The 124,601-nt window shown below is 41.3% G+C and overlaps 1 protein-coding gene across 1 annotated transcript; it reads left to right on the forward strand.

The window, feature by feature from the left end:
• The first annotated feature begins 49,823 nt into the window (after nt 1-49,823).
• Nucleotides 49,824-113,168, forward strand: MEOX2 (mesenchyme homeobox 2). The gene is made up of 3 exons (XM_035129342.2): nt 49,824-50,497; nt 98,682-98,854; nt 111,805-113,168. Exons 1-3 carry the CDS (start codon nt 49,948-49,950, stop codon nt 112,027-112,029), a joined length of 948 nt encoding a protein of 315 aa, XP_034985233.1. The 5' UTR covers nt 49,824-49,947; the 3' UTR covers nt 112,030-113,168.
• Nucleotides 113,169-124,601: the final 11,433 nt, after the last annotated feature.

Here is a 124,601-nt window from a genome sequence, read left to right on the forward strand (position 1 = left end):
ATGATAAACAAATCAATAAGGCATTTAGAATCTATAAAACAATTATTAACAACATGGAGAAAAGAGCAGCTTAAAAAAATATTCTGAGCACTCTCCATGCCTCCCTGACTCATAATCTTTCAATTTATTCGGTTCATTAAAATAATCATAGAATACACATGATGCCCATTTTTAAACTAGCTCATGGCAATTGTCTGGGGTCTGGAGAGCACCACCAACAAAAACGGAAAAGGAACCAGAAATTGCAGCAGTTTGCTGGTTCATCTGTGGTGAGGAATGGAAATCAGTGAAGTACGTACAATCGATATTCATTTACATCGTTGTTGGTTTTTTAAGCTTGCCAACAATATGCAATAAATTACTTTTTTACATTGTTTTTGGCATTTCCTTTGCATTTAAATTAAGGTAAGTTATGTAAATAATTATATAACTTATGTTACATTGTGGACAGTGAGGCATGCAACATAGCAGTTGGCAGAAACCTAATTGCAGCAGACTGGAAACAGCACTGATTGTGATGAACACAGGTCAGAATGGAAATTACTGACTTTTAACATCCCTATCCCTAATCTAGTTCATTACTGACTGGCTGCAGCTCTCCAGGGTCTCAGATAAGAGTTTTCCCCAGCTCTTCCTGAAGATCCCAGGGGCTGAATCCAGGATCTTTTGCATGCACTCCATGTACTTTGCTACTTAAGTACCATTTCCCCACTATAGCATTTTTTGCCACGCAGTTTATCTGGTATAATTATGCTGGTACACAATCACTCTAAAGGGAGGTATGGGATGGGGTATATTTGGGAAGGAGCAGCACTTAATCAGACTCCAACGCTTGCTCAGGAATTGGCCCCACTCCCAATGCTGGCAGAATTAAAACTCTCCGATTGGAGTCAGTGGATATGGTGACATGACTTTCCTCCCTCGCCTTTTCCCCCTTCGTGACTGTAGCCCTTCCACATGCAGGGTGGGCATCAGGACTGCATTGCTGCCCCTGACATTGTGCAGCACCTCAGCCCTAATTCCCACATGTTGCATGTTGAAGTCTGACCAGAGGAAACCTGTCTGCGCATTTGTCAGGGGTTGGACTCGAGAGGGTGAGATGGAGGAAGAGGAATGGTGGAGATCACACACACACACACACCTTTCTCCTGACGCTGCAAGAGAAAAGGGAAAAAACATTGAGTTATAGCAGGGCTTTGAGGAAAGTCACAACTCATAGGTAGATTAACAGAAGAGTTGGGAAGTGTTAGAAGAAGGAGGGGGAAACTGCGGCAGGGCAGCTAGATGACATGTTGCCACTGGAGAGTATTTCTGATCCCCCTTCTCCCAGAACTCGGTGTTCATTAAGAGTGGAGGAACAAAGGACTCAGAGACATTTGGCCATGAGTGGCCACCATAAGGAACAGCAAGATGCTGTTGCTAGGATGGAGGGAGGAGGAGCCCAGTTTGGAGCAACACCATTCTTAAGGCTTGCTGTGTCCTCTCACTATTATGATTGAATGAACTCATTGAAAAGGACTCTACCTTGTTTTCTCTACTCTTGCTGCAACCGGGGGAGGAATAGCTTTCCTGCAGCCTTGGTAGCATTGCTGTTTGCTCCTAGGTTTCTATGTCATCTCAAAATCTCCGTGGGATTGGGTTTCCAATACTGTGTGGAAACACTCTGTGCACCAGAGAGCCATGCAATGTGGGGGACATCTTTGCATACCTTTTGGAAAAGTTAACTCCACCAGCACACCACCAGCATCGGCAAGAAAATATTAAACATAAAGGCCCTCAAATTTGCAGTAACAAGACTTCAGAATGTGTTGTTCACCTATTTTCCATATGTTCTGTCTTCCACACACACTGTATAGGCATATTTGCACTTAAAAATAACTTTGTTGCATAGACAAATGTGGTTTCCACATGGATGAAGAAGCGATCTCCAACTTCCAAACAACATTAATGCCACATGTAATGTAGTGCAGAACACACCAATGGGGAGAAAGTCCTTGTGGACTGAGACCTGCTGAACATCTTGTACCCCTTTACTAAACGAGGTCAATATCCTTCCCTTTTTATAGAAAGGAAATTCATGCCAAGTGATACGGAGTAATTTGTCCAAGACCACACAGGGATTCAAGAGCACACAGGGGCCAGGATGCAAACCCTTCATCTATTTTCAGTACCACTGAGAAAAGAAAGCCTATCGATTCAGACTGTCAAGTGACAAGGAGGATAGGTTATCAAGTCAGGGGACAAATGCGTTGCTTGAATCCTCAAAATTAAATGCACTATGTAGTGAAAATACAAAGTATATATTCTTTTAGTGCAGTAACCTAAGAACTCTTTAGTAAATGGATTTCAGCTGGAGTAATGAGCATGGCTCAGCAAAAACAAGCTTCCCTCTGGCATTTTCAGCAGTGCAAAAAAACACAAAAACCACCACAAGCATGACTCCTTTGGGTCATTTTTTGTGCACTCCTCCTTAAAATGTTGACTTGATCCTTTACACGGCATTTAGTTGACCTCAGTTCTGCACCACATTGCCAAGCCACTGTGTCTATATACTAGATAGCTGTGGTGGGGAACCTCCAGTTTAATGGCTGAATCAGGCCCACCAGGCCTCCCCATTGGGCCTACAAGGCCATTTCAACCAAGCCACACATACCTGCCCTGCAGGGCAGGCAAAGACCTGTCTCAGCTGAAAGGGCACTTGCAGACGCTGTCAATCAGCTGATTGATGGTCTCTGCAACTCCAATTGTTCAGCTCTGATTGTTGGAGCTCACAAAGCCAGGTGCAAGATTCTCCACAGGTCCCAGGGATCAGCTGATTTTGATGCTTTGTGGACCGTGGCTTTGTCTGCACATTTTGGCTTCAAACTGTGGGCAAAAACCTGTGAGGTGAGGAGATTGATAGGTGGGTGGTCCCACCCACCTACCAAACCTGGTCCATAGGGTGTGGAGGAGATAATGATCTATCTGTTGCTGTTGTTGCTATTTACTGAATTTACTGAATTTGTTAGTTCCTTTATCATGCCCAGGGCAACCCAAAGCTACTTACAAGCAAGCAAGCAAGCAAGCAAGCAAGCAAGCAAGCAAGCAAGCAAACAAACAAACAAACAAACAAACAAACAAACAGGATCCAGTTGGCCAGATCCAGTTCTCAACCCCTGCTATATAACATTGTGATATAATCCTATTCACTCTGTGATCCCTGATTAGCTAGGCTGGATTTATCTGGTACCATGACTGCAATCCTGTGTGCACTAATTTAGGAGTAAAACTTGTTTAGTTATTTGAGACAAACTTCCAAGTAAACGTGCATAGGCACACTCTGTAACATAAGAGATTGTGGTTGTGCTAAAGTAATGAATCATTATGGTGTTTTTCGATAAGGTTCCCCCCACCTTCTGCAAACTGACAGATGCCAAGAGGGTGCCGAAATAATTAACACTATCACCTTTTGCTTTCTTTCTTTTTTCACCAGCTCGGGTGTGAGGGTGCTTCCAGATTGTCGACATTTTCGGGTGGGATTCAGTCACAACAGCAAAATCAGGCTGCATAATTGAAACTAAAATGGAGCTTTTGTGAAACAAATGCATTTCCTAAAGGTTTGTTTTTTTGAGGTAAGTTAAGTGGTGGGGAAATGAACAAAATGCTGTGGTTTAACACTTGCTTGATGGAACGTTGTCTATTCCTCCTGACAAACAAATCAGGGACGAGTGCTTATTAAATAGCTGACATCTTATCTTTCTGCAACCAGCTACAGCTGGGTCCTTATTGAACAGTTCATCTGGAAAGCCCACATCTCTCTCTCTCTCTCTCTCTCTCTCTCTCTCTCTCTCTCTCTCTCTCTCTCTCTCTCTCTCTCTCTCTCTCTCTCTCTCTCTCTGTGTGTGTGTGTGTGTGTGTGTGTGTGTTCTGGACAAGGCTGTCCCTGAATTTTTGGGGAGGCTGCAATTAACCCCCTGTCAAGGATTACTGGATTAGATTCCTCACTGGTCTGATAGAGTACAGAAGTTCCTCAGGTGTTTTACCCATAAAGGTCTTTTGCCAAATGAAACCCTCACTTCGGTATATATAGGCTGTTCGAATTGCTCTGTTCTGGATTCTTTCCAAGTGTTGCATTGTGTCTGGAATTGCAGCCTATAGGCAGTCCACCGTCTTATGATCTTTCTTTCTTTTTTATTAAAATTTTTTCCCCATTTTGCTATGACATGGTGCTAACACGACGTGCCGCGGATAGACAAAAATATCAAAGAGTGCCCGGAATCTTTCCTTGTTTAAAAACTTTTGAAGCCCAGTCTAAACTCAGCTGATAGCTGAAAGCTTCCCTGCCTTTCCCCCTGTGTGTGATTTTTGGAGCAGATAGTTAAAAAAAAAAAACCCAACCAAACTATTTATCCTAATCAGCAGTTGGAGAAGAAGAATGTTAAATAAACTATTTGATTCAGATTCCCTTTTTTTCTGGATGTTTACCCGCTGTTGACAAAAGCCAGAGAATGTTTAATGACTTGGTGGGGGGGTTGGACTTTCTGATGTTCTGCATTTGCTTTTCTTAAAGGGAAAGCAGCAACGATGACAGGCCTCCTCTTGATACGCAGTTTGATTAACAAAATTTATCGTGTTCCTTGTCCAGTGTCCAAGTCTCCCATGTTCAAATGCATAAACATCTCTAACAAAGCGAGATAAGACTCAGATGTCTCTCAGAGAATTTGGCCCCCATCTGCACAATGCATTTAAAGCAGTACCATACAATTTTGAACAACCATGACTCCCCCCATATATATATATATATATGGAACTGTAGTTTGTTAAGGGCCCTGAGAGTGGTTAGGAAAGTGTTGCCCTCACAGAACTCCATTTCCCAAAGTTCCCTGGGAAGAGGGAACCCTAGGAATGAAAGTGCCCTAGGAATTGTACCTCTGTGAGGGGACTGGAGTAGCCTAACACCTCAATTCATTAGGGAAAATGACATAAAGAATCCATTATACTGGAGAAAACTGCTTGCAAAAATTTGTAGTTAAACTGCAGGCAAAAATATGCAGATTAGGAGAAATTGTCAGTAACATGCTGGTGATGCTGAGTTGAAATGCTGCTGATGCTGACTTGAAATGCAGCAGCTAGAAACAACCTTGCTACATTTTAAGCCACACTCATGCAGGGGGGGTTTTCAGGGAGAACTCGCTGGAACTTAGTTTCGATACCTCTCAAGTGGGTTCCAGAACCTTTCTGGTGAGTTCCAGCACCTCTTTTTCTAGAAGTCCATTTCCCCCTTCTTGGGTGGGCAGTTTTGCAGGCGGGCCCTGGGCCAGGGATGTAGGAAGGAGGGTGCAGGGGGTGCGGGCCGCCCTGGGTGTCATCCCTGAGGGGGTGACAAAATGGCACACCGAGGGGGGCGGCACTTACTACGGGGCCTGGCCTGCAGCACGGCCGAGCCACGTATCTCTCCTGGGAGTGACGCGGTGGCTTGGGGCCCCGCGTTGCTCGAAACGGCAGTGTGGGGCTTGCGTCCACCAGGCGGACTCCGTGGGCAGATCGCCACTGCGCCCCCTGGGCGGATCGGCACAACACCCCTCACCCTAAGTGGAACGCGGATCGGCACAAAAAAACCCATGCACAGATCGCCCCGTCCCCCTGGGTGGCTCGCCCTGTCCCCCTGGAGCTCGCTCTGCCTCCACCGCTCCGGGTGCTGGAGCAGCTAGCTACGCCTCTGCCCTGGGCCTCCCTGTGAGCCAGTAAATGGCAGGCCGGATCGCCTCCCTGCCACCAAATTGGCCAATGGTGGCAGGACTTGGTGGGCATTCACCTGGGCACAGAACCAACTGCCCAATAGCGGTGCTTGACCCCGCGCCAAGAGCCCAGATAAATGGCCTTTGGCCTCTTTTTTCGCAGTGCCGATTCTACACTCATGTTAGTCTCAGCTTCAGAGCTGCCAGTATAACAAGACCAGCCTGCCCATGAGATGAATTAGGAGCCATCAGTAAATAAGAAACAAGTTAAAAGGATAAACAGATGAAGGGAAACAATATGTAAGACTGAATTGCAGGCTTTGGTTTCAGATATGATCATGAAATTTCAGATTATTTTTAAATACAGGAGAATGAAGGACTAATTAAGATGGCACAGCAAAGCTTTCCAAGTGTAATGCATTAGAATATTCCTTGCATTCTAGTCATAATAAACAATGCACACACAAAGGTGATAAACCTGGAGGTGTTTCTAAAATGAGGCTTTGCCACTTGTTTGATCAATCATTAAGTTGGGTGTTACCCCAAAGTTTTCCTAATTTGCCCCTCCAAGTATGATTCAGGATTATTCTTTTGTGGATTATTTATTGCTTTACTGGAGAATGAAATATGCTTTAATTGAAGCCGTGTGTGTGTGGTCTGGACTTGGGTTTGGTAGAACAAAGACTTTTAGAATTGTGCCAAACTTCGTAGCATTTTTGGTGGTCTGATAATATGGGTTGCTTCTATTTTCTAGTCTCATAACAACTGCTTTCCTTTAGCATTTCAAACCTGGCAGTTATTACTGTTTACAATTGAACTGCCGAAGAAACAAGATTGATCAACACATTTGGCACGCATGATGCGCCAGAGTGAATTAATAATGTTAATAACGCGAGTGGAATGTATTTGTCCGGAGGAGAAAACCCTTTCTGTCTCACTAGTCAGGGGTCCTCAAAATTGCATGTACTTCTCAATCATCACCACAAGCCTCAAAGTCGATTCTGCGGACAGCCAGTTTCCCTTAAATGCTATGTTAGGCTTGATTTCATGTGTCTTTCATAGCTCGTGCCATTTGTGCAGTGAAGCCAACTGCCTGACAGCAGCTCTTCTGAAGAAATTAATACGATAATATGCCTGGGGGTAATGATGCAAGAGGCATGGCTTTCCTGGTTCCATATAATGGTTCATTTTCTAGATGTTTACCTACCCTGAAGTCAAAGGAAGCACAACGCTCGTGTGCCTAATGATCTCTTCAATTCTTGACATTATTCTCATAACTACTTCAACTAGTGCTTTGAAAAGGTGTTCTGGGAAGATTTTGGTTCATAACAAGGGGCGCATCATACATTACCGACCCCGCCAGGAGTGTTTCTATGTGCCTAGTGTTCCATGGGTGACCAGACTGTGATTCTGGCAATGGCAGGGAACATCTTTATGCCAGCACTAGTTACTGCCACCAGGGATATGCAGGTCTGTTACAGGAAAGCCATGTAACTTGGGCTGCCTCATATACTAAGCCCAGCACAGATGTTATGCCCTGCCATGTGAAGTGCTGTCATTCAGGAAAAAACTACTTGGCTGATTCCATATGAGTGCCGCCATAACGTACAAATTGTCACCAAGGGCGTTCCCCCAACATCTGCTCTGTTGACTAGATTCCAAATTCCATGTTTTCAGAATACCAGCTAGAAGTTGTTGAAAACAGATACACACTAGATTGACACTTACACTGGTATGATTTAGTTGTCTTCAGTGCAATTCCTGGGTATCCATAAGAGGTAAATATGCACTCTATAGCATTTTGTTACACACAAACGCATTGTATATATTTCAGAATCAGGTATCGTATTTTGCTTTCCTTGGGTGCTACAGTCAAGGTTGTGTTGCTAGTATGAAGCCACATACACACAAATTTATGGACAAAGTCCATGCAAGATGGCAACTTCTGACACATTAGAAACAACTCGTTTTTGTTTATCTTTTTGCCTGGGAGTGATCAAAATGAACTCCATATTATTTCGTTGCCAATAAACATGAAAGAATGAAATAATATAAAGGAAGGACATCTTATGAAGCAGGACCTTTTCCAGAATAGAGATCTTTTCATTGGTGGTGGCATTCCAGACCATCAGGGCAGTGTTCCAGGTAGGAGGTTAAGGTGGCAGTTGAGGACACGGGTTTGCATTTAAATATGCATATGCAAATTTATTTGCATAGCTGCAACTTTATAAGTAATTAATATAATTTAAACAGAAGTGTAGCACTTCTCACCCTAGTGGGAAAGACTGTAACAAGTTGATATGTTGGCTCAGTCTTTTGTCAATTTTTGATGGGCAACATCAAGGTTTGTTTTTCCTTCTTAAGGTTCTGCATCTTTAAACTGGACAGCCCTGCATTCAGAGGACTCCTTCAGATAGAGAACTGGCTTCTGTAAAGTTGGACTCATGACCACCAAAATGACGTATTTCTAAGTAATTCCCGACTAGCCAAGAAAGTGGTACAAGGATACCCTACATTGTCTTGGAATTCCTTAAAGAGGAATTGGGGTGGTTTTCTGAGACTAGGAAGAAGCATAACAACTAATTTTCTGGGGGGTGAAATACTAGCAATCACATTTTGTTATGGCTGGAAAGGGTAGACGGATAGCGTCCATGTCTTGTTAGGTGTCTCTGCAGTCTTAGGAAAGGCCATGTTCCCAGCATCCCTGTTTCTCAATGGCTGACAAATGCTTTCTCTATTTAAAAATACAGTCCTTCATCTACTCAGTTGTTTATTTCTGCTTCCTTGCAACCAATAATTAATAGATTATTCGGCAAGAAGTAGTTTCCACTCTCAGTCTCTTTAGTTCAGTTTGAAATATTCTGGCATGCAAAGTGAATCCTAGTGATCTGGCAATGGGTCTGGGTTCTCCTTACTTCCTCTAATAAGATTGGTGAGCCAGGAAAATATGATGCATTTTCTTTCCTCCTGCTGGTCTTCAGAGATTTCTCTCTCTTCCACTACAGTCATTCAAATATTGCATTTGTGTGCATTTTTAAGAATGATCTGTACTTCTTAACTTCCTGCCTGACTAAAGGGTCCATCACCTCCTCCCCACTTTATATGACCAGAAGGTCATGAAGAGGTTGTTGACTAACACACTTTCTTCCATAAATCCTCTTTATTTCCATTTGAAACCATCTAAGTCCATACTGGATTTCTTTTATTTTCAGTTGACTAGCCTTATTTTGGACATATCTGTTTCCATTTCCTTCTCTGCTTTTTTTTTAATATGCAAAAACAGATGCCCCAATATTTTTATTGAAACTAGATCAGTAGCATGAAAACATTATACAAAAGGCAACTTTTTACAAAATAGTAGGTTTTCTCATTCAGGGTGTGTATGTTTAATTAAAGGGGGAAAGGCAAATTCCCAAAGTTACATAGTACAGTATACCTAAAAAAAACAAGGCCAATATGGTGTAGTGGTAAGAATGTTGGCAAAACCATCTCTACCATTAAGCAGCTGATTTTGGGTGTCACCAAAGTTAAGCAAACAATCAGTTATTTAATTCATTACCATTGCATTTTTACTGCCAAGGATAGGCGGAGGAGCTGGAGAGACTTGCTATTGTGCCTCAAGCAGCAAAATATCTTGGGTCAGCCCTGAATGTTGGGTTTGCCTCAGAGAAACCTGGGTTGAAATTTCCAATGTTATTTTTTTCTGTATGCCACAGCAGCAGCTAGGATTGTATTAGCAAGAAACTGGAAATCTGAAGATCTACCTACTGTGGACGACTGGCAGATGAAGCTGATAGAATTCATGGAACTGTCTGAACTGACTGGGAGAATCCGAGATCGGGGAGCGGAAACGGTGGAAGAAGATTGGAAGAAATTCAAGATTCATTTGTAGAAGAAATATAAGATTAAAAATGGACAATAAGGGAAGTGGAAGTACAAAGAGGCTGTAGAAGCAATTAGATATAGTAAGGAGGAGTTAAGATTAAATGTAAATTAATTATTATGATTTCTGGATCCAATGATATGTGGAAATATTGGAAATTTGTGGTTAAAAAGGATCAAGAATAATATTTATAATGAGAATTTTAGAAGAAGAAATGATTTAAGAAGTAGAGAGTGCTATATTAGTTATAAATGGAAATGTGGAAGGGGGGGGGAGGAAGTCGACAGATTAAGAAATATATTGGATATTGTTAAAGAAATGTTTTTCTTTTTTCTTTTTGCTTTTGGCTTTTTGTTCTTTGTTTTTTCATACTTTGAATTTTTCTTCTTTTTGTATTTGCTATAAATTCAATAAAAATATATTTTTTTAAAAAAAGAAAGAAATTTCCACTCAACCATGAATCTTACACAGTGTTCCAAGCCCAGTTACTACCTTTCAGCAAATACCACATCCCAGGGTGAGAGTGGGAAAGAATAAAATGGGATAACCAAGTGAATGCTATGGTGAGCTCCTTGGATGGAGGGCAGGATAATAATATGATTATCCTTGAAAATACACTGCAATATTTTGCAGTGTGTGTCCCCCATTAAACAAATGCTTCTGCCCAATGCTCCAACCAACCTGAAACAGGAGACCTGTATTCAAACCTCTCAGGGTGGAAGAGATAAGAAGATGAGAAAGAAGATTTCCTCCCTCCCTCCCCCAGTACCTTCCTCTGCTGCAGTAGAGGCCTTGGGCACAAGATTGACTGCCAGGCTGCCAAAATCTTAGCAATTTATTCCTATGGAAGGTTGGTGGTAGTGGTTCTACAGAAATGGAAAGGGAAAGGGGCTTTTTCCTTTCTTTCCTCCTGAATAGTGCAGGGAAATGAGTTTGTTAACTGCACAAGATGAATTTATCCTCCCACCCCTAATGAGCCCCCTCCAGGATGCTCATTATGAGCTGCTAGTCGCTTTAGTCCCCACCTGGGGACCCAGGTGGCGCTGTGGGCTAAACCACTGAGCCTAGGGCTTGCTGATCAGGAGGTCGGTGGTTCGAATCCCTGTGACGGGGTGAGCTCCCGTTGCTTGGTCCCAGCTCCTGCCAACCTAGCAGTTCGAAAGCACGTCAAAATGCAAGTAGATAAATAGAAACCGCTACAGCGGGAAGGTAAACGGCGTTTCCATGTGCTGCTCTGGTTTGCCAGAAGCGGCTTTGTCATGCTGGCCACATGACCTGGAAGCTATACGCCGGCTCCCTCGGCCAATAATGCGAGGTGAGCGCCGCAACCCCAGAGTCGGTCACAAGCCAATTTGCTCTCTTGGCCTGCCTTTCATTCTTCCCCCTTTCTCTTTCTCAACTGATACCCTAACACATACCCGCTAGTATTCCTGGGACCAAAGTCAGGATGCTCCTATTTGGGTCCTGAGCTCTTGCACCGAGCAGCTTTCATTCTGGTGTGACCCAGAGGACTCATGCCAGAGTGAGCATCTTTTAGGCCGGCGTCTTGTGCCAGAGCACAGAAACAAAGAACGGAACATTCTGGGATCCAATCAGAAGCCAGGATTGGCATCTGTGATTCCAGGATGCCCTGCTTAAAATGGAACAGTTGAGGAGTATTCTAACATTCTCTGTTTCAACCGCTGTCAACCATAGACTTATATGCCAGTCTCACAGAATCAGCCCAACTTCTGGTTCCCTTAGATTGCTTTTTTTTTCTCCTTTCCAGGACAGGAATTAAAACCATCCATGTGAAATAATATCAGAATCTGGGGTTTTTAAAACAGCTGTGATTGGGCGGCAGCAGTCCCCACCAACAAAGGAAGAAGCAAAAACAGGAGTTGTTTGTTTTTTTCCAGTGGTCGGGGTGAAGCAGGACATTCTATCTCCAGACAATGGTGTGAGTTACTCTAACATTTCCTGAACATGTTATAGACTCAACAGCCATGAACGTTCTGTAAATCCTTGAAATCAAACAAAAACAAAGATATGCCATCATCCCTGATCATTGGTGTGGACTGATGGGAGTTGTAGTCCTACAATATCTGGAAAGTGCCTCATTGACTACCCCTGGCCAAGGATGTAGGGCAGGCATCCCCAAACTGCGGCCCTCCAGATGTTTTGGCCTACAACTCCCATGATCCCTAGCAGTGGTCAGGGATGATGGGAATTGTAGTCCAAAACATCTGGAGGGCCGAAGTTTGGGGGTGCCTGGTGTAGGGGTATAGCTGAAAGGGTGGGTAGGTAGTGGGAATCTCTCAAATCAGCATTTCAAGAAAGCATGAATCGATCAACAACACCTTATTTCTCCCAGGCTTTTCAACTTATAAAGCTGATTATAAAAATTTGATCTTCAATAAAGATTTACTCTAGAGCTGGGCTGAAGGAGGCTTCCTTTCCCATGTACACATACATGTGTGTGACTATCTGTGCCGTATGAAAGTGAGGGGATTGTTGGTGGCATGTGGAGGAGTAAATTCTAATATTTTTGGTGGAGGGGGCTTACCATTGAGGATGAAGTGGCTGAAGGCTCCCCACCCCTTCTCCAAAACAAAGCTCTTCCAATAAATAAATAAATAAATAAATGAAAACTTGGTCAATGCGGGCAGCCACTTTTCTCTCCACGATTGCTCCTGGGAACAATACTCCATCAATGAAGTATGGTATTTCTGGCATCAATAGGTAACAGTAGTGATTCAATCTGCCTGCAAAGAGTTGTGGTATAGCTGGACTTTTCTTTGCCATTCCCAATATATGTAAATGTCACTCTTTATTTATAGTGAGTTTTTTTTTAAAAAAAACGACCCAACACAGTTACAGAAATGTAGTTATTCAGATGCAAGCTTTTATTTTATTTTATTTTTAAAAAAAGTTTTTAAGGTTTTGGACTGAAAACTTGAAACCAAGACAATGAAAAATGTTCTTGGCCATGAAGTTTATGAGGATATTGACATTGGACGAGGGAGACACCTGGACAGAGATGTATTGTACCACATGGTTTACTCACTGAAGTTATGAGGTGTTAGGGACTGTGTGGAGCACATCGATGACACTGTACTCTGGGCTTCCTCTTTGGACCTTGTGATCTAATTTCTTTGCTTTTCACTACCTCCCAACACAGTTGTCTCTGGCAGGCTACAAGTATATAGCTACTGCAGGGGCCCTGAGCTGGGATTTGGGACAGTCTTGTGTGATGGAAATTAGGAAGGGGAGAGCACTGTTCTGAGTATGTCCAAGTCGCACAAGAGGTGGGAGAGGAATTTGGTTTGTTTGGGGATTTAAAGTGAGCCTACCTAATTCACAGTTGCTGAAACAAGATGTGAAGCAAAGCACTGCATCACTGAGTTTTGTAATGCAGAAAAGCTCAAATACCATATTAGTGAAAGTAACATAAAAATGTGTTGTGTTAAGGGGAATTGTTTGCAGAAATGTGACTACCAGGCAAACTGCAAACAAATTCTATTTCAGAAGAAATTTGCACTAAATTCATGATGAATTTTCATTCAGACTATATATATGCAAGAAACAAGAAATTGAGGAAAAACTGGAATTGACAGATTTGTCCCAACCTAATTGAAGTCTCAACTGAGAGTCAAAGCCTGCAGGGATTCATCATGTTGGGAGGGAACAAATTCTTCCAAGGAATCCCAATGGTGTGATGCCAGATAGCAGCAATGAGAACCAGTTTCTGCCATTTCACCATGCTCTCATTATTAGGGATTTTCTTAAAATTACCATTGCGGAAATCATGAGAATCTCACCTTTATTTGGCTCTCTCTTCTGTAAACAAACAAACAAACAAACCCTTGCTTCTTACCCTTGCAGGAATGTTGTGTATGTGTGAAGGGGGAGCTCCTTTTTAAATGCATCCACAACACTCTGCAAATTCTTAGGTATAAAAAGGCATATCACACATTGGCATATTATTATTTTTTCCAGTTCATAAATCAAGGCTATGCTTTTATGTGGCTGGACTTAAAACCTTCTTCATATTTTTGCCTCTAACCAGGCCAGTTTATTTTAATTTTGTGATATACTTGAATTTAGACCCAGTTGTCATTAGGGAAAGGTTTATGAACAATTTTGCAAACCAAGAAAATCTTTAATAATTTTTTAAAAAGAAAAAAGAGCTGAACTTAAAATGGCCTTCTTGACTCCATATAAGACAACATCTCTCCCCACTTCTGCCTCTGTGATATGAAGTTTATGTTCCAGGGAATGTGATTTTGGATAGTTTTCAACAGCTAACCATCTTGACCTTTTATGTTTTTGTATGGCACTTGAAGCCACGAAGCCATTTCACTTGTTGGCTGCCATCTTGTTCTAAATAAACATTGATATTCATTTAGATTGGCATTTAATGGTTTTGCTAATTTCCCCCAAAGAAAGACAATATTGGTGTACACAGAGCAATCAAGCCCATCACATATTTGTGGCATATAAGTGAAGGTTCTCAAAGTAATTATTCTGTGTACATACAAGTAAGATACAGGATCACATGTACGTCTGTGTGGACACATGAACAGATTTGGCAGCATCTGACTCTTATCATCTTGTAGCTTGTTTATTGGTTCACATCCCAAATGAGTCAAACCTTGCTGCTCCCATGAGGGCCTGGGAACTTTATGAAGTTCCACTTCCTTTTTCTCTCCCCCCCTGGGGCCTTCTATTAAGGTCCATGACTTTGTTGGACATACTCAAAGTGGGGAGTGTCATTTTAAACTGGGTTGGGTGAAGACGGTTGGGTAACTTGGGGCTGTAGCTCAATTCTTTCAATAGTCCCAAATAAATTTCCCTACATATGCAGGTTCGAGCTACGCTTAGGAGTTGACTTGGCTATGTTTAATCTGACATATTTGTAGGCACCAGTTATTGCGCTTAAGACAGGAGTTTGAAGTTGACGTAACATGCATGATATGAAACAGAAACACAACCAGGCATGTCAGATAGAATCCCAAGTACAACAAATGGTCTTCTGCACATGAAGCAGGGCTTTTCCATTTCTTCCCTCCTCCTGCAACCCATCTGCACTCTCAAAAAAGGGCTGAGAAACCTTCCAGAATGGCATAGACTGTAGAGGACTGCAACATGAAAGGGGAATTTGGCTAAAACTGAGGGCCCTTGCCGCCCTCTGTGCATGTCAACACCTTTGACTTTCTGTATGGCGTCTATTTTTCTTTAATCCTAAAGTGGAATTGCAATGTCAATATTGCACCACCCACGGAAACGACATATTCCACCATGTCGTGTCAGCTCTCCAAAGCAGTAATACTTGTGGTCATCAGATGTGTTATCCTAACAGGCTTTAATTCCCAAACTCAGCTTCTGGAAGCTGCTGCCTGAGATTTATGATGCCCTCTCCCCTGATTTCAACAAAGATAATTGGAAAGGCACATGTACCAACTTCCAGTGTGTTTTTGAAATCCCCTGAGCGCCTCCAATTAGAAAACAACTTTTTGACTTAATATCCTTCAATTGTTAAAAACTTGCGTCACTGAGAGATTGCACTGAAATGTGGAGGTCCCAGCACATTGGCGTTTGATTGTGAGGGGATGTGATTGTTCCACATTTAGACTGGAAAGGGTTAGGAACTCCACTTCCCAATGTGCTTAATGAATAAAAAGAAAATTGGACCCTGGAGTCAGAGTCAATGATCTAACTGAGTGAAAAATGTTTGCAGGTTAACAAGGGCAACAGTTCCTTGCTGTAATTCCCACTGGGGATGAATGACAAAAAAGGCCAATAAACCTCAGAGAATATTATTTATTAACCTGTTTTCTTCCTAGAAAATAGATGTTACATTAGATCTAGGAAGACTTTCTTTTTTCTTATTCTTTTTTCAAAATAAGATCTCTGGCAAAGGGAAGAGCCATTAACACATAAACTCGCCCTGTTCGTGAAGCTGCCCAAATTAACCCTTTGCTGGGACTTCTTCAGCATCAGACAGCAGTTGCTACCTGTCTGTGTCACAGAGATGGCTGGAGCCCATTGGGACTGGTAGGGTGGAAAACCAGAAGACCAGCAGTAAATAAAGCCAGGCCCGATTACAGGCTGGGCAAATAACTCCCATTTTATCTGTACCCTCCACCCTGTGGAGCTCTTTACGGACCACAGTGAGACTTAGGAAGAAAAAGCAGACAGCCAGTGACACACCTGGATTGGTAGTAAGTAAGAAAATTGGCTGGTTGAGAGCTAGCTGAGTGGAGGCTGAGCTTGGTGAGGAAGTGCCCCATTTGCCCTAATGGAGCAGCCTCCATTGGGATTTCATTCACATCTGGAAAATTTGTTTTATTGTATTATATTTAGACCTTTGTGTGCCCCTTTTCCATGACCTGGTTCACAAGTCGCAAGTCAAACCATGGTTTCGTATGAATGCAGGCTCCTTGAAAGGAGATCACAGCCATTTTGCTTTTCCCAGTTGCACTGCTGCCGTGTTCTGCTGTTGTTGGGCTAGTGTATGGTTTGGCTCTTCCCAACAAACCATGAGTTGTAAACCATAGGACAAACCTTAGATACAACTCATAGAAATTGAGTCTTTTTATTTCTTATTGGAATGATAAAGTCTAAGCTGCAATAAATCCAAACACCTTGCACAGTGAAAAGAAAGTTTCAACATCTACTTTCAATTCTACATGTACAATATAAAGTGCAACTATCATGTTTAAGGTAATATTTGAACATTTTGAACAGTATCAAGCTATCCCGCTGAACATTTTTAACAGTATCAAGCTATCCCTTTCTCTGTATGCTACTATGTTAACTACCTGAAAAATTATTTCAGAGGATTTACTTTGTGTTTTCTTAATTTATTACTGTGCTTAAAAATATTTTTAAAAAACAAATGCAATTTTATATCCATGTTTATAAGCAAAGTATGTGATCTCCCACTTCAGTTAGAGTCTTCCCCAGAACTGCCCTCCCCCCCCCATATGATTAAACGGCATTCCATAAATAGAGCTCAAAGGAGATATAAATCACTAGTAACTAAGTATAAGAGTTGATTTACTGGAAAACAGCAAACTCACCACATTTCATATTTGAATCAGCTCTTAATCGGAAAACTGAATTCAAAAACAACAATATCCTCCCCCCTGCCCCCAGCCATAGAAGACATGAATCTCACACAAGAGGTTCTTTGTGCTGAATGTCTCTTTGATCTCTATATTTCACATTGTGCAAGTTTGAATATTGAACTGTAACATAAAACATATTTGTTAACTAGTCCTAGCTTTCTTTACAAATCTGTGCCAGAATTCCTATCACCATGGGTTGTGATCTTGTATCATAAATTAAAGGCAGGGCTGGACCTTGTCAAGTTTTGGGTAGAACTCCAAGGAAAATACAGATGCTGTATAAATTAAGCACAAAGACCACCTACTGAGATTTCTGCTTTTGACTTAAGATGCATGCTGTTAAGACAAGTGCCAGTCTAATTTGGGTTTTAAAGTCAGCACCCTGATCACAACTGGCTGTTAATAAACGTAGGTACCTTTTGGCAAACCAACAAAAGTAAGCCAAAATTATTTCACAGAATGTGCCTTTAAGGCAGTTACATCCCCCACACCCTAAACCTATCTTACTTCATGGGAGAAAGTGAGCAAATATTGTGCTTTTATCATGTCCACTTGTAGCACACAAATCTGTGATCAGATGCTGACTGGATTGAAGTGCTTTGAAATGGATCTGAAATTTTGTTTTTTAAATTGATGTTTGTGTTGTTAATCGTCTCAGGATGTTTCATGGGAAGCCACTAGACAAACAAGCAAATAAATAATACTATTTATTCAAGAGGTTCGTCTATCCCGCTTTTTGATAAGGGTTACCAAAGAGACTCAAAACACTTCCATAAAAAAAGAAAAATACACCTTACGCGTAGGCAAACTCAGCCCTCCAGTTGTTTTGGAACTACGGTTCCCATCATCCCTGACCCCTGGTCCTGTTAGCTAGGGATGATGGGAGTTGTAGTCCCAAAACATCTGGCAATTCAGGTGGTGAGTAGAAATGAGATGCAAACATGTTTTCCTTTTTAAGTAATTTAAAATTCTGAAGTCATGAGGATGTTAAGTTCAGGGATGGGGAACCTTTTTTCAGGCTGAGGGACCTGTTATTTCATGGGCAAAAATAGGTGTAGTCTTTTATTCTAAAGCTTCATTTCCTATTAGGATTACATGAGGTTTCATGGGCTATATATATATATATGTTCACTCTGCTTAATGTTTCTTCTGCTAAGCTGTTTGTGTTTGCATCTATAAGAGAGAGCATAACATTATGGAATAATCACGCAAATGGAAATTAGACCACATGTATGTGGCAAATTCAGTGCACACTATATAGTGGTTCTGCAGAATGATTACTTTGCTGCTTAGCTGGCTAAGTATTATTTTCAGTGTGAGGAGCATCAACATGCATTGACAAACAAATAAATCTATATGTACAGAAGAATAGAACAATCAGACTAGTTGGTGCAAAACCATCTGTAGGTTTTTTAGGAACCCCCCCCCCCAAAAATAATAATAATAATTGTGGAGCTTTTTGTTACAAAAACGCCCAAATAACCATGATTTTTCAATTGACTTGCCTAAGATACAAAGCGCCGCTTTACGCTATAAGGTAAAGGGACCCCTGGACAGTTAAGTCCAGTCAAAGGTGACTGTGGGGTTACTGCCCTCATCTGTCTTTTCAGGCCGAGGGAGCCGGCGTTTATCCACAGACAGCTTCCGGGTCGTGTGCCTAGCATGACTAAACTACTTCTGGCACAACGGAACACGTGATGGAAACCGAAGCGCACAGAAATGCTGTTTACCTTCCCACCACAGTGGTACCTTTTTATCTACTTGCATGCTTTTGAACTGTTAGGTTGGCAGAAGCTGGAACAGAGCAACGGGAGCTCACTCTGTTGCGGGGATTCGAAACACTGACCTTCTGATTGCGAAGCCCAAGAGGCTCAGTGGTTTAGACCACAGCACCACCCACCCTGCATGTTCACTGCATGGAACATGATCGGGTCTGATTTTCATCCTCATGGTTTGGGCCTTTCTATGACAGTGTTTTGGATATTGCAAGAAAATAAGGGTCAGATTACAAGCGAAGCTAAACACATTTTCGAGCCCTGTGGATTTAAAACTCCTGTACTTTTTTTTTAAAAAAAGTTGCAGCATCAGTAAGCAGGTAGCGCAACACAGATCAGGTCTGTAGGGAAGTAAAGTTTAACCCTTCCCCACTCTGCCATCCTCCAACTAAATGTGTCCCAAAGTTGGTATTCACCCTCAAAGCTACTTAACCTGAGGTACTATTTCTGGGTTAGCGGAGTTTGTAACCTGAAGCGCTTGTAACCCGAGGTACCACTGTATACCTATTGTTGTCATCCAGCCAATCCAGGCTGTGTAGCCATTTGCAACTTTTTGCAGGAAAAAAATCTGAATATTAAACAGTATATACATATACATATCTGATATAAATAAAGAGTTTCCTGTTGCTGAGGAGGCAGCAATAAGAATGTATTTGAATTATCTTTTGTGAAAAGCCTTTTTAAAACCCAGTCTATAAAATTTCACAGATAGTGGTATGTTTTATCAATATATTTGCATGTATTTATGTATTTACTATGTTTCGTGTAGTTGGTATTGTACAACTTTCATTAGGTGCAAGGAGCCTATGGGACAGGAAAGGTTAGAAGCAAAATAAAATATTAACAGCGCAGTAGTCCAGGAAATGTAATGTGACAACAAGCTATTGCTGCTTTTTTCCAAGTCCCTACAAAGGATAAATGTACGCATTTGGTTATAAAACAAAGGTGGGAGGATAAGGTCTCAAGACCCTGCCATTATAATGGCAAATAAAGTACTACTTTTTGTTGCACATCAGGGTAGAGATTAAAAAGAACTTTATAAAGTATTTATGAGGTTTTGATTTACCACAATTCTTTTCTCTGGCTCTTTGAATCTCTGCATAGCATCGTAATGCTAGATCATATATTTTAACAAAAGAACACCAGATAGACTGTAATGATTTGGCATTCTGCCTTTTGGAATAAAAGCTAAAGCTAGTCAAATAAATCATTCCCCAACAGCAAGGAGCTATGATTGCACTGTAAACTTTGGATAAATCCATTATATTACAGAAAGCAAATTGCAAGAAAGAAAGGAAGGAAGGAAGGAGGGGGGAAGGGAGGAAGGAAGGAGAGAAGGAAGGAAGGTTGAAATTACCAGCACAGCATTATGACGTAAGAGAGCCATCATAATGACTAGTATACTTTGATCATTAATCCCCCCCCTCATTCTTATTCTAAGGGCCAAACTATATGAGACATCATCCAGGCATTTAGCTATTGCATTTTAAAAAGTAAATGGTGGGTATGAGGGCATCAACCTGGTTTGGGATCTTGTGCTTTTAACTGTTCGCCCCCGTCCCTGCACCAACAGAAGCTATTCAAATGCAAGGAACAGGGGCCTAATCTACATCAGGACGACAGGAGGCAGAAGGTTGAACACACACACACACACCAGCCACACGATTAGTCATTGCGCAAATATTTGATCCTAAGCTGTCATACTTAGAGATGTAAAATTTCCGGAAATTTTGAAGCTCGGAAAAACCCCGACTTTCCCCCCGTTTTTTTTTGGGGGGGGAATGGAAATTTCCGGGGGGAAATGCTACATTAGCACTTCTTTTTTCTTTTCCAGATTGAAAGTCATTCTGTTACTTTAGAAACATAAAATATAACTATGGATAATTTTAATGGGCATAAAATTATCACAACTAGCATATTAAATATATAGTGTATCCAAACAGGAACTGAAATTTAACTTGTCATTCATCACTGTTTGCTATGCAACATGCTTACTCCACCTCCCATGTTTTGCCCATGAGACATTACATATTTCCTCACACTGGTGTGTGTGGCCTGTTAACCACTTTAGCTACTACTATATGCTTAAAATAGTTTATTTCACTTTTTAAAGACTGTTTTACAGCATTTCATGTTTAAAATATTTTCTTTTTTCCCTCTTTCATAACACTTCTCTGATTGCCACAACAACACATATACTTTAAGGCCCTTTTTGTTGCTCTATCTTTTCTTCCAGTGCTTTGAGGCCTAGTGAAGAGGAACAGAACCAATGCATATCACACGTATGCAAAAACAAAACTGAAACCTTTTTCTTTTCTGGTGACAACAGCACCTCCTAAAGGAAGAAATGTATCTTGTTCTTGCATTGGAGAGTTCAGTTTGTAACCTAGGACTTGCTTGTCCTCACAGAAATTAGAATAATCAGATACCATACATATTTTTTAAATGATTTATAAAATATTTGAACCCCTCATCTTAAAATATTTTATTCAATCAATCAATATACTTTATTCGACCGATAGTCAGAAACAAAAAACATTTCACAATACAAAGATAAACATATAAAACTGAAGGCATCAGAGGGATACATAAATGGGGTATGACCGCGCTACTAAACCTCCTACAGATAACCCACATCAAGACATTCGATTATACGTTTCCGACACTTGAGCGCCAGGAAGAGGAATTTATGAATATTTTATTCATCATGTTAAAATAAAACATTCCATAATCTATTTTTTATTTTTCCAATTTTTTTGGGGGAAAAAAGGCTTCAAGAAAAAACTGGGGGGGGGCGTTCCCCCCCTCGAATTTTTCCGTTTTTTTCGGGCCTTCACATCTCTAGTCATACTGTTAACTAGTTCTTGTGCCAGGAAGGTTTCAGGCAACTGCTATTCCTTGCACTGACCTCTGATGAATGAAGCATAGGGAAAAAACTGAGAGTGTATTGATCAGAATGGGAGGGGAGCAGGCGGCTGGCATATGACCCATTAAGAACTTCAATGAAAACATATGCATCTCGGAAACATAGACCTGTGTGTCAGAATCCCCACTGGTACCGTAGAGCAGACAGCAAGGATGCCAATGATAGGTGGAGCCAGACCCAACAGCAGACAGAGTCAACCAATTCTCCTACCTCCTGAGTTCTACAAGAAGAAAACAGAGGCTTAAGGAGGAGGCAGGAGGCAGCCAGGACCACCCTGCTGAGTGGTTATGATTAAGTGGCAGATTGCTTTGGAGGAATCAAGACTGTGGTTACTGGGGCAGTGCCTCATTTGCCATAATGGACTAACCACGTCCTACACAATAGGAGGAGGTCATTTGCAAGATGGTGTTAATCCTCAGGCTTTCTTCTCTCCAAGGTTTCTTCTCCAAGATTGTTCTCATTTTTAACATAATATTCCTTAATGGCCCCAACTTATAATTGGGTTTTTGGTTTTTTTATATAAGCAACAATAACAACCCATCAACAAATGGGTGAAAGAGCACTAACACAAACTGAAATAAAATAAAATCTAACACCAGGAATAAATAGAATAAATCTAACACCAGGAATAGACTAAAAGAAGAAGAAAGGCAAACAGATAACGAAGTAGTTAACAGTGTTGTTAACTACTAACGTCACTATATTTATGCTTCGTAAATGACAAGGACTCTATGATGAATGGGGGTATTACTTTATCTTGAAGCTATTGTTTTAGTTGATAGGATGCCAACTCCGCAAGATCAATGGACTTTGTTTACATTATGAAGGCTATCTTCACCAGCCAGAAAGCTAGAGGTTTCCTTTATTTGTGATGGGAGAAGTGTACAGTATAGATGGAGAAACAGAAGTAAAGTCCTGGACCAATGTGAATATAGGACGTAAGAAGATATCTACTGGATCAAACTGATACTCCTTTTTTAAAAAAATATTTATATTTTTCATTTTACAACAAACAAAAAGCAAAAAAAAACCTTTTAAAAATCAAGTTATTACATATACCATATTTTGACTTTTTTAAATTTCGTATTTCGAAACTGACATTCCTTCATGTCCTTTGAATATATTTATTTAAGCATTGTGTTTCCAGCATTGGCCAACTTAATGGGAAATCTATAACAGGCCCGGCCCTACGTGCAGGCTGGGTGGCGCAGGGCACCATGGCGCCGGCCCGCCAGGAGGGCGCCGCGAGCTGCGCCCACCCGCTGGCCGACCGGTCCGCCGCGCAGCTGCGCCTGCCTGCCCGCCTGCCACGCAGCAGCGCCTGTTGGACCCGCACGGCGCACGGCGCCCACCCGCCCACCGCGCTGGGAAACGGGGCGGGAGGGCGCCGGAACGGGGCGGGAGGGCGCTGAAGGGATCCGGTGGGCGCCGGAGGATCCGGCACACCACGGCGCCAGGAGCGCTTAAGACGGCGCTGATCTATAACATCCTTCACCCAATTCATATTGATGGGTATACTGCCACTGAAGATGGGGGTTCCTCTTTAGCTCTCATGGCTGGTAATCATTGATAGATCTCGCCACCAAGAATTTGTCAACCATTTTTAAAGCTATCTAAGCCCCTGGCATTCCATAAGTTAACAACGTAGTGTACAGAATGGTACTTTCTTTGGTTTTGAACTAGCTGCCAATCAACTTCATCGGTTGCCTGGTGGGTGGAGGGGAAATGTTAATAATCATATTATATAATAAATATCAACATCTGAATACTCCACAGAGCTTTGTAAAAGTGTGAAGGCTAAAATCACCACAATCTTAACAAACACCAAATGATACATAATAACCTCCATCGCTTGGACTATAGTCCACAACTAAAAAGTTATATTGTATCAGCAGCAATGCTTGTCTGCAGGGTTTATTATAGGGAGGGAAGGAGAAAATAGTAATAACTGAAATATCTAAAATATGTGCTGATTGGATGTATTTGTTTTATCTTTGTTTTAAATAAAATTTTGAAGAAGAACGAAAAAGCATCTCATTGATTTGCACAGATTATCAAGCAGATAACCTCTATCAGTATTGAGCCTAGTATAGAATGATTGTCATCTGCTTCAACAAAAATTGATAAAAACAAACAAATATCAACCTCCACTGCCCTTAATCATATTTTTAAAAATTAAAAAGCCTCAAATGCTTTGACCCATAGGAAGTTTTTGGACTCCAACAACCATCAGCCCCAGCCAGCATTGTCAGCAATCACAAATGATGGGATTTGCAGTCCAGAAACCTTTTCAAGGCCACAGGTTCCCACCCACCCCTGCTTTTGCCTTTTCTGCTAGGAAAGCTTCTGTAAAACCCACGCTCATTTTAAAGAGGGCATGTTTACTCTGGAAGTAAGTCTTTCTGAGTTTGGTGGCGCTTATTTGCAGGTATGTGTGCTGCCACACTAGACATTATGATGGCTCTGGGAAGGGCATTTCCTCACCTGCAGAACCCCTTTTTGTATTATAGTTCCCCCAAAAAGGCCGTTACAATAGGCTGTCACCACACCATGAACCTCCTGACATGCTCATCTTCTTGGGGAATTGCTAAGGCCTTTTTCTTCAGCCAGCTCTAAGGTGGGGGGAGGGATAAAACAAAGAGGGACAAATTGAATTTATTTCCCCAAACCCCAAGGGACACAAACTTGACAAAACATGATGGAATATCCTTAGAATACAAGAGATAGCTTAACATTCATGAAGTGTAGCACACAGGAAAAATTGTAGTGAAAAATTCAAGAGGAATTCATTTTAAAGCCAAATGCCAAAGTATAAAGGATTTTATTTGGAAGGGATGGCAGGAAGGAACATACAGACTAGAAAATAAAATAAAGTCAATCTAACTTAGCTAGTTATATCTTAACTACTTGAGTGTTGGGTTTCAGAGGAGAGTCTTGGGTTTCAGGGCATATTCCTGGAAAAAGGAGGTTCTGTCCATCTTTGGTCACCTGGCTAGATGGTTCCAAGATACAAGGGAAGAAGCTCCAAATTTTGAAGGGAATGTGAGACTAGTAAAAGCTGGCCTCTTTATGGAAGATGTTGTTTTGTATAGTGATCTGCTCTGTCTCTGATGTCGGCACTCTGTGCGACCAGTCAAAAATGTATTTAGAAGTTGTTTTCACCTCCCTTATCATCTCTTCACTTACGTTATACAAGTGAGCTAGCACCTGAAATGGCCACCTATTTGTGGCAAGCAGGTCTGAAAGAGAACAGGCATGTCCAATGTGGGCCAGAACAAGAAAACAGCCTTATAGGTTCCACCACCATCCTCTTTGGTGGTCTATGATCTGAACTTTTTGCCTGGGTTACAACACAACCCCTCAAACAATTGTGTACTGTCGTCACCAGGGCCCCTGCGCCCCTATGAGGCCTGAAGTAGGCATCACAGAATAAACTCACATCTTTAAGTTGGTGATGATGTCCAAGTTCATAACGACTCAAATTTGTATATGAACGTCTAGCTCGCAATGCTTGGCTGTATCATGAATCGAGTGCTATTTTCTCCCAATGTTATCTTGCAGCGCTGAAAGTGAAGTGTGATTCTCTATATGTGTGTGATCAGCATTCAGCAGACCAACTAACCAAAGCTAGGTTGAGTGGCTCAAAATTTGTCACGGTGATAATTTATTGCTTCTTTTTGACAACCTCTTCTTGAAGACTTGATAACCTTGCCATAGTCTAAAACTCTCACAAAAATGGCAAGCACATTCAGAGCCACTGTTGGGGGGGGGGGGGTTCAATTTGTGGGGACTTCATCCTGGAACTACTGTGTAAAAATGTCTGTGCAAATTGAAATCTACTGCTGAGGTTATTATTCATTTTAAGGGAATTCATTATATTTTGATGAATAGTGTACAGTTTCAATAAATAAGAACTAATAAACAGTCACTTCAAAATTCCACATTGCATTACTTAGCATTATGCCGAAGAGAGGAAAAAGTCTTATTGTGGCCCATTCTGCAAATCCCACAAGGTGTTTGCCTATAAATGATTTACAATTTACAGAATAAGGTGGCGGGGAAGAGAAAAAACGTTGGACTTTTAAAATGATATTAACACTCACTACTTGCAAAAAGTACTTGTACAGTTATCCAAGTCTCTTGTGGGCATTTCAGCTAAAGTCTGATGTAGAAATACACCGGAAAAGAACAGCTAGTTGATTGGGCTACATGCCAGCCTTTGCTGCAACTGCATGGTCTCATAAAACACCTTGGCCTCTTCCGCTAGTCACAGTGATACTCTATTACATATAAATGCACTTTTTCCAGATAATTCATATTTTTAAGCATTAATTTTCTTTAGTCTTACGTGTTATATCAATGTTAAGGCAAACTCCTTGTGAACTAATTTTAAACAGCAATTACTGTATCAAATGAAAAAGCAGCGACACTTTCCTTTCAGTAGGGAGAGTAGAACTCTCATAGCCTCAATTTGTAGTCATCTCAGTATTTATGGGATTTCTTGGCAAGCATTCAGAAGAAGCTCATCTGTTTTCTGATAGTTCTTTTCCAGTTTAAAATATTGCTTCATGTGCGCTGATGGTATCACATATATGCACATTATTCTATGCTCTCCACCCCATGGACTCTCAGAGCGATATCCAAAGAAGCCATACAGGGTCTACTCAGGGTATGAATAAAGTTGGAGACCACTCGGTTTGGTTTCACCAGCAGTAGCTGACATGCTTCTTAGAAATTTATTTGGTCCCTCCCTCAATCATATTTATCCAGGAATAAGAGAAAGGTTGAGATGTGGATGGGGGAGAACAGCCATAAAATATTGGCATGAAATAATCAAGAGATTGACTGAAATACAGAAATCAAGAGATTGACTCAAATTCAGTGTATCTGAAGAAGCGTGCATGCACACGAAAGCTTATACCAAAATAAAAACTTAGTTGGTCTTTAAGGTGCTGCTGGAAGGAATTTTTTTATTTTGTTTTGAAATAAGGGAAGAGACAGCTACTAAGCAAAAAAAGCTGCTCCATGTGGCGGTCTTGTGACAGGACATATATTTCATTAATGACATTTAATGGATTCAGAGGAAATTTAACCCTTTCCTCTCTTTCTATAGTCCTGCTGGAGGGACTCTTCTGAAGCTGGTAACTGCTTTGGTTTGGGTAGAAATGCACATTGGTGTTGATGGGGGAATTCCTCCTAATGAAGGAGTCCGTTCCAACTCTACAACTCTATGATTCTACGAAAACAGCACCTTCAGAGACTTTCATCAGGACTGCAGCAAGGGAGAAGAGAGTTAGATTCTCTCTGAAATCAAATTGCAAACTCTTCCCCCCTTCCCCTGGAGTGAAGGTATATATTGTTTCCTAGTTTTGAAAAAAAGCGAACAAAACTTGGAGCCTTACCATTTAGCTAGATATCTACAACTCTCTTGTCAACCATCCCACCCCCAGAAGGAGACCAACCCCACACCAGAGCCATCTGTTTTCAGCAGCTTTCAGTAACCATAGCCAGCCCCACTTTTTTTCCAACATTCAAAGTTCTGCTCTGCCCTTCCTCTCCGATGGTGGAAATTCAAAAACAGCCAAGCAGTACTGATATCCCTGCACACTTTTCTCATTTGATTCAGTCTTTTATTTTTATTTTTTATTTGTTTGCTTATTAGTCTGCCATTCTTGCAAGGAAAAGTGTTAAGGACATTAAAAAGCACACCAAAGCCCTACATTCCTTATGGACTCTTTTGGTATCCGCCCTCATCCAATCTACTCTCCTGCCCCCATGACCTTATACTTGTTGGATGCACGGTGGAAAAGCCATTACCTGCATGTGGAGGGGAAAACATTTAATGAAGCACAACACCCACACAGTTTTAGTTAGGCTGTGTGTCCATATGTTAATTTCCCCCCACTGGCCATTTAGTATTAAAGCAAAAAATGAGAAGCAAAAGTGTCAGTTGAAAGAATGTGGACTGTACTGCCTGTGTTGATTTTTCCTAGTCTCTTCCATCGGCCAGCAGGATTCAGCGCAGGAATTGTCACATTCTCCAGGCAGATTGCCCATGGGGAAAAAATCCTCTGAAAGGTATTCTGCTTCTTTCCCTTATCCTATTAATTGTGGATGTGAGCAGCAGAACCCTTGGAGCACAACAGAGCCTTCAGAGAAGTTTAGGGAGACAATAGCGAAGTTTGAAGTAGTTGAGAGCTACTGAAATTCGTTCATTTATTTGCCTGTAGGGTTTGTGCTGTCAAGCAGGGTCAATTAAAATGATCGATAAATATGGTTCTCACCATGGTTTTGCAAATTAAAAAGCTTAGAGTTGCATCTGACCGAGTTAAACTTAAATGCACTGAAGTTAATGGACCTAAGTTAGGCATGTGCACAGATTTCAGTGGGTCTAATTGGATACAAAATTTAGTCTACAGTGCAGGGGAAGCATGAGAGCAATAGCTGAATATGTTTAATGGAACGGGGATGAATTAAATCAGGAAAGGCTCTCCCTATCATTTTGGAAATAACTTCCCCTTTTTTGGTGTCTTAAACTCATGGTCATTTCAAAAGTTTGTTCCCCATAGGCAGAGCCAGAGTGGGGCGCAGTAAATCCCACCCAAACAACTAGTTCCTCTCTTCCACATCTCCTATGCTGAATATCTGACAGCTTAAAATAAAGTCATTTTTCATATGCCCCTTTCCCAAATTAACTTTGCCTCTTCTGTGTACCCATAATATTTTTCTGGTTCTGTTTTTTCCTGACTTTAGAAGGATAGTGCCCCAAATCAGGGTGCTGCATACGTTGATTAAAGGAAAGGAAGAGTGGCAAGTCGTCCTGTTCTAGGTTCTTTTTTTATATACTACAAATAAGGCTCTTCCAGCCTTCTCCAGGGATGCTATTGGAGTTCACCCTGAGTACGGATATGGAATTTAAGGTCAAGCATATCCATTTTTCACACCGCTAGCTCCCCTGAGATTGGTTTTAGACACAGTTGGCCTAAGGAAGTTGTCATGATAGCCACATTCACATCTGATGCACATTTCTTGAAGCATTTATAAGACAGGTTGGTAAAACCCAAGACTATTCTCACTTACTGTGCGGCTCCAGCATTTGGAGCCAATTACAATTTACCAGAATTGGACTGTTTAAAGTGGGGTGATAACTGCTTTAAATGTCTCGTGCAGATGGGGCCTGTGACACCTAGAACTATTGAGGGTGATCTCAAATGTATATCCTCAATTATCCTTCAGAGTGGAAGCAGGAATGTTACCCATGGTGCTTGGAATGTTTCCTCATCTTTTCAATTATTGGATTAAAATTAAATCAGAGGAGATTACCCAAACGTTGTTTGCAGGGGATGAGTTCCATAGGCCCTTTAGAAGGGATAGATGGCTTCAGAAAACTGAATGATTGATTTGATCTTACAGCTTTTCTCAAGCTTATCTCTCTCAGAACAGTGGCAGCTAAAGTGGCCTTTAAAAATAGACTAAAAGGCATTTTGGCACAGGATGACTTATCCTTGATCTCCGAGGTTAAAGCAACCTCTTGATATTGTATGATCCAATTCAATCTCAATTACGGAAGCCATTTAAAAAAAACACTCATGAAGTTCCCTATTAGAAGGGTTGTCTCTCCTGAAAAAATCTGCAGTTTTGGAAGACCATTTCAAGTATATTTCATTCAGTTTAAGGCTTTATATATGTGGGGAGGGTGTAGCTGATGATTTACCTCAATATTTGGCATTTTGCCTAATGTTTGAGGTAAAAAGATACCTGCAGCAGACTTTCTTCAACTATCTTCTTTAGTCCTTTTTGTTTCATTTTTATGACCCACTTTTTTCATCTTATTTCCCCTTCTTTTTTATAATATTTTTATTAATTTTACAAAAAACACAAAAAATACATAATACAAAAAAGTAATAAAAACAAAAAATACAGAGGAAAAAAGAAGAAAAGAAATATTTCTTTAACCATTATCAAACATATAAATTTATTACTCTGTCGACTTCCTCCTTCCCCCCTTCCACGTTTCTAATTAAATCTTTAATGGCACTCTTTACTTCTTAACCCAATTCTTCTTCTAATATACTTGTCTATAGATATTTTTTCTTGATCCTTTTTTAACCACACATTCCCAGTATTTCAAAGTATCATTTAGATCTAGAAATCTTAATTACTATATTCCATTTAAACTTATTCCCTTATAACAATATCTAAATGCTTCATCAGCCTCTTTGTACATCCATTTCCTTTATTCTCTATTTTTAATCTTATAATTCTTTTCCAAATAAGTTTTAAATTTCTTCCAATCTTCTTCCACCGTCTCGCTTCCCTGTTCTCGGATTCTTCCAGTCAGTTCGGACAGTTCCATGTATTCTATCAGCTTCATCTGCCAATCGTCCACAGTCGGTAATTCTTCAGATTTCCAGGTCTTTGCTAGTAAAATCCTTGCTGCTGTTGTGGCATACAGAAAAAAAGTAACATCTTTCTTTCGCAATTCTTTCCTTGTAATTCCGAGTAAAATGGCTTCCGGGTTCTTAGCAAATGTGTTTTTAAACACTTTCTTCAATTCGTTATAAACTTATTTCCCCTTCTTATCATTAACAGTCCTTCATTTAGTTTTGATTTTATTTGCTGCTATAACTGTGCTTGGTCTATTTAGTGGTATGCAGTGTTATTCCAGTTCTAGGCCTAACGGCATTGCTTCTGTTTGACTCTGTTTTAATCACTCTGAGTTATTTTATTTTATTATCACAGAGCCTTTCCTTATTCTTTATTTTTATTGCTTTGTGTGTGCGCCAAGTATTTTTTTACATTCATCAGTTATCATCATCATCATTATTAATTATTGCTTTCTGTCTCTGCGTGCTTGCCACAATTAGTGTCGCTGTCTGTGTCCCCAAATGAATATGTATTTATCTTCATCATCATTATTGGTGTCTTTAGGGTGCCTGTTTTCCACATGCACACAAATTGCCTGTCACTAGACTGCAGTGTTCAAGCAGCAAAGCGGAACATAACAAGAACACACATTTAGCTCAGTTGGTTAGAGTGTGGTGCTGATATCGCCAAGGTTGCAGGTTCGATCCCCGTATGGGACAGTTCACAGTCCTGCATTGCAGGTGGTTGGACTTGATGATCCTCAGGGTCCCTTCCAACTCTATGATTCTATGATTTAACACAATTGCACCCCGGTTCATCTCACACTGTTTCTGACAATGGGGAACATTTTCAATTCTGGCAGCAAACTGGAAGCAGCTGCTTGGGAGGGCTGGCCCACCACACACCTGACACCCCCCCCCAGTAGTGGTGTCATTGCCGGTGTCATACTGGGAAGGATGGAGTGGCAGGAAATGGATGATGTGAGGTTGCACTGGTGGACCCTATATAGTGTTGTCACTGCTGCAGTTGCAAGGTGCTGGCCTCCCTTCTTCCTCACCCCTCACTCCCTCCAACATACAGCATTGATGGCTCTGTTGGGAGGCTAGGGGATGGTGCCTCCCCACACCAATGGACAAGCCATAAGCTGGGGCCATGAAATAGGTGGCAGCAGGTTTTTATAATTTGGCAGGTTTCTTACTGAGAGGCAACTCTCTCTGCTCTTTTTTTAGGAGCAATTGCCCGCAAAGCCCTGGGGAACACCGATTTTTACCACCAACCCAAACTTTAAAGGTTTACCTTGTGGGAAGCTACTTGTCAGGGACAGGACTGAATAAGAGGAATGGGAATCGAGTCCTCGGTCTGATCGGCTTCTCTCAGAAGAGGAGGAGGAGTCAGTGGCAGAGCATATGTCTGCACAGCCCAGGGCTGGCGCACTCCCGAGGGGTGTGTGGTGTGGAGGGTGCCCTCCCAGGTGTGGGATAGCCGCTCAGGTGCCCAGAGCAGCACGTGCACCCTGCAGCCGTGGGCGGAGCGGGCCACTTACAGGGGTGGAGCGAGCCGCCCATGGCGGATATTTGGCCATAGCTGCCAAGTACCCCACGGAGAAATCCGGGATCGGCAGCTGCGCGACACTGAAAGTTGCGTAGACGCAACTTCCGGTGTCTCTTTGCCCATCTATGGGCACCGAAAATGGCCGGTGCTGGCGCCGGAAGTTGCGTCTACGTACTTCCGGACATGCGTAGACGCGACTTCTGGCGCCGGCACCAGTGCCGACCATTTTCTGGTGCCCATAGATGGGCAAAGCGGCACCAGAAAAATGGCCACCGACAGGAACAAAAGTAAGGGAAATTAACGGGAGAGGAGCTGGAACGGGAGACCTCCGGGAAACGGTAAGGAAAAACGGGGGTTTCCCGGGAAATACGGGGTACTTGGCAGCTATGCATTTGGCACACTGCTATGCATTTGGCACACTGCCCACCCACAACTCCCAAGTCTCCCCCAGGCTGTCAAAATGAAGGGGGAATGGGGGAATGCTGCCAGCAAAGCGGTGCAGCTCCCCCCCTTACCCCGACGGCTTGGGGTAGGCTTGGGAGTCATGGGCATGTGGCGTGCTGAATGTCACCCCCCTCAGTGAGGGCACCCAGGGCTATCTGCCCCCCACCACCCACCCTTCCTTCCTACGCCCCTGGGAGGAATGGGACGTTTCACCCTCCCATCTCCAGCAGTTTCAGGAGGAGAGGACAGGGATGATGTACAGCTGAATGAGGAAATCCCTAGTTACGAGATAGTGCAGGATGAGGAGGGATAAGTTAGAGAGCAGACAGCAAAGACCTCCCTGGAGAGTATGGGAGAGCCTCCTAGTCCAAGGGCTAGAAGGTCCCTCCGCATTCAGGAACAGAGAATGCAGAGGGATGTGACTCCTGTGTCTTCCCGTAGGTTTCCAGGATCTTGTGGGAGACAGAAGAGGAGGGACTCAGAGTAGCCAATGTCTCCTATGCGTGGAGACATGGCTCTTTTGTCTTGTAACCAGATGCCTGAATAAAAAGCCATAAAATACAAACTGTTTGTTCTTCTTGACTCTGAGGCTACCGGGGGAGGAGAGGATACTCCACGCCTGACACTACTATAGCTATATATCTGAAATTTGGCAGGATTCATCCCCTCAGAAAGGGAAAGCATTCCTGCAAATTTCACGCACTTCTGCCAATGAAATACTTTAAAAATGCAGAACTGCCCAGCACGAACAACCTGGACCTATTTCTCTGTAATTTGGCAGCCTTTATCCACTACGGAGGGACTGCTATGTGTACAAATTTTACCTACTGTCAAAAGGGGGGGGAATTATAGCTGGCTTTATTTTCCCAATAGTGAATGGGGTGGAAATGAAGCCTCATTTTTTCCAAAGCATACTTAGCTCACGAGCTGAGTTGGGCAGCCTCCAATGCATTTTGGACTGGGGTGGGCTGTTTTTTGAAGTGCTGAAACCAGGTCCAAACCTAATCTTGTGGTTTGTGCACATTCTGTACAAAAAGCATAAATCTGTAATTACTAGGATAGAGTGAAGCCCAATTACTTGGGGTTTTTTGATCCAGCAACCAACCTGTATTAATAAGATAAAACAGGGAACAGGAGTAAAAGTTAGCACAATATAGAGCAGGACAGATTTGAAAAGTAGCCAGCGAAAAGTGCGCTTTTAAGTATCAGAGTAAAAACAAAATCCTTATGTTTGTAAGTCTCACCTCTGTCATATAAATCAAGAAAAAGGATCTGGCAGTCCTGCAAACATTATTTTGATAAATTACATTAAGTCTGCAATATTCTCCCTAACAAAAGCTAAATGGTCCTTATACTGCAAGATTACACTGGAGTGGGGGCACAGGAGATAAGAAAGTTAAAATTAAAGATCCTTGAAGAAAGAAAGGATAACAGTTAATATGTTCTCCTAAGAAATTGATTTAGAAACCTGGGAACACTCCAATATTTTAGTTGTTTTCCAAAAGGCATAATTTGATAACTCTGGTTGTTAATGATAAAATAGACAATAAGTGCACGTAAAATGTTTGTTTGCTTGTTTGCTTATTCATTCATTCATTCATTCATTCATTTTCATTTTGCTACACCGTCATCTCATCCTTCCTCCAAGGAAATTAGAACAGCCTTTTAAATATCAGAGCAATCCAGGCAGGTAGATTAAACTGAGAGATAATGGCATGCATGACACATGGCCAAAGACACTCAGTAGGCTGAAAAGAAGATTTGAACCTGAATTTCCACAAATCCATAGCACATCTACAGCCCCATGCCATACCACAAATTGTTCTGTTTCTTAATTATCAATTGCTTTTTCTGCGTTCTATTAACAGGATATTATCACAATCTCTTCTACAAAACCTCAGCTATTTATAAACTGAAATAATCCCATACAACAATTGCATCTGGTTGTGACAAGGGAGGGCCTACACAATAGCTGCACAAAGGCTCTGGAACTCCATCTCCAGGAATGCCTGCCTTACCTGTCATTAATGGGTTGGGGGTTTTTTTGCCACATGTTAAAAAACTGTTGGTATTGTAATTTTAAAGAGAGGTTTTTGAACATTAGTATCTCAGCTGTGCAGGAAGCTGTTTTAACTGGGCACTCTAGGCTCTGTTAATTTACGCTGCTGTTTTTAATTTTTGCAATCTGATTTAACATGGTACTTAAAGATGGGGCACAATTCAATTCAAACTCCCATTTAAAGGTGAATCTATGAAGTTCACACTTTCTGGAACAATATGAGAACCGAAACACAGCCCTCTGTCAGTTTTAATTGCAACGCCTTGGGGCAGGGACCTGTTTTTGACAAGTTCAGGCCTCTCTCTCACACACTCTCATGAGAGTATCCTACACATGGACACTCAGATGAACCCTGGTGAGAACAGGATTGTTTATGCATCCTTGGGTTGCAATAAGAAGCTTGAATGTTTTTTTTTATAAAAATAAAAAATAAACTTCCACCCATAGTCTCTAGTATTCATGTTGCCATGGAATCCTGGCAGCAGAGACTTGCATGCAGGTTAAAAGCTCCCTCTCACTGGGTAGTTGCAGGGCTGAAAGATTGCACACCTACTTTCAGCCTAAAGGACTGAGCAAATCTAAGTCTTCAGGTAAGGGCCGCCCGGGCTGTCCATGAGGCAGACTGAGACAGCTGCCTCAGGCAGTGGAATCCAAGGGGCACCTCCATAGGCATGCCTCCCTGCCACCACTAGAGAAGCAAGAAGAGGCGGCTGTGGAGGCTTCCGAGTTCAGGTGAGATTTTGCAAGATTCTACAGGGCTCTTGTGAGATCGAACCAGAACTCGGAAGCCACAGCCTTGTGACCCCAGTAAACAACTCGGGTGGAGGCAGCAGGGGAGTGAGGTGGGCGTGCAGGGCAGCACCTCTCCATTTAGCTTCAGGTGGCAAAACAGGCTGAACCGTCCCCACCTCAAGCACTTGTTTCCCCAAGTTGAACTGTATCCTCCATAGATCTCCTAAACTGCAATGAGGACTCCCCCTAGTGGCCTAAGGGATTGCAGGAAGAGGTGGAAGTGATAGATTCACCCCAAGCCAATCCCCAGCATACTAACCCTAAAAAGATGTCAGTAATTTTTCATGGATATAATACCCAATGGTTTATTTCAACAGCCGTGGAGGAGAACAGAAGATAAGCTCAAGGTGAGATTAAAGCATATAGGCTGCCTGTGTATGTGGCTCACAACAAAGAACACCAAATACTTATTTTAAACTATTTTTTTTACAAAAACAAGCTAATAGCATCAACACAACAGCATGATGTCTAATACAGCAGGTCAAAGGGGTCCAAATTGTCAGAAATCTAGCAGAAATCTAGAATGCCCCTCAGCTGGAAGGGTGATCCAGGTGTCTGAAGAAGGTGTCTGCAGCAGATATTAATATATTGGAAGGTTTATATGGCCTGGTCCAAAACCCTGTAGGATATTAAAGGTCAAACTCTAAGTTGTGCCTGGAAACTAAAGCAAAGGTGTGGCTCTGGAAATGGTTCTTATCCTGGCTGAATTATGTTGTAATATATTTTATGTTATACATGGAAGGATTTTGAGACCGTAATAGTCAGGGTACCTGTGATTCAGATGCGGGTACTGAAAGAACAGTTAAAAGTCTTAAGGATGGTGTGGAAAACCTGCCCCAGGGAAGTGGCAAAACTTCAAGAGCAACGGCAACAGTCCTGAAACAATACCACTATCCAGAAAGCTAGAAGAGTCCGATCAAGGCAAAGCAGATGCTGCATTTACAAACAGCTTGCACTGCAGAAAGACAAGAGTACTGGAAATTCAGTGAACTGGGCCATTTCAGGCAAGACCGTACACTTGCTTAAATCAATTTTACAAGCATGACAAAAACGACATAGAGAAGTCATATAGTCTGTAAAACCTGCCAGGATAGCATCTTCTGCATTACAACCAGGGTGGAATTAAACTGCCTAAATGTGAACTCCCTAATATTATCCAGCAGCCTGTTTGGCAAATACGAAAGAGTGGTTGAAAAAAATCTGCTTTATGTAAAATTCAGTAAGGTGACATTACTTTGTCTTTTAAAAACACACTATAAGATATGATTAGAATAGGGATGTAAAGCTGTTCATGTAAAATATAAGTGTGCCATTTTCTTGGTCTGAGAATACAAACATATAATTAAGACCAAACTTTTCAACCTTGATGGGAAAACAGAAAACTGGTAAAACTGAGGGCTTAGTTGAGGAATGGAATAATGTTATCACATGATCAGTTTCAACAGCAAACTGGATGGGCTAAGATCCATGACATTTCAGTATTTTCAGATTAGACAGTAAGAGCATTATTAAGAGCTGATTCCCATTAATGGAGTCATTCCCTTTTGATAAGATTTTGATTCATGGGACACCAAATGTCCTTTGAGGGATAATGTATTATCTATTGACTGTATTGTATCCTATGTGCAGCTGGCTTTTATCCTTCAGTGGCAAACCAAACTGAAGACTTGTTCACTCTTGTCCACTACATAAGCTTCGCCCTCCACTAGGGCCCTGATTGGCTACAAATTTCTGGTGGGCAATCCCAGCGTCCCCTGCAACCATTCAGATTCTTCTGAAGGAAGAATCTGCCCAGCTAAGCTGCTGAAGAAGCCCACAAGGTTACACAATTATATTTATCCCAACCACTTCTGAAGTCTCAGGTTCAGATAATGGTATCGTTAAAATGTTCACTGTTGATTTGAAGCCTCCACATTTTTACTGACACTTAGCACAAGGAAGGAAGAATGTTTTCACCTGTGGAATTCATCAATACCCGGGTAGTAAACGTGGAAAATATTCAAAATATTTTAAATGCAATTAAATTGAGGCTTCAACGCAGTCTTCATAGACTGAAGATGTTTTGGAGCAGGCCGAATAAGAATCATTAGCTGGCTAAGTAACCATCCAGGGAATCAGGAAGCTATGAGCGCTTTACCCTTCCCTTCCTTCCCTTCCCACCCATGACCTCAGAGCAAGATTTTCCCTACAAATTTGCTTGGCATAATAGGTCTCGACTCTGGCATTCCAGCCTCCCTCTGTATGTGCACTTAGCTTGTGCTAATGCTACTGGGATACAAGCTGCATTGTGCTATGTTAACAGATACTTAGAAATCTGCTAGACTGAATTCTTGAGGGCAGCAGAATTCTGTGCAATGCACAAAGCGGATCTTAGAAGGCGCAGTTTGTCCTGAGAAAGGATAAGTTTTCAAGGCATGTGGTGCAGAAAAGAAGGTGGTGAAGAATTTTCAATTCCAGTCCACACATTCCGGATAAGAGAGTCTGAGCTAATACCCTTGTGTATTATGGTGTACGCATGTAGCTGCGGAAGTAGTGTTAGGATGGAATTTATGGACACTAAATTGTTTGCCAGGAAATGTTTACTAGCTATACCCAATAAATGCCTGGAAGCATGTCCCTGGATTTTAATGTGATACAGTTTTATTTTCTTATATTTGGAATGAAGTGTTGCAAGAATCGATAGAGGAAACTTTTACTTTAATGTAAAACAAACAACCTATGCCTGCTTGTGTTTATGAGACCTAGCTGGAAATGCTTGGTTAACTATAAATGTTTTGCCCACATCTCTGGACCCATGCCATTTCTGACATATCAGCGGTGAAATGTATGTCCTATTTTTAGAGCCAAATATTCTCATCATCAAGTCAAGGTATATTTTAAACAAAGAATCTGGTTACCACAGCTGCAGTGCGATGTTTAATGGAAGAACTGGGCATGCATTTGAAAATGCTAAATATAAAAAGCATCTGAAATGGTCAAGACTTATGCGAAGTAAAATATATATATGCTTATTATGATAAGTTGGGATATTGGACCCATATAGCTACAATTTTTCATTTCACATAGATCTGTTACTATGATAGCATAGGATTCAATGTTGCATTTGATTGCTGTTGTACCATCACAGATAGACAAATTGTATCCTTCCAATACAATTTTTTGGAGTCAGTGAATTACTTGATTCGCCTGGATAACAATTCTATTCTTTTACCATACACTAACTTTTACATATGCTATACACTGTTCATCTTTTCCCCTTCATACAACAAAACTGCACAAAGCTATAAGAACAGGATTCAGCAGAGTTTACTTAAATGTTTCGGGACTGTACATGAGATGAAATTATATGTGTGTGAGAAATCATACCAATAATATATGTCTTCCATTACTAAAAACATGATCACAACACAATCTGGTTATATGCAAATATTTGTTTTTACCTGCAGTATATTTTTCCTATGAGATGTTCCATAGTTTGATACACAACCCATTTAACATGTTAGGATTTAATAGCAAGATAAATATGTCTCACATCTTATAGTCCTAATCTTGTTTTTCTAGCATTTTTTGAAGTGAGATATTAACAGTGATCCTTCAAATATAGTGTAATTAAACATAATTAGTATGCTTTAAATTTACCTATTCATTGTTGAATATTATTTCCAAACAGTTCTTGCAGTTAGTAGAGCACTAAATATGTTTTGCTGATTTAAAAAACATACATGTCTAGTATTTCTACATAGGTTATTCAGGAAAACTAAATTACTATTACATTAAAATATAATTTCTTAACAAGTGTCTCCAGAAAAATATTAAATATAATTTTCCTTTAAATTATAGTTTAATTTTTAAAGCTGTGTATGGTGACATACCGTATTAGGTAAACAATGTTACAGCAAATAGCATGATACAATGGAATTCTCTATGACTGAACTATAATTCAGTTTTCAATAACAGATTATAAATTTAATAAAGCAGTTTCTATTGGAAATACTTGGGGGGTGTTCCTAGACATATTCTATTGCTTGTGAAGAGTAAGAATATTCAAATGTCTTCTGTCTTAAAAAATAAATAAATCCATCAACAGCTTATTCCATTATATGTTTGGCAGAAATATTGGTGTTTGGTGACTGGAGCAATGTTAAAGACCTAAGGCCACACACACTATGGCATCATCACAATTGTTCCCTTTTGGTTTGATGTGTGCCATTTGCCACCAGTTTGCTTAAAGGACCTGCAAAATCTATATTGCTAGCTCAAGAATGGCACATGTTGCAACTTATTTCCATTTGGTCTGTGCTTTCCCAAAAATGCCATTTTGAAGCAGTTATAGAGGAATGGAAAGATTTTTTTGCCTGCTTTGTTTTCATTTCTCATATGGAAGTATTTCGCTATCTATGACATGAAATATAAAAATCTACAGATGTATAGACACAACAGCAAGTAAACACCCAAGAACACTCAGAACAGTAACACTCAACAGCTCTCCAACAACCCAAGCAATGCTTCGAAGCACTGCATATCATGTTTGTAAAGTTTTTCTCTTTTGCAACATGCCTAGAAGCCCGGTCAAGACCAGAACCCAAGGTACACAAAAGGAAGGGGTTTCTGTTGCCCTGTACTGTATATGGGTATCAAAGCCATCCACTTGAATAACAGTTATGAGTAATAGTTGTATTCTACTTGTATGAGGCGGGAAAGTTAAAAAATGCCCTTACTTTCACTTAACCTGCTTGGAAACTAAGAAAAGGGTTCTATGTCCTAAAGGTCTCATACAAGGAGGGCCAGCTGTGGAAGATATAATGGACACAAATTGGCTAGATGTCCACTCCTTCCCCTAAATCAGAGCATGTGGGAGGTGAGGCCATTGTTGTACTTGCATTCAAACTTGGCAAGGGTGGAGCATGAAGATATTGGCATGTAGGCATAAGCATGCACATGCTACCCTATGTGACATGAGTCCAGGAAAGGTGTGCCAATACATTTGCAATTGTCTCAGTGCCTGCCCACCCACCCTGGCACAAGCATCTGGTTGCTTAGGAGACATGTGCATAGCTGTCAAGTTTTCCCTTTTCTCGTGAGGAAGCCTATTCAGCATAAGGGAATTTCCCTTTTAAAAAAAAGGGAGAACTTGACAGCTATGCATGTGTGCATATCAAAGGAAAACAAGTTGTTGTTGTTGTTAAAAAGTCTACTCTGCACTGTTTTCTTTTGGAAACTGAGTGCTAATTTAGGGCGTGTTGCCATAAACAGTATCAAAAGGCCGATCACAACCTTTTGTGAGCTGGAAAGGAATAGTTAAAAGCAGAGTCACTAGACTAGAGTGCATACACAGCCACCAAGATGGCAAAAGAGCATTCTAACTTGGGGCTTTGGGAGCCAGAAGCAAGGAAGAATTTTCTTTAGGGATTGCCTAGATCACAGAACTAAAAACTTGGATCTTGGAAAGGTAGTGACTTAGGAACGTCTAGCTGGAAAGGTGTGGCTATCAGGAGCTTGTTGCAGCTCAAGAAAAGATTGTGTTCTCCCTTATCTAGGCAGCAAGAAATTGTCATCAGGTGCCCCTTGCCTTACTGTCCTCACTCAGGTTACAACTGCAGATCTCCTCTGTTTCGGGCAGACATCTTGGTGACAATATGCCAAGGGGCATCTGCCGGTAGGACTGGGAGGGGAGGACTCTGCCTGAAATGCTGCCCAGCTGCCCAACAGTGTAGATAATACTAAACTAGATGGATCCATGCTCTGGTCCAGTATAAGGCAGCTTCCCATGTCCCTAACATGGTCCTAGTTAATCTGTTCACAAGTAGCTTGCCTCTTTATTCCCAGCTTGGGCACAATCTATCTTCCTGCCAGCACTCTGAAGGCCAGACTATATATGAACCTCCGATTTCTTGTGTTGTTTCCTTGCAAGGTGTGCACCCCTGGAACAAATACTGACACAGCCATGGCAGACATTTCTGGGAGCCCCAACTAAAAACCCAACTGCTCATTCCATGGCCAAAACTGATTATTCCTCATGCCAGATACCGTGCCCAGGACTTCCTTGGCAACCTTCACACTTCCTTCCTCCCTGCTGCCTTCCAGACCTTGACTGTGACCTGCGAAATACAACCCTCAGTAAGGGGTTAGGAATGTCATACCCAGATGGTATCACCCTCCCTTAAACATACAAACACACCAATTGTGGAAGGCAAGAGACCAGAAGCTTTATGATAACTCGTGTGCTGGGGCTTTTAAATCATCTACTAGTAGCTCCCTCTGTGCCACACACTTCAGAATTGTCCCCCAGTATAGTTCAACGAGCAGCGGTAATATGCAATGTTGTGAATGAAATGAAATACTGAAAGCTCATATCAAATATGGAACAAATTCAACTTCAGAATGATTAAAAAATAATCAAGCCAATTAACACAATAAAGAAAGTACAACTGAATTATTCTTACCAAAGCTGTAATATAAATTGGCTAAAATATCAGTTTTAGGATTGAACAGTGATTTGAGATGGGATGAGATCCTAGAATCAATGTATAGTTTTCTAAAAATGAAGAGGATCTTAAATATTCTGCTTTAGAGCCTGATGCAGCAGATCGCAATATGTATTTTGAAGGAAGACTCATTTTGGCATGGCTGGAGTTGCTAGGAATTTTTCTTTTGATTTTAAATGAAAGCTGGAAGGGGATAAAAGTATTCATACAAAAAAAAAATTCCAAACCTAATACCCAGAAATATACGCTTTTATTTATAATACCCACTTACTTAGTACTGTTTTACTGATTCACTTTATGCAAAGAAATGTATTACTGTAAAGAGAAGTATCCAAAACCTTTACAGTCCAAACCTAGGTAGGTATCAGATAATATCAAGTTGGAAAATAAAACACATCTGCTTTAGGCTGTGTTCTCAAGCATGCTTATGTGAAAGTATTCAACTAAATGGGTATTTGTAAATGTGCTTAGAATATACTCAAGTTGGATATGCAACAAAATGTTGCAGTGTATTCCCCACTTCTAAATGGAGTGTTCTTATTCAGAATACTAGTCCATCATCCCCCCCCAAAAGGAGGGCATTCTAATCCACCCCTACCCCTGTTATGTTTTCCCCCTCAGCCATAACTTTACTTTCTGTGGCCACTAAGCATACTCAGTCTTTATTGGGGCATCTGTCTCATTAGGGTGTGTGTGTGTGTGTGTGTGTGTGTGTGCGCGCGCTACTGGAAATTTCAGATTTCCCCCAAGCATACTGATACTTCCCTCTTGTTCCTCCATTCATGCTACAAGCCTGAAAACTTGTAGGTCTTGTATCAATTTATACCTGTGGGGATCACACGGTGCCTGTTGAAATCATGGTTGTAACCCACAATGCACCGCCGCCTCATTATATCCACTAATTTCACAAAAGTTGCAAGTGTATGGTACATTGTTGCTTCCTGTGAAAATTAAAACAAAACCACACAATGGGCAGTGTGACAGATTTTTCATTTCAGCCAGTGTTTCAAGATATTTGTCAGGGTTTTTTTCCATTTCTTCCAGAGGAATATTTCTAAATAATAAGCCATCTTCAAACTGGAATGTGTGAAATTAGATGACTAGCCTATTTCAGAAATAAAGAGTGTGAACAAGACGTTCAAAAGAATAATAAATGAGAATTGTATGTATCATTCTGGCCCATAATATTTCAATTGTATGTGACGATTCCTGGGTTTTGGTGGGAACTGGGAATAAGAAACTTGAAGCCACATCCTATGAATGCTTGTAAAAGGTTATGGATGCACAAACATTTGCACTAGCTAGTAGCATCCTATGCAAAGAATATGCCAAATAAGGCAAGTCTGTGTTCTTTGGGGTTTGGCTATGGGCCTTCGTATGTAAGACTCATGCATATGGATCAATATGCATATATAGTGTGGGTTTTTTCAGTATAAGGGAGTCTATTGCCCTGTCAGTGTGGACAAGATAGTGCTGTTTCAGCTTATCCAACTTCTCCCTATAAATACCGTAACTCTTTCTTGTCCACACCTCACTCATGTAAGAACTTTAACTGTTCCACTGCAGTGCCCTCTGTTTTTTTCAATAGCACAATATATTGTGTATTGGTGCATACATACCACAATAGCACAATATATTGTGTGTTGGTGCATACATCACCACATTGACACTGTTGTCCTGGTACATTATGGCAGCTAACCTCACACCTGATATTATCCTCCTTTTGCCTTGCACAGTAGATCATAGGATCAGGGTGAAAGTCAGTGAAACTAAGAATGCTTATCTAAATTGAGCTCTAATGAATCAACAGGACTTACTTCTGTGTACATGTGTTTAGCATCAGGAGGTTATATGGAAACAAATAAGTCCAGGTAATTTTTTGGAGTCAGTGAATGCAGACAGAAAAAAGTACATGTTTCACAATTCAACATAATAAAAGTTTAATTAATGAATGAAGGCAAATAGCTTTGTGGTACTGAGTACATTTCATGAAACATACTAGCAGCATTATTTTTAAAATGTCACAGTTTCGGATACAATGTTTTAAACAGCAGCCACTAACTAGCTATTGCAAATTAAACACATTCATAGTTAAACATGGACACCACAATAAATTAATGCTATTTTGGATGATAATCCTTTTTTACAAGAAAGCAAACAGCTATATTAATCAGAACCAAGTCCTGCAAATTAATATAAGAAGCTATGAATATAAGAAGCAATGTATGGATTCCCATATATTTTGGGGACTATTGCTTTTTGAAATCAGTTTACTTATTAGATAAATTTTCATTAATCTCAGCTTTAGAAAATTTAGCAGACTGTTTTTTCTTATAGTTTGCATGATCCATGATTATGTATTTGGAGTAATAATAATAAAAAAGCTGACACTAGCTTTGTTTATTTTCTTGCTGAGCCAGATCAAATAAGCATTCCAGAAAGGCTGTATTATTGTAATCAGTAATATTGGAAGTCTAGATTATTATTATTTTTAAATCAATATTTTAAAAATCTAACATTTAATTAACCTAATTTGAAAAACTATACAAGTAACCATATTATTCAGATAACAATCCCTGGATATGTATGGATACATCCACTTTTGTTTAATGAAACATTTACACTGTAAATTACTGTTTGTGTCTGCATGGCTTGCTTGATGCACTAGCAAATATGTTCCATTTAAACAATAATGTTTTGTTTGTAAGAAGCAATGAAGAGATGGCAGAAGAGGGGCAGGGCAGTTGATGTGATGTCTAGGAAAACAAAGTAAGAAAGCAGCTTCTGATTAGGTGCATTATGTTTAAATTTGTGCAGTATTCAACTGTTGGTCTTTTTATTATTTCCTTCCCTGATATCTACTGACTTTTACACACACAAACCACACACATACCGGCAGAAAAATGTGGTTCAGTCTATTGCTTTTTCTCTTGACATACAATTTGCGAAACCCTTTTTAGGTTTGCCTTAAGAACGAATTAGGAAAAAAGCATGACAGGCACCCTTCCTAGCGACAGAATTAAGGAGCCATATTTCATATTGCCTTTGATGTGGAACATTAACTATTCCAGCCGCTTGGAGCATTTTATGGCTCAAACTGAGCAGTCACCCTTTCGAAGATTCTTGTCCAACATCCACAGTGACTGATTGACAGCGACAGGTTGGGAAGAAATTTCAGGGCACTTTAAGATCTGACATTTGAGGGGAGAGAACTTAGTCCCATCAGTGGCCACATTAAGGGAAGTCGCACCTATTAGAGATGAAAGCTAGGACCATGTTTATAGCTCACCTGAAATACCAAGGGGCTTTGGACCCCCCTGTTATTTGTTTTCCCGAAAACCATTTTAATGGAAGCTTAACATGACACTGGTCATACTGAATTTTAGCAAGTGACTTCAGTATTTCAGGTTAATTTAGTTTCGTGGTACTACATAATTTGATTCTTCTGATACCTATAGATTATACCTATAGATTCATCTATTTTAGATGAAATAGATGGTCGGTAAATGTTCCATGATGGGGCCAGGGCTTCTTCCCCAGAAACAGCAGCTCCAGGTACCGAAAAAGGGCCTGGGGGCTGGCAGAGAGTCCAGCCATTGTGTTTCCTTTGCCTTGGTCTATATTAGAGCACATATTGAAATGATAAACACAAGGCACAACATATTTCATCAAGATTGTTGAGTACATAGATTTTCCTCTTTTTTTTCCCCTTCCTGAAGGAAGGGGTGGGGAAGGGCAGCTCTGGCCTTGCCCAGCCGCTTATGGCCACCGCTGGCCCTTCCAGGAGGACTTCTGAGAAATGCCACTTGACAAAAAAAAAAAAACACTTCAAGATAGTTACAAATATGAGAAGAAAATAAATCTTTAAAAAAGTGGGAAAGACTCTTACCGGCCACAGAGCGCTGCAGGTTTCCAGCTCAGTCTAAAACTGTGAGGCAGCAAACTGCAGCAGCTGCTGAACAAAACTTCTAGTTGTTGGTGTGTGTTTTTTTAAAAAAAGAGAAAGTCTGCAAAACTAATTTCCCACAAATAGGACTCAATTTCCGTTTAAGCAACTACCTCTTGCAAATCTCATACAGTACAACCCATTCCCCCCCCCCACTGGCAGATGAAAATGACTTGTGTGAGAGAGAAATGGGGGGAAAGGGAGAGCGAGCGAGCGCGCGTTTTCACACGCCCGGTAATTTACAATGCCGTGAAAGGGGGACTAAATGTTTGGGATTTCACAAACGCAAACAAAAAGGGGGAAAGGCGGGAAACACCTTTTAAAAAAAACACGTTTGCTTATCAGCGGTCAGCTCAACTGTCTCTGCCGTTTGCTGTTTCGAAGCGCCCTCGGAGGCTCTCCTGACACCTGGGACAATACAAACACCCTCGCCAAAGGGAACAGAACAAACTGTCTCGTGTGTCTGTGTGTAAAATGAGGAAGGGCGGCATGCCTTGTTTTGAAAGCACAAGAACCTGCGACCTCTTTGCGCGCCCGGCCCTGTGAATATCTTTGTTTACTACTCGGATGAGAAATCAACTCTGTGGGGCGGGAGGAGGGGAGAGAGAGACTCGGCGCTTTGTCACAAGGGGTCGTGAAGGGTCTGCCTCTTCCCAAAGCCATGATTTGTTTCCCAGTCGCACTCGAGCGCCGAAATGACCACCCGTTCCTCACGTCGATCCTGTCAGGTTAATTCAACCTCCATGGCACCTTTTTAGCTATGAGGTAAAAAGAGGTTTCCCCGCCCCACCATAGCTGCCAAGTTATCCCTTTTTTTAAGGGAAATTCCCTTATGCTGAATAGGCTTCCTCGCGAGAAAAGGGAAAACTTGGCAGCTATGCGCCTCTAGGTGAGATTCTGGCTATTGTTAGCCTATTGCTGTTGTTATTAACAAGCAATGTCGGGCACGACTGCTCGAATTCTGTCAGGTAGGGGGGAAAGCAAGGGAAGTGGGCCAATCACATCGCGGCTAAGGGACGCCGGAGAGGCGCGCGACAACTGCACGCCCCCCCCCCCAGCTGTGCAGGCGAGGGAATCCCGTCAGGCGCTTGAGGCGCGAAGGCGCTCGAGCGCCTTTTGAGCCTCGTCGCTTCCGCGCTTTGCCTCACGCGACGCAGCGCCTCGGACTGCAAACGCGCCTCCGCCTCGAAGGGGCCCCCCGAAGCGTCCTTTTTCATTTACACTACGAGCAAAACTCGCGCCAAACACTCTTTTCTGTTTACTTCATCCGCGTTTATTTATTCTTCTTCCACATATTTATTTCTAGCCCTTTCAAGCTGAAGTACTTAAGTGCTCAGATCCTGAAACTTCCGTTCTGCTTAAGGCTCACCTGCCAAAAGTTTCTTCCTTCTTCCTTCTTTACTTTGTGAAGAACTGCAGGGAAAGGCAGTTCCACCTTTGTGAGGTGATCACCATACTGTTTGGTCACCTATCTGATGTCTACCGATCTTACCTGGATCCCGTGGGTGGGTTGGCTAAATTTTAGAGACTAACCTAAATTTAAAAGGCGAAAGCGGGGTGTTGTCGGGTACCTGAAGGATTCATATCTTGTCATTGGTCCCTAGCCGCAGTTTGACAGCTAGGGAAACTGATTCAGGTGGTCACAGTTATCTTTTAGTATCAGGCAAATCTAAGAATACTTTTGCGGGCAGAGAATTTGCCTCAGAGAAACCTGCTCATGGGTTTGTGCCACTAAATTTGTAATCTCTAGTCGCAGAGCTGACGCCCGTCAAGATGGTGATCAAGTAATGGGCAGGTGTGGGTAACACCATACCGTAAAATGAATTCTCCACACCTGCAATTGCTCAATAAAGCAAGTGATCACCAGCTGTTTGCCATATTGAAATGTATTCACTTTGCTGATATAGGCCAGAGGCTTGGCCCCACATTGGCCCGAACAGAGAGAGTCTTTTTGCTTTGTTGAAAATGCCCCAATTGAAAAAGTGAAAGAGGGAGATAACACAAAAACTGGGGGGGGGGAGCTACATTGGGCTCTCCTGTAAACTTTGTTTCTAGTTCATTTGATGAGTTTTTCTCCTCATTCAGTCAAAGCATTTCTTGAAAGACAATGCAAGGGTAAAAGGCATGCTGATTTGGAGTAAAGTCTTGTTCTCAAGAATCTACTTTTCATATAAACAGAATAAGCCAGGGGTCAGCAACCTTTTCCAGCTGTGGGCCGGTCCACCGTCCCTCAGATCATGTGGTGGGCTGGACTATATTTTTTTGGGGGGGGGGATGAACGAATTCTTATGCCGCACAAATAACCCAGAGTTGCATTTTAAATAAAAGCACACATTCTACTCATGTAAAAACACCAGGCAGGCCCCACAAATAACCCAGAGATGCATTTTAAATAAAAGAGCACATTCTACTCATGTAAAAGCACACTGATTCCCGGACCATCTGCGGGCCGAATTGAGAAGGCGATTGGACCACATCCAGCCCCCGGGCCTTAGGTTGCCTACCCCTGGAATGAGCCCAAGTTATCCACGTCTTGGAGAAACAATTAAAAGCTCCATAATGATACTGGGATGATGCCTCTTGTCAGCGGTGGTTAGATACAACCCATTTTATTGATATGTATATACACATTCAGGCTCACAAGGGCTGACAAAAGAATTATGAAACTTCAATCACTCCAAATAGAGTGCCCCTGTTTAACATTAGCATAACTTCAGATCAGGCTTACATTTCTTGCATCCTTTGTGACAAGCACTGTTTGGGCAAAAGAGTGGGGCAAACAGAGCACAAACTTACTACATATAAATCCATCCTTGGTACATGTTCTACAGCCATTAGGGAGAAGTCTAATATTTAGCCAGGAGGGGAGAACCTCAACATTTGTTCAGCACAGATTACATACCTTAACCCCCGGATTACATTGCTTTCCCCATACAGTATTGCAAATTAACTAGTGTGGGGATGGGGAAGCAGCCAACATACTGCACCATAGAGATTAATTTTGAAATCCTGTTGGGAGGATGACAGAGACATAATTTTATTAGCCAACAAAGCATACAATGGTAGATGTTAACATTGTATATTCATGTGGCATCCCCACTCCTTCCTGGGTTTTTTTTAGACACAGGATATATATGTGAGGTTGTGTAGCACAAAACTTCCATCCAAGCCCACCATTATAAGAATTTTGTAACATTAAGAATTTGGTGCCTGAGTTTGCTTGTTTGCCTCTTCCCTCCTCACCCCCTTTTCCTTTCACCATGTTTTCTTAGATTCTAATCCCAAGGGCAGATATTGTGTTATTTTTATGGATTTGTATGCCATTCTTTATTTATTAGATTTATATACCGTCCTTTATCCAAAGATCTCAGCTTGGTTCAAAAGATAAGAAAAGCACAAATAAAACCCTTGACAAGGTGAAATGGGTACGCTGTAACGCATAATGCTGCCTTTTGCAGATTTCTAAGTGTCCTCTCAGCAGGGCTAGGATCAGGACCATAGGCCAGCTGCTCAGGCCCCAGCATGGTCTGCTCAAGTGCCACCAGCTACAAAGTCCCCCGTGGGGAACTTTGGGAAGCCTTGTGTGGGTGAGAAAGTGGGTGCACAAGAGACAGAGGGCCTACTCTTGTAGGAAGCCCCCTACAACTTCCTCCTCCAAATCCCGCCTGTTCAAAGGGAGAGCGCAGGCAAATGAGCCAAAGGGGAAAACAGCTGCTCTCGGCACGGCAGCCTCTTCACACGGCCACTTTATTTCTGGGTTGGCCTGGCAATGGCGGCTGGTTCGATGGGGAAGTGCGGGTGAGCGGATGAGAGCGGACAAGCCAGTGGGGAAGAAGAGGCCGCGGTCCTGGTCTCCGCTAAGAGGGAGCAGGCCCACAAGGCCGCCCCGAGAGACATTGCGTCTTGCTGCCCGCCAGCCCCACTCTTAGCAAACCCTATCCTCTCCCCCAGAGAGAAGATGTGGCCCAAAAGAGTCACTGCTTGCGCAAAGGTCCAATCCCATTTTGCACTGGACGGCTGTCCCCAAGGGAGATCCTGGCTCTGTCCTCTTGGCCTCCGCTTCCTGGCCTGCCAGACTGGGTCCATGGGCGTAGCCAGGATTTATGTTAGCAGGGAGCAGTATTTTTATTGATTTACTTGATATAGGGGTGGAGGCAGGCAGCTGCCCCCCTCCTTGCCTACGCCAATGGCTGGGTCCCACCCACCCTGTGCCCCCCAGATATAGGGAGCAGTAACCTCCTCCTCCTCCTCGTGGCACCTGCTCATCTGCGCTCTCCCTCCGGGCCAAAGGGGCGGAAGGAGGGACCCTGGCCGGAGCAGCCGCCCTGTCCGCCTGCCCCATTGGCCCCCTCTGCCACGGAGGAGCGGCGACGGTGGGCGGAAGCGGGTCCCCCCCTGTTCCTGCCCGGGGCTCCCTATCAGCCGCAGCTCGCCGTGCCTCACGATCTCGCCTCAGAGGCTGAGCCAGGGTCAGGGCGAGGGGAGCCGCGGGCGGCCGCTGGGTTGGGTGGCTGCTGGGCTGGCGCGCGGAGGCAGCTCGCATGTGGTCAGTGCCGCCGCGCCGCTAAGCCAGCCCCCGGCTCACGTTACACACTCCTGTATTTATAACCTCGGCGAGCCGCTTCCCCCTCGGAGCACTTGCGCGGGACCACCTCCTTTCTGCCGCCGGCGGACAGCGCGCCCGCCCGACGTCGGGAGCATCCGATCGAGGCCCCACTTGGGCGCACAAGCCCTGGATTATTGTCGAGCGCGCGGCGGCGGCGGCGGCGGCGGCATCCCGTGGCTTCGGGGGTGGCTGGCTGGGAGGAGAACGCAGCGCCCCGGCGGCTCTTGAACCGCGGGCTTCCCTTCGCAGCGGGGCCGCGGCGCGGAGCCGCGTTGCGCGCCGCCATGGATCACACGCTCTTCGGCTGCCTGCGCAGCCCGCACCATGCCCCGGGCCAGGGCTTGCACCCGTTCTCGCAGTCGGCGCTCGCCCTGCACGGCCGCTCCGATCACATGTCCTACCCGGAGCTCTCGCCTTCGGCCTCCTCTTGCATCATCGCGGGATACCCCAACGAGGAGGGCATGTTCGGCAGCCAGCATCACCGGGGGCACCACCATCACCACCACCACCACCACCATCACCAGGCGCAGCAGCAGCAGCAGCAGCAACACCAGTCTTTGCAGACGAACTGGCACATTCCGCAGATGGCTTCGCCGCCGCCGCCTCCCCCTCCGCCGCCGCCCTCCTCGGCCAGGCACAGCCTGTGTCTGCAGCCCGACTCGGGTGGACCCCCGGAGCTGGGCAGTAGCCCCCCGGGACTGTGCTCGAACTCATCCAGCCTGGGGACCAGTACCCCGACGGGGGCGGCGTGCGCTCCGGGAGATTATGGCAGGCAGGCGCTGTCGCCGGTGGAAACCGAGAAGCGCGCGGGCAAACGGAAAAGCGACAGCTCAGGTAAGCGCGCCCCTCGTCTCTTTTCTTGGGTGGGTGGGTGGGTAGGTGGGTGCGGGGGGCAGGAAGGGGAAACCCACCCCCGGGTGGATCGGGCTGTTGGCGAAGAAAGTGGCCTCGTGTGCGCTCTTTTGGTGAGGTTTAAGTCACCTTTGGGGAGACGTGGAGAGCAGAAGCGCTTGACGCATCGCCTTATAGACCTTTCATCGCGGGCAGAGAGATGCAGGGACCATCAGGAGGTGGACCGTAAAATCGTTTGCCGGCGAGGCGGGGTGGAGAGACTTGTTTCGGAATCTGGATTAGCGTGTGCGTCTCTGACACCGGGGGTTCCATTCAGTCCTCCTTTTCCCAGATTTTTGTTTCCCTCCTGTTCGGAGTCGCGGGCTGCTGCGCGCTTTTGGAAGAAGTGCCACTAGCAGTCATGGAGCCCGTTGCCCTTTAGGGCTGCCTAATATATAGCTGAACCATTGCAAAATTGGAGACAAGTTCTATCCCTGGAAGAAACTTGTAGTTATTCTTTTGGTTGGTTTTATGGATTAAGAGGGTACACACAAATATGTAAACAGTTTTATGTCTAAAATGAGATAGTAGAAGAACCTGATTCCTGCCTCTAAAAAGCACAAAAACTGATAAATTAGAAGTACATGTTTCTCATGTGTAATGCAGATGTTTACAGTACTACTTGTATAATAGATACGAGGTAAACTATATCATCCAGATAGCACAACTTCTTCAGGTAGGGACTACAAACAGAATAGTATGTGTACTATTTAAATACCCACAATAAATTCCGCTTTTTATACTGTACATAGTCCTCTATACAGAGCATAAAACATCATTTAGGACGAAATAGAATAGAATTTCAATTTTGATCAAGTAACCAATAACAATGTAAAGCAAAAAGTGTAGAATATCTGCAATTACATTTCAGTTCTTAAGACATTTACTTGAAAGTAAATTCAATATATTTAAATTTAGTGGTATTCTGAGATCAAATACACTTACATGGAAGTTTCATTCACTTCAGAGTTTATTTTATATGTCCTATAGTTTTAAAGGTAAATTTGATATGTGCATTTATCTGGATTGCATATCTCCTACAACAAATTCTGTGATTCTGTAAAATGTTTTAAATATGCTGCAAAATTCCAAGTGGGAAGCTAGAAATGAAAGATGTCAGTCCCATAGTAAAACTGCTAAAGGTAAGATGTGTTTGTGCATGCACGAGCACGCACGAGCGCGCGCACACACACACACACACACAGGAAGATAAATGAAGCAATGCTTAGAAAGAGAAAGTAACAGGCGAGTTCCGACAGTATGAAAAGTTCACAAGGAAAGCCTTGACCTTGTCTTGTGTCATTTATTGCTAGAATAAGTAGTAGAAACCTCATATTTGAAATTATCTACATTTTGTAGTTTTATATCCTTTTTGAGCAATTTTCTGTGCCAGTTATTTTACAGTGTTGTAGTTATTATTTCTATCCTGTGATTTATGAAAAAAGGTCTTGCTTATCTGAGAACACTGAATTATCTGCAAACAGAAATTGTGTATTTATATAAAGAGTGAGTAATTACATATTTTTTCACATGTGTAAGTTGGTAATTTATTTATTATTTCAAGGAGAAATAAATTTTAATTGGCAGAAGAACAAGAAGAATAACTTCTTACAATGCAAAATTTTAAGAAAACGGCTCATCACAATTTGAGGAAAATATTAATATTTAGCTTTTATTGAAATCCAAAAACTCATATATTTAAAGTTGAATTGCATTTAGTAATATTCTGTAATACAATTAACCCAAAGTAAAAACACAATCCTAAATGTATTCATAGGAACAGGAATCCTGTTTAGGATTACAGCCTTAGATCCAGGTCATATCAAACATTACCTAGAAAAAGCAATTTAGTGAAGCTGACTTCCCAGTAATCTGTCTAAAATTGCTGGCTTAAATTTGTCTAAATTATCAAAATTCTTCACTATTATAGACTTCATTATGCAAATGCTGCCTTCACGGATGGCTTCTGTGTATTTCAGAACAGTACACAGTATGTAACAAAACGTGTTTAACAATGGATGGCAATTACCAATATTAAATTAGAACAGTTACATAGTTTTGAACATTTCAAAAGGTTTTTTGGCAGAATTTTATTCAGTATGTAAATTATATATATATATATATATATATATATATATATATACTGCTTCAAATCGGTGTATCTTTCTGACATAATTGAAATAATGATTTTTGTGGGGGTCACTTTCCCGTACAAATAGAGATTAGACTTCAAATTGCTATTTAATTTTCCTTGAAACTTGAACGCCTATGGATTAATACCTACGTTTGAAAATTGTTGTGTACAAATAACCAGGACAATGCCTAAGGTGTAGATTCTAAACAGGCATGAATTAGACCACTGCATTTGTTAGAACCTCTATATCCCAAAGAACTCAACAGTCTTTCCCAAAAATGTATCTGCGTGTATTTACAGTGGTGTTGACAATGAACAATTGTAAGTAATTTTCTTCATCTGGCATCACAGTTGTACAAATTTTTCTCCCATTAGAAATCCTGGCAGTAGCAAAAGCAACGCGTTTGTGTTTCGGTACACTGGTAGTTATAACTTGCAACAGTAGGTACATTTGCAGAGCAATGAATAGACTAAATTTTTGCCCTTGTATTGACTTTCAACAGGTTAAAAGGACCTCTGTATTTGACTGGTTGCAGTAGCATCACAGGAAACTGTCATCTGTTTCCAACATGATCTGTACATGATATCAGGATGGGAAATTCAGTCATCAAAACTAGCAGACAACTGCTGACAGTTCCTCCATGTGTCTGCAGTAGCTCCCTTCTGATAGTATCTTTCGCTGATGTAATATAACTTAGCATGAGAAAAACAACAATCTTTAATCAGTTTAACTTCTTTCCTTTTAAATGATCTATGTCGTCCATCACTGCACTTCTTTCATATCAAAACCTCTGAATTCAACGCTGTAGTGCTGAGCATTTTTGTAATAATTGTGGGTATATGTTGCAAACAAATTTAAATTTAAATGCGGGGGTTAATTCACCTATGTTAATGAGGATAACAATGGCCAAGTAGAAGCCTTTATTCATTTTGTTTAACATTTATTTATTTGATCTGTCATGCAAAATGAATCCTTACGTATGCTACAATTTTCATCTCTAGCTTTTTGTCTACACTTACTGTATCTTTATTTCACTGTTCGTTAAAATGTAGTTTATAGTTAGAGATGAATACAAGCAATCCACTATTACAAAGGACTTGCACTTTATAATCAAGCCGGGCCTGTTTAATTCAGTGGTTCTTGCTTTACAAGTATCAAGATGGAGTTTGAAATGTAAATCATTTTATTATTTATTTTGGATTGCTTCTTGACCCAACTGATAAGCTGCACTTAGAGCTTCTTAAATATCAGATATTATCAGGGAGACTTGAATGGATAAATGTAATAAGAAAGCAATTTTATAAGAATACGGAAATACCTTTTTTATTATTTGATAGCATTTTGAATAATAACAGTTACATATTTAAGAAAGTGCATGTTGCGGGGGAAAACATTTTAAAAATAAATAAATAAAAGTCTCCAAGTGGCTGGTCTGTTCTTAGAATTCATTTAATACTGGCAACAAAATTAGGCATTTGCAAACTGTTGAATGCTGAGCCAACTAAGAATTTGAGGAAGGGTGGGCAATATGCAATATGGAAGCAGAAATTAATATTCAGTAATATTAAATATATTAATCCCAAAAGTAAGCAAATGATACCTGAAGAAGTGTGCATGCACACGAAAGCGCATACCAATGACAAATTTAGTTGGTCTCTAAGGTGCTACTGGAATGAATTTTTTATTTATTTTTTGTTTTGACTACGTCAGACCAACACAGCTACCTACCTGTAACTATTTTTCCCATGTTCGCGAACTATTTTGCAACCCTGAGATCCAAACTTAAACTACCACATGCTATCCTCACATCACACAGAATTAGGTATCCTTAAATCCATTGGAATCAATGACTGATAATTCTGTAATAATCTGTTTAGAACCTGGTACATACTACTGTTGCACAATTTCAATTTAGCGACCTGGAGTCTTGCATGAATTCCAAACGTTGTGCAGCGGTAGCATTCGATGGATTACTTCCAAAATATTTGCTATACTGTAATTTCCAAGAAATGCCTTTTAAAAATACATGCACCAACATACTTATTAAAAATATCGCTTATGAGAAAATGATTTGATAAATGCCTGTTAATAGTGTGATTTTTTTGTTACTTTTAATGATGACTCTCCAAACATCAGAGTTCTCAAACTTTTCAGCATGCTTCTACAGTACAAGCACAATATATTTGCTATGTGTGTTTTTCTTTCAGACAGAGCTAATTTGTTCATTATGCTTGTTTTTTTATTATTATCATTCATCTTGAACAAAAACACCAAAATCCTATAGGCCAGGAACCAAAGATGCCATACAGGCGCATCTTAAGAGTAGAATCCAAAGAACAGCACAACTCGTTCCCCATTCTCATGGGGGACATTGGGCTTGTGTTTCTCAAACATCACCTCTCCATGCCAAATGGCAAACCACTTTTGAAATTAAGGGGACTTTTAAAAGCACATTTTATATGGCACAATGGGTGGTCTGGTGCTCAAAGAAGAAGAAATTAAAATCCCCACATGTCCCAGCCTTTGGCATACCTAAATTAGTTCTTTTAACCCCAGCCAAGGCCATATGTGTGCCCAGTGGTATTTCCCCCCCCCCTTTGGAGCAGCAGACTACAACGCCATATTATTACAAGCTGCTTTTGAAAGCTTCCCTGAATTCAAAAGTAGCTTTTCCTGTAGTCTTTGGGGTTGCTTTCCAATATACATGAGCCCAAAGTAAACTAGTTATCACAAAGAAAGAGAGAGGGAGCGATGTATTGTACATATGTCTTGATTCAGGCCAAAATTTCGGCTTAATTAGATTAATCAAATACTTCACTGGTAACATAGTAACTTTAAAACAATTCCTATAAATACAGGGTCAAATACAAATCCTACCATTAGGCAGCCTCCTCAGACATGGGTATCATGAAATGGTAGCAAATTGACTATTATGCGATTTATTGTTTTGTTATTGCTGGGGAGGGTGAAAGGTGCTTAGGAGAGTTTCTGCCTCAAATACCAAAATAACTTGGTCAACCTTGATGGGGATGGAGAACTTGCTGTCCAACTTGAGGCAGCTAAATGTATTGGTCCAGCCCTGATAACCCAAATCCAAAATGTGGGATATGACAACAAAGCCCATTGATTACAGTACCACTTATTTCTAGTAGTACATTGTATGTGCGGGTATTCTGCTAGGCATATAGAACTCTGAAACATGCAAGGAAGGGATTTCCCATTTAGAATAGTATGAAACACCTATCTGTTTGTGCGCCTCTGTGATAAGTTCGGAGCTCCTGAATGTGGAAACTGCAAGTCTCCTTGAACTTTATATCTACCATATATTGAATGGAGCTCTAGATTAGGATGGAGGCATTTAGGGTTGGAGTTTCCTTTTGTGAGTCAAAACACAAATAACACAAGTGCCTGCTTTTAAAGGCAAATAATATTGCTTTGAATATGCTTATAATTATAGTGCGAGGCTAATAATTATTCTTAATATGAAAATATGAAATGCTATATAAGTTTCTAAACAAGACATTTTTATTTACAGTATATTTTTCTAATGCTTTTCACGAATATTATAATTACACATTAGAAGATAAGATCATTTTGGTACAAAGTGGTTTTTGAATCAATGTGCAATTCTATGCTCACTTATTTTGGAGTAGCCTCCATTGAAAACAATGCAATCACACTTGGAACTATGCTGTGTGAATGATAAAACCCACTACTTTCCAAAGAACAACTTGAGACATACTCTAGAGCAGTCTTCCTCAACCTGGTACCCTCTAGATCAGGCATCCCCAAACTTCAGCCCTCCAGATGTTTTGGACTATAATCCCCATCATCCCTGACCACTGGTCCTGTTAGCTAGGGAACATGGGAGTTGTAGGCCAAAACATCTGGAGGGCCGCAGTTTGGGGATGCCTGCTCTAAATTTTGTTAGATAACAACTCCCATCAGCTCCAGGTAGTACAGCCCCATGATCAGGGATGATGGGAATTGTGGAACCTCGGGAGAGCACTGGGTTGAATTAGGTAGGCTGTTTGCATGTATACATAGGATTTTAAAAATATTTAGTTTGAACATCTAACCACCATGTCCCTTGTCTTATAATGTGGTGTAAGAAACTATGACTTAAAAAAACACAGTTCAAAAGCATATGTGGGTACTAAGACAAGCTGTGTGCTTTTCTGAACTTTCTCTATGATACATCAAAACAGCTTTAAAATAATTGAAGTGCATTAAAATACTTTTGGAATTTTAATTTGAAAAACTCTTAGGTTGTGGTTCTGAATGCACTTACTAGAGAAAGGCCCGCATTGCAATCCATGGGACTACACTGCTTCCAGAGGACTTGTTTATTCAGCATTCATTGTGATTTGTTTACTAGGAGGTTAGATGATGTTGCACCAAAACAAGTGTTATCCCACACTCTCCAATGCATCTCCACAACACTTTCCTTATCGCGAAAGGTCTGAACTTTCAGCGGAAAGGATATGTTGCGGAAGTCTTCCCGACCCACTAATTGGGTAAGCTAAATTTGCCAGTATGAAACTGAATCTCACCTGCAAACAACATAGCTGCCAAGTTTTCCCTTTTCTCACGAGGAAGCCTATTCAGCATAAGGGAATTTCCCTTAAAAAAAGGGAGAACTTGGCAGCTATGCAAACAATGACAGTCAGTAAACTTGTGTAAAGATTGTGCTGTATAATCTCATTTGTGTGGAAGAATAGTACAGTACATGGATTTCAATTGAACTTAATTTTACAAATTAGGGTAGAAGATAATACACTGCCTATGCAAACGGTATGAGATTACTTAGTTCAGTATGAGACCATATAAGACAAAGGCGAGTTAAGTTTTGCTTATGTGTTGACACTTCAAATTACCTTCTGTTTTTATGCATTTTAGAATTAGAATGCTTATCTAGTTTGGGTTTGTCTTGTAGTAAAATGCCTGTAACTGCCAATAAGTCCCCATCTTTAATCTGAACTGGCTAGTAACACACCCAAGCAAAGTTGCATTCAGAAAACTGCACATTTAAGACATAATTAAAGAAAAATGTGTACCTTTACAGTGGTATAGTATAGTTTTATATATACTGCTGGCCCAGAATAATTTTGCATCTGTCATTTACAAATTAAATTCCTTTTGTTTTATCGTTACTTCTGTTTATCCGTTGTCATGTTGGCAAACGAAAATAGAACCACAGCAAATTGAGCATTCCTTAATATTTTTAGGGTCAGGACAAATTGCAGTGTTTTTTAAAAAAAATAAAAAAAGAAAAAGAAAATTCTGGAAAAAAATCTGGTATATAGGCCAATTTCTAAACATTACAAATAGTTTCCACTGTATTTTAAACATAGTGAAAACAATGGATTTTATTTTACCCTGTGCTCTTTCCCTCCAACCGTCATATAAAAGCCAGGATGAACAGTCAACCATAGTAAGGAGCCGCTGCTTAAATACAACTCTATCCGCTGGCTTTGTGCTCAGAAGAGAATCTTATGCAGATTGCTGCAAATAATGTTAGCAACTGCAAATAAGTTGTTGTTTTGAGCAAGCCTACTGGCATACGTGAGGTTTGCGCAGAGATCAGGAATTATCCTCAATAGCAGTGGGTGATATAAGGGGAAGAAGAGGGGCAACAAGCGCTTCGCCCCACTGGGTATGCATGGGCCAGTTTTCTGAACTAGATGAAATACCATATTTGGGATTTATTATTCGCATGGTTCTAAAAATAAGTCTGATGAAGCTCTTCATTTTTAATACATTTTAATGCAGTAAACTGACTTAGTCATACGAAAGCGAGTAAAGTAGGAAAGAGTTTATCTGACTTTCAGTATTGAACCTAGTTGTAGGACTTAGGGGTTCTGTTTGGCTGCAGGGTACACAGATGCAGAAAATGCAAGATGGTTCTTTCCTTCTGCTATTAAACCCAATAATTATAAACAAGTTTATTTTCGATGGATATCCTGTTGGTATTGCAGCTTTGGTGAACCTGGGATATGCCTTCAGTTTCAGCAACAGGTGGAAAATAGCGGTAGGAGTTGAGGTGCGCCAGGAGAATAAGGGTGGAGAGTTTATTTATTTTCTTTACTGCAAAATATTATTTTAAAATGTGCTAGTAATAATGCAGAGGCAGTAGAACAGAGGGCTTTAACTCCAAAGCTTAATGTTTGTATATTCCTAATGAGCGTGTAACACAATAACCCATGGATGTTTACAATAGAAGGGGCCTATGCCTCCTATCTTTCAGTCTGCCAGCATTCAAGCAGCTTTTACAGAAGTTGCAGAACCCCTTTAAAACAGTAGAAGAATAGCAAGGCAACCAGGATATTCAAATGAGTTTCAGTATCTATCCTTTTCCATTTGGATCTACTCCACTGCAGCTCATGCTGTTTTTTAACGGAAAATAATAATAATTGGCAATATACTTTTTAATAAAAAAAATTGGTTTCATTGAAATAACTAAAATGTGGTTGGCATCCATCTGTCTCGGGAGACAATGGAGGAGTGCACCTTTGGGGGTGAAGTCAAACTGTCGCTTACAGTGTCTGCTGTGGCTGTAGAGACCAGTACAGGAGAAACATGTTTTATTGTAGCTGGGGCAGATGAAGGTGTCCAGTTGTGCTGCTGCAGATGTACCACGGTCACTGCTCCTCTGGTCACTGCTATGGAGGCAAGACCCGACTGACTGTCTCTAGGCGCCGCGGTTGTCTGCAAGGGATTCCCACGTGGCAGGGTTGATGTTGCTGACCTTCATGTCACGTTTACAGACATATTTGTAACATGTCTGCCACTGGTGCTCAAAGCCAGCTTCCGAAGAACATACTTTGATCATAGTTTTCAAGTTTTCCCTTTTCTCGCGAGGAAGTCTATTCAGTATAAGGGAATTTCACTTTAAAAAAGGGAGATCTTGACAGCTATGACTTTGATTCAACTAATACCACCCAGGGAAACTACCCTGGAAGCCAAATAAGCATTAAAAGAAAAATATTTTGCTAATAAGGAACTTCTTTCTGGTATGACAGGAGGAAAAACTAATGAATACACATGCAAGGTTGTATCCAAGCAAGTCATAATCAGAGTAGAATCAAGGGGCATGATTAACTTAAGTACATTACTCCAGGTAGATAGTAAATCAGTGGGTCTACAATAATTTTCAGCATTGACAAGAGAACTGCAATTTGCACCAGAAATTAAGCCTACCGCATTACTCCCTTAAAAGGAGAAAAATTGTGCTGTGTAGCTCACCGTCAACAATGTATTTAAAAATCTCCAAAGTTTGTCATGGAATTGAAATCTAGTAGCTTTCGTTATGTGTATACAGGTGGAAACAATGTAGTTATAAATCAAGGCTTCCATAAAGTAACTTCTTGTTATTCCCCGTTTGAGTATTACAGCAATGTGCATGTGTTAAAATCTAGTAAATAAATGGATATGTATGGTACAGCGGATGTTTCTTCCTCTAAGAAAGACTTTCAAAATACTGTAGGCTAAAGTGGTCCTGGCATAGAAAGGAATATATGGATAGTTTTTAAAACATCTCTGCTGGAAGCAGGGAGAGAGACCATTCTTTTCATGTTCTGTTCTCAAAAATACAGGAGATTTCGCCAGGCTCCTCACCTGCTTATGGGCCAGTTTTTGAACCAGTGGATCTACTGCCAGCTCTTCCTTGACTCCATAATGACCTGTTTCGTTGAGTGGGTTGGTGGTTTCTACTGACTTTGCAGATGGTACGGTAGTTTCCTGACTGCCTGTGCTTTCATCAAGTGCAGCGAGGACTTTCATGGCAGCAGAACTCTCCTGCAGTAGTGTGGTTTGGGGATTGTTCCCTAAGGCTGCAATCCTGAGTCCCGTTACCTGGGAGGATGGAATAGGAATTACTTCTGAGTAGACATGGTTAGCATTGTGCTGTAATTCTGTTCTCTGCTTGTCTTCAGTTTGAAATTATCAAAGATGTCCTTCATGGTTTCCATGCTGTGCTTTCTGGAAAAAAGACACAGGACAATTGCACTTTGCTATTGGTCTCCTATAACCAGGGAAGCGATAAACACTTTCCTATGTCATGTAAGCAACATATTAAATTAGAAACAACTTTTTTTATTAAAAAAAAGAAATGTCATTGATCTCGGTTTTGTGTATATTAAATAACAAACATAACCCCTTAGTTAAATAGACCTTTGTGTTAGTGAAGTCTTTCGAAGTCTATCGAAGGTCTATTGAATAGACCTTGTGATATCGAAGGTGTTCTGATAGACTTATCACAAATGCCTTTGTCTTTTTAATGGACTGAGTGATCCCAGAATGTAGGGAGCCAGCATAATTTACACCAGGCTACATTAGGCTGGTATAAGCCTATTCCAAACTCCATTCAGGAGCAGGGCAACTGGCTCCTGAGCCAGCCTGAGCCTGGAGAGGGGAAACAAGTCTTTAAACTAGTTTGACTTACGCCATCCTTTTTGCGGTGCAGCTTCCACTGGATGGTTGCTCATGTGACCAAGCTGAATAGGGTTTGGGATGGGAGTAAGTCTCCCCCTGTTCTATCCTATACCAGACCCTTTTTTGGAGACTTACACAAGTATTAGCTCAGCTGCCTTGAGTTTACCTGGTTGAGCCCCAGCTGAGCTGACACGTATAAGGATGAAGAGGGCCGGCTCAAGACATTTTGCTGCTTGAGGCGAAGGACAAGATGGTGTCCTTCCCCAAGGCCCATACAGAAGGCAGTTGGACTGGCAATTTAATCTTAATCCAATACTGGTGAAAGGAAAATGTAGCCCACTGCACCAGCAGTCTAGCATAGGGCGTACAGGCCACATGCCTCTCATAACTTCAGCATCTGCTGCCTGAGGCAGCTGGCTCACTCTGCCTCATAATAGGGCCAGCCCTGTGGATGAAGGAATTCTGCCTGTATAGCTTTGGCTGAGCCCAGGCTCATCCCAGCCGAGGCAGAAATCTCCCTATTCTAAACTCCACTCACCCCAGGGGATACTGGGTTTGAATGGCTTCCTAAAATACTAAGAAAAAGTACAGGAGCCCTTTGAAGAGGTGGATGATTAAAGATTAGAAGGTAGCGGAATTAAGCATAGTAACTCAGCCAAACTGTATTTTTCATAGGTATTAAGAATCCTGCTGCTTTGTCTTTCAGTTGGCAATGTACTAAGGTGGGTTTAGTCACAGCAATAAAGCTGGTTTTCCTAGACCATCATTGAATCAAGCTGATAATGGGACCTGTTAAATTTTATTCTGCATATTCTCTATGGTGAATCAGTGTAGCACAGCATGATTGCTGCAACAATACTAGCATTTTGGATACCAAATGCTAAGATTGCCCCATATAAGATTTCTGTATAAACATACAACAGAAAGCTGGGTTGGGGATATATATGAAAGAAACATATTCATGTTAATTGAAGCATTTAAAGTCTATTAATACGATCCTTCTAACTTTTTTTTAAAAAAGACTGCCATGTGTGCAAATGAAAAACACTGAAAATTCTGGGATCATAGCAATAATATGACAAAATTTTAATAATAGGATGATTAATCAATGTATTATGATTGTATATTTTTCTTGGGCAAGGAAATGTTTGGCTCTGTAGTAAAGAGTCTTTGCTTTCAGACATTGGGCAGGCTTTGAAGTCAATTTATCCAGGACTAGAGGAATCGGAGTCTTTTGTGTACATTTTCTGGAAAAGATTATGATGTTCCTGCGAGAAATTGTAAGGCTGCTATCCTGAAGGCAGTGGCACTTACCGTACTTCCGGGTAAAGATGCAAAGGACCAGTTAGTTTTATTGATAAAAGAGCATACTTTTAAAAATGGGCTACCAGATCATGTAAGTGTCCCATCCGCATGAACAAAAGGAAATAAATTAGCTGGTGCATTATATTTTAAAATAAATGCCAGGTCAATAAATGCTGAACACAACTAATCTGTTTGAAAACTAATCTATTGCCCTAAACATATTTACTTGTGAGTAAGTTCTACTGAAATCAATAAATCAGTGAGTAAGTTCCACTGAAATCAATGGCTACCCTACAGCATGACATTCCCTTTAGCTCTCAGGAGAATGGTGAATCCTGGGTTTCTATATTGTCACAACTTCAGATGTTGTTTGGGAAAAACACTAAGATAATGTGGAAGTTGTCATTGTGAGTGTGGTGTGTGAAATGTATTATTTACCGTCAATATTTTCTCCTTTCATATCTTATTATTTTTGAATTTATTAATACTTTAATAGAAGCTGTGGGGTTTATGTAGCCAAATTAAATTGGTTTTAATTTGGAGTATTTGAACAGGTTGACTAATTAGCAAGTGGATGCAAATTGGAATGATCCTATACTGTATAACACTATATTTTCATGTATTTTAATACAGTATTGTTTTAATTTTGATTCCCACCCCCAGCACTAGTCAAGCATAGCATTTGCTAACAAAAAACAAAAACATTTTCTCAGGTATTGAACTACTACAATAAAAACAAAGAGTGCTTTGTCAGTGAACACTCTCTTCGTGCTGCCAGTTGAAATTCTTGAAACTGCCTTCAAAGGCAGACCCGGGTAGAGGCATTACAGTAATTTAACTAGAAAAAAGGGGAGTGCTGAGATCTCAAGGGTGAACAAAAATAAAGATTTTATTGGTCCAACATGTTTTTAAATACGTACCACTCTTCTCTAGTGAGTTCTGTAATCAAATCATTTGGTACTGAGCACCCCAAAGGAAACAAGTCATCTGCTTTTTAAATGCTCCTAAAGAAAGCGTATATCAAAACATGTTGGGCCAATAAAAGCCTTTGTTTCTGTGTACCCTTGGGATCTCCTCTCCTTCCCCCTATCCCGCTTTTCCTATTATTGGTGCCTTCCTTCTTCTGATTTCCCTTTACAGTAATATTACCTGGAAGAGACTAGGACATGAATAATCAGACACTGCCTTGGTCATTCCCGGTTAAATTACCGTAATGCGTTCTACCTGGGGCTGCCTTTGAAGACAATTCAGAAATTTCAGTTGGTTCAAAGTTGGAACACCAGGATATTTACTGGAGGCAGTAGAGTGCATCATATTTATTATCTGCAGTTGGTTTCTGTGTCCAGATCAATTTTCCATTTTTAATCGTTAAGGCCCTAAATGGCATAGTACCTTAAAAACGGCCCTCCTCATATGATCCAGCCTGTGTACTTTAACCTGCCTCTAGCTAGGGAAGGGGGAAGAATTCAATTCAGTTCTCATTTAAAGGCAAATTTGTCAAGCCTGCACTCCTTGAATTTTGCAATGCAGATCTCCAGCCAAGTGTATATATGCACTTACAGTATGTACTTGCATATACAGTATTAGTGGAAATAGCATTTTAAAATGTATTAGGGGAACTTTCTTGGCAAAATGTGTACATTAGGCAAAGTTACATGCAAAAAAAAAATCTGTTTATTAGGAGAAATTCACACCAGAATGCTGATGAATTTTTATTAGTAACTTCAGCGCCGTCTTAAGCGCCCCTGTCGCCATGGTGCGCCGGATCTCTCCGGCGCCCTTCCGCCCCGTTTCCCAGCGCGGTGGGCAGGTGGGCGCCACGCGCAGCTGCGCAGCGGACCGTTGGGCCAGCGGGCGGGCGCAGCTCACGGCGCCCTCCTGGCGGGCCGGCGCCATGGTGCCCTGCGCCACTGGGGGTCTACGATGAGCCGGCCCTGAGTAACTTTCAGAAAAGAAAAATAGCAAATTTCTGTGGAAATGTGTGTAACTGAATTTAATACAGGAAAATTAGAGAACTGAAATTGACAGATCCAATCATCCCTAGCACTAATGGATGGCTTAGGTGGGGTGCCGCTGATCACCAGACCTCTGTTTGGTGATACCACTGCAGCTTACCTGGAGGCAGAGGTGAAGCAGTGGCAAGGTCATAGAGGTGCAAATGCACTAGTTAAGCTAACCCTCTGCTCCTGGCCATGTGTTTCCAGTATACCAACCTTCCTGCTGCCTTGACTCCCTACTTTACCTCCTGGTAAGCAGCAGCAATGTAACTGACTGGAGATGAGATGAACAGTGTCATCCCATCAAACCATTCGCTGCTGCCTCTGGGGCCCTTCTCCCGATACCCTTGCTGTTTGATACATAAAGGTAAAGGGACCCCTGACCATTAAGTCCAGTTGTGACCGACTCTGGGGTTGCGGCGCTCATCTCACATTATTGGCTGAGGGAGCCAGCGTACAGCTTCCAGGTCATGTGGCCAGCATGACAAAGTTGCTTCTGGCGAACCAGAGCAGTGCACGGAAACGCCGTTTACCTTCCTGCTGTTGTGGTACCTATTTATCTACTTGCACTTTGACGTGCTTTCGAACTGCTAGGTTGGCAGGAGCAACAGGACCGAGCAACAGGACCTCACCCCATCGCAGAGATTAGAACCTCTGACCTTCTGATCAGCAAGCCTTAGGCTCTGTGTTGAGTAGGTATAAGAGAGAGTCTTTTTTTATTGTGGTGCCCAGAATGTAGAACATCCTTCCCAAAATGATTTGTCAGATTTTATGGCCATGAAAACAATTCCCAGCAAGTTCCCCCCCAAAGGCTATTTGATAGCTGTTGCTATCATTGCAGTTATTTTTATTCTTATTTTACAAATTTATTGGATTCTTAACCACCTTGATTATTTGGGTACAAAGAATAGGAAAAATATATGACAGCATAGCCTTGTGGTACAAGTAATGGAAGGGGGCATTAAATTCAGGCATTTCTGTTCTGTTTCCCCACCGTCTCTCCTGTGTTGGCATGGCTTATCTGAAAGATTCTTCACTTTTGGCTGGTCTATAGAAGAAGCAATACAAGTCACAGAAGTTTGACTTGATACTATATAAACCTATTTAAGATTCGGTTTGTTCTCCTTGGTTTGACACCAGTAATTATGGAGTTATCCCAACAGTAAAATTTATTAACGTAACTTATAAGATGGGGAAGCATGAATGCCCCGGTTTCTCATGAGAGCTAGTGCAGTAGTCCAATGGGGACTGTGTTAGCCAGAGAAATATATTAAAGGCATAAGCGGACAATGGATTTGCTTGGTAGCCATAGGCCAGTTGTTGTCTCAGCCTCAGTCCTCCATCTGTAAAGAAGAAATGACATTCTTAGTTAACTGTGGGAATTGCATGCAGGTTCCCATGCACAGGGCTGCACAGAGTTGTTGAAACACACAAATTGAAGCCCACTACAAAACAAGACATTAAGTTATGCTCTACTGCCTAATTTCTCCCCCGTATGAAGCTGTTTGGGCCCAAAGGTCAGCTATAGAAGCCGTGCTTGATATTACTGTAATATCACATTAGTCACATTAGAAGCATGGGAAGAAGCTGCTTCATACAGAGTCAGACCATTGGTCCATCTAGCTCAGTATTGTCTATGTTGACTGGCAGCAGTAATAGAGGATTTCAGACTGGGGCCTGGTCCCTACCCTCCTATCTGTAGTTTCCTGGAATTAAGCCGGAGATCTTTTGCATGCAAAGGAAGGACATGCACTGTGACTGACACCTCCTCTTCTATTTGATCTGGAAGCCCCTGTCTTCCTTTTTGCTTTTATTGCTTAATTGTGACTATCCACTCACTCACCGTTTGAGAATTGCTTTTTTAGAAAGCATGCTGGAAATAAACTACAGAAAGGTCAGCATAGTTTTTCATTAAAATAGCCGTAATTAAAATAGGACTGCAAGGAACTGCCTGCCAACCTGAGTATAGTTAGACTGCTCAAATCCCACTGGTATAAATGGCATCCTCTAAAGCTGATTATAGTTTTAGCTTGATGATGCCTCATTAATTTTCATTACGTTGCACAATACAGAGGAAAAAGTCAGCATGTCTCCCAAGTTTTAGCAGACTACAGTAGACTTCAGGTGATGTCCACTCAGAATGTAGCCTGGGAATAATTTCTTCATTAGAAATAGAAGGACAAGAATGTTCTGCACAAAATGAAGCTTCAATATAAATAGAGATAAAATATTCTGTGCTGGGAGCAATTGTTTCTGTATCTTCTACTATTAAAAGTGTCAGGCCTTATTTAAGAAGTAGGGCAATAAAAAAAACCTACAAATCCAAATATGATTTGGATATCCCTTCAGCTTTATATATCCACATTGCAAGCCATTTTGTTGCAGTACACTGTATCAAAATCTGTTTAAATGAACGGTGTTATATGGCCAGGAATTAATAATGGCTCAATGTGCTTATTGAGAAAAAATATTTAAAATTGTACAGTTATATGCCGTGATGGGAAAGCTGGCACATTTCAGCTCAGAATACGCTAATCTAACACATTTAACAAAATAATAATAACAAAATAAATCCTTTTATTTCCAGGCCTCCTCATGCTAGCATGAACATTGGTGCAAAGGTTAGCTTCTCCCATAATCCCCCTTGATCCCTTGCAGATCTTCCCTTCCTCCAAAGCTTTCTCAATAGCAGTGGTGGGGTGTAGAAGTGGGGAGAGCTTTGGATGAATGCCAAATTTAAGGACTGCAGCATTTTTTTTCCTGAAGCGGCTGCATTTACAGTCTTGAGGTGGTAAAAAAGGAATCACTTATTCCTACCTATTGTTTTTTGAATAATTTGTATGAAAATAGCATGCATCATACAGGCACCACCCTGCCAGGGTTTGTGCATGCATGCTAAGTACCTTTAAAGTTGGTGTGTGTGTGTGAGAGTGAGAGAGAGAGAGACAGAGAGACAGAGAGAGAGACAGAGAGACAGAGAGAGAAAGAGAAAGTAGGCTTGCCAGACTCAATAGAGGACAGGACTTCTGTGCCTTTAATTGACCTGCTCTCTTTTGAGTCTGGAAACCTTAAAGAGAAGCCAGCAGAGCCTTTGTTTAATTTCCAAGCAAAGTGTCTGCTGGTTTCTCTTTAAGGTTTCCATACTCAAAAGAGAGCAGGGCAATTAAAGGCACAGAAGTCCTGTCCTCTATTGAGTCTGACAACCCTAAGAGAGAGAGAGAGATGAGAAGGATTTCATTTCCTCGCTATGGTTTTGTGAGTGGCCTTGAATGAGCAGACTGGTGTTCTGCACAGTTGGCACCATAAGACACAGAAACTAAATTCAAAGCTGACTTGACAGGGGTGGATGTGAGGGTATGTGACACAAAGGCAGAAGGCTTTGCTTGTCCAGCATTTCCAAGCAAGTTCCACTAGTGGTACTAGCAACAAGCACAGAACATGGAAGAACAAGGTCAACATTGCTTCAGCATTCCTTCCTGAAAGCATTGCGATTGGGGAATCCTGGTAAAAAACACCATTCACTCTGATTAGAAGCTACACCTACCACTAAAAATTTTCTTCTCTCCACTCTGGTGTCTTTCTTGCATGGCATGCTCCGGGAGATGTTTTAGTTTTGCAGCTGCACTGTAGCCACTGTTTTCATAAATATCACAATTTCTGAAATTCCCTCAATCACTAAATCAGAGGTCCCCACTTCAGTTTTGGGCGCTGCAGAGATATCCTGCTTCATCTCAGACAAACCCTGAATCTGTCCAAAGCTGCCTGCTGTAATTTGGGATTCATCCGAATCGTATGCGCAGCCCTATTGTCTGCTGCGAGGCAGAGTTGTATTTGTGGAGTCTGCCCACCCCTGGGCAGAAGAGATTTGTGTCCCCCACAAAGAGAAACTATTTAAATCATGAGACTCATTCCTGGGGACCCTGAATCATAGGTCCGCATCTTCCCACTAGGTGGGGCAGGTGGAGAGAAGGGGACTACCCCATACATATCATAATCCTTCACTCACCCAACACTATTCAGGACGGTCTCTCCCTCCCTACTCTATTGTTTTAACTGCTTCTTCTACCCTGCCCTCCCAAAATGGGGAGGGAAGAAGCAAAAGCAGCAAAGTTCCCATCTGGATCCCAGGAAATGCCTCTTCCTCCACTAATAGCTTTTCTGAATAGGGACGATCTGGGCTGACTTCTCCCTGCGTACAACTGTTGACGGAAAGGCGTGTGGGGCCTTGGGAGGAGTGGCGTCACTCATTGATGGGGATTTAGAGCAGCTCAGTTAGTCTAGCTCATTTCATAGAAATTTGTGGGCATCAGAGCTCATATTTAACCTAATAACATTTCCCCTACACCACTTTTTGGTTATAAAACCGAAAACCTTAAGAGTCCGGGCCCCCTGCCGCTGTTGCAAATGCCACCCATCAACTTTGCCACCCTGGGCAATTGCCCCATTAATACATTTCGGCTGCAGGAGTGGCTAAAATTCTTCAGCCTGAGGGCCAACCCATTCATGCATGGCCAACCCCCTGGGGCTGCATACGAGTGGTAGATGTGACTAAAATGGTGTGTGTGTGGCCATACAACATCCTTCCATACATGTGCACACACAGGACAACCCCCCTACCTTCTCAGCTAATATTTTTCTAAACCCCCTCGAGGTTGTTTTTTTAATAAATAAATAAATAAAAATCAGGTGGTTTATAAATGGTATGGAATAAATGAATAAAATAAATAATCTGTACAGATCAGCTGAGGAGGAGAGATAGCGCTCCTCTCTGCTCATCAAACGATCAATATGATATTTAAGGAGATGGTGATTTGCATCCCGATAAGATTCCTGAGCTCTGCCTATCTCAGCACTGTGTCTACTTCATTATTATTTTCTTTTTGTCACCACTGCCGAAATTGGTAGTCAAAATATATAAATTAATTTTAAAATTGTCCAGTAGCACCTTAGAGACCAACTAAGTTTGTTCTGGATATACCCAGATAAGACCTCTGTGCCTAATAACCAGATCCTGTACATTTTTATATTCAGAAGTAAATCCTATAGTTTAATGGTTGTGATTGGACTAGAAATCCAATTCCAATACAATTTAGGCACGCCTAATTTTATCTGGATTGCCCAGAAGTTAGTCCAGAGTTACACATGTTTATACTTCAATGATTTCAATGGGACTTAACTGGCCAATTTGTTTAGGATCAGGGTATTAAGAGTCTCAGGTCTGAAGACTGTAGCTGAAATGAGAATTAGATCATATGAGTTATACATTGGCTAGTCTATTGCTAGTCCCTAGAGGACTTTTTTCCATCTCACAAAAACCCGCCACACTGTTTGGCACAAACTAAAGACTCAGCTCAAGAGGCTTCTGTTCCAGGACAGAAATAGCAGGCAGAAATGAGTGTCAGAATTGAGATGCATTTCCACAGTTCTTTTGGAGACATTTTTACAACTTTTTGTCCGAGCTACACCTGGCTCTAGCCAGGAATAAATCACATAATTTTTATGAATGCTAAATTAATCTTACTTATAAAAAGCCAAACTTCAGGGTACTTTTGTGAAGTAAAATAATAATCTTACGGGGATCAGCCTACGATAGTAAATCAAGGCATTATCCAAAGACAATGAAAGGATTTCACAGATGTTTAAGGTCTGCACTGATTTCTTGTAGGCACCTTGTCCATATGAAAGGGACTAAGCAAGGGAGGCACTCAAGTATAGCCTTATTCAGACCAGACACATCTTGGGTGATAGTTGATTTACTGCCAGGTCACTTATGAATCTTATCAACCATCTCATCTCTTGCCTATTATCTTAATTCTGTATGCTGTAAAAAGATTGCTTCCAGTGGAGATGATTTCACATAAGAGCTGCTCTACCCTGACTAAGCAAGGGCAGCTGCTGCTAAGGATAGAAAAAGACAATTGCATTAAAACATAACCCGTAGTTGCTGCTGCTGCTGAGGATGGGTTTGTGTTGGGTGAAGGCAGCTCACCTTCCTTTCTCCTCTTTGGAAGTAGGAAGCAAGGGCAAGGTAAATCCTCTTTGTTCCCCTGCCGTTTGTTCAAGGGAGCTAATGCCTTTTCCTCAGGATTACAAAGAAAAGAAAAGAAAAGAAAAGAAAAGGTATTGGTGGACTCACACAAACATAGCACCCACATAAATAAATGTATGCTTCATTGTTAAGAAGGAATAAGAGGTGATGGGAGAGAGGCACAGAAAACATCAGACTGTCCCCTAGATGGTCTATTTCAGACTCAGTCCACTCCTTTGATTGGTGTGGTCCATCTGAAAGCCCTGACTAGATAGAGGAGTTTAATAAGCAAAGCCAAAAGTAGACCTCTAGATTGACTCGCTAACTGGATCTCCTCTGCTTCTCATATCCACCCAGAGCCGTCTTAAGCATATCTGGCACCCTGGAGCCGTGGTGCGAAGATCCCTCTGGCGCCCCCCCCGTTTCCTAGCGTGGCTGTCTGGTGGGCACTGCACGGCTGCCACAGGTGCAGCAGCGCAGCGCCACCTGGCGCCCTGCCTCATTGCGCCACCCAGCCTTGCCTGAGGGCCGGCCCTGTATCCACCTAAAGTTCTATCTCCTGTTTCTAATATTTGAATGGGGGGAGGGGGAGGGGATGCAGCATTCCTTCAAAACAAAAAAACAAAAAACCCACCCTGTTTTCATTAATGAAATATTGGGTATTGAGTGTGTGACTTACTCTATGGTTTTCTAGCCAATTTCCTAACATTTTTCTTCCAACTGCACACTAAAAAGTCCTTGCCTTAAATTTGAGGGTAACTTGATATGTAATAGCAATAGCTTATAGTACGTTTGAAGTTCTCAAAATTAATGACAATGAACTACACAAATAAACATGAGATCAATGAACCGCACCATGCATGACAAACTGCTCTGCCGTGTACAGTATATTGTGTACGACGTTGCTCGGGAGATACTTCTAAATGCATGATGATGTTCATATCACGTAATAAGCTGCATATGATTTGCTCACAGTGTTTTAATTTTTTAAAAGTTACATTGTACATTTTTTTGAGACATTCAAACACACAGGCCTCCCAAGAGCTTCATATGGTCCCCTGGTTGAGAAATGCTGCTCTGAAATCTGTACCCTGCTAAAAAAATAGGACTCTGGGGCTTTATTGTAGTCTTCTGTGCCACAGTCATACTGAAATTATTATTATTATTAAATCAATTTTTATTGAATTTTCACTTACAAACCAATCATATCATATCAATTGTTCCGAATTATACAAATACATATCTATTAAACCAAATATTATACCGAATCATAAAATTTTTGACTTCCCATGCTTCAAAATCTGAGGATTCTGAGTAACAATACTTGCTGCCATTCTAATCCAAATTCCAAATTCTTTCCAATCATTATAGTCCAATATAATCCCGATCTTTCCCCACAGGTCTACTCTTATTTCTCTCTCCTCTTGTCACAGCTTCTGAGATGTTTTCAAGCGAGATTTAACACAAAGTCACTGTTTCTGTGAGGATTTTCTGTCCACAGTCATACTGAAATTAGCCATTCCTCATCCACTCTGCCATCACTGTTTAAAAATAACCAGTTACAGGTAGGTAGCCGTGTTGGTCTGACGTAGTCAAAACAAAATAAAAAAATCCTTCCAGTAGCACCTTAGAGACCAACTAAGTTTGTCATAGGTATGAGCTTTCGTGTGCATGCACACTTCCTCAGATACACACATTAAAAATAGACATTAAAGAAACACATTAAAAATAACCAGGCAGTTAAGCAGACAACAGCAACAACAAAGCCCTGCTTTAAAGCAAATGAGCAAATAAGTAAAGGCACATCATGAAAAACACAATGCATGATTCACTAGGAAGTTTGTCAGGTATTGCCACGAATGACATTTGATCAAGCCCACTGATTTTACCAGGTTACCCAACCCTCTCATAAATGATGCTCTCAGGCTCTACTTTTCAAACATGGTAGACAGAAACACCATTTAAAAAGGGCTCATGGGGACTGAGATTTTTACAGGTGCGGTTCTTTGTTGCTCAGGTGGTAACTTTTGTGACTGTTACTTTCCCTTCAAGCTAATATTTGTTGTCAGAATAGTTAGCTTCTGGAACCCAGGATGTTATCTTTAAACACATATAGATGATGAAAACAATCTGACAGTCCCTTGCCTTGTCATCAATGTATAGTTGTTTATAATATTTATTTATGCAATTATTTATTTTAATAAATTTCTAGCCTGGAGAGTGAATTCCAGAGTTCTTAAGCCACCATTGAAACTTGAGTTTCCAGAGTTCTTAAGCCACCATTGAAACTTTCTTATTGGTGCACCTGAGGTTAGGGCCTCATACACTGACCTTAAAGTTTGGGAGGGCTTATATGGGGTAGGTGGTGCTTCAGATAACTTGGCCTGAAATCCTTTAGGGCTTTATATGTAAAAACCAGCATTTGAAATTGAGCCTGGAAATGAACAAGGAGCCAGTCCTTTTACATTCATAAGAAAAATCTGCTATCAATGACTCCTGCATACTTAACATTATGGTATATTTTGATTTTCATATATTTTATGGCTTCCCATTTCCCCAGATTTTAAAAGATAATCACGTATACTTCCAAAGTATCAGAGCTCTAAATGACCCTTATTTCAAATGCTGCAACTATATTATCCCTTATTTTTCACATTTTGATCTTAGCAGACTTTTCACTGGCCTCGTAGCTATGGCATTTTTCTTATGTGTTGATTTTCAGTCTACCCGGCCTCCTACTTTCTTATCCTGTTATTTGCCAAGTAAGGTGGGTTTAGACTTTTTATACCAGTTTATACACCTCTTAAATACTTACTTTGGAAGGCTTGTAATTGTCTGTGCCTATGTACTTATTGAACTTGCTGTCTACTAATAGGCAAGAACTAGTAAATGTAAAGAAATATCTGAAAGGACATGCTGTTGAACTAATATTTTTATTCACCTCGGTGTATTAAATAATTGAGAAGCTAGAAGGAGGTGGCAGGAAAAAATGGAGGAGGGGTGGAAAATGAGCAAGTAGCCTAAATATTCAGGTTCTTATGGATGGAAAAGAGCTCTGCCAGGTTTACAAACATATCAGTTCCGCCATTTGCTCAGTTCCTCATTTTAAGATCCAGACACCAGTTAAGCACAAGTATTAGAACTGCAACTCACTAGTTATACTTTTGTTCCACTCTGCAACTGAAGTAGTAGTTAGGGTTGATGGTCACAGAACTAACATATGTGTTGGACTTTGCCTTGCACTAGCGCATTAGCTGCTGTCGGGAAACTTGCTAGTATAGCTGCTAGCAGCCTCTGGCACTCTATCCTAAGGGCTGCCAATGTTGTCACAACTCTGCTACATTGAATTTTCATAGTAAGGGAATGATATAGAAATGGAGGTCTTTTAATTTGAACGTATAGTCAAGCTAAGTATGCTGCAAAAGGATCAGGAGTAGACAACCGAAGGCCCGGGGGGTCAGATGCAGCCCAATCGCCTTCTCAATCCAGCCCGTGGACGGTCTGGGAATCAGCGTGTTTTTACATGAGTAGAATGAGTCCTTTCATTTAAAATGCATCTCTGGGTTATATGTGGGGCACAGGAATTCGTTCTCTCTCTCCCCCCCCCCAATATAGTCCAGACCACCACATGGTCTGAGGGACGGTGAACCGGCCCACAGCTGAAAAAGATTGCTGATCCCTGAAATAGATATTTGTTTTGTCACAAAATCTTGCCAAGTGGGGTGCAGCTAGGGTTGCCAGACTCAATAGAGGACAGGACTTCTGTGCCTTTAATTGCCCTGCTCTCTTTTGAGTCTGGAAACCTTAAAGAGAAACCAGCAGACCCTTTTTTTTGAAATTAAACAAAGGGTCTGCTGGTTTCTCTTTAAGGTTTCCAGACTCAAAAGAGAGCAGGTCAATTAAAGGCACAGAAGTCCTGTCCTCTATTGCAGGGGTTCCCAACAAAATTTTCTCGAGGACCCCTCATCGAGCCGCTATTGTGACAAGGACCCCCATTAATTCCTAATCCTAAAATTAAAAAGTGAGAGCCAAATTAAGAGTCTTTTTATTTTAAATTTTTTATATTTATACGTTTTTTACAGTTACAACAGAGTACTCCATCAGTATACAGTTAGTTTTAATTTTCAGTTCTTAATGAGATGAACCACTTTTTAACCAACGGTCCTTTTTTAACTACGCGAACTGTAGCTTCCGTGAAAAACAACGCTTTGTTTACAAACACTACTGTTTTGCAAAGAGGCAGTGCGCGCCAGGGAGGAGGGAGGGGAATGGAGAAGAGAGGGTACCTGCACAGTAGCGCACAAATGAAGCCGACGCGCGCAAAGCATCTTGGGGAGGTGAGCGTTAGTAGAATTCGCACGCTGCCTCTTTGCAAAACAGTAGTGTTTGTAAAGCGCCACCTAACGGCATACAGCAGAACTACTGCCTCTATCTAATTCTAGTTTTGCGCTAGACTCTGCTCATGCAGGAAGCGGCCAAAACAAAAAATCTGTTATCATACGAAATATATTTAATATATTTTTTATTCTATTAGCATCTTGTGGACCCCTCTGGCATAGCTCGCGGACCCCTGGGGGTCCCCGGACCACCTGTTGGGAACCACTGCTCTATTGAGTCTGGCAACCCTAGGTAGAGCGATGCAGCTCAAAGCTAAACAGAGCATTTTTCATAAGCATTCCTTCCAGGTTAGTCTTCTGCAACTCAAAAATATAATGACAGAATCACTCCAAAATGCTGCTGGGAAGCCCCATCCTATCCCCTTTCTTAGCAAAAGTGCTGAAAATGGAAGTGGTGTCCTGGCCACATCCTGACCTAGATCAGTTAAGAAGTGGTTCTAATGTAGCATGAGTAATTTCTGAAAGTCTACCAATGAGAAATACACATGAAAAATGTTTTGTCTGTCTTGGAGTGTTCCTTATCCATGTGCTTGGATAGTTAGTAGGAATTGTTCTAATTTAGTTAACGCTATAGATGTGGTGCATAGATGTGGTGCAGGACTTCCAGCAGAGCTAGCATAAGCGACCAGTTTTGCAGCTGTTTGGTTGAGAAGGCATACTTCAAAACAAAATCAATCTAAATCAAAGATTATTTCACTCTAGAAGAATCTGGGGGGGGGGAGAGAAAGCTGTCGGTATTACATGCCCTTGAGTACCCCCAAGGAAAAAAGCACTTTTTTTCACTTATTGGTTTTCATTGCCTGATCCAATCAGCATCTTCATATTTAGTGAAAACTGGCAGTTTTGGGCCAGGTGCAGTGAAGCCTCGGATGGTGGGGCCAAGCCAGGGGAAGTTGTAATAAACACAGTACAACCATTTTGGGATTAAGCAGGTTTATTGGCGCAGGCATTGGGTGTGTATCTTGTATCAATCAGCCTTTCTGCTGCTTCATTATTTGGCAGGATTACCTTTTGTTAAGGATCATCCTATGACATACATCGGATTGGGGTGACCCTTCCAAAATAACCATTCTGGAAGGGTCATGGCCCATCAGCCTCCATCTGGGCATCTGGACAGAAGCACCTTGCCCTGGATCCCTTTAAGAGGATACCCTGATTCTTTGGAGGGGTGGAGTGGCTCCCAACACATACACACCCGACCCCCTTGACTAAGGATCCAACTCAATGCCTTAACTGTCATCAAGTTGTGGCAGCTATGAGGTGGGTTCTGGGGGGGGAGGGGGGAGGGGATTAAACCCAGCTATAAAATGGACCACCTTCAACTATTTGCCCTGCATAGGACTCTCTCGTGGCAGGAGGGGGTTCGTGGGGGTGGGTGGGAAATGGTGGCTGAATATGATATGTATGTCTTGCTTTATTTTATAAAATTAATAAAAATATTAAAAAACAAAACAAGTTGTGGCAGCTATGAAGTAGGCAATGCCCCCAGACAGGCCTAGCTTGACTGGAGGCAAATTCCTCTCTGGCCTTGAATACAGCAACCAAATACTTCCATAGCAAAGTCTTATGCCAGGCCTGCCTGCTTACCCACGGACAGCCCCTACAACATGACCTGTAGGGTAGAATCCAGTGCCAGCTGTGGCTGAGTCCTGGGCATGGCTGACTTTTACAGCTTGGAAGCAGAACAGATGGAAGAAGTTTCCTCTAGTCCACTCCTTAAACCAGTGTTTCCCAGCCAGTGTGCCTCCAGATGTTTTGGGACTACAACTCCCATCATCCCTAGCTAGCAAGACCAGTGGTCAGGAATGATGGGAGTTGTAGTCCCAAAACATCTGGAGGCACACTGGTTGGGAAACACTGCCTTAAACTACTGCCCCTAGCTTGCCTACGATTGGCTGCAGCCACAGCCAATGAAGTGGAAGAGGAAGCGATAGCCTCCCCTGCACCGGACCGCAGCCACTGCTCCCCTTCAGCTGGTGGTAAGTGGTCCTTGCCAAATAGAGGAGACCTGGCAGTTGCTTCTGCACTTCTTTGACTTTTTCCAAGTGAAAGAACTATTGGAATATTCATGCTGTTCTCCTTGGAGTGCTGTAATAATAAGGTCCTAAATAAAATGTTCTTTAAAGTGTAGATTTTCTTCACTCTGCCATTTATATGCATAGAATCTGCTGTCCCCTTTTAATAGGCCTTTGCCCATTTAACGCCTCAAAACTGCTGACAGCTCTGGTCTTTGCTTTCTGCGGTCTAAATTTGATCAGCTATGTTGTACAATTTATCTTGGCTCTCAAAGAGGTTTCATATTAATTTTCACGCTTTATTGCTCCTATGTAATATTCTCCACTGTCTGGTTCTCTAGCTATAGGAACTACTGATACACATACCATATTCGAAAGGGACTATAGCAATTAAGAATCTTTTTTTTTTTGTATGTGTGGGCCTTAAGAAAAATCTGAGCATTTAGTTGTTTCATTTATCGCCTGAAATGATCCCAATATACAGTATATGCTTTTTTGCCAGATCACATATCATTTGCTATTTAGTTAATTGTTATTATTAATCACCTTCCATACACCTCTCAAGCAATTCACAAAATGCAATAAAAGCAGTTTTAAGAAGTTGAAAAGAACACAGAAAATAGCAGATTACAAAAATAATAGTGAAGAGATGTGCATGGCAAAGACCTAGTTATCCAGCTGGGAAGAGTTTTTGATGGTGCTTCAAATGCGCAGGTTCTGAAATGTTAACTTGATTTTTCAGCCTATGGGATACTCTATTTTTTACAGAGTTTTGAAAAACTGAAAAATTTACTATATGAATGCAAGGAGTGGGAAAGACTGAATTTCAGAGATATAGAGCATCAGCTTTTACTATGAGTTGCTATTAGTGTGGTTAGAATCCAGACTGTGCAGGATGGTGTGTTTGTGTGTGTGATGTCCGCATAACCAATAAATCTGTCATCACCTACTGGCCTCCATTTCCTTTGAAATAAACAAATCACTACGAGACTCTTTGAAGCAGCAGACTTCCAGGAAACACAAAAGTCACTTTTGCTTCTTCCATTGAGATAAAATAGTCAGTGAGTGGAAATGAGCTGCAGCTGAAGGAGTCCGAGGGTTCCTCGCACCTGCTGGAAAGTACAGTAGGTTTCCACACAGCAGGAATTCAAACAAACCTCAGATCATTGCATTTGGCGAAAGTGAACTTGCCTAGCCAAAGGAATGAATTGTAGAGCTTTCAAAATGACTAAAATAAAGCCAATTCCATAGGGCCGTAGGAAATGTGAAAATGGAAAGCAATCCAAAAGGAAACCCAGCTAGGTCTGTCACTTCCATTGAGCTGGCTGCTCTTTTCTTTGCACTGTATCCGAGCCTTCACATATATTTCAGTATCAGACTTATTGGAACAGTACACAATTTTCTCTGCATAATGATAATAATGTGTTGGCAGTTCTCTGGGTACCTTCACATGCCTATTGGTGCTCTGCATGTTTGGGAAATTATTTTGACAGTTCGTTTTGGGTTCTCCCTTTCTATATGCTTTGTGCAGTTAAATACTTAATTTAGCCACTTTTTCACTGGCTAATACCGCATTGCGCAAATGTTTCCAGTAGAGCCATTTTTGGTTATGTTCATTACAGAATGAAAAGGGATTACAAGTGATGCGGTGTCCAAAAATAGCCTTCTGAATGAAAAGCAATCACCTGCATCCTGGGAAACTACAAATACATGGGGGGGGAGTTGGGTTGCAATGTTTAAAAACTTTCATGAGTACCCCTGATGAATCAGACTTTTCTTTTAAAAAAAATAAAGTTAATTTTTATTTTTAAAAAGTTATTATTTTTTAATATATGTGCTTATAAAAACTAGAGATGGTAAGCTGCGTCTTACCGAATCACTCAAAAGGGAGCACCTCTCCTAAGAAGATAACTATGCCTATAACACACATATAACATATAACACACATTAAAACACACTATCACTAACTTTTGTAAAGTCACCCATAGGCAAGAGAAGATTTACCATGATTCTTCCATTTTAAAAAGGAAAAAGAATACTTTATACATAACTGAGGCATACTTGGGTTTAAAAATATAATGATGTCACATCTAGTTTGGTCCATTGGAACATTTTGAAAGACTTGGAATTATTTTTTTTCAAATTAATGTTATAATGGTGTTTTTGCCTTCTTTCTTTCTTTGTTTAAATTTATACATTTTACATTTTTAAGTAAGGCACTAAAGCATTTGATACAGTGAAGTTAAACACTTCATAAACCTTACCTGGTGTTATAACATAGGTAAATGCTGAATATGTTCATTATTAATTTTTTTTGGGGGGGGGGATATCAGTACTATGCAATCTGTGAAGGATGTTGCATAATGCTTTATGTACATGACTTCATTGCTCTGGAATTTGCTCAGTATATATCCATTTGCAAGTTTCTTTGTTCTTTTATGTTTATTTTTATTTCCACCGAGCATTGCCGTGTTTGCTATAGGCATTTTGAAATACAAATCGAATTATTTAAACATATATTTCCAGACCTCTTTAAAATGGCTTGAAAATAAATGTAGAAAAAAAGGAACAAAGAAATCTAAATAAGCACAGGTGCACTTCTCAGGAAGTATGAAAGCGATCCTTTAAAGATTTTGAATCATGTCCTTGGGTGATTTATTTGTCTAACTGCTAAACCACCTTACTGCAGGAAGGAAGAAAAAAATTAAGGACTATTAAACACTTAACGTCATATTTTATGAACTGCATGGGGCATTGGACACGCAACCACAACAAAGGGACAGTCACAATTTCAACCAAATGTATAAATGGTGTCATTTTACGGTTGATGTGCTTAGCCATGCATCTTTTAAGTTGTAAACTGGGCAGCTGTGAAAAAATGTCTTTCTTAATCAAACTTTTTATTTGCTTGTTGGGGTATTTTTTTTCTGAGATAACATTGTATCTACCATAGATTCTTTTTTCAAAACCAGCATCCTTTAAGTTTTTTTTATTATAATTCAAAAATATATATACCTACCACCAATGGAGTTGCTTAAAGCGGCTAACAAATAGAAATGCAAACGTAAAAACAACACAATTTAACACACATGATCGGAAACAGCAGCAAAAAAATAACACAGAAAGAACAGCATGAGACTCAAAAGCTTGTTTAAAAAAAGGAAAGTTTTCAATTTCCAGTAGAACACAAATAAAAGATGGCCTAACCTCTTGGGGCAGGGAGTTTCACAAATGGGGTGCCAACACAGAAAAGGCCCTCTCATGCATTACTCACAACCTGATCTCAGAAGGGACCAGATGGGCCATAGAACTTTTAGATGGTGGCCGGGCTAGCTTAGTTGACCCATGTCTTGAGGTGGCCCTTAACCCAGGCACGGCCTTGAAAATCTCAAAGTTAGGAAGCATACCTAATGGCTAAGCCAGAGGTTTTCAACCCTTTTGAGCCCATGGCTCCCTTGACCAACTGCATTCTTCCTGCGGCACCCCTGCAGGGTTCAGGAGCACAGTTGTGTCAGAGCTGGCAGCTTCTCACCCCTTTCGAACCACCCTCCCTTGTGAAGTGTTCCCTTCAGCCTCTTCTCCTCTCCCCTCTCCTTAGGAATCCTCCAGGCAGCCACTGCTCTGGTCTCGGAGCTACTCCCACCCTACCCCAAAGAAAGGTGCCTGGGGCTGGCTGGCTGGCTGAGCTCCCTCACTGGCTTGCTTACTCTGAGGCACCTCAGCTCCTGGCATTCAGCACCCCCTGGCCAGCCCCAGAGGAACTATATGCCTGAGGAGCTTGTAGCCAAGGCTGCTGTAACATACAGCCACACAAACCTTTGGGAGGCAAAGATGCGAGAAGGCATCAGAGGAGAGGGAGGGAAGGAAAGAGGGTCAGAGGCCAGTGTTGATCACGGCACACTGGTTGAAAACCACTGGCCTAAGCCAAAGCTTACCTACATCTGTAATCAATAAAGTGGTGGCCACTTTTAATCCCAGAACATTGTTGTGTCAATTTGAAGCCACACTATCTCTAATCCCAGACACGCAAAGGCCGGTTGTGATTATTCACTGGCAAAAGAAACACACTTCCTTGTTATTGCACCTTCATACGACCTGAGGCCAAGTCTTGGTTCTAGAACTACGTAAGTACCTGGTGAGTCCTGGATATGCATTAGAACGGAAAGCTTTCTCCATTTTTCAATGAGTACAGAGAGCAGATCTGAGAGTTGGCGATATTGCTTGGCAGATCTCTGTTGTTCTTTTTATCAGCAGGAACTTTCTCAGCATTTGTGACTTCATTCCCAGATGTGTGTTTAAATAATGACGCCAACCCATAGTAAATCCTAATTACAGGTGCTGGGCATATGTGCAGAGAGACATGGCATTCAATAACTTAGAAAAATGAGACTTCTTTTGTGTCATGGATATAAAGTAGATTGTAGTTGCCACAGAACTCCAGAAAACTTCAAGATTAGGCACCCAGCATCAAGGATCAAGGCTTTTCCTTCTATATTTGCTTCTTGGTTTTTCCTCTTGATTTCTGCCAGTGGAAGAATCTGAGAGCATGTTTGGTTTCGATATAAAAGCCACAAAGAAACAAGAAGCTGAATTATCTCCAGCACTTTAGCAGTTGGGTAACTTGGGAAAGGAGTTTGTAGAGATTCAGCTAGCAGGATTTCATCATGACTAGATTTGAGAGGAAAGACTTGTCATTTCCATAGATGTCTGTTCATCCTTCAGCTCATTGGAATGATGAGATCAATATGTGTCTACTAAAAAGTGGGATAAGGAGAAATACAGATGGTCTTCATACACCAGAGCTACAAAGTCTCTTCCTTTCTGATCAGGATTCTGCCAAGGAGTAATTGGATCTTGGCCATGAAAGATGACAACCAGTAAATATATTTTTTAATCTTAATTAGGAAACAGAATTGAATGACATTTTCAAATTCAGCCTTCTTTCTGTATCCTTTAATTTCCATTTCCTTAGGGTCTTGTGTAAGAAAAATGTCAATCAAAAATTGATGATCTCTATCTACCAGGCCACAATAGAAATACAGTCCTTTCATACTGTATTACAGTGTGTTACGCTGGTTTGACAGCCATGGACAGGAAGTCCCTACAGAGGGTGGTGAATACAGCACATGATATCAAGGGCTGTCCCCTGAGTTTGCTAGACATTGCAGGAGACCGCTGCCTCAGGAGAGCGAGGAAAATTCTCAGGGACGACTCACACCCTGGCCAGCACCTCCTTAATCTCCTGTGTTCGGACAGGAGATACAGAAGTATAGTCAGCCACACCAACAGGTTAAATAACAGTTTTTATCCGTGGGCTGTTGGGCTGCTGAATGGGAAAAAATAGTGGTGCAATTGACTTCCGATAAGCACACAGAGTGAGAACAAGACTGATTTTGTGTGGGGAGGGGAGGGGGGCTTGTTTAATTTCACTGCACACAGGTGGTGTGGTGACAATAAAGGTTTATTATTATTTAATCAAAGGAAAGGTAGAGGGTTTCCTTAGAAACAGATTCCTGCACAATTTCAGAGTACCTTTTCTGTAGCTCTAGAGCTCTAGAGATGTGCTCACACAAGCATGTTCATCACTGAAGGGCCTGCACACACTAAACCATAGCAGAACATGTTCACAAAGCTAGGGCTCATGTGCTCCTGTCTTCCACCATGGCCATGAGATTGGAAGCTTCTACTTCCATTTTCAACAAACCATGGTTTCTTGTTATTCCTTTTCTCCAAACCATTATGTCTTGCTATCTCTAAAGCAGTAATTATTGGAAAAACTAAATATAATCAATTGAAATCGGCTATGATTGTTAACCACAGTTTGAAGTTGTTCTGTTTCAGGAAACCAGAGTTGACTCTAACCACAGTTTATCTGGGTTCAGACATAATGAGGAACCATGACTGGCTGACACAGAAGCAAAAGCTTCCTCATGATCATGTCAGAGGAGGAGAAGGGAAGCATGCATGAGCTGGTCTTGCACACATAACATTACATTAGTGTTACAAACAATCTTGACCTCTGACTACACCACCAAGTGACAACCTGTGTGTGAAACAGCCATAATAGACCAAACACCAAAAAGTTTTCATGTCACCTAGATAATCTCAAAGGCTGTCTTTCCAGTGCAGGCAATTCATCTGCTGAGCTGCATCTAAAGAATGATTTCTATATTTCTAATTTCTACATTGAAACCTTAACTCTGTTTTATTGTTTTCTAAAGCACAGAATATGCCGAAATACATGCAAGAGAAAAAAAATTAACAAAACAATGCAATTAAAGATAAAAAATATTTACCAATGATTTGTTTTTGAACTGCAGACCAACGATTAATAAAAGCCATACCCTTTCAAAGTATTTTGTGTTTTGTTTAACCTTTCCTCATACAGGATTGAGACAAACCACAATCCTGGGTTTCAATATAATGCTAAGCCAAACGTTGGCTTGGCTGCAGGAAGTGCTGCACCAGCAGAGGAGGAACAAAGCAGCTGGGCACTCGCCAATTCATCCATAGCTTGGTTTAGCGGTAAATGCAAACTGGGCCATTGCTTTTGCGTTTTGTTGTGTTTCCTTGCAAGTTTTAAAAACCAGCAACACAGTAACTTATAATGATCATCTTTAATCCACACAGAAGCAAAAAGATGTTTGTAAATATCTTAAATCAAATCAAAAAATTCCTTCCGGCAGCAACTAAGTTGGTCATTGAATTTTTGAAAAAATTTTTATTAATTTTTTTAATTTTGTTTTGACTACATCAGACCAACACGGCTACCTACCTGTAATTAAATCAAAACGTATTTGATACAGAGTAAGGCTAGGGAACCTATCATCCTGCACATGTACTCCAGTTCCTATCACCTTGACCAACATTGGCCAGTGATTAAGGACAATGGGAGATGTAGCTCACCAGCATCTGAACAGCCACAGGTTCTGCATCTCTGCTATAGAGAATTCAAAGATTTTATCTTACTCACACTTGAAAGTTAGGTAATGAGGCTTAATAGATTAGAGTTCTCTTTTTTTTTACAAGAAGCCTTTAACTTTTTCTATTTATTATGAGTCATTCAAATGCTATCGGTATAGTTCCCAGATTCCCATTACATCAGTTTACTGTGAGAACATCTCCAAACTGTGTCATCATCCCTCTTTCCCCTGGATTTCATAAAAGTTTTGGGCAATGGGTTGCATTAGGAAGCCAGTTGTCCAACTTTGCAGGAGATAGTCCTGGATGTACATCTTGCACAACATGCTTGCATTAAGTTTATGTTTCTACTTCTGGATCCAACAATGTAACAGACAGAAAAGCACTGAAGTCAGGTGGAGTGAAGTAAAAGTTTTGTTTGTGGTGTTTATCCGTGATAACATATTCACACATGCCAATCACCAGTTGTCAGATGTAGAACATATGTGCACAATCCCAGAACATTGAGTAAACTGATGACAGGACTTCAGGTGGTATATATATATGCATGTGTGTCTGGCCCTAAGTGAAGGCAAAACTATTAACTTTTAACTCCAAGGAACCCCTTACCAGTGATTTTCTGTTTTAACGTTTCCCAATCTTAATATTTCCTTTTTCAGCAGTTCTGAATGAACAAAAACCTAGGGTTATTCCCCCCCCCCACAAATGACAATTTTCAGGTGGAGGTGGGGAATGTAACATTTCTTTTTATATATATATATAAAAAAACAGATTAGGAAGGGCCAAGGGATGTTTTGCCTTACCATTCCACTCATAAATGGTGGAATACTAGGAATACAAGTAATCTGTTTATTCATAGCCTTGTTTACATCTGAAGGAGTCGTTGCTACATATCTTCGTTTCTCCAGAGGCCTATAAATAATGTACAAAGCCAAGTACAATCACTCAGCATTGTGGAAGTAGTATTAAAATTCAAACGAATCTTTAAATCTTATAGTTGGGTGGCAGCAGGGTGTGGGAGCGAGAGAAGGAAAAGGAATTCTTCATAGGTTTTGCTAATTTATGCACAACACCATGCATTCCAAAGAAAAATCAGGCGTTCGAACTTAGGCAGCTGAATGAAAAAAAAGAAGACTTGCGCTGAAAGTTCACTATTGCCTGGAAATATCATTTACATCTCAGGGTTGTAGGTTTGAGCCCCATGTTGGGAGTAGGGTTGCCAGACTCAATAGAGGAGAGGGCTCCTGTGCCTTTAATTGCCCTGCTCTCTTTTGAGTCTGGAAACCTTAAAGAGAAACCAGCAGACCCCTTGTTTAATTTCCAAGCAAAGGGTCTGCTGGTTTCTCTTTAAGGTTTCCGGACTCAAAAGAGAGCAGGGCAATTAAAGGCACAGAAGTCCTCTCCTCTATTGAGTCTGGCAACCCTAGTTGGGAGAAAGATTCCTGCATTGCAGGCGGTTGAACTAAATGACCCTCGTGGTCCCCTCCAACTTTGAGATTCCATAGAGTTGCCTAACATAGCACAATGGTAGAACACTTGCTTTGCATGTTAAGTAGGGGTGGCAAACCTCAGAGAGGGATAATCTTTTCAATTTTTGAGCTTGGGGTGGGGTTTGATGCTTCATTCCAAAGCTCCCTTTATGCCTTAGAATCCCATTGCATTGTTTTTCATGGTCTTTAGAGGGCTGTGAACATGAGTAGGGATGTATTTTGGTCACTTTGGAACAGGCCAACTACCCAATGGAGGGGGACATAGTGGGGCAGAATTAGTGGGACAGAGCAGAGAAAATATAGTGGAAGTGCTTTGGATCTGAGATTGCCTAGGTTGCCAGGTGGATCATTCAGAGTGAAGGTGCACAGTTGAGGACAGCATTGTTGTGTATAATAATAATAATAATAATAATAATAATAATAATAATAATAATAAATACCTTGCCCAAACCTCCTGATACAGGGCTGCCTTCAGATGTCTTCTAAAAATTGTGCCATTCTTTTTACGGAATCTCTGCGAAGCTCAGAAGACATAGGCACATGAGACAAAGCCATGTAAAAGAACTGAGTGGAGGAGTTTCTGCTCTTCCGTGAAAATCTGAGAATCTTAGATCCACAGGTGACAGCAGCCGGACACAAATCCACATCAAGTTGTTCCTGTTATTTTGTCAGTCTCAATTTTGGGGTTGCAAATCGGAGTTTTCATTGTACAGTTCACTGATCTTGCAATTCATAAATTTATTGCATATTTGTGTAATGTTGGGTATTGCTCCCGTCAACTAAAATTCTACCCAGCGTCCCAAGAAAAACTAAATACAGTAGAGCAGTGGTTAGGCTTGCTGCTTCTGGCCATTTGCATTGTGGGCAGAGAGTATAGCCTGCAGATCAGAGCCCTGAAGTATTAGGCAGGACTGAAGAACAGCCTTCTCAGGGAAATGTCTTCTTGGGGCCATGTAATGTGGCTGGGCCTTGAACACACTGGACAGCTTTGCTGTAGGCTCCAGGCATGTGAATCTGTGAGGCAGGCTAAGCAAACCTCTTGGTGAATATAATGAACTGGTCAGCGGCTTTGATGACTTATTTACATGATAAGTCATCCTGGAATAACCCTTTTTAACTTACTCAGCTCTAATTTGTTGACATATTTTACTAGCTAATCAAAAGCTGGAGTGAGTTTAAAGAGAGAAAGATGTGGGTTGAATGACCCTAATGTGGGTTGATTGGTGCTGTGCCAAATCATGATTTATGGTTCTGATGAGTGATTCAGATGAGCTATTTGCCACATGAAAGGTGCAGTCTAGGCCGAAAGAGAAAGCAACTCATCAAGTGCAGAAGCAGTTTTGTAAATCTGTTCTGAAACAATACCAGCCCTGGATGGCCCTCTGATTGACATGACAAAACTTTCAATTAACCAAACAGGCAACTGCACAATTGAAATTCACAGGGTCTTCATAGGATTCCTGCACCTTGGCACCTAAGTTAACCCTGAGTTGCTTGTGCTAACCAGAATGCGTGAGATACACCTGTAGTTCACAAAGGGTCTTTACAGGTACTGTACAGACATTAAATATTAATCAAGTTACTTGGGAGATGGGTCTTTATATTTTTAAAAAGTCTGCACATGGTTTGTCAGGAGGACAATCCCATAGCTAATTCATATTGAAATTTGAGATTCATGACTGTTTGTTTGAATATGATTTACTGTTGCCCCATTGGCTGGAGTACCCAGAGGCAGTTCAAATCTGCCCAATGGGGTGAGCTCCCGTTGCTCTGTTCCAGCTCCTGCCAACCTAGCAGTTCGAAAGCATGCCAGTGCAAGTAGATAAATAGATATCACTGTGACGGGAAGGTAAACGGCGTTTCCTTGCGCTTTGGCTTCTGTCACAGTGTCCCATTGCACCAGAAAGCTGTCTATGGACAAACGCCGGGTCCCTCAGCCTGAAAGCGAGATGAGCGCCACAACTCCATAGTAGCCTTTGACTGGACTTAACCGTCCAGGGGTCCTTTGCCTAGTACCCAGAGGGATGTGCAGAGGGACAATGCTAAACTCTTTATGGAAAAACAGGTTAAGAAATCTTCCAGTAAGAGCCAAACAGACAAGCTGGTAGCATGATTGATCTGGTACAAGTTTGCAATTAAGAAAAATTGATGCTAGTTACTACTTTTGGAGCATATATTTTGTAAATTATACTTGAATTAGCATTTATGTACAGTATTAGTATATTGCTTTCTGGATGCGGGTGGTGCTGTGGGTTAAACCACAGAGCCTAGGGCTTGCCAATCAGGTCGGCGGTTTGAATCCCCGTGACGGGGTGAGCTCCCGTTGTTCGGTCCCAGCTCCTGCCAACCTAGCAGTTCGAAAGCACGTCAAAGTGCAAGTAGATAAATAGGTACCGCTCCGGCGGGAAGGTAAACGGCGTTTCCGTATGCTGCTCTAGTTTGCCAGAAGCGGCTTAGTCATGCTGGCCACATGACCCGGAAGTTGTATGCCGGCTCCCTCTGCCAATAAAATGAGATGAGCGCCGCAACCCTAGAGTTCATCCGCGACTGGACCTAATGGTCAGGGGTCCCTTTACCTTCATATTGCTTTTTATTAAATTTTAGAGCATCTTAACAGTAGATAAGTATGTTTGTTTGTTTTTCCTTTACTTGCCAGAGAAGGATTTGTTTTTAATGCCTTTGCAGTATAGATTATAATTGACTATACTAGGAAAAGAAAGGATGCACATTATATAAAAACAAATGCAAATCTGGATTTAATAACTACCAAAAAGTTTTTCCTATGGGAAAGCTGTAGATAAGAATGTCAACAGAATGAGCTTTCTCCTCTGAGTAAGATAGGGGTACATCACCAGCTGCTAATGATCAGCTACTAATATTTTCAGGATCTTTCTATTGTGACCCCAAATGGAAGAGAAAAGCACCACATACTGAACAGGGTAGAGTTTTATTCCCATGCCAATTTTCTTTCAAATTATATTCTCTTGCTCATTATTCTGCTTTAAATGAGCATTTCATATTTGACTTCCTTTAGTAATGTTTTATGTTGAAATGTTTAAGATAATATTTTAGTTTCTTTTTAATTATGTTGCTTTGAATGTAAACCTTATATTTGGCTTTCTTCAGTAATGTTTTATTCTGGATTGTTTCTATTTGATGTTCTAATATCGGTTGTATACTGCTTTTGAGTGTTTAAAATAAAAAATAAAATTATAAAAATTAAATGAAGAAGAAGAGGAGGAGGAGTTTAGCTTCTATCCAAAACATCCCCAATCCTCAGGGCAGTTCTGATCATTATTCTTTTTTCCCTTCTTCCATACAATCTCTCTGTTTTTAATGAGATTCCACTTACAATTTGGGAAATGACTGCATGATTTGAGGCATGCATTTTACAAACATACATGTTCTTCAAAATAAAAAAATAATTCCAGTAGCACCTTAGAGACCAACTAAGTTTGTCATAGGTATGAGCTTTCGTGTGCATGCACATGAAAGCTCATACCTATGACAAACCTAGTTTTTCTCTAAGGTGCTACTGGAATGATTTTTTTATTTTGTTTTGACTGCGTCAGACCAACATGGCTACCTACCTGTAACTAATACATGTTCTTCAAACATGATGCCTACATATGGATATTTGGGGCTCTTGGCGGGGTTTAGGTATGTCTGGAGGCCGTTCATGGGGTATATGCTATCTTGTTCCTCCATTGGGCCTAGAAACAAATTTGGGAGGTTATCATTCAATTTGAGCCAAATAAGAGGTAATTTGCTATAAGGAAGGTATCAAGACATTACTTTTTGTGTCGACATGTATACTAGAATTACACTGCTGAAATCCCAGTCTATTCATTAGAGTTTTCTGCCTCATAGTTGCAGGTACTGTAGTCCTTTTTTTGGGGGGGGGAACCCCAAAAACAAATGTGTGACTCTTTGACATGAACATGGGCAATAAATCTTTTTTTCAGATGTTTTAACTCTTAATATTTTACAACCCTTTTTTTATTTTGCCTTCTCCTAAAAGACAGGTAATTCCATTTAATTGCAGGTGGGAAAGCACTTTCCACTGTTCCTTTTCTTTTATGGTGAGTGTTGCACTTCGGGATGATGCTGTAAAAGTAAACTGTGAATGAAATAGTAGAATACACATACCCTGGCAGCCCCGTGGAGTCTGAAAAAGGAAGGAAAACAGATAACGTCTGGTTATTTACTAACCTGCATTTATGAGCACAGCTGGCCCTTTTAGGTTTCGTTTTAATGCTTTCTGAGGGGTAGTAAGATACATAAAATATGTGGCTAGAGCACATGTAATGGACATAGGCGCACATACATGATAAACCAGAGAAGGCAGACTCTTTTCTAATTCTTCCTAGCACTATTATAGAGGTTAGCTTGGATTCAACAGACAAAATCAGAAAGAAAGAAAGAGAGAAAGAAAGAGAGAAAGAAAGAAAGAAAGAAAGAAAGAAAGAAAGAAAGAAAGAAAGAAAGAAAGAGGCTTTAGAAAGCAAGCAAACAGACAACTTGAGTCTAGACCATGAAATGGAAAATGATTTGTGAATGCATGTTAAGCTAGATACTCTGTATGCTACTAATGTGTAATAGGAGCTTTTGAAAACACACACCAGGCAAAACTGCTTACAATAGAGACAGAGAATGCAATGTGATGCGGAAATGTTGGATAATAGTCAGACCATTCATGCTTAATTGCTGCTACAATAGTCTCCTCTGCCTTGTTGCTTCTTTCAGACTTTGTTCTTCCATAAGAACAGCCCTGTAGCCGCCCTTCCTAGTTGGAGCAGACACATTTCTTGGTGAAGCATTTGTGCATGTTCATAGTACCAGCCTATCTCCTTCATGTGAGGGCCAGGCCAGGGGAAGGAAAAGACAGTGACCTTCCCTCTCCTACACACAAATAGGTTGCTATATAAAGGGCTTTATAAAGGTCAAGTTAACAGAAATTTTAGTACAAATTTAGTACAAATTAAATGACTGGCATTTTTTTCATAAGTAAAAGGATGCTAAGGATGCAGTGAACAAGAGAATGTCAAGTTCTTTTTCATGCCTTATAGACATTACTGAAATATGGACCATGGGTATAGCATGTTTGTGAAAGCCAATTGATTTTTCAAGTGCTTTTGACAGATTTGGTTGGAAATTTCAACAAACATTGCAGAAAGCTACATAAGCTGATGCAGAATACCATAACCATTCATGTTTCTGAAAGCATTCTTGTTGGAAAGTCCTGTTCCCTCCCTGTTCTCTCTGAGTGAAGTCTAATGTAATTTATTGGCTCATCCTTCCCAAAGATCACCAGAAATATCAGGCTCAAAAGCTTGAGTTTGCCTATAGCTCCAGTATTACTTCAATAACCAGAGGCAGTGTGCCTGCAAATACCACTTGCTGTGGAGCTCAAGTGGGGAGTGTCTTTGAGTCCATCTTCTGCTTGTTTTAAGAGAATGCTTTTCAACGTTAGTAGTGACTGATTTTCATCTTTCATATTTTGATATGCTTTTAATCACTGCTCAAACCTTTTATGTTAAGTGGTTTATAAGTTATTAAAACAAAATAAAGGGAACCCACAGATAGTGGGGGGCGGGGCGGAAATAGTATAGGCAATGAAGCTTGTGACACCCTCTTTCATAGCTTCCCTCCCGTTGGCACTTTCTGTGTGGAATGATGTGGATAGAAACCATTAGATTTGTGGATACTTCCTTAGAGATGATGCAATTTTTCCCCCTAATGAGCCAGTTTGATTGCTCTCCCCATAACCTTTCTATGACCTGCACAGCCAATTCCAAGCAAGGACTCCAGTTCAAATGGATGAGTTCTGAATAAATTAACAGGTCACAAATGGAAAATTCATTTGGAAATCAATCGTGTGCATTCCCATTTGTTTTCACAACTAAAACAAAAGTGTTTAATTCATTCATAGCCTCCTTCCATTTATTTACTGCTTAACATGCTGCTGGTCATAAGCAAGTGTTTAAGAGGAGCAGAATACTATATGATTTTGAGAAAACCCACCAGCCTAGATTGTGAATGTTGCTGCTGCCATTCCTGGTGACTCCAAGAACCATCATGCTGACCATTGGAGCCTTAGAGCTCACAACGAAGCAACTCTATGTCTCCTTTCTTGGGTGTTTTATCTTGCAAAGAATTGGGACTGAGCTGTGCAATATTCAGTCCCATCTTTGCTGTCGTATAACATTGGTGCTTTTGAGCACAACTGATTTGCTGGTACAAACTGCCATTGTCCTTTGCAAAATGCAACCTCAAGAGCTGCCTTTCAACAGAACAACAAAGGGAAAAGTGAAAAAGACATAAAGCCATAAAGAAACTCAACCTGCCTCAAACTTTGTGAGCTTTTCAATTTTATTGCTAAGTATGGAAAACTTAAAGCCTACATTCCTTGGCTTACATGCAAGCTATTTATTATTTTTGGTCAGATGGGAGCTTGTGCATTTGTGGATGGGGAAGAAATGGAAACTTGAAAGCCAGCAAAGTCTGAGTTAACATGCACACTCGTATTTGTGAGAGAGGAGGGCTCTTCATAACAGTCTTAAGAAAGTTAATTTTAAGAAAATAAAGGACCTTTCTTATGAATGTAGACAAAGAAAGTTTAGAACAACTCTGAAAAGGGTGTGTGCATTCTCACTCCATATCCAAATAATATACTGACAAACCAGTGGTTGTAGAGGTCACCACCTGGCATGTTCCGACAGGCTATTCTAACACGGGTTTAGTGTTGGTGAACCAAATTAGAATGAGTGTGTGTGACAAATGATTCAGAAGCCACTTCATCCCTAATTGTAATGTGAGAAAGCAAGGACGGCACAGAGCAATCTTGGCAACTGGTCCTCCGACCAACAGGCACTGTTTTGTGAACAGAGAACTACGACCTATTGATCTGATAGGTCTGATGCCTTCGTTACATAACTTTTCTCCCAGGCAACAAACTATGACCTTTTAAACTGTGTGTGTGTGTGTGTGGTATTGTTTTTATTTGCTATGTATTTTTGACTCTGGAAGTTGTGCCATTGATATCTGCATCGAAATGGCAGAAGGGTTATTGTGAATGGTGGCGACCAAGTACTCTGGTTTACTCTTCTCACAATCATTACCATAATCTATTTTCTATATGCTTTTAGTTTTTCATATATATTTCCCTAGCAATTGAAGGACATGGTGCTCCTTATATTAAAAGAAGCTGTATGTTCCTCTGCAAAGAATTGCAACCCTTACTGTACTCGTTAAATTTAAGATCCTCTCTGAGTGTTGAAAGAGGAAACAATACTTGGAAGCAAGTGTGTATATTTTTCCATACTTCCTGTTTGTCTTCTTGAGTTAGCTTAATCACAAAAATACCCGGCAGTTTTACAGAACTAAAAGCTATCAAACTAAGCGTCACCTGATCACTCATCTGCAATTTATGAAATATATAGCAGCGAGTGTGGAGAACAATACAAGCTTTACATAATGCTTTCCTTTAACCTCAGGTGTTATATACCATATGTTAATACTTAAAGTATTATGTGGGAAAAGGGAGTGCATTATGGGGACCTTTCAGATTCCCCCCCCTTTTGCATCTACACCTACCATTTGGCATAGGATACAGGCAGCAGAGGAAAACTTATTGGGGGGGGGGGGAGTTGCCTCAGTTGCAGCAGCTGCAAAACAGATGGGAAGCTGACATGAAATCTGCCAGAAATCTCCTCTAGCTTTTCCACCCATTTTCCACCAACGAGAAAACAAATTTAGGTGATACTACGAATATAGATCCCAAGCTCAAGATGGGATGGAATCTCTTAATCTTGGCTGTTAGAAAAGTGGAAAATAAATTCCTGCAAAAAAATAAAACAAAAAACTGCTTTGGAAATGAAAACAATCAAACTTTACAGAGACAACATACCTAAAGAGTATCCCGAGCAAGTTGATTTTAATAGAAAACAATGGGGAAGGAGTTGCACGTAACATAACACAAGCCATGAAACTAAGGACAGGAACCGGTCAAATGTATGCAGGAGTTTAAAAATCATACATCTGCTAAATGCACATTTACTCCGTAACTTGTAATTGCATAGCATTCTTTGCTGTTGATTCAGTACAAAAATTTATTTATCCGAATGAAATTCTGCCATTATTATTACTGCTGTCGGATATGTGAACCATATTGCACTAATGGGGCTTGTGAGTCTCTCTGGGTTTAGCCAGAGGTAGCTTGGGCTGCTCATATAACAGGGATGGGGAAGGGACCTGTGGCCCTCTGGATGTTGCTGAACTCAGATCCCCCCTCCCGGGATAACTGGCCATGCAGAAATCGCATAGCCGGTGTAATGATATTGCTAAACACCACATTAGCCTTAATATCTTATTTTATTATGTCACTCAGAAATGGTGCTGGAAAGCTGAACACACTTCTTCCTCTTTGCAAATCTTCCTGAAAATTAGAGTGCTTTTCACAGGAGCCAAAGATGTTTGTGAAAAGTGACCCCCTTTGCACTTCAGACCTATATCAAAGGATGAAACCAAAGGGTTGTGGAAAAGATGACATTTTGGAAAGTTAATTGAAGAAATAGGGATGATGGGGGCATCATGTAAGTGTTCTTCTGTAGGCACGTAGGTATAAGGGATGCAAAGGTGGAAGCCGCTTAGAAGTTTTGCATTGTGAGGGTGGGGAAGCAAAAGTCTTGCATATATCATGTTTTGAAGTCCACTCTTTTTAGAGCGTTCTCTCAAAGAATCTCAAGCAGACATCTTGCACATCCCTGTAAGTACTGAAGGTCTATGAAGTTCTGCGTAAAGCAATAGAAGTAGTTAAGTCGGACTGCAACTTGAGAGAAAGCCAGATAATTGTGGAAACGCAGTCACTAAAAGTTTTATAATTCTGTTACATAAGCCTTGTTACCAGGACTTTGTGGTTGACGCCTAACATTTCTATGTACCTTTCCAATTTTAGAATTTATTTTGTTTGTACTAGCCTTATATATACCCTTCTTCTCTTGCCGTATTGAATTTTACAACGTGCTAAAGTAGGCAGAAAATTTTAAATTAAAGTAAATATAGTTAAAAAATTTAACAGCCCCAAACATTCACGAAAATAACTCATTTCAATAAGGTCATAGATTAGTCAGTGTTTAATATGCTGGGCATAGAAAATAATGTTTTCGGTATGGTCAGCAGCCGTTAGAGATAACCAGTTTCATTCAGGAATTTACTGGCTGGTCTTTGGCAAATTATAATCTTACCCTAATCAGTGCAACCAATGTAACAATAGTGGTATATCTCATAGGATAATGCAGTAGCTTCCACATTTAAAGTGAATGATAATTTGTTCTACAGTGACAGAACTTTGTGAGAGCAACTGGCAGCAAGAAAACATATGTTAACATATTTTACGTGTGCTAGATATTGCGAAAGAATTTCCTCTTGCTGTTTTATCGAGACGAGATAGTGATAGATAAATTTAAAAGATGCAGCTGTAACTGTGTGTAATTTGTGTGTGTGTATTTTTCATGAAATAGAGACAAGTTTGGATTCTACCATTAGTCAGTGTTTAGAGATAATTTATGCAAGATATTTTACTCTATGCCAGACATTTCATTGTGTCCCAACATAGCCCCATAAAGCAAACGAGAGACTAGAAAGCCAACAAGCGATGAGGCTGGGCTAAACAGTCTCACCATAGTTCAGCCCCGGAGGGCTTTGCCAAGAGCAGATGCCGTATGACACACATACATTCAGTGATATGCAATAAAACTGCAACCCAGACTTTACCCATATGCCAGTCTGCCAAGGAAACCTACTGCTGCTGACAGAAGCACTGCTGCCAAAAAGGTTTTACGGCATAGTTTCTATCCAGTAATGGCAAGAATGTCTGAATAGCTAATCTTCCCCTGTTGCTTAGGTCTCGTGCAAGATCTTTCTGGCTACCAAAATGTGACCAGCTATGCAACTCAGTTTAATAGTCTTGCTTGCAATATGCAAAATGTTTTCCAGTGGCAACCAAACCACTCAGGCTGTAGTAACTGTCCAACCAGCACTTTATTTATCATTGAGAAAATGCTTCAGACTTGCAAAGCTTTCACCAACCATGTGGCCTTCCCGAACAAGCAGTTCGTGCGAGATGCTGAAACGTGTGCAATGCTATGCGGGTTCTGGTTTTTTTTTTGAGGGAGGGGTTAGGTGGCAGAGCAGGGACGCTGGTGGCGCTGTGGGTTAAACCACTGCGCTGCTTGGGCTTGCCAATCAAAAGGTCGGCAGTTTGAATCCCGCGATGGGGTGAGCTCCCGTTGTTTGGTCCCTGCTCCTGCAGATCAAAAGCACATCAAAGTGCAAGTAGATAAATAGGTACCGCTCCGGCGGAAACGTAAAGGGCATTTCCGTGCGCTGCTCTGGTTTCGGTGATACGTTGCACCAGAAGAGGCTTAGTCATATTGGCCACATGACCCTGAAAAGTAGGCATACGCCGGCTCCCTCGGCCTTTAAAGCGAGATGAGCGCCACAACCCCTAGAGTTGTTCGTGACTGGACTTAATTGCAGGGGTCCCTTTACCTTCAGTGGCAGAGCTGGCCAGGGTGGATTTTATTTAAATCAAATCGATTTTGGCATAATTTTGGCCACAACTTTATTCAAAATTACAAATTAATTTGAGTATTGGCCTTAGACTTTGATTAATCTTCTGCCCCACGGTGGGACAGGACCAGCTCTGACTTCCTACAGTAGGAAAGTCAAGTAAACACCCCCTGGTGGAGGAGATAGCTGAGACCAGGCCATCTCCCCCTCCAGAAATGTTCCCCAAGGCTCGTGCTCTGTATTGGCCCCAGCCCTGCACCATTGCGGGGGTGTAAGGACTAGAGCCCCGGAGCCCCAGGATTCCTTTAACGGAATACTTCTATAAGAGCAACACTGAGGGGCATGCACCTCCATGCGATGCCCCTCCCAAACTCATCAACCTAACAAGTTGTGACTATTGCTAAGCAGTAGGCGAAAAACCAGATGGCAACAGCCAATCAGCCAAGTGGAAAAAAAATTCCTACTGGCCCCTGAATACAGGCGGCGCCATAGCAAGGTCAGTCTAAACCTGCAAAGAAAAAGGAGGTGGGCGGGAGGGAGATTCAAAATCACTAGCCAGGAATGAGCTGGGAACAAAAAATGCTGAGTACTTAAGGACTTGCCCTGTCAACCAAGGAATGGATACATGCAATTTACCCCAGCAACACTCAGCCTTCCAATCATCTTCTCTCTTAGCTTAAACCCACCCCCTAACACACACACAGTCTTTTCTATTGGGTCCGGCCGCAATCCCCATTATTCCCTATGGGGTTAATGAGCTTTGTCATGCTTTGCCTGAGATTTGGAAAAATACGACAGGAAAATTAATCAAATGCCTGCTCCCCTGATCAAAACAAAACAAAACAAAACACCCATAAATAATTCTCAAACCAGAAATGCCACCCAGGATAAAGTGCAGATTGCAACAGCTGTTCCTGAGAGACATCCTCAAAAAATGGCTGGTGCAGGCTTACCTGTTTCCTAACTTCAACAGGCTTTGTTGCATCCTGCAACAAAGAATTGACTATTGGAGCACAAGGGACTGCCTTTACAAAAACACTAGAACACAAGGAACTTTTAGGAATGAAGAGGAAGGTGGGGCTGTGATTGTTCCTGTCATTCTTCCCTCAGGCTAACAGAGTTGTCTGTCAGCTCCTAAGCACATCTTTGCGCTGGCTTTTAGAGGCAGGCAGGGTGGAGCTGTCCAGCTCTGCCTTCCTTGGTTCCCATAGGATCTCATAGCAGTTGTTGCAGCTACAGGACAGGATAGGATCATGATGCCCAAAGCAAACCTGCACACTCAGGGCTTGTAGGCAGCCATTCAAGGAGGCTGATCTGCACTGTTGGAACTGCCTTGCCTTGGTGCACTGCCAAAGCCTATTGGCATTTCCTGGAAGTATATGGTAAGCTTTCTATTTGTATGTGCCATTAGGGAGGAGGGGGAGGTGCAGAATTCCTTTGAATTTCATTCTTTGGCCTTCATAAGAAGCATTTTACATGCTGTATTGGTAGACTTTGTTATATTTGTCTTTTTTATATCCTGTTTGCATTTCAACATTTCTTTTAATTTTAATATGTAGATCAGCAGACAGGTCTATGAATTTTCTTTCATAGAAGTTTCCAGTGACTTTGGCAGTAGGGACAATGATTACTGGAAGTTCTCAATGAAAACTAAACCCTTTTCGCTCTACCCTCCATAGGAGCTGGTTATAATCCAAACCATTCTTGTCTGCTTATAAGATCTGCTGTAGTTATGATGTTCTTTGGCCAACATGGCCATCTCAGGCATGCCAGTGACTCATCCTTCAGCGAAAGTCATAAAGAGACTGCTTATGAGCTTGTCTGCTTGGAAGTTGATGCAGGTTTCTATTTAAATCAGCAGCTGAAGTGTGAATTTATCTGTGACATTTTTAAGATGGTTGATGAAGCCAAAAGTTGACTAGTGATTCTCATGCTGAACGCTAGCTAATTTTGGATTACAGCATGCAGCATGCCAAGATTAGAAACAAATGGATATAAAATTTGGGCGGGCAGGGTAATCTGATACATGGGTCATAGTTTGCTTTAGGGCCACTTTGCACATGATTCTTATGTGTAGGAAAATATATGTGGAAAAATAAATGTGTATGTATGTCATAGGGGACATGGTTTTTCCTACAAGGCAGTGATGTCCATGTAGGAAAATCCCAATTCATTAAAGCAGGGGCAGCCAGCTAATAATAGTCAAACAGCAACGAGCTAGCTTTCAAATGTTAATATGGGAAAGGCCTTCAGGGAGGTGCCATTCTTATGACATTGCTTCATTGAGAAAGTTATTTTATAGTAGAAGATAACTTGCCTGGTGTAAAAAGAGAATACAAAATGGGCAGACAACTCATTGATCCAAAGTGATCACGCACCCAATGTATTTTAGATTACAGAGCCCTTCTTTGGAGGAATGCTTAGGAAAAACCTATTAGAACAATCTTATATTTAAATTGTTGCAAGTTTGAACTTCTTTCGGACATATCCCAAATGACCTTTACATAAAACAGCATGATGCTAATCATTGCATCCAGTCATATTGCATATGGCAAAGAATGCCTCTAGCAGCTGGAGCTGTACCTGCAGTACATACAGTAAGGAGGACAAGGGGAATCAACCAGGCACCACTTGTGACTTCAGTAGGCTGTAGCATTGCAAGCATCCGTGAATTTGACAGAATACCTCCTGCATGACGTTTCCTGCCTATACCAATACTTTCCCAATCCTATCTGCACAATACCGTCTTGAATGATATTTTCACCTTGAATGTTTGCTTCCTAATAATGCATAAACGTATCATGGCTCCTGATGTGATCTTTCATTTATTTCAGATTCTCAAGAGGGGAATTACAAATCAGAAGTCAACAGTAAGCCAAGGAAGGAAAGAACAGCTTTCACCAAAGAGCAAATCAGAGAGTTAGAAGCAGAGTTTGCTCACCACAACTACCTCACCAGGCTGCGGAGATATGAGATAGCAGTAAACCTGGATCTTACTGAAAGACAGGTATGAATGGAAAATAAATTAATGGAGTTCTAAGTGCAGGCAATTACCTCAGACCAGATCTATCTCGTTTAGAAGTAGACATGATAATGTGTGGAATAGAATAAAATCCTAACATGACATTTATGTTATGCATATACATACTGGATAACATCAATGTTATCTTTGAAACAGATACTTATAAAATCAGTTAGCACATTGTAACAGCCATGGAAAATTAATGAGCTCAGTTCTGTGTCTGCCAGAATAGAACAAATGCATTTTCAGATTGTCCTTTTAACATTCATCCTGTCTTGTGTGGGTTGCTTAAAAAAAAGGTTTTATAAGCATTTACAACACAAATGCATTTATCTTCTTCTCCAGTCTCATTTTTTTAATAAATCCCTATCCCTCCATTTGCACACTCTATTAATTCTAGCAATTCAAACAAAACTGGTGATAATATTGATCTGTGAACAGGGTAGGGTGTTGCCAAGCATGTTCAGGACATGCATTTCTATACATGTCTGAAACCTGCTTCTGAAACTTGAATGACTGCTGGGCAGGATTATGCAACTGCTAGGGGAATCTATTCTCTCTTCTCTAAGTGGCCCTGTTTCTATTCTGCAAGAGATTAGGCTGCTGTCAGTATGTCTACCACAGAAATGGCCACATTCATCAAAGTACAGAGGACGTTATGGTTGAGAAAGTAAAATAAAAGACAAATTTACTCAAGGCCTTTCCCAGAAAGGGTAAAGGAGATGAGAGAGATGGTGAGGGGGTGGGGAAGAGAGGAGATGCTAACAGGCCAGCCAAGAGTGTCTACAGGGTAATGCTTCAGTGTTCAGAAAAGACATAGCTGCCAAGTTATCCATTTTTAAAAGGGATTTTCCCTTATGCTGAATAGGCTTCCTCGCGAGAAAAGGGAAAACTTGGCAGCTATGAGAAAAGAAGAAATCTGAAGTGGCAGAAGCTGGAAATCTGGAGAGATGGGGAAAGAGGGAAGAAATTGTGGGGGATGGGTGGTGCTCTGTCCAAAGCATGTCAAAGGGAGGGAGAAGGGAAGTTGTAAGGCAGGCATCCCCAAATTGCGGCCCTCCAGATGTTTTGGCCTACAACTCCCATGATCCCTAGCTAACAGGACCAATGGTCGGGGAAGATGGGAATTGTAGTCCAAACCATCTGGAGGGCCGAATTTTGGGGATGCCTGATGTAAGGGAATGCTTGACTTTAGGTTGGGTGTGGTTTTTGACATGAATGGGAAGGTTACAAAAAAGTGCAGTGCTGTGAGTAACTAATTCATAGATGGCAAGGCGGTGCCTTTATTGAGTTAAGAAGTAGAGCTGCAGCATGTCCAAGTGTTTTCAGGCCAGCATATAGAGGACAGGCCCGCTTTCTGTTGTGTGCTCACAGGCTCTGCAAATGCACGCTGTTCTAGTGTGTCAGTTCACATTCAGCTAACAGCTAACATTCCTGAAAAATGAAGGTGACAGAAAATATAAGAGTGGACACCGAAAAGGGATGATCTGGTGCTGTAATTGGGAGAACAGTGCAAGAAAATAGGGAAGTTCCCCAAATATATATTAAAAACAGGTGTCAACTGCTACTGGTGGATAATGCTCACCTGTCCCATTCCTGTTTCTGCCCTTAATCCTGTGTTTAATGTTCTCCCTCCCTCCCTCTCTCTCTTCTCTCTCTCTCTCTCTTAAACCCCCCCCACCTTCTCTTGATAATATGTAAAGTAAAGGTAAATGACCTATGGATGGTTAAGTCCAGTCAAAGGCGACTATGGGGTGCGGCGCTCATCTCTCTTTTCAGACCTAGGGAGCCAGTGTTTGTCCACAGACATTTTCTGGGTCATGTAGCCAGCATGACTAAATCACTTCTGGCACATGGAGGACCATGATGAGTGTCAGAGCGCACAGAAATGTCGTTTACCTTCCTGCCTCAGCAGTACCTGTTTATCTACTTGCACTGGTGTGCTTTTGAACTGCTAGGTTGGCAGAAGCTGGGACAGAGCAACGGGAGCTCACCCCATTGCATGGAATCGAACTGCCGACTTTCCGACCGGCAAGCCCAAGAGGCTCAGTGGTTTAGACCACAGTGCCACCTACGTCCCACACCAAACAACACTCATGCAGCTTGAGGAAATTAAGTTGCATGTGCGCACAAAGCCTTTGCTTTCATACTGGCACTGAATACAGCACATTCTTGGTGTTTTTCATGTCTCTTCTTAAAAAGCGTAGAGCATGATGAGATAATTTCTGTTTCCCAGAGGCAATTATTCAAGGGTTTTGATTCAACATGCTGCAGAGGAGTAATTGATCATACTTTTACTGCATAGCTTGAGATATGTCAGAACCATAGGAGCTCTTAAAAGAGGGGGGGGGGAGCCTCCAGAACCACTGAGACAAAGATGCTTCTTAAATTGTCTTTGCTATAGAGCTGTGGAAGCTTCCAGGGAAATCTGGAATGCAAAGAGCTGGGCTTCTTCTTCTTCTTCTTCTTCTTCTTCTTCTTCTTCTTCTTCTTCTTCTTCTTCTTCTTCTTCTTCTTCTTCTTCTCTTTATTTGCTTTTTAAAGGTGGATAGCAGTTTTACTAAATTAGTTTAAAGTGTTGCACATTTGTCTTTCTTTTTCTATAAACTCCCTTCAAAACCACTTACTTGCATGGTAGTCCAGGGAAGGGCTGTTGCTCGGTAGGCAGAGCACATGCTCTGCACACAGATCCCAGCAGGATCAATCCTTGGCATCTCCAGGGCCTGAAACCCCAGAGTGCTGCTACAAGTCAATGTAGATTAACGCTCTTCAAACGTTCCTAATTGTTGTTGGACTACAATTACCATTATCCACGACCTTTGGTAAATTGGCCAGGGATGATGGGGGTTGTAGTCCAACCATATATGGGAGCACACAGTTAATAGAATCAGAGAGTTGGAGGGGACTCCAAGGGTCATCTCTTCCAACCTCTGCAATGCAGGAATCCTACCCACAGCCAATCCCTGTGTGGGTTTGAACCACCAACCTTCTGGTTAGCAGTCAGACACACTGACCCATTGCGCCACAGAGAAGAAACTAATATAGGCCATACGGAACTAGGTGGACCAATTCTGTGTCAGTATAATAAGGCAGTTTTCAATGCTCCTACTTCAGTAGTGCTATACATCAGCTACTAAGAGCTAAAGAGAAGAGGTGGGTCTTCACAGTATAAAAAGGGTGGCAAACTCACAAAGCCTTTTATGAAAGAAGTTTAATAAAACTTTTTTAGCAAGGTTCTAGGCCTTCATGGTACCTAATATTATTTACTTATTCATTTTAAAATATATGTATATACTTATGTATTGTAATAAAACCTCTAAATATTGAGGTGATCAATACAATAGTTAAAAACAAGGAAACACATTTAAAAGGTAATTGAAATTAACAGTAGACTAAAAAGAGATTAAAGCACATCAACATCCACATGTCTGGATAAACAAATGTTTTAAGCAGGTGCTGAAAAGGATACAGCAAAAGCGCCTGCCTGGTGTCAATAGACATATAGCATGTTCCAATGAGTAGGTGTCAGCGATCTTTATATACCCTGTTTCTCATATTTTAAGACATACCCATAAAATAAGCCATAGCAGGATTTTTAAGCATTCAAGGAATATAAGCCATACCCCGAAAATAAGACATAGTGATAGGCGCAGCAGCAATGCCGGCCACGGCAGGAGGAGGAGGAAAAAAATAAGACATCCCTTGAAAATAAGCCATAGTGTGTTTTTTTGAGGAAAAAATAAATATAAGACGTGTCTTATAATATGAGAAACACGGTAATACCAATAAGTTCAGAACTCTTAGCAGGCTGACATGGTCAGGTCTCACTCCTGATTGCAACTGCTCTGCAGCATTCTGCATTAACTGCAATTCTGGTGCGAGGTAAGCTCCATCTAAGAGTGTTTTGCAGAAATCAAATATATATTTATTTAATTTGCCTACAGAAAATCCTACCTACTCAGATTATATTGTTGTGGTGGTTTATTTATGTATGAACTGTGATTATCACTTGGCTTTAAAGCCTGATTGGGCTTTAAAGGGACCAATCGGGAGTGATGCAGGACATCTGAAAATACAGATTCTTGCTTTGGGGTTTATTTAAAGACTAAAACTTCCTAGAGGGCAATTCAGATAATAGCCATGGTGCTGGGCAAGGAGGAAATGAAGACTGAGAAAGGTGACAAAAAGAGGCATACATTTCTGCATGACTACTTTTTAACATAGGTTGCCAAAGAATAAAAAGTTATCAGATTTCCATGAGACACGTCATCTACTTATCAGAAAATGTCCTATAATGAGCCCTAAAACTTAATAAAACAAATCACATTCTTTTAAAACTCTTTATGTCAAAAAATTGATAAAAAATAGTAATATCACTATCCTAGAATGAATAGGAACCCTTCCCATTATGCTATTTTCCCAATCAAAACTTGGGCTAATGCTAGCTGGGTGAGGGGGAAGAATTTTAACCAAAAGCTGCATGGAGGAAAACACAACCACCCCCATGCAGAGGTCGGAATCTAAATCATTGCCCACCCTCCCCGCCCCCTGCAGCTTTCTGATTGTTTTTTAAGCTGTAGATCCTTTTCATAGATCTTCTGTGTCACATCTGCTTTGCCCTTGACAGAATATTAAGAATCAATGTTTCATTGGAGTAAATGAGATAAAAAGAAAATAAACTTTGCACTTCCCTGTTTGATAGATTCTTCAGCTTGTGGGTGGGCAATCCACTTTCTACTGACAACAATGCCCCCGTTTTCAAGTTACATAGTTCTCTCTTTTTTCTTTCGATAGGCAGGTTTTACCTGTTCTGATAAATTGCGTGACCGTCCATTGGTAAATGAGCGGAGACTCCACCTGCTTCTTCAATATAGGAGGTTTTTTATAATGTGTTGCTGGGAGGGTCAGGAAACCACCACATTTGAAGGAAAGATCACAAGAATTATGGGGTATGGGTTTTTATGTTTTATTTGGTTTCTGAAACGGTGTCCGTTTCCTGCAGCTCTGGCCTTGGAATGTGAGATCTGGTCCCAGTGGAAATGTCTGCTAGCGCTGCCTGTAAGAGAGGCTGTCAAATACAGTTTAAGCTACATATTCACATATGCAAACACATTATTTCTCTGGATTTAAAAGAAAGCCATTATTCGGAGGAAAAGAAAACTATTCTGTGTGTGTGTGTGTGTGTGTGTGTGTGCGTGTGTGTGTAAATATATATATATGTCAGACTTGATTTTAAAGCGGTGAGGCAAATTCTCCACCGACTGACATGCCGTGCAACTTTATTTATTTTTAGGGGAGCCACCTGCATTGAAGCGAGCTTAGGCTTTGACTCTTGAGTAGAAAAAAAGCTTTGATTCAAACAGTTACCTTTTTACTGTGGCCCTGTATACATTGAAACAATGCCTCTTGTTTCTAGCACCCATATCATATTCTTCCCCCACCCCTCCGAGTTTGGTAGCCCACTCTCTCCTCAGAATAAAACAGATACAGCTAAGAGACCTTTCCTCCGGTGCCTGCTCCCAAAGAGATGTTCAATGTGCGGTCATATATTCCTCAACCTATTTAAGCAACTGCTAAATCATCAGTCTGGGAGACCTAAATACTAACCAAGTTGTTGACTAAGGGAAAGGAAGCTGTGCTTTCACACCACGCCAGTGAGCAGATGTGCCTAGCAGATCAGTCCATAACTGGTGATTTAGAAATAGTTCCTCGTGCTGCAATAGCTCCTCTCTAGATTAGCCACCTTTTCCACTGTGCATTGTAGAGTATATGTATGCTTGAAAGAAACAATAAGAACCCACTCATTAAAATAAAACAAAACGGTTGAAATAGGAGACTTCATTTCATCAGATGTTTAGGTTTATCCAGGTCCAACTCATGCTTTTCTGTCAAATGCACAGACCCATTATGTAGAAATATGAGGATTTTAACGTCACTTGCTTGTCCTTCCGTGGCAATGCATTTAGTCCAGTACACTATTATTAATTACATTTATGTACTGCCCTTCATCCAAGGATCACAAGGGGGTTTACAATCTAAAAACATGAAAGTACATAACATAATACCAAACAAAAACAATACCCCCACAGTTCGAAAGGCCATATTTTGTTTAATTAGCCAAAGGCCTGGGAGAAGATGAATGTTTTTCCTGGTTCAATCAGGTGGCAGTTCAATCAGATCTATAGGTCATACATCTCTCTTCACAAAACAGTCTGTCAGTTGGAGGTCCAGTTGTCAAGATTGTTGTGTGCCTTGCTTGTTTTGTACCATTACAAAGTGGTGCTCTGAATCATTTGTTGCACACACTGATTCCAAGTTGGTTCACCACCACTAAACCCAGGTTAGAATAGTCCTTTGGAACATGCCAAATGGTGACCTATATGACCTGCCTGGGGTTTGATGCTCTGGAGGTACGAAGCAGCCAAGCCTGCGAAAACAGCATTAATATGTTAAGAATATACAGTATACTTAGTTCCATTAAAAACAACGGGATTGATTTCCAAAAAAATGTGTTAGGCGTGGGACACTTTCAGTCAACATTTCATTCGTATGCCACCTTTCCATAGTTCAAACCTTGCTCAAGGCAGCTTACAATATAAAAAAAATTACATACAGTCATACCTCGGTTTAAGTACGCCTCGGTTTGAGTATTTTCAGTTAAAGTACTCCACAGACCTGTCTGGAATGGATTAATCCACTTTCCGTTACTTTCAATGGGAAAGTTCGCTTCAGGTTAAGTACAGACTTCCGGAACCAATTGTGTTTGTAAACCAAGGTACCACTGTAATGACAAACATAACTAGAGTGCTCAAAAACAATAAATGAAGCATCAAAAAGCTGAACAGTTTGCACATAAATCACAATAATATCTAAAATAAAGATACAAAAAAATTATATCAATAACAGCAACAACCCACCCCAAATCGCTAAACAATACCCCAGGCAGGTGCACCATTGTAGGAAGCTGAACTGGCAGTAACGTATTTAGACAGATGAATGGTCTTAATTATGAAGTATCTCAAGTAAGTGCTAGCATTAGGTTGTGGTCCTACTGCAGGTTTGGTTTTTTGGCACAGCCATCATCCATGTTAATCCTGCAGTTCCATTTGGAATAACAACAAATCCCATGAAGTTTGCAGGTGTTAGATGTGCAGATTCAGGGCACCTGACAGCACAGGCACTTTGGTCTGGAAATGTTTGGGAAGTGTCAATCAATTTAACTTCAAGACTTAAACTAAGTCATACTTGTAATAGACCCATTGAGATCAATGGACTTAATTAATTAAGTCCATTGATTGCAGTGAGCCTGTTCTATGACTACCATTGTATACCTCCCAGAACCTTTTGAATGTTTAAATTACAGGGTTTATTCTTATTCTTATTACTATTTAAAAATGTGAAATTGCCTTAAGCAAAAATGTTCTTAGAAATACCATTTTATACATTTTATTTAAATAAATATGTGGGAGTTAAGTTTGCATTAGAAAAGATCCCAATTTCAAATTAATAAGCAGCTATTTGCCCCAACACTTTACAAAAATCGAATACAAAACTTTATACAAAAATAAAGTCTGTTTAATTTTTCAGAAACTGTTAGTATTTCTTTCTCATATTCTGACTTTTACTACTACTACTACTACTACTACTACTACTACTACTACTACTACTTCACCTCAATATATATTCTGACTTTCAAGCAAGCTGCTTAACTGTTTCAGATATGCAGGAACTTTTAGCAATAGGATAAAGTGTGGGCTTCTAAGAATTTAAGAGAATTGATTTTCAGAATTCACACATCCTTCCTATTGCTAAAATGTAACAGGATCATGTATCAGTTCCATTATTGACTTGTCACGAAATCCAAAGGAAGTTCAGATTTCATCGCTCTGAATTTGATCTGTGGAGGAAATAGCACATGAAACATCCTTTACAGGTTGTTATATTTAGCACATGTGATATATGCAGTTCAATACTATTTCTGTTTCAGAGTATAATGGTGTAAGTTGTTCTTTATTATAAAGTAAAAGACAAGAACTTGACAGTCTAATGGTGCTAAATGAAATACATAGGAGACTGGATTTTAAACGAGCGATTTAAGCCATCTGTAACAAAGGCTGCATTTTAAAAGCTGTTAAACTAGAATTTTAAAAGTGGATACATTAAAACCCAAAGGAAAAGATGGATTTTCCATCATTTATAAAGTTTGATTCTCTTCATCTGATCATTATGCATTTTTAAAAATACAATATTCATTTGTTAAATATGGCAACCAAGTAAATAAGATGAAAATTGGAGGTCTGGTTTTATTATTTCAGTGCTTAAATCACTTTAGATTGTTGTGCCTTCTTGACAGCATGGCATTCCAAAATGATTGTAAAATGGAACTTTTAAAGATTGTGATCCTGTGGTCCTGTGGAAATTACTAGACCCAGTTATTTCCAGCAGGGCAGAAAAAACTCACGGAGAATTTATTTTGCCAGTGGCTCTTGCAGCTCATTCAAGAGATCAGCAGGTACACCTGCTAATGCTGGACTGGGTGAAGGCTAATCAGCTGATGCTAAACCATGGCAAGATGGAAGCATTGTGGGCAAGTTGTAACTGGTTGTTAGAATTATGCAAATTGCCTGTTCCGGTTGGAGTTGTAGGTGTCTGAAGCTGGCACTTCTGAACCCATCACTGCCACTGGAGGGCTCAGGAGTGTCCTTTACCAACTCCAGATAGCATTGCTGCAGTGATTCATGTGTTAGTTACCTCAAGGCTACAATGTGCTCTACATGGGGCTATCCTTAAGGTTGGTGTGGATGTTGCAACTTGTGGAAAATGCAGTGGTTCGCCTGCTAACTTGAGTAGCTTCCACCAAATGTATGAAACCACTGCTCAAAGTGCAGCACTGGTTACCAATTTGCTACTAAGGCCAAGTTACCAAACATATAAACAACCTGGGACCTGGTTACCTGACCAGCTTCACCCAGATACACGTGACCAGATCTTGAGATCTCAGAATGAGATGTGCTGGAACCTGTGAATGTCAGGAATGTTTTTTTTCTTTCTGACTCTCGGTCGAATAAAGTATATTGTATTGTATTGAATGTCAGTCTAGTGACAACCAGGAAGGCATTTTCTGTTGCAGACTAGCTTGCAGAATTATCTTCCCAACCAGAAATAAGGCAAGTACCAACTCTGCTGAGTTTCTGGTGCCTCCTTAAAACATATGTTTTCACTCATCCCTCTGCTGGGTATAGATATCAATTCACAGTCCAGTTGCTGTTGCTTTTACTGTATTTGTTTGTTTTTATTGTGCTGGCATATGTTGTCATTGGTTTTTTTGTTTTTGTTTTTAAAGGAAGGACATTATAAAATATTTTAATTAAAATAATAATAATAAGAAGAATAAGAATAAGTAAAGCTACCAGAGCCAGCCTTTCAAGAGCAAACAAACTGCTGAGCAGCTTCCTAAATATAAGAGAACCCCCCCTTTTGTACTCCTTCATATCTCTTTGTGGGGTACAGTTTGGCTTTGGATAATCTAAATGATGACTTTGCTTTAGACCCCTTTTCTATTGATCCCCAACACAACTGGCATTAAACCCACTAGAGTTGTTTATTGCCTATTCTTCTCCTTTCCTTCTCCTTTCACCTGTGGCATGGTGCAGCATGTCAGTAAAGAAATAGAGTGTTTTACTGTTGCTTGGATGTATTCACCAAAGGATTTTTTTTTTGCCATCCAGTAGTTATTGCCTTCAACCTATTGTGAAAGCCACCTTAAGAGGGGAAAAAAAGACTAATTGACATATCTTATTCACAGCTTAAAGCTAATGGAAATAAAAGTGAAGAGAAGGGCTTGGGGAGAAAGGGCTTGTTTCATCTTACACAGACCACTTCTTAATTTTGCCAGAAGGTATCTAAATTTAGAGGAAGGCTCAGATGGTTTAACTTATGCTTTCTTCCAAGCCTTACATGTATGTGCTAGCCAATGTAGATTCCCTTAGATTGACTTAGACTCCCTCAGGCTTACTCACTTCCTTAGACTCACAGGCACTTGCCAATTTACACCTCCTTTTACATATGACCTTTGCAATTTGGGCCTATTATGTTTCAAGCAGTTTTATCTATTTTTCCATTCTCGTTGCCATTCCTCTGCAATCTAAAATAAAAAAACAATTACTCAAACACACTTGTACGCTTAGAGGCAGAAACAAAGATTGCTAATAAATATGACCTGCAAAGTCCCCACCCCCAGTAGAATAATGCCATACAGTTTCTTTCCTATGAATTTGTCTGGACTTCTATCCTATTTCCATATACTGAGTGTGCCTTTGTTACATTTTATCCCACCCCCCCACCCCTGCAAGAGTGCATTTAACTTTCCTATCTTTAGCCACCCTTTGGTTGCCAGACAATACAAATCAGACCAGATATAGCAGTGCCACAAATTGCAGCCAAGAGTGAAATGCATTTAACATATTAAAATAATCTTTTCTTATTTTTTCCCTAGGTTCATTGCATTATTCTTAGTTTCCTTGTGCTAGCTCTATTTTCACATGCTAGACTATATTATTTTTCTTCTTTGAACTTGTAAACTCATTCCTGAGATTTACAGAATTTTATGCATGACCCCCACCCCACCCCACTGAACTGAGCGCATTTGCCTTCACCCGCCTTCATAAACTGGTCCTTTCCAACTACTGCTGAACATATCTAAGGCTGCAATTCGCAAACCAGCTAACCCGATGGGCTTGAGTTAAATGGGCATTAGTTCAAGTGCCCTGTCTATGTACACTTGCTCTGGTTTCACTACACAAAATATGGTTGATTGCCTACTGTTGTTTAGTCGTTTAGTCGTGTCCGACTCTTCGTGACCCCATGGACCAGAGCACGCCAGGCACTCCTGTCTTCCACTGCCTCCCGCAGTTTGGTCAAACTCATGTTCGTAACTTCGAGAACACTGTCCAACCATTTCGTCCTCTGTCGTCCCCTTCTCCTAGTGCCCTAAAGGTAAAGGGACCCCTGACCATTAGGTCCAGTCGTGACCGACTCTGGGGTTGCGCGCTCATCTCGCATTATTGGCCGAGGGAGCCGGCGTATAGCTTCCAGGTCATGTGGCCAGCATGACAAAGCCGCTTCTGGCAAACCAGAGCAGCACATGGAAACGCCGTTTACCTTCCCGCTGTAGTGGTTCCTATTTATCTACTTGCATTTTGACGTGCTTTCGAACTGCTAGGTTGGCAGGAGCTGGGACCAAGCAATGGGAGCTCACCCCGTTGCAGGGATTCGAACCGCCGACCTTCTGATCAGCAAGCCCTAGGCTCAGTGGTTTAACTACAGCGCCACCTGGGTCCCTACCTCTCCTAGTGCCCTAGTGCCTACTAAATTTTACTAAAATGGTCTTTGAATTTGTGGTACTTTCCCCCTAGATTAGATATTTTTCCCATACTCCATAGAATAAAATATGCAAGATCTAATTTTAGACACAAATGAATGTGGGTGTGGGTGTTTTTAAGATGCAATGCATCCCTGGTCCAGCTTCTCCGTCGCTTTCAGTTCTGGTTCAGTGTTGCATTGACCAACTAATATTTAAAAGGGATGGGGAATCTGTAGCCCTCTGGGTGTTATTGGACTACAGTTCCCATCTGCCTCAGCCATTATGACTAATGGTCAGGGATGTTGGGAGTTAGGAGTCCACCACAGGTTCCCCATCCCAGCTGTATATTATTCTATCACCCCCACCCATAGATAAATTTAATCTCTATCTCTCTCTCTCTTTACATACTGTGCATGCATGTTTAGGCATAAATAATACTCATGAGAAAAAGCTGTCGATATTTGACAGAAAATAAGAACTCATCGGATTTATAGCAGAATGATAGTCCCAAGCATAGTATAGCTTAATACTGTGTTTGGCATTAGCAATACATTGCTATTTTACTAGAGGAAATTCATTGCGAAAAGTGTCATATATAATTTTCCACAAAGGACTGCATGAAGAGTACAAACATTATGAGCCCTTTGACATTGTTTTTGTGAAAGCTTTTGACAGATGGCGTAACAATATTTCCTAACATCAGAGCAACGAGCAATAAATACTTTCCTCCTTCTATTAGGTTTATTTTACTAGCCTGCTTCTTTGGCTCTGATGTGCTGTCTAGAAGAAAGGATGTGCTACTCAAGGTTGAGAAGCCTCTAACTAATTCAAAACCGCCTTGTCCTAATTCCAGACACTTACATTTAGTTTAAATAGCAATATGAAAACAACACAAGCCATCAGTTTGAATTTAGCATAAAATTACACAGCAAAAAAAAAAGGTTTATAAACAATATCTGCAGTAGAATTTGACTTGATTTCCTTTTTTTGTGAAATACTACAACTATAAAATATATGAAAAATGAAAAATATGCCATGGCTCCGTTACTGGTGTCGTATAACGTTTCATGCTGTGGCTAATCCTTGGTGTTTCTTTTTAAAACCCTGAAACAAAAAGTCTGAACCATAGCCAAGGAGACATGAACCTCCCCAAAACTTTCCACACTAGACTTTTCCATGCAGAAAATAAACATTTTTTGATATTCCAGGGCTGCAGTAAGCAAAATGTGTATTAAATAAGATGAAGAATGGTCTATTTCAGCTGTGCAAATGAATGTCTGTGCACCAGTTATATCAACGGTAAGCCAACATATCACTTACTGAATGTTGGTGAAACTAACGTTAACATTGGTTAACACTGACGGAGAACGCTATAGCTTCTTGGAACTATTTCCCCTCGCCCCCACTCCCAAACCGACCTGCATGTATTTTACAAAGTACTTGCTAATATATGCAGCTGTGGAGAAAAGGAACTTCAGCCGCCCTCTTAGAAATTATAAGCATGCCATTATCAGTCCTGTGACTATTTTAGTGATGTCCTACATTGCCGTTTTCTTTTGTTTTTGATTCAAAGGTAAAAGTTTGGTTCCAGAACAGGCGAATGAAATGGAAGCGGGTAAAAGGAGGGCAGCAGGGAGCCGCTGCCCGAGAGAAGGAACTGGTGAACGTCAAAAAGGGCACGCTCCTTCCCTCGGAGCTTTCTGGCATTGGCGCAGCCAGCCTCCAGCACACAGGGGACTCACTAGCAAATGATGACAGCCACGACAGCGACCACAGCTCTGAGCATGCGCACTTATGATAAGACACGAAGGAGTTGCAGCTCTGTTCTCAGGAAAGACACGCTAACGCAGAAAGCCTTACACGGACGTAATTGACGGATGCAAGCGACTCTCTCGCAATTAACAGAACCTTGAACTTATGGTGTCTGCTACTCTTGAATTAATTTTTTTTTAACATGAATTCAGTAAGTGCCACACCTTAAAGTTGCCTTGTGAACAGAAGCAGAAAGACAAAGCTTGCTTTTGAACATTCCAAATTGGACTGTCATTTTAATGACAATGGGCAGGCATCTTTTTGCTTTAGCTTGCACTGAAAAAAAAATGCCATTGCTCTCAACAAAATAAATATTCTGATAAATGAATAACACAGTGCCAACAGAAACATGGTCTAGTGGGTAAGAAATGTATTTTAACTCTGTATATATCTACTTTACGGCATTTTTTTTCCTTTTCACTCATTTTTAGCAATGCATTCATATTAGCTGACGGCAATAGTCACTCATGAGAATAAAATGGCTTCTTTTTGTCTCTATTTTCTTTTGTGTCCCGGAGATAGTTGCATGCAGACCATTGTGTTCAGAAAAGAGTCTGCTATGGAATGTCCTTAGACCACAGACAAAACAAATCTTATGTTGCCTTTAATATCGACTGCTGCTAATAGGAAATTATTAAACCTTGCTCTTCAAATTTTCTTATCTTATACCAGCAAAAGTTTTTTGTTTGTTTTTTAAATAGGATCATGCCTGTCAGGAAAAAGAACCATTGATTCATATATTTTTTTAAAAATAGAATTCACTACCACAAATGTTTTACATGCGTTGACATCTTGGCTCATTTCAGCTGCTGGCCACAGTTCATCTACTCCTGAGTAGCACCTGATAAAGTCAGTAGAACTGTGGGTAGTAGCTTGCGCTATAATTTGGAATTTTTTTTTTAAAGAAAATTACAGTAATGTAATAATATTCAGGTATTATAAAGACAGAGTTAACTGCCTCCATTAATGGTCACAATTTATTAGATAGCTCTGTGTGGAAAATGCATTCCCTCCCCCTTCCAGGCTTTTGTGTACATACAGTGAAATAATGCAATCAAATTTTACACAAAACAGTGATTGTACTTTGTAAAGGAAATGTTTAATAAATGATCCTTTTGGAAATAATTCTTGCTCTCCTTTGGAGTTTTCATAGGTAACTCAAAATGTCAGAACTGTAAAATGCTCTAAAAATGTACCCTATGTTTGCTTTAGATAGTGCAAACCAGGTTTTCCATATTGGATGAGGCTTCTACCTTGATACATTGGGGAAATCCTTTCCTGTAGCAGGAAAAAGCAACCCTTAGCTACAGAAGTCTCCAGCCAAGAACAACAAGAAACATGCTAAACCGTTTTCCCCAGATGTAAGGCAAATATTAAATGGATATTTTTTTATGGCATCTTGTGGAAAAGAAGAAGAAATAATGGCTAGTGTTCAAAAATGTGATGTAGGCCAAGCAAACATATATTGCAATTTAAAATATTTAAGATACATAAGTACCTAAGGCATATAAGAAAAGGTGATGATATTAATAGGCAAATACATTAATGCAAAATAACATGCTAAAAATAAATGCAATGTTTCACAATGCTCCTCACCCTTTTGCCGCCACTGAACAGTCATTGTCCCCACACCCAAATAAAGACTCAATATATAGGATGAACATTATTAATAAAACTTGACTGCTACTGAAATAAACTCCTTACAGTGACAATCGTCTAGCAACCCCGCCTTGCTTCCAAGCTTGAAATTGGCCCCTGTCTGGTCCCTGCTCATCAAAGCTAACTGCTTCAAGGAGGCAACAGGCATCATCATCATCAACAACCACAGCCACAAGCCATCCTGCCTTTGAAATCCTCCATTCATCACAATGGTACCTTGGGTGATCACCAATATCTTTCTTTTATTGTCCGCCCTATCTATCTAACCAATGGTGATATTGTCTGAGGTTCTCCACTGCACCTGTATTCTTTCGAGTCAGAAACTTTTCTATGCTGCATGAGTTGCAGCATGCCCTCTTTGTCAACCAAAAGCACCAATCCAGAAAGAATTTCTAATACCCCAAAGACATTTTCCTGTACTCAGGGTGAAAACCTTGTTGCAGAAACTATATTGGACTTGCGGTGAAGGAACAAGCCTGTTTTATATGGGCTCGAAAGTCATTTTCTGGGTGAAATCTTTCATTTTTTTCTCTAGGAAAAGTGAGGAGGTGGGCTTTAAAAAATTGTCCTTGACATGATACTTGTTCCAGGGAGGTCCCCTGGGCACCAATGGAAGATGCCATCCTGATGCAAATAGCAATTGAAGCATGCAGGATAGGGGAGGGTCCAGATTAGAACTACAGCAGCGGCAAATGGTTATAGCCCCTTCCCACCACATCAGGGTCCATCCCCCTGAATTCTCATGAACTGTCACTTTTTAAAATCAAACACCCCACATTCGCACAGTGCTGTGTGAATAATACCGCATCTGCTTTTGTCCAAAAAACTACTAGGTCTCTAATTTTGGTTCAGAGCAGATCAGGTCCTTAGCACAGAACCTGATGTTCTCCACATTGGTAATTTAAAGGAGAGATAGATCTCATGTTGGGTGTGCAAGTGGGAGCCGGCAGCCACATATATCCCATTATAAAGTGGTCTGCACCCAGTCTTACTGGGATCCGGTGGGGTGGTCATGCCCGGCACTCCAGATATCTCAAAGCATCCATACAGGATTTCACCACACCACTAAGTTGAAATGAAACCAGCATGGTTCTTCAGATCTTGAACTCATGCAGTGTTTCTGGGGAAGGCGAACAGCCCAAGCTAAGAACCAATCATTAGTCCCAGAATTCATGTTGAATTTCGTGGCTTTTGTCCGGCAATCTCTCTTGGGTCAATACATATTTTGGTCTATGCAGACAAAGCACATATACAATTTAGGATCACCTTGCAATATTGGCGGAAAAGCTTAACCATTTCTCTGCTGTGACTGAATGTATTACTTAAGGAAACATACTGGATGGATTCTGTACATAATTGGTAAATGTACGAACATTTCAAGGCATTGCTGAACATTTCAAGGCATTGCTGAGCATAGAGGTACAATGAAGTCCCTAATGCAGCTACTAATTTCAGAAGCCCTAACAGGGCTATTTCCAACGGGGAGAGAGAAAGGAGGCGGGGGAAGTGTGAGCCAAGACAGAGTCACTACACAAAGGCACAAGCCTTCCATCTGGACGACCTTTCCCCTTTGTTGTTCCTTCAATCCTCTTGCACATCCCAAGGGAACCACTAAGTTTATAGGCAGGCAAATTCCACGTGCTCCGTGGAAATCTCTGGGAGAACCACAAAAAGAAATCTATCCCCTTGAGTGAGAAGTCTCCTTATTTACAGGAAGTTTTCCATCTGGAGACAGAATTACTGTCAAATAAGTATTTACAAAACTGCTTTGCTCTCAATCCCTCCCTCCCTCCCCCTTTCCCCACCCCAACCCCTTCTAATACAGCTATCAAAGCCTGGAACATTTACAAGTGTTTCTAATCTGCTTTGCTGGCTGATTTACGGAGATGTGAGATAGACATTCTTTATGTAAATAAAACTAATAAACGTTAAAGCTTGTTTTAAATGACTGAATACAAGATAACGGCACATTTGGTATACTGAAGATGTGTCTAAGGTTAAGAACGAGGCTTGGCTGACGTTCAAGAAAGGCCTGGGGCATGTGGCATGGAGGAAGACTGCAGCAGAAGGTGGGGAATGGTGAAAATTGAATGAGCCAGGTTGTGTGAGAGTTGCACCCCAGGCCTTTCCTCAATGATCCCCTGAGTGCAATGGGGGGGCAGCAGGTTTCACACTTTAGTAGATTACCAGAGTTTTTTCAATGAATCCAGGAACACTTTTTTTTTTTTTTTGAAGCTAAATAGCAACAGGGAGTCAGTAGTGGGGATGGCGAGGCAAAAGACCCTGGGCCCAAGCAAACATGCATATTGTATAAAGGTGCAAAGCCCTTCTTTCACACCCTGTGAAACATAAGTGTGCAGAGTTTTTTTTAAAGCTGGGCAACGGTGCACCGCCCACCCGCGACTCCCAAGGCTTCCCCGATCTCCTTCCCCCTTTGTTTTGATAGATCGGGGGAGGCTCAGGAGTCGTGGGTGGGCAGCCGTTGCCCAGGAGGGGCGCAAAGCGCACGGTTTCTCTGCCAGGCAAGGTGCAAAGCCCTTCTTTCGCACCCTGTGAAACATAAACGCCCAGAGGTTTTTAAAAACTGGGCAACGGCCGCCCATCTGCAACTCCTGAGCCTCCCCTGATCAGTCAAAACAAAGGGGGCAGAAGATCTGTACCGCTGGACGTCCCCAGTTCCCCGTTGGCAGTGGTGGCAGTCAGCAGCCCGAAGCCAGCCTGGTAGTGCAGTTGGCTCTGGCTGGCATCAGGAGCTGCTCGCTGCCATGGCGCCTGCTATTTTTCCTCACCAGAGGACCCCATATGATGTGTTATGCACAAGACACATCATATGGGGACTTCCGGAGAGGAAAAATGGCGGGCTGCTGAGGCTGCCACTGCCACGTTTCCCAGGGACAGATTTGCAAATCTGGGGACATTCCAGGGACGGAATTTGTCCGGGGAGAGCTTTGCAAATCCAGGGACTGTCCCCGGGAACCAGGGACGTCTGGCAACTGATCCTATCCACTGTATTGCCCGTTCTAATATTTTCCAGAACTGTAATTAGACTTTACTGGTCATGGAAATGAAATGAGAGACCCCGACTAGGAATAGATGTTACTCCAAATGATCTGTTGAACTGCTAATACAAGACCCTTTTTCTTTTTTAAGGAATTCTAGTGTCGGTTCTTCAATTGTCACTTTCATTTACTTTAGAGTTAAGCCACTCTCAGCCAGGTGTCTGTTCATGCACAAATGGAGCAACATCACAGAGCAGGCTGCACCAACAGCATATGGGGCTGTGTGATCTCTCTGATGAAGACAGCATGCTTTCCCTTCTCCAGCTGTAGGAATTACTGAATTTGTTGCAGTTCAAGCTGGCCCTGCACCAGGCAGAGGATGTGTGGGGTGGGGGGTGGCGGACAGTCTCCCTGGCACTCCTCTTGAGCCTCCTCAGGAGCACAGAGTTGTGTGTGCCACATGGCCTGCCTACTACCCTCAAGGCAGGAGGAGATGTAAGTCTCACCAGTTCAGTTGGCTTTTGTATGTGGAATGGAAGGGGGGTGCCATTGTCTAAGCAACACATCTTAGGCAAGCTCTGTTCTCACGCCCATTCTAATTACAGTACTTACTTATTTCTTTCATACTGATTAAGTTTGCCCCAGTCACTGCTGCAATCTTCAGGCAGAGGTGAAGCTAACTGTGTGAAGCATCACTCTAGTTGTTCAGTAAGTTTGTTACCCAGTAAATTGTTCATTGTGTAAAACCGTTTTGTAACCATTTGGTATGAAGACTCTGTAACAGTGACGTAGGCCAGGCATCCCCAAACTGCGGCCCTCCAGATGTTTTGGCCTACAACTCCCATGATCCCTAGCTAACAGGACCAGTGGTCGGGGAAGATGGGAATTGTAGTCCAAAACATCTGGAGGGCCGAAGTTTGGGGATGCCTGACGTAGGCAGTGGCACTTCACGTGTTGTGCCATCTGCATGTTCCCCACTAACGCAGATTTGTGGAATCGGTGGTTGAGGGGGTGCACAGAAAATGCACAGAAAACCAATACACAAGCAATATACCAAAGCCACACTATCAAGCAACCTTTAGTTTTCAGACTGGTGCAGAATCTAGTTCCCTTGTGCTCTCCTAGTCTCAGCACAACTGAAATTTAGAAGAGAATGTTATTTTGGGGGGAAGGAAAGCAAACTCCCTACAACTGCTCCTTTTCTGGGTGAGTTTGGCCTCCTCCTTGCAATGATATTCTTCCTGGGAAGCAGGAATGGTTCATGGACCAATAGTTCTTCCCCTTAGTTCCAGAGCAACTACGGTTTGAGACGGGTGTTCTTTTAGCAACACAACCAGTCACTATATTTCCCTGTTTAGGGAAGGACCATAACTCAGTGCTAGAGGATCTGCTTTGAATGCAGAAGATTCCAGGTTCAATTCACAGCATCTCCATATAGGAAGTGCCTGTTCTGAAACTCTGGAGATCCACAGCTAGTCTGAAAAGATCAGGCATACCCAAACTTGGCCCTCCAGATGTTTTGGGACTACAACTCCCATCATCCCTAGCTAACAGGACCAGTGGTCAGGGATGATGGGAATCGTAGTCCCAAAACATCTGGAGGGCCGAGTTTGGGGATGCCTAGTGTAGATAATACTGAGCTAGATAGACAAATGATATGACTTCCTCTGCTCCAATATAGAAGGGGGGGGATCCCTAAATGTCCTACCTGAAATTTTGTAATGGTCTCCTTTGGAGGGCTGGTGTATAATATCCAGGTACATGAAGTGATTTGAACAGAATTTGGAAGTTTTATCATTATTAAGTGCACTAGTACGTTTTACCTGCCATCTGGAGGCCAGTTCTCAACATTTCATTTTTGACCAGTACTAACATGCACTAGCTGAGAATTAATTTGTTATAAACATTGTTTCCTTCAATATCTATAAACCTTCACTGGGCATTTTACCACAAATGTATTACTATAGAAAACGTGTTGAACTATTTAGTACAGTATGGCCTATTTGTGTTTACTTATAGCTTTTTCTTTTAAAATAATAATCTTCTGAACGTTTATTACTTTATTTGCATGCGCAGCTGACAAAACAGTTTAAATGTGTGGTTGCCAAGATACATTTTATCTTTCAAATTACCTTCATAAAAACTTTCACAGGAGTATATACATTCCAGTGAGGAAAGGAGCCAAACCTAAATATGACCCACCAGGAACAGAATACGGTATTTCTGTGATTCTTATGAATGCTTACACATAAGCAATTTAGAGAGGAAATGTTTGCATGACCTTTTAATTCATAAAGCATTCCAGCTGGAAGTCAAAACATTACACTACTCCTTTTGCTCTATGCTAAAATAGTTGCCTAAGCATTTGGTTGTACCATGCACACAAGACTCCCAGAAGCAATTTTTGCAACAATTTTGCCATTCAGAAAATTGACTTCCATGTGCTTGGAATCTAGTACAAATGGGACATACAAATTTATGCTGATTTGCTCTGATCTGGCAATTCCTTTGGAGAACAGCAGCAACAATACAGACATACAGGCTGTGCACACATGGCATTTTAATGTGCTTTCAATGCATTCTCTGCGCTGGTCAAAAATGCATTGATCACAATACTTTCTCAAAATCCTGAACAGATCTCAATTTTTAAAAAGTGCCAATATGTTTATTCTCTTTGCCATTTTAATGCAAAAATAAAATTTAAAGCTGAGAAAATTTGCATGGCCCTCATGTGTGAACTTCTGCAAGCGCTTTTGTAAAGCACCTTTCCAGGGATGGGGGTGAGGGGTTCCACACCTGCTAATGACATTCCCTGTGACATTGCTGCAGAGTATAAACTGCAAGCACATCACACTACTTTGCTTACCAACCCTGCAGAGTCCGGCATCCACGTTTCTTTCAGGTAGCCTCAGGTGGCAGTTGTGTGTGTGTTTCATGTCTGAACTTTTACTTCTATGCATATTTATTCAGAAATAGGTTCATTCAGTTCAGTGGGATCTACGAAAGATATATTTGAATATATTTCCCTGGAAATAAGTTATAGTGATTTCAAATGGTCATATTTCCAAGTAAGGCTGTTACCCACGCAATTAAAACCATTGTTCTAACCAAACACTGTTCTACGTTTTCCTCAAATGTAAGACACACTGTGTTCAATTAAACCAGTGCTCTAAATGGGGTGGGGGGGTGGGCAGAGGGGGCCTGTCTCCTAACCTTTGGCTAAGAATCCTTAGGCAAATCATATCCCCTTAGCCTGTTTTTCGAAGGCTAAAGGGTCTAGGCAATTTGTATTGTGCCATTCCATAATTTGAGCACTGAAAGGGGTGTACTCTCAGTTTAGTTTTATGCAGTCACCTAGCTGGCATATAATCATCATAAAGGAGATAGTTAATGCCTAAAACAACATTAATTAACAAACATGCTATCTTATCATTTCCATTGTATTACATTAGGTAAGAAAGAGTAAATTATTTCACATTAGGATAATATTAGGTAAAGGTAAAGGTACCGCTGACTGTTAGGTCCAGTCGCGGACGACTCTGGGGTTGCGGCGCTCATCTCGCTCTATAGGCCAATTGAGCCGGCGTTTGTCCACAGACAGCTTTTGGGTCATGTGGCCAGCATCATTAAGCAGCTTCTGGTGAACCAGAGCAGCTCACGGAAATGCTGTTTACCTTCCCGCCAGAGCAGTACCTATTTATCTACTTGTACTTTGACGTGCTTTCGAACTGCTAGGTGGGCAGGAGCTGGGACCGAACAACGGGAGCTCACCCCATTGCAGGGATTTGAACAGCTGACCTTCTGATCGGCAAGCCCTAGGCTCTGTGGTTTAACCCACAGCGCCACCCGCGTCCCAATAGGATAATATTAGGTTAGGTTTTAACATATGTTCCCATATAGTTGGGAAGGGGGGGAAAGTCAAACTCTCTTTCCACCCTGATGTCTGTCTTGAATTTCTCTCAGTTTTCGCAGACAGTTTGGCTGGTTTCCAACATACAGCGTTGGCTGTCTGGTATGAAAAATGCCATCTGTAGTATATGGAAGTCCTGTTATTAAACAAAAAAGTGGGCTGCTAATTATTCTCTGGGCAGGTGCTGTTAAAGTGAAGTCATGTGTCAGGCATGGTATAACCTTGGAATTGCCTAAAATTGCCATATTCAGTTGGGAAAGTACAGCAGAACATAAAATGGAATTAAAGAGAGGGAAGAATGGGGAGCTTTTTAAAAGGGCTGCAATGACAGGCTGCTGTACAGAATGGAGAGGAGTACTATGCATATAAAAAATGTTAATAAACTTTTGAGGATGTGGGTTGGCTCGTAAGTGTAAGCTTCTCAACACGGAAGGAAGCTTTTCTGGTTCATTTTTACATCCTTAATTTCAGTTCCTTTAACTTCCAGCTGGAGGAAGGAATCTCAAAAACCTTAGAATAAAATATTTGCATCCCAGAGCCCTGCCCCTCCAGGTGGAAGGTGAAGCTTGAATAGTTATTCTTGAATAGTGACGTGAAGCATGGAGAAAGCATGGCACAAGTTCCTTTCCATAGTCTAAAACCCACCTTTCTGTTGTCTAAAACTGCCTTTAATTAAAAAAAAAATCCAAAATATCACGTACATCAAAGGCAATAATCAATAAGAATTACCTGCTAAAAACTTTTAGATAGCCTTCAGGTCCTGCTTGGCCACTGTGAGAATCAGATGCTGGACTAGATAGGCCACATCACAAGCTGCTTTTGACAATCTCCTCCACTTATTTACAGTGGCTCAATAACTGTAATTCTGTGCTGCTATTCAGCTCCTTTTGTTTGATGCACTTATGAAATTGTTGACTATTATCTTTGGACAAGATATGGGTTTATTATGGCTGGTTTTATTAATGTTGTGATTTTTGCATTGTATTCTGTTTTATTATTGTTGGAAAATGCAATTTCATCCATTTTTGCGCAAGCAGCCTTGAGTGGGTCTGACTCCTAAACGTGGCCTATAAACAGTTAAAATAATAAATAACAAAATACTAAACCCACCTCATGAGGGTGCGGTTATGCTAAAAGGCCCAAGCAAGCAAGCAAGCTGAAGGAAGGGCGGGGTTAACATAACACATTGACTAAAACAAAGAAGCCTACTCCACAGGGGTGTTGTGGGAAGAAACTTGGAAGAAAGGTGGAACATAAGTCTAACAAAGAAATACATTTGAACCAGAGTTTAGCAGGCTGGAACTCATTTACTATTCATTGCTCTTTTATTCCACCATTCCTTCGAGAAGCACATTGGCAAGCATGGTTCCCTCTATCCCATGTTTTATTCTCAAAACAATCAATCATGTGAGGGAGGGAGGCTGTAAGACAATGGGTTTCACAAGCTGTCCTAGTCAGGCTAACCACTAACTTATTTTGAATCTCAGTGCTCAGCTGTGGAACACAGAAAGGGTAGGATACTAACCTCTGAACATGTGCAGGGTGCATATATTTTCCACACACTTATTGTATTATCTTTTCGCAAATTTAACTCAGCCTACTGTGTACAGTAGGGACCCAGGTGGCGCTGTGGTTAAACCACTGAGCCTAGGGCTTGCTGATCAGAAGGTCGGAGGTTCGAATCCCTGTGACGGGGTGAGCTCCCGTTGCTTGGTCCCAGCTCCTGCCAACCTAGCAGTTCGAAAGCACGTCAAAATGCAAGTAGATAAATAGGAACCTACAGCGGGAAGGTAAACAGCGTTTCCATGTGCTGCTCTGGTTTGCCAGAAGCGGCTTTGTCATGCTGGCCACATGACCTGCTCGGCCAATAAAGCACGTCAAAATGCAAGTAGATAAATAGGAACCGCTACAGTGGGAAGGTAAATGGCGTTTCCATGTGCTGCTCTGGTTTGCCAGAAGCGGCTTTGTCATGCTGGCCACATGACCTGGAAGCTATACGCCGGCTCCCTCGGCCAATAATGCGAGATGAGTGCGCAACCCCAGAGTCGGTCACGACTGGACCTAATGGTCAGGGGTCCCTTTACCTTTTTACTGTGTACAGTATAAGGCACAGTTCAGGGTTCTGGTTTGTTTTGTTGCCTAGCCCTACCTTCCCACATCTGCTTAATTTCAAATTGCTACCATCCCTCAGTGAATTTTTATTTTTTTATTTTTATGTGATGCCGGATGGGCCCTGGTGTTCTTAATATACTCAGCATCTGAATGTTTCAGGGACTTGTGATAATGAGATGTACACAAAAGGACTGGGCATGCAGCACAACTGAGATTGTTTCCTTTTTGGCAATGCCAGATTCCTGTTCAAAGTTGCTATGGGATTTTTTCAAAGATGAGCAAAACATGAATAAAAAAAGGCCAACATGTGTGATGAGACAACCTGGCTAAAGCGGGAGCCAAGATCTCACTAAAATTAAATTCAGACGGCTTGAGGATAAACTTAGCAAATTACCTCAATGGTATTGAATCAAACAAACCAAGAATAGTCTAGAGAAATGCTGGGACCAGGATTTACATATATCTATGGAATGAGTCCTGTGAACTCACTTTTCTGAGGCCACCCACAAGGGCACAACTATTTGTAATTCTACTTATGCGCTTTTTAGTGCAACTACGGTAAGGATGCATCAGATTATTTTCTCCTTGTTGTATAACAATTAAAATGTGGGCAACCCTCTTTGCCCCAGCATCCGTCAACAGATGACTCTTTTCCACGTTACGACTTACAGGTATATATGGTACCATCAATAAATGTCACTTGAAGTGGATTGGTGAGTACAAGTGAAGTCTCTACTCAGCTATGTAGCCCACTGGGTTACCTCGGGCAGTCTAGTCTACCTCACAGGGTTGTTGTGAGCATAAAGAGAGGCGAACCATATAGGCTGCCATGAGGTCTTTGAAAGAATGGCTAAATGAGAAAAAATATACAGTATGTCCTTCACTGCATATGCTATTTGCTATATAAAAAGGGGGGGGACCAAACCAAGTTCTGTGCTGAATTAACTGTGCTACGGGATTCAGGAAAAAAAAGATTTCTGTCAACTAAATGAATTATATAAATCACTTGGCTTTATTTGATTTTGCATAATCTTTTCTGCTACTGCAGCTTTGGAAAATAGCAAAGAGGATTGATATGATACCTCCAGGAAATCTGTCTGTTTTTTCCCCATAGCTACAAGAACTAGAAACTTGGCTTTTAAAAAAGAGAAAGTGGCTGTTCTGAGGCAGAGATTTCACATGAACCTGCAAAAAGGTGTTTCCTAAGTATGTGTTCCTAAGGACAGTGTTCTCGAAGCTACGAACATGAGTTTGACCAAACTGCGGGAGGCAGTGGAAGACAGGAGTGCCTGGCATGCTATGGTCCATGGGGTCACAAAGAGTTGGACACGACTAAACAACAACAAGTATGTGTTCCCCAATAAACACAAATTGGTAGTATCCACTTGCGTAATCCTTCCCATGTCCACAGATTCTCCCGCATAAGCACCTTTTATTAGCATTATGGATCACAAAAAAGAGGCTCAAAAAGGATGCAGGCTGCATATAATTTGTTTCTGTTAAAGAGGCAAATTTATAAATATAATTTAATTTAAAGACATTTCAACAGCAATACAGCTCACCGTAGTGAAGACCGTGACCAGGTGACCTCTGTGCCTTTGCAGGTGCTAACTGTTGTTGGGCAATTTCAAGGCCCTTTTTTTGCTCTCCCTTCTTGTGGTTCTTTAAGTTGGACTTGGACCAGACCTTCAAACAAGAGGATGCCTTCAAATAGAGGACTTTCCTCTGCAAAGTGGGACCCATGGCCACCTTAGCAAGTTGCTTTTCTGCAAGCAGCTTACATGTGGCTGGGATAACATCTAAACGATTCTCTCACACAGGGAAGGATCAGTCCAATGTGCCAATTCCCAAAGGCAGACTGGAATGGGCAAACCTTTA

The sequence above is a fragment of the Zootoca vivipara genome, chromosome 12, assembly GCF_963506605.1.
Source record: "Zootoca vivipara chromosome 12, rZooViv1.1, whole genome shotgun sequence".
NCBI lineage: Eukaryota > Metazoa > Chordata > Lepidosauria > Squamata > Lacertidae > Zootoca > Zootoca vivipara.

What these genes read in the sequence shown, in the direction of transcription:
- MEOX2 (XM_035129342.2), top strand. Translation starts at nt 49,948, where the DNA reads ATGGATCACACGCTCTTCGGCTGCCTGCGCAGCCCGCACCATGCCCCG. An exon ending in ACGGAAAAGCGACAGCTCAG is followed by an intron (nt 50,498 to 98,681) that starts GTAAGCGCGCCC and finishes CATTTATTTCAG; the next exon opens with ATTCTCAAGAGGGGAATTAC. An exon ending in TGGATCTTACTGAAAGACAG is followed by an intron (nt 98,855 to 111,804) that starts GTATGAATGGAA and finishes TTTGATTCAAAG; the next exon opens with GTAAAAGTTTGGTTCCAGAA.